The following is a 115,412-nucleotide window of genomic DNA, read 5'->3' on the forward strand; positions in this document are numbered from 1 at the left end:
TAGAAATATACGCAATAATTTGCTTGACCCTAAATTCGATTTATCGATAAAGGCAAAACGATAAATATTGCCAGATCTTTTCGATACCTCGGCGTTTGGTTCGACAGCAAAAATGTGTGGAGAGCTACTTTTGTTTCGCCTTCTCGTACGCTCTATAGCATCAAATCCATTGAACCTTATCAAATCAATCAAATCGTGAACCTTAAAACATTTCAAAAGACAGGCTCTACATGGAAAATCCTGAAAGTTTTCAATGGATTTTGCTTCATTTCAGGTCCATCCTAGCACATCGCAAAGTATAACTCGTACCAGCTTACCGGAGTCCTGTATTTCCTTTTTCAATGTAGATACCTCGTTGAGAGAGGAAACTAAGTCTATCCCTGATAGTCTTCGCAGGAAAGCTATTCTCAGCATTTTTGTTTAAAAGTATGGCCATTTAAATAAACACCAATTTTAAACTAACGGATACTCATCAGAGCACGGCTTTCTTTTTGCGTCTACAATACATTTTCCGAAGCTTTCTTCTAATTACGCCAACCAGGCTCGGTATACGTAGCGGAGCTCCCGCAAACATTTACGCCTTATTAATTATAAGTGAATGAGCTCAGGAGGTTTTTGTATATCGTCACTACTTGTGCTATCTTAAAGCCTTGGTTCTCTGGCAACTCTTATCGAGTGTTCTTTCGAATGATGTCTAGACCATTTCTAACCATTTCGCATTGGATACACATCTCCAACGTATAGGACAGGTCGACTCCAAGGTATGTGGCTGCGGCGTCGAATTCCACGATGTGGATCATCTTTTATGGTCCTGCATTGTATACGAGGCTGCACGACCCTTAGACGCAGTTCGAAGTATAAAAAGATCCCCTGATACACCAATTCGGGATATGCTTGGGAGTTCGAAAGTAGTCTACCTCAGGGTGATTTTTGAATTTTGCCACGCCTTTTCTTGCCACGGAAAAGAAATCATATTCAATCGCACAGAAAAGTAACCAACATCTTCTTCGCTGTCTGCACAATTTAAATCTATTTTTTTAACTCGCTGGCCTTGTGAGACTCGACTCAACACTTCAAAGTGAAGCGAAGCTTGTAATTGATGCTTTCACCCTGGAACGAGATAATTGAATTTCTGCATTCAATGTGAAAATGTTGTGAGCAAAGAGCAACCTGAGAGCGCACGCAAACCAACCAGTCACACAAGTTTTAATTGAGTTTATGTGAAACGTTTCATAAGGCCTTATGTAATTGTACCTATTGCGTACCGTATAATATACAAACACGTGTACTTTACTCATAGAAATATATTAATTTTTAGATAAATAAAAATATTTTCCGCATTTGGGTTTGTTTATGAAAACCGTCTTCTGCTGTTTCAAAATGTTATGATTCTCTCTATTGTCAGAAAGAAAAGGGTTTCTGAGCTAAAAAAACCGACGTTATAAAAAAATATGTTTAATGCAAAAATACAGTTCATTTTTCATGTAATTGATAAAAAACATTCAATCGCTGCTCAGTCCCTCGAATGACCAATAGCATAATAAGGTCAATAAGCCACGTTGCAACTGTAAATTTGTCAATCAATAATCTAAAGCGAGCGTGCTAGTAAAATTTCAATGATTTATTATAGAACTGAAGCTAATTATATCATTTATATAATTACGGAAATTGTGCACAAATAAAAAAGATAGAGAAGTGAGAGTGACACAGTTGATGAAAAAGGCACGATGAAATGAGCGTAAACATGACCGACTAAAATGAAACAACATGCATTTGGAACGGGGAAAGAAGCACTTACAACTGATGAGTCAGATTGTACTGACATTTGGTGCAGTTACAGTGCTCGTGTAGATGCTGGGGTGGTGATTTGGGTTGAGCATTGGGTGTTAAAGGTGGAGGATTGTGGCAGCCAATTTGTCAGTGCCAAGATCGTTGCAAAACTCACACCTACACACTCACACACGAACCTTCCCCTCAGCAATTCCTTTTACTCAAAGAAACATCTACTACCAATGGACTGGTTATCTGGTTGGTAGGTTAACACAGTTTATCCAAAATAAGTCAAGCACGAATCGAATACATTCGCTATGAAAATGAAGAACACTTGCTGTCTCTTGTACAATTACCTATGTACGAGCTTTTCGAGCTTCGTAAAACATCAGAGTAAGTTACATGTATGGATGTGCGACTATCTATTGTTTTTTGTACGGATATACATTCGTTACACTATGAGCAAATGTTCGGTAAGACCGCATAGAATCACTCCATTTATATGTTGCTGACAGTTGTACTTCCATTAGTTTAGTAGAAGAACACTAACAAAGTATCACAGAACACAACCAAGGTGCGAAATAATTGAAAACAAATATCACAGAAATGTATTGCAAACACTGAATAGCATGATCAAATTTTATGGATCCTCAGATTTTGATAACTGAAATTTGCGAGTGATTATGACGATGTATTGAATTATTGATCGATGCAAAGTGAACTGAAGGCAAGATGGTGCTGGTACACATAAAAGAACTCGCGTTATTTTAGGTTTACAACAACAACATATACACACAAACACAGGAACAGGAACACGACACAAAACAACCGTCAGCTAATGTACAGCGAAAATCACACAACCCCGGACAGTGAAAACAACACTCACAAGGACACACTCACAAACATACATAGAGAGTAAAGCACACGTACAAAAACACTATGGTGACAATACGGCTGGTGCTAGTGGTACCTGGCGGTTTGATGCGTCGATATAAAAATTAGAAAATTCTCGTACTGGAGGCCGATCGGTGTTAGTGTATAAAAAAGCTATCGTCCAAAAAGCTCGTTAGTTAACTGGCTTACATATTCACTTGTTTTTTCAGTCTATCACACTTCTATGAGCATATTTCTCGTGCTTCCGCTGCTTGGCACTGAAGATCGCTGAATACAAAACATACAAAACCACACTCTTCCACTTTCTCACGCATACACAGCTAGACGCTTCGCTTCTAATTGACGCTAGTTATTAAGACTGATGTTGTACAAAGTTTCCAAAACAAGGCAACGGTAACTGAATGGTCCGCTGATGGTCCCCCAGACTCTTGGAGAACCGGAAGCTAGTTGAGATGTGTACGGGCAAGGAGCAGATGACAGCTTCTTTACTAACTTTTCATCCGTTGTTGATGGCTATTTGCCTCGGAATTGGATATTTGTTGTACATTACTCTAAAGTTTTCGTTAGTAAATATACACTATTTGATGTTATATGTTTGTTTCTAAAATCTATCAATTTTTGGTCCTAGAAAGAGAAACGATCACAGAGGTGAGATGATTAGGCTGAGTATGATTTAGGAGGCCGCGAGTTGCACCAAATTCAAGAACCATTCGTGTCCTTTTCTTATTACCATACCTTCTTCCCTAAACCATCCATTATTTTATTAATCCTACTATTTCTAAGCAGGACATGTACCAATGGGGAAAATAGAGAAAAGCGAGTAAGTACTCGCTTTGTCGACTTGAACGCTGATGGCATCCGTTTTCGGTACCTACCACTGTATAAAACTGTAAACAAAAAATGCTAATGAAAAAAACCACTACGATATTTTAAAATGTATTCGTTACTTTCTTTACATCTTATATGTACACATATGTAATATGTGTAATGGTAGCGGCGCCAGTCTTTACACGACATACCGGTCCAAAATCCCATCCGGCTCAATCCCCCGTAGCAAGGACTGGCTATCCTGCCTCGTGGTAACATTATGTCTAATAACCAGATATGGCAGGCATGGACTAGAAGGTCGTTACGCCAAGAAGAGAGTATACATTTTTTAGAGCAAATCAGGCCTGTACATTTAGCAAAACGTGGCTTTTAGTAACTCGTTTGTTGATAGTTTGGAGCGGAGCTAGGTCTCACTCGGTTGTATCGGGAACCAATCCTCTATAAACATACGCAGGACAGAATTTCTCTCTACGAATAAATCAACGCCAAGGAATGTAATTATCTTCTAAGTTGTTGTGAAAAATATAGATTAACCTGTTTGTCATTACATGTATTGAGTTGGATATAGTATAACGACGATTAAATACCTCAAACTATCTAAGCTAAGGACTCTGTATAAATAGGTTCGAAAGCGGTTCCTACAGCTATTTTTCCGACATTATAAGTAATTCAGCAACCACACGCATTGACTGATTTTTCCGGCATTTCAATAAACATTTCATCTGCAAAACAAAACACTTCTTTTCACAGCGATCAACCTCAGGATGAACTGTGTCAAATTATTAACAGGTTAAAAGAACCACTCTATTCACCATCCCAACAGGAATCTAAGCATGGTATGAAATATTGCTCTCACGATTGTACTGTTTGCTAGTGCAAGCTTCACACTGAACCTGAACTGTACGGTATGTTACAGTATCAGAAAGATAAAAAATCGACTTGGACAAGCTGAATGCAGGAGGCAAACAACAAAGGTAGTTGGAAATGATCAATTTCATTGCCACCCACAATTCAGGGTGGCTTCATCTAGGACGTCAACGATGCCCTCACGGGGGGCTTTCTAACATCTAAGAGTGTCGTTTCAGAAACCAGCAAAGACTGCTATCGCGACCGGCGCCTGTGGGACACCGTTGTGCGGCTATCAGTGGAACTTGGCCAAACGTCAACTGACGTAGTGTTCATTGAGGCAGCAGCGTATTTGTGTATGTGCTGTTATATTCCTGGTAAGGCTTGTCTGTTTGTGTCCCATTATTTCCTTCCGACGTTATGACGAAATTAATGAACCACGTCCGGGCCTGCACTCAGTGTTCCAGAAGGATGTGTTTGCTCATTGTTACTGGCTCCAGAGTGAATACAAAATCGATGCTTGTAATGATGAAACAGGCACTGCCAGAAACAGACACAGGTCGATGCGTACCATAACGAGACGAATGCTATAGGCCGTGACATCAATGGTAGACCTGTATTGAACAACACTATGGTCTACATTTAAGCGCAGGCTATGTTAATCAAACGAAACGGAACGAAAAGGTGTCGAATGGTGTACGTTCGTTCCGGTTTTATACTGTGATCGCCGCTCCATGGGTAATTTAATCGTGCAAACCGACCGTGAAGCTTACCACATATCGTGCGGAATTCATTCTTTTCGGTTGGTATTTCCACGGGGCGTTCTGCCGTTATTGGGCTTACTAGATAAAGATCACATCCTGGTGCTTTAACCTTTTTTAACACAGTCTGTAGGTCACACATTGAGCGAAACTTTAGCACATATTTTATCAAAATACAATTTTAACGCACGTATTCCGCGTAGTTTCCCCTGCTAAAGCCCACCCGTGTTGATGACAGTTTCGGATAGATCGAAATAGCATCAAATTTATAGTCACTATATAGCATTTGTGTATTATTTGCTTCTTGAATATTTGAATATCCTTGAATAGGACGGCAGGACCGGGACAATATCCCATCTGGACCAATCCCCAGTACGAAGGATGGACTAATCAGCTATAAGGGAAAATAAAATCAAAGAAAACCATAAATAGCAAACCTAGACCTATTGAAGGTGTTGTGCCGCTTAAGAAAAGGAAGAAAATATCTCCACGAAAACCATACGCGATTCCAGATCCTTACAAATTTATTTTTCTGCTTTGTCTTGCTATTATACGCCTTATGTCTCCTTATGTCTTGCTGTTTTACGCAACAGAACTACACACGAACATGCTATATTATGCGATTCGTCCTCGTTTATCTTAATCAACTCATGCCACAAAAAAAAATAAAAAGTGCTGAAAATGTAAGGAATCCAAAATATTTCAACGTAACTGGCTGCGGAGCATTCAACCTCTGGAATGCACTAGAGTGAGCGAAGTTTGAAACTATGGCTGCTCAAGTTTTATTAAATAACCGGCTTTTATTTGGTTTCCTTTGTGGTGTATATTGGTATTAGTCGGAAGGATAAAAAAGATTTTCGTGAAGAAAAAAAGTGTTGAAACTAACCTCTGTAAAAAACAAGGAAGTTATCTCGTACCAAAGTGCTGGTGGAAAGCATCCTTGGTAGGTTCTTTAATTTCGTCCGCAACTTGGAAACAACGAGGAGTCTAGATTGTTATCGAAGACTTTAGCGCTCAGGTCGAACGGGAGAAAGCATTTAAACCCACAATATTAACTTCCAGCATGCATCTCGTTTCAGCTACACTTGGGGATCGCCACAGCAATCGTATTCCCAGATTTACCACATTCCCATTGTTAGAAGGCATTTCTCGGATAATATTCACATACGAACCTATAGAGGAACAAACGTCGATTCAGACCAATCCCCTGTTATGGTTAAGTCACGGTAGAAACTGTGTAGTATTCGGAAACTGTGTACGAAGTCCATGTTTTGGATTGGTTTCATCAGATCAGGGAGTAACAGATGTAGGAAAGGGAGAATGTTTACAAATGAAAAACCAGACAGAACCACTACCGGGCAATCAGCGATGTTTCTGTATGGCAATGCACTTAACTTTCTAATTTATGTTCATCTGTTCTAAATCAACAACGCGTTTGTTAACAAGCTATTATTATTCATATTATTATTATTACTGTTAATATTTATGAGAAGTCTCCGGTATTGCCGCGTGTCTTCAAATTTTCAATTAAAACGACCAGCGAAAGTCGGATGCCCTTTAAAGATATTGAAACAACAGCCAGTTTCGGACAGTGACTTTGAAACCATCTCCAACTTGCTGTTATTGTTTGCTAACAACGACATACCGTGCTGGTTGGAAGAGGGAAACAAGTTACGGTAGTTGCTCGTATCAAGCAAACATCCCAAAGGTAGAAAACGAGGAGATGTGGAGCCGTAAGCATGTTGTTGATGATTCTAATAAATACAATGCTCGCTCTTCACACTCTCAACTACCGCTTGGAAATGGAACACCTCTCTGTATCACATGTACATGCGCTTCTTTGTGCACGATGCAGGAAAAGAAACAAAATTAGCACAATTATCTTTATGAATATTATTATTATTATTATTATTATTATTATTATTATTATTATTATTATTAATTATTATTATGAATATTTTTTGCTCTTTTACCAGCATCAACTCTACTCGAAAGTGATTGTTTGACTGTCTTTATTTATGGAGTGTGAATTATGATATGTTTATATGTTGGCATACGTTAAAATAAGGAAAACCAATTAAAAGAAAAAAATCAAAATCTACCACGATGGTTATGCGAACAGGAAAGACTATTATAGTTATAGCTAACCGATACGATTGGACGATGAAAACGGCGGTGAGAAGGGGAAACGAAGTCCATCAACATTCCGGTTCTGCTCTACGTTTTTCACATTACTCTGCGTAACATTTAAACCATGAAAGGCAAAATAGTGACTATAATAAGGTATTCCATGTGCCCTTCCTGAGTACTTCCCAAAACATTCCAATTTCTTACTCCTTCCTGTTTTATCTTCTAATTACACAGAGTCATCGTTGAATTTAGTTTTGGTTTTGATGACAATGACAGAGTTTCGCAGGTATACTTACAAAAAGCGTTGCTGCTAAAGAAGAAAAAAGCTTTTGATGATGGAGGAACGAATTTTCCATCAGTAAATCTGGTAACAGTTTAATGAGTTTTGGGTGTTGATGAAAATTTATAAGATTTGAAAACATCCAAGCATTCCAACTGGACGTACTCAAAAATTTAGAACCTATACATTACAGTATACTTTCAGGTATTTTATTAGACACTGAACCATCAACCCATGCAGCGATGAACCAAACTGCTCTTTTCTACACTATGTTAGAGTTAGAGTTCTTAAGATGAGTTATTTATTAACATTTCATGACACGCTGCGTACAAGAAATGATGCAACCAGCTGAATTCCGCAAGCTGCAATGTATTGCGCCAATAATAGCATACGGTTTCAGCATTTGGTTGGTGGTCCAGCACCACACACTGTACGGTGATCGATTCTGTTCTGCTGAACTGGGAATATTTGACGTTTGGTCCAGTTATTTATGGGTTCCGCTACATTATAGGACCGCTGGAAGGCTGGGGGTGCATGACACGCACGAACGCGCAATCGTTCATGGACCGTACGAAAATAAATCACCTTGCCTGGTCGATGGGTGGAGAAGTAAACAGTCTAAACAAACATGTATTGACTATATTCAACAAAAAATATTTTCAATTTGCATAATGTGTAAACGAATGTGTGCAGGCCAAAGATGTGTTTTTTTACTCTTTCTCACAACCAGAGTAGTAAGCGTGAAGAAACTATTGAATACACTGCTGGGGATGAAATGTAAATGGAGAAGCCCGGGAAGTAATTTGCTAATTAACCGATATCTCTGCTTGTTTCATAGTGAACAGAGTAAAACCTTTACGACAGTAAAAGCTGGGCCACATTTTTATTGGTATTAATTTACAGCTTTGTACAAATTTGTCTTAAACGTACTACACTGCTAGCCTCGTCTAGCCTAATAACCTTCCACCACTACGCAATCATCAATGCAATGTTCAACACATTGAACTTCCTGAACCCATTTTATCCATAAAAAAGAAAGCCAATCAGGATCGGGTCAAGCACATAGGCAGGACACCCACAATTTATCTCTAATGAATCACAAACCACATGAGGACAGAAACACCGACACAAAACCATCTTTGAATATTCAATTACAAAAATATGCACGTGCGAAAGAACCCTAAAGTTTTGGTTGTTATATTTTTTCGTGTTTTATTTGTCCGGTTGGAATTGGTTGGAATGAATGTCTAAAACATTCATCAGACCCCGTTTGCCTCACGCGTCCCCTTGGATATTGCCGTGGTCAATGAATTTAATGATGGTTGATGCATTCCGACTTGAGAGTTACTTACTTACTTATCCGGCGCTACAACCAAATCAACCGACTTAGAGTAATAACAATTAACAAGCATATTCGTTTACAATCGATTATCAGTACGATTCAATAACAAAATAGAATCGATTTAAATAAAGAACTGCAAACCTCCACAACTTTTCAGACATCCTAAGCAGACCAAAAAAATAAAACAAACTGGTTTTTTGTTTTGGTGTCCGCTGGTTTTTTTTTTTACTATTTGCTCCCGTTATATCACCATATTGTTTGCTTCGGAATGAAACAGTAGTTCATACACAGAGACAATAATGTGTGGTAGGTGTATACGAATGCATAATTTGCACGATTATTACTTTCCATCGACAGATTTATTGATTGTTCGTCCAAATTATCCTGGCACCAAAAGAGGTCTCCCACAGGAAAGGTTCGATATTAATTATTCACACTTATTTTCAATCCACATGGTTTCACAACTATATTCACATCTATACAATGCCACTACCAGTAACGAAAGGTGTATATCAGTTACGCCCACGGTGTTTCACACTTTACGTGTATCCTACTACAATTACCTTAAGCAACTTCAAAATCGTCGATCGATTTGGGTTAAGTTTCAAAAGAGAATACAAAATTTATTATCTTCAATGCAAGGGCACTGTTCGGGAAAGATGGCACAATATGCTCACAGAATTGAACGGTTGACTGCATGTAATGGAACATTTAATGAGGGCAAATTATTCGCTCGAAAAAAAGAAAAAAAAACTCACGAAGCATCGAACGAAGAAGTTGAATTTGTTAACATCCCCAGACACGCGTTTGGTTTCCATATGTCAGTGTGTCACACCAAATAAATAACATCAATATAGCTGCGTCAATGACATTGTACCATCTCAAGGTCGACTGTCACCAATGATTACTGCTTTGTCTGAGGGAGCTTTCTCAACGATGATGAAATTTATATTTTATAAGGTTAGTGATGAAAACGACTATCGTCACTTTGTGAAGTATACCGACGGACGTACAGTTCTAGCATACATTTTTCTGTTTTTTATATCTGAATACTCCAGACTATTGACTATTGATTATTGATATTCTTAAATAGTTACTTGAACTGGAATGGAATGTCTTAACATCCAAATGAGTCCCCTGTTATTCCACTACTTCACAAATATTATTGTCGTCTTTAAACATATAGACGTACAAACTTTGGCCCAGAATATTGCCAAAACTAAAACAAACAAACTACTTGGCATTGAAAGGTATTTGTTCTTTGATTAATCAGTCGAATTACCATAATTATACCATAAAAAAAACCTGATAGTAATTATACCATCAATAAATGGGTCAAATGGATATCATTACTTTGTTTGTGCTTATAGCAACATTCATGAAGGTAAGAATCATGTTGCTGTAAGTAGATGCACGATCGTGTCACCTGATTCTCAGCTTAATCGGATAACAAATTAATGACAAAAACTACCATTTAGTGCATTTGTTGTTGCCAGCCTTAGTCCAGAAAGCGCAATTCCCTTCCCGCGTGATAAATTATCGATTTTCCGGCCACAGAATGGTTGACCGTGTTTGAACATCAGTTGCGCAAGCTATGCGATACAAAACAAAAACCATATTATTCCCAAAAATGTGATACTGGATCGCGGTTCGGATACTAACACATGTACTTCTACTAGTCACTTCTTCCCTTGATATCCGTTAAAAGCCACAGCACCTGCCGGAAGTCGCGCAAAATCCCTGTCCCCAATCACTCAATGTCGCAAAAATAGCGATGCAAAACAAAAACACATCCGAGACATGATATGAATACATTCGATTAGGCGCTTTTTTATGCTAGTATTTTCGAAAAAGCTTCGAACCGGAAACCACTCTTTGTATTAGAACATATTGCAATTCACCATGTTAGGAGACAGTTTCACTCAGCGAATCGATGTACTGTAATGCTAAGACACGAATGAGTTCCCAAAAATGGTGGAGGCGCATGGTACTTTGTAAAAAATTATGAATTACAACTTTTATCACCTTGATTGGTTTTATAAAAAAAATCATCAGTTTGGATTTGCATCCTGTTTGAATTTCACGAGAATAGACGCACTATTACTAGGCCAGATCATGTATGCCTTCGTCTGAGATGGTTTCCACACTGGAATAGTTTGAAATTGTGACGTTAGGAGAAAGTACATTTAAAGCTTTCTATCCGCTGGATAGTACACAGGGCACACTGATAGAACAGATTTACTCATCGATATGTTTATACACGCACACATAGGCACTATATGACGCAAATGACACTTAAACGATATGCGTGTAGAGAGCAGACAGCTTTCGTGCACAATCGACTACGCTTTTGGTGTAAGAAGAGCTAAGAAGAAAAATCAGAGAAATAAAAACTCCTATTGACCCTCAATTATGTACGTAACATAGATGTTAATGTTGAAGCAGAAGAGAAAGAATAAGGGAAAGTGGGAAAGAGCGAATAAATTTAGTTATATTGCCTAGAGTTTTGCATTGTACTGGCGATCAGTCGTAAATCGGATTACAGATATGCATACATTTAAAGAGCGATCACACACACTTTTACACAGGTTTCTTTCTATTCAAATGCGTATCAGATACGATCGATCGAATTTCTTTACGTGGCGTAAGACAAACGATGTCAAGCACGTTTGCCATCAGCTATGTTTGCCATCAAGTGCCAACCTGTGCAGTGAAGATGCCATGTTTTGATACTACTCTTTGTTTCTTGAAGTTCACACGACAAGACACACTTCCGTAAGCAGGCAATGTATCAGCATGCTGAACTGAGAGTTTTATCCGTTTCACTACTTTTCCACGGTTGCGACAATCTCGATTATTGTTGTTGGGATCATTTGATGATGGTTCGTTGTGCTTATCTGCATATAAGGTAGACTACTAGCAAATGGTGGATATATCTCTTATGTTCGAAGCTTTTTCAGGTCATCAAAAAAGAGATTCATAAAAATAGCCGGTCGAGATGACATGCCAACTACAGTACAAGCACTACTTTTGCCACACGCACACAACAGACACAATGACACAAACACGCGTACCGACAGACGGAGCAAACTTTCGTGCACGGGAACGTTAGGAACGCAACTGAATCGTGAGCTGCTACTGGAAACCGGCATGAACTACGAAGCCTCTAACGTTCGGCTGAGCATAGCCCGTAGCTCTCATCCTCATTGTCGTCGTCTTCGTCAGCGTTATGATCTGTAAGGGGTTTGCATACCCTTACTCTCTTGATGCAGAGTGAATGCACGAAGACGCGGCAGATAATCGAAACCAGGCGCTACTCATGTAATGATTCCTTTCGTTTATACGCCCTCTTGGAAGCTTTCGAGCGCAGGTAGTGCATGCTTTTCGTTGAGAGCAAATATATTCTCTCCTTCATTGCTCATCATTTCTCATCTAGAGATTGAAAGTGAAATGATATACAAAGCGAGAGTGAAACCAAAATGGCAAATCTCTCAGATGAAAAAACGAAAATGCTGTTATTGCAGCCCATCTCACTAACTTTTCCCTTTCACGAATAGGGGAAAAATACGAACCTTTTTCGAAGTTATCGTGGTAAAAGGATGCTACTAAATTGCTCTTATGGAGGAGAAATTACGAAGTGAAACACGATCTTCATGGGTCGAGAACAAATGAGCAGATTTTACTTTCTCTAAAAATCTCAATAGGGTTAAACCTCTATTACTTCTACTGTCGACAAATACTTTCACCAATATTTTACTTTCTCCGTAATGCAACGCTCTATTGATCTTTTGGTAAAAAGTGTACGGTTAATGGGTTGTTCTTTGTTTTGTAAAGCTGGTTTTTCATGGGTGCAACTTTCTGATCTGAAATCAAAGAAACAACATCATCCAAAGCATTCAACTCAGTGGCTACTGCCATAATGTTTCCCCAACTTGTCATGTGTTGATTTACATTAGTAATAGTTCACAAACAACCCAACCACTGCGTTCTCGGTTCAGTATAAACCTCTTGGTAGAAATCGGCTTTGCAACATGAACAGATAAAAACTTTCTCGGTTGTATAAATTGATGGAGACATGTTCTGGTGCTAATCTTATACGGAACTTTAACTATTTCGTGACCTTTAGTGTAGTAGTTTTTGTTTCTCATAATGTCCATCAAACAACTTTCACTTATACTGCGACGATGATCAACACACTTTTAAACAAATCGCTTGTTCAAAAACTGTTTGTTAAATCGTTTTATTAATATTGCTACCTAAGTTTTGCTTCTATAAAATAACAGTAAACTGTTGAGCGTCGTCTATCAAGGGAAAAGGTCGATAAATTATATTGTGCAAACAATTATTTAATTAGGTCACTTACTCAAACAAACTAAATGCCTTTTCTGATAAATATACAGAACGGCATTATATTATTATTAGTTGACACGAAGTTAAAGGAAATTAATCCATTTTCATTTTGTGCGTCCAATGATGTTCGATCAACCAACAGAACTTTCCAAAATGTCTGATTTCTTCATCTACACTGGTCAAATGTTGATCTTAATTTTCAACATATGATACATACCTCGAATTTCAACAGCAAATGATCAATGGGCACCAAAAATAAATCGTAGCACAATGATGGCATATTGTCATTTTATGTAAAATAAGAAGAGCTGGTGGCGATTATGGTGTCGGTGATTATGGTTATGAAACTTTCCCCATTGTTCAATAATTCCTTCGGTCGTATAGATCCCTAAAAATCGAACAACAAGTCTATTTTTCCGCCAACGATTGGTACGTATAGGTTCGTACAGTTCGTTGTAATGAAGCCATGAGTTTTTTTTTTTTCATTTTTCGATCGTGATTGCCTCAATGTTGCTCAAACAACCAAGGAAATCATGCTGGGAGCAAGAGTTTGAACCTTAAACACAAGATGGTAAATCACCCGTCAGTACCGGGCTACTTTTCACCATCCACCCTTGCCTGTTCCATCATCTACTGGCTATTCTTAATGAGGAATGCAATATTTAATTTAGAATTTTGATCCAATACAGCTGTTTTAGTCTGGCTTGAGCCGCCTTCGGTGGGAATTGTTAAAATCTGGCCCACCAAATGAAAAAAAACTTATTCTTGCACTAATGAAGCGTCTGACGAAGCTGAACGCCAGTCAATGTCAGAGGGAATTGATTATGAAAACTCAGGAAAGGTGTAAGTGATGAAAGAAAAGGATTTTATTTATTCCATACCTCTGCAGTATATTGTAGAGTGTGGAGGGTTTTTTATCACAACCAAGACCATGATACGTTATAATCTTCTTTTATAACCTTGTAAATTCATGAACTCATAACTCCGTATAGAGTAAGCTGGCGATAGTGGGGAAGCGCGCTTGAACGAAACACGCGCTTGTTCGAGAAGATTGTAAATAAACGATTAAAAAGTGAGAAAATGTAAACATTGAGCACATCGTATACGGGTGGGCCAGATGGATGAAATAGTAGCTATCCGTTCGCTGCAAGGCAATCATGCTGGTTGATTTTAATAGCAGAAATAAATTGAAAACATCATTCAATTATTTGTGCCTAAACATATAATCTCTCTGGTACTTGTTGTAGAAATTTATCTGTCTTCTCTTCTTGTTGGGTTTGTTTGCAACATATTTATTTTATTATTTCATTTTATGATTCATTAAATGCGTTTACTTTATCCTACTTCCAAGGCTAACTCTAAAGGACAACCAAGAATATTTAAATTGCGTACATTAATGCCTTCTATTGAAAATGAAATAAGCCATATATTTGCTGGGCTTGAATTTAGTAAATTGTTGAGGGTTTGCAATGACCTTATCTTTAACGGTTTTTTTCTTACAGTTAAATGTAAACACATTGTACTTTGAAACGATCTCTTCATACGTTTAGGGCGGAACGCGATGGTAACATTTCTTACAAAGCTCAAACCATTTTTATTTGTGTTAAACGAAGAATATCGGCGCATTTTCATTTGAATCTTTAACTCCCACTAACAAGTAAAACAACACATGTGACGAAACCATTTCAGTGTCGATGGTAACATTGTCTCGGCATTCAGAGCACAACCAAGATGTGGTAATTATTATGAGAAATATTACTCTGTTCTTTGCAAAGTACCATTCGTAGAGCTTTTTACACCTACACGGCATTCCATCTAGAGAAATCTCATGTTTATAGAAAAATCAACCCCGCCGTCACTGTCTTGGGCAAGAATTCCAAAAATAATCTGCAAACATGTTTACCAAGAAGTTAAAATCCCTCAGGGCTGAAAAAACGGAACGAAACTTTACATCACAAGGTCTTTGTGATTGGAACCAACAACAACAAAAGCAACCAAGCATGTAAAAAAATCATAAACCATGTTAAATCACCATAAATATGTTTACTCTTACTGTAAATAAGTTACACTGTAACTTCCGTCGTGTCATTTTCTGTTGTAGAGTTAATGCAACAAAGCGATGGCTTATGCACAGGACGTAAAAATTAAAATCGATAGCCAACAATTATGTCTCAAACGCAACACCTTGGCTCCAATCATATACAATCAATGTTTATAGGTGCTTTGCGTGTAGCCATACAATCAGAGTTTTCCTAAAATAACCCGAAAATAAATGTCCCATTTTAAGACCTTGAATATGAAATTGATTTACTTCTCCTATGTCTTTACCTGTTCAACTAACACCCTTAGTTATTGATATCTTCTACTCGCAGCCCTAAGGCAGGTGGGTAATGGGTATGAAGAGAGTCTACTCTTTTACATAAAATACCATCGACGTTTAACGAAATGAAACAATAAAAAATAGCTTGACGCAACGAACTGGCTAAATAGCAGAAACACAAATAGGAAAGGATTTTTTCTGGATCATTTTCATATGTCCTTGCCAGTGATGGTCTTCACCACCATCAGCATCACTTGAACTTTATTGCATTAATTATTTATCCTAATTTAACATGTCTCGATTTGTTGTTTTATTTTTTTTTAATCGTCTTACGTTTGCTTCTAAATTATTTCCATAGCTGGTTAAACCTTAGTGTCCCTTAAACGGTACGATAAGCGCAGGAACATAAATAAATTTTTTGTTATTAAATGCATTTATTCTAAGGTGTTTAATTATTGTTCGTCATTAGAGCTGGTTGTTTGGCTTACGAGGTACTCAGACAAATCTAACTTCAAACCTTCAATCCAGCGATCGAAATGTTAGCCTTTGAATACATTCTCATAGCATAACGCAAATGGCACACACGTACATCCGTGAGTGTGAACACACGGCTCCCATGGTCAATGTGAGCTAAAAATCAAATTATAATTAATCATCGTCCTCACCGTGACTGGCAATAAGTACTAACACTAAAACAAACACAATTTTTATTTGTTCATGCCCTTTAATTTTAAATCAGCGAGTGTGCAGGGTGTGCAGGAATATTTATGCTAATGAGATGATTTCTGGACATGTTTAATTAGGAGTGATAAAAACACTAGTGTACATATATCACAAGTAAATCGATGGTAACGAAATAGAAATTGCAAAACGCCTGATGTTCTCCTGTACGGTCTGAAAATAATCTTCGTTATACGCTTGTTGTTTCCAATAACTAAATCATCTAACACACGAAGTTTGAAAAAAAAATCGAAACCCTCACGTCATCACTATGTCAGGGAAATATGTCGAAGTAATACAAACAAACGCATAAAAAGCTGTTGATACCTGTCCCTAGAATATTGATTTTTGGTATTAGATCAATGGTGTCTCCACTTATGGCATGATATTTTTTAATTTCGAAAAAAGCTTTCTTTATAGAGCTTTCGTGGAAGTGCACTTTGTGAAAAAATATAACGTTGAACTTTTTCGAAACAATATTTTTACAAACGAAAGGGGAAATTATGCGTATTTGGATCTCCCCTTTAGCATTTGTCAATAGGTAGGTATTTTCACTCAAAGCTTATACACTAAGAGCGCATGTGAGCCACTCACCTTTGAGTTACGTCTGACAAGGGTGCATTACTCCTACAATTTGTTTCCATAAAACCGGTCTATACACAGTGTTTGTGTCCCACTGCAAGTGACCCTTGCACCTTGCCTGTAAATCAAATCGAGCACAGTATGCCACGGTCAATGCCGATAAGTTTTTTTTGTTTCATTACTTTTGTCATAAATTTCATAATTGAATACTTATGTGACAGGCGGTCATTAGTAACCATTTTATTTATCGCTATTCTATTGCCCATTACCACACAAGCTTGAATATGGACTCTTTCACATGTTCATATTGAGCTGGACATGTTTTGCATAATTGCCGGCGCATACATCGGCGATGCAACACGACATGCGTGAAGAAATGGAGGCTATGCATCGACGTAGCTGATTAACATTCACCTCACACAGCGGATCCACAAGCGAGTTGTCCACATACAACGCAACGCTTGGTTGCTTATGAAACTCATTCAAAAATTTTTTCATGTTCCTGTTTGACCTTCCTATCCCCTCCCTACCCCTATACCCCCATCGCCATATTAAGCTGAGCGTGGATTGCTATTTAAATCGCTGTAGCTTGCTGGTGAAAATAAAAAAAAACAACAACACAACAAGCAAAACGACCAGTCCGCTAAACACATTCGGAGATCTTCTCTGTGAGTACATTACTGCATGTGGAAAAATATCAAGGTTTCTGCTCATGATACTATCTACTTCCACACATTTTGCTCGGTGGAACTTGGTTTATTCCATATACAAGGCTGGAATACCTGGGTATGTATGCTTGAGGTGGTTTTAGTAGATACTGTGTCGCTTACCTGGAAAGAAAATAAAAGTAGAAACAGACATTAAGAAGAGGATATAAGCAATGAAAGAGCAAGCCTCCCATAATGACCCACATATAGAAGATAAATAAAAATACGAAGCATACTGTTCTTGTACAACATAAACACTTGTAGGACTATGTGGTTGTTCGGATTCTTAAGAGCACAGTATACAGTTTTAAGACAAAGAGCAGTAGTTCGTTAAAATGGTATCTTTCTCCATCACACAATGAATTTTATACAAAAATAAAATTAAGTAGTTGAAAAAACTATGAAGAAAGCACTACACACAGATCGAGTACACGGTTAAAGTTGCTCTTAACGCAATCTGTCTTCTTGCAAACCAAGGTGATATATAAATATTATAGAAAATCTAGCTGACTACAGGATTAAATTCATGCAACTCAAATGTTCAGTAGGAGAAGTGCTGAAACCTTGGAACTATGCAATATCTCAAATAACCATCTGAGCAAATAGAACTATCTAGAAGATGTAGCAAGGTACCAAACACTTCTACCGCATTATCATTTTCAAGAATAGTTTCTTCTTAAGACGGTGAAAACTCTCCTAAACAACAAACCCATCACTGTAATAGACATAATCTAATACTGCCAGGATTATGGATACGGATCTTTCAGCTTCGTATATTCACTTTCAATTATGGAACATGTAATGCTATTTTACATCATACGTTCCATGCAAAACATTCTTTGACAACTTTTGTATTATTATATTTATTTTGCTGATATAAAAAAAAAACTCTTGGATCTTTCAACTCCAAACTACCTTCTGGCAAAACTATGAACAAACCATAATTCAACCATTGCTTGCTATTAGAATTTGTTTGAATTGTATACCTTTTTCACAAAACAAAACAAAAACATAAGTTTTTTTAACGCAAATTAGTTACACAAACAATTAGTTCAACTTGAATTCCACTCGATCTATTGAACAGATCTATTTGCCGATATTTACCGTTCGTCCAACCGCATACTGCTGCGACTAATATCGCTCCAGGCGGACATCGAGCGGGGTCGTTGGAAAAACTTCGAGCCCCTCCTCGAACACTCCACCGATGTGCCATCGAAGGTTTCTGAGGGAAAATTAACGATTCGTAATGCTTTCGCACTGCTCGAGTTGCAGCTTTCTTCGGACATACCCAGGGCACTATAACTGATACGGAATTTGCTCATATTTGCCTTTCCCACCAGCCACCGTTACGTAATCCAACCTTCGTCACACACTGGCTTCTACACCCAACCACTTCTTCGTGTGCTCCTACCGATTTCGATAAATACACTGCCATGCCTTACAAGATGGAAAACAATTGATGGTACCGCATTGCGTATGCAAAACCTCACCAAAAGCGCGACATATACACAATAATTTAAAGCTAACTAAAAATTTTTACATTCAAATTTAAAAACCTTTTTTTTCACTTTGATGCTTCACTTCATATTTCCACATTAACACCCAACGAATTTAATCACTTTTATCCGGATTATGTTACCGGCGAATACTGGATGATTTACTTCACTGATGAAGATCTACGCTGCACAGGATCTATAGACATATCCCAAGCTGCTAACTCGTTCTGATCGGCGTTACTCCGCTAACTGATCGACGATAAAACAGCGGCGAGAAGAAGCTGCTTCGAACTGCTCTCCGCCTTGCGCACACGACCGAGTACACACAATTTACAGAATATCGTCACATGACTTTTAAAAAGCTCTCAACACATTGCACAAATCAAAACCACCACGACCCTGTCCAGGCAGTGCGTTTTTCCAGACTTTTCTAACCAGCGTCGCCTGAGCATGGCCCGTCAAATGGAGAAAAATATACACAAATATAGCGATGAAAAAATAACCACAAACAAATTACGAGTGACATTGTATTACTACATTGAGAAAACTACCATTTTTACACAATTTTAGAACAATTTCCCTACCCATTATACATTTCCTGTTAACCTCATTCTCCATTTTCATTTAATGCAGGGAAAACCTAATTTTACCTTACCGTACCGTACCAATCAGAGATCTATCATCTGTGCAACCCTTATGAGGAAGTGATGTAAGAAACTAATACATGTCAGTGACTAATGTACTAGCCGGAAAACTAATGTAAAAGGTCTAGTACCAGAGTAAGGTCAAGCTGAATATCCCCATAAATATGTCACTTCACTATTCACTGTTACACCAATGTTTAACACACGTGTTGTCATGTCGATCAGGATCAGGAGTAGGATGTCAATGTTTCACTCTACTACAAAAGACAGAAAAACCCAATTTGACCTAAATAAATAGTGTAAGAATCTATCTGCTTCAACTATTTTATCAACGCGTATTCTGCATGGAACCTTAGTAGAAGATAGGTTTGTTGGATATTTAATTTCACATTTATTGTTTAAAATAAAAGATTCGTTTCTAGTATCGAAAAATTTGAGCACACAAAATACGGTCATATATTTGGAACATAAACAATTTTAACGCTGCATACATGATACGATCATACATTTATGATCAATTTTGAAGTCATTTACTCTAAACATTTTGCAAAGGTGCGAATCTATTTTGATGCGTCTCAACAACTCCTAATATTATCTCTAAAACTAATGATTTCTACACCCTTCAAAGAAAACTCGGAAATTTCACACTTTGCCTATTTGCATACATTACCGGTATCATTTGAAAAAGAATTTATTTATAATTGATTACCGGATCGGTGATAGCAAATGGTTGCAGGAAAAAGATACGAACACTTCGTGAGCGCAATATATCGGAAATTATGTCTTCAACTAGAAGAACCGTCTCTGTACGCAGCACTTTTCAACAAGCTTGTTTCGAAGTAGGTTAACGATTTGTGCAACAAACGATTAACAAATCGTTAGGGTAAGCTCTGATTACACAATTGTACAGAAGATGATTCTATCGATTAGAATAGACAAGGCTATGTTATCCGTGTCTAGAAAATTGTCCTGCAATAACAGACACACGAAAACGTATTTTAGGAAGTATTTCAAGGACAAAAAAGTGAGCTTAGCAATACGCAATACGCCAGAGCCGTTCAAAAAAAAAATTAAAGCTTTGTTCGTCCTTCTGAACAATACATGTATTAACACATTTGCAATAGAAACCTATGGTTGTCAGAGCTCCAACTTTTTCAAATCCAACAGGGCATCTCCGTAGCAATCCATCAAACCGTAGTATTGGATACGGTTTTGCGATTACCAACGTTGGTAATCTTCTTGTTTTTCAAATTTGTTCAAATTTCACATTTGTAAATTTCAATGTCAAAATAACGTCTAAGTTCTAACACGTCCTAAGAATTTCTTTTCCAATTGGCGTATGGGCGACTTTAATAGCAATAGAAAAACACCAAAGCAAGAAAATAATAAATGGAGTTAACAGCCCGTACTTAAACCCATCTCGTCTGCGGGAGCTTCCGTTGTTGCTTTGCCCGCATCTTTTGTTCATTATTGCGTCACATGCTCACATTCCTCATGAGTAAGCATAGTTGCGTGACATGAGTTCAGTTTTTGTGACTTTCAACCAGTATTTTACCACTTTTGCTGAAGAACGAGCAACGTGTAAGTAAGCGTGCAAAACTGTCGTATTACATATGCCACAGCATTTTATTTTTTCACGATATTAACAACACAAAACACAAAGGCACTGAGTGCCAAAATTTGCCTTCAAATACCAGCCGTCATCACTTTATCGACAAAACAAAAAGCATATGTTCGAAACCAGGGACAGCAATCACATACAATTTCATGATTTTTAAACTTTTGTATTGTGTTTTGAATATTATTCATCAAATGATAGTTTTGTAATGTAATTACCGCTTACACCAAATTGCGTTAAAGTACCCATGTTGTTGTATTCCGCCGAGCAGCTTTGCAAGATGTTTTGGATTATGTAAACATTTGTTAAGAAGCCGCTGAAATAAGCAACGTTCCTTGTATACTTGTATTGAAACAGAGATGTCAATGTATTTAAAGATCATTTTTCAGAATAAGGCAACTCTGATGTAAGAATAGATTGACGGGAATATTGGTTGACTTCTCTCCTACAACAACTAAGTTATGCCATTAACTTGACTCTGTTTGCGGACTTATCTAACCATTTACGCCTACATACATTGTAAATCAAGTAAAAATAAATCTTAAAAAAAAAACACAAACAAACGTTATCCATTAAACCCCATTTACTTCTGTGTCATACACTGATAAATTTCGAAATGAAATTAATCCACGTTAGCATCACTTCACTGACGACGGCTATTGGCACCGGAAACTCACTAAACGTGTACCAATTCCGACCAACACCAGCTGTTTCCGGTGTTTCTTTACGATGTTTTACTACTCCCGATTGCCTGCTAAAAGCAAGCAAATTTTTGTTAAGATACATAATTTTACACTGTTCCTCGCTCCTTCCGAACAAATTTTTCCACTAGCCAGCATTCGAAATCGATTAACTCCCATCTAGTAATCCTGACACGAGTAAATAAAGACATCTGTAATCCGCTGACACTGGCCGTTGGAAGTTGATTCGGGTAGTGGTATGTTTTGTCTGTGGGCAGTGTTTGCTTATCATTTAATCTCCCCATCAGGGGAGCACTTGGTGCCCGGGATTTATTTTCTCAGACACTCTTTTTTTCTTTTGTTCGTTTTTCTTCTGTTCGGCTGAGCCTATGTGTGATTATTTGTGAACAGTTGTTCTCATCTCAACACCAAGAAAGGGCTACTAATTCCGCTTACAGAATTCAGCTACTAATCACTATTTTAACAAATCACACTCTCGTAAATCCTTTGTCTCTGAAGTCACATTGCTAAATATCACCTAGCAATGCGAGCAACTAATATCGCACACCTCGAATCAAATGCTAGACGTTACGCAGCACACGTTCCGAATTCGACTGACTGTCTTGCTACAGTCATGGCACGAACCATCAACTCGACCCGGTATGGTTTGGAAAGTTTGACACCAACACAACCTACACCAGCGCCTATGATCCTATTCACAGCGCAATCCTATTCACAGCGTCCGGTGACTCACGTGTCGGTGAGTGCTCTATTGCTACTGAAGCAGGCTAAAATCTAGCCGAAAGATAGTGTGCCACCATTGTATGCCACAATAGGATGACCATAAGACAAACATTCAATAGTATATTACAGAAAATTTAAGGTACACATTATCGAAACACGAAGAATTTAACACTTATCCACGCGTTTTTTTTAGCCTAGTCATCCAGCAGTCGCTAGAAGCTCCCTCACGTGATAAAGAGCATCTGAAATGTCGCTCACACTAAGTGAGAACTAGCCGAAGCTACGCATTCCGGATGAGTTGCACCTGTAAATACGCACTGTTGAATGTAACTCACGCCATCCGGCAAACGGTATCTCTTGAGCTGACACAAACCCGGATATCAACGAGTTCGAGTCACGTGCTCGCACCGTTCGGATTGACCGGCCTAGCCCGAAAAGTCTTCGTGACGAGCCCTTCGTCTTTTCTTCTAGAAAGTCCCTTCAGTATGCATTACTGCTTTGAGGTATTCTTTTTTCTGTTACTGATCATTCTTCATCACAGTTTGCAACAAACGAGGTCTAACATCTTTATCATTTCGTTCGCCAGTTAGTTTTTCGTCTTACCAGCCACGAGAGGACCTCGCGAAACCACATACCAGATGCAAGTAAAATATTTAGCCCTAATGGGAGTACGCGATAAAACATTGCCCATTTTTGGCTGTAGTGCAGTTTTGACTTGGAGGTTATATAATATCATGTAGTTGGAGTCTCTTTCCTGGGTTTTCAGCTCGGCTCACGGTTGACAGTTGACAGCTGGCCTGTCCGGATCGGTATGTCGATGTGTGTGTAATAGCAACAGCTTGAACAGTTCCAGCATTGTCCCGTTCGTGTTGGAAGTGTTTCGTAGTGTGTTTTTTGCGTATGGTTTTGAACCATAGGTAATACAATAACAATCACTATAAGTGCTTTCGCGAAGATTGAAAACAGGCTCGGTCGTGAATATTACTTTTTATTATGTCACACCAAAGTCATACAAACCCTTCGGTGTATGCTTTAGCCTTAGAATTTAACCCATTTTTGGCAAAAATAAATATAGAACAATTCTCTTCAATTTTTTTTATATTCAATCGATAAGACTCGTAACGATGCGTTTAAATTTTCAATAAAATAAACTCGTGTTGTTTGGGCAACATTGTTTAACTTCATTGAACACTCTTGCTGTCTCTCTATTTTTTTTAACATGAATCTGAATTCATGAATTCTGAACATTTAAGATCTTCTGAGTTATATTGCTTGAACAAAAAAGTAAATTGACATTTATAGTACCTTCAAAATTGTCTAGCTTTATTAAAGCTTAAGGAGCTTAAAAAACAAATTTTTTACAAAGAGCACACCTGTCGATAGAAACTCAAATGACTTCATAAACATTAAATCGTACCTTCATAAACATTATATCGTACCAAAGCTTCTATGGTAAATTAATCAATTGAATAAAATACCACTATTTATACAGTCTAACAAATGTGTAAACATCTAACCATTTCAATATATGAAAGAGATATACGTTCGGTACCGCGTTGCAGCATCGTTACATCACCATTGTTCGGAAGCCCCAGGCGCCTCCATCAACACAAATTGAGGAACTCTGAGTGTTAATAGGGGAATTATCCCGTAGTGTTCATTTGATGTTCATTCATCCAAAAACCTTCGAAAAAGCACATTGTAAGCTTTCGAACAAGCAGAACATGTATAAAAATGAGCTCACAAAAATCAACGCCATCTGTCGACACATGCATTAACTGACACATGTTCATATCGTGTCAATTGCCCTGTTTTGTTACCCTTTTTTTCAGCGGATCGTTTTCTGTTTAACTATGAATTGCCAGACGCTCACATTCCGAAATAGAAATTAATGGCCATTTAGGTCTAGTAATTCGCACTGGCAATCATCAGCTGTCAAGTTAGGGAGATAATTCATCGCGAAAGAGTGGATTAATGTTTTCTGAGCTTCATTTGGCATATCTACTGATTTCCAATTGATTCATACGAATTCCACATTAATGAACGAAAGGCTTCCTACGGACGGAAGGTTATCATAAACTCACATTCCCGGAAATCAGCTTTTTTTAAATCCTGCATTATTTCAAAATGCACGCCCTCATTACGTCTTCGCATAATAGTCGACATTCCACAACAATTTTCTGTACGTGTCTTTGGTGAATGGGCCGAATGGGGTAGGATCTGCATCACTCTCAAGCAGTAAAACATACTAATTGACCTCAGTAAGGTAGAAAAATAAAGGCAACCAAAAGAAAACGAGCAACGGGATTGTTCCTTCGGGCAAGCAGTTCTAGTTGACGTCGAGAATTACTTCTCCAATACCTGAGATACCGAAACAGGCACGCAATCAACAAAATGACATGGCCCCCGTTTGCTACACTGTTTGCTGGGTAACGCTAAGGTGTTCTCAAGCATAGTTCAAAACAAGTGACAAAAAGTCCTTGCATGGGTTAAAATGAGATTCGTAGGCACGTACCAAAACTGACACTTTTATTTACAGCTCGGGACCACATCTCTGTTGCATTAAAATCCAGCATAACAAGCCGGAAAACAAACCAAGAATTGCATACAACTCTGCTTAAGGTGACGCTATCTTAGAGTTTTCCTGATGAAAAAAATATCAAAACTACTATCAGAGATCTGTAGAACAGGGCTAGGTATGCAGAAACCAGAAAATAAGTATTATCTTTCGTTAGGTGATCCAATCACGACAATCGAAAACAATTTTACTCAACCTACATTCATTCTATTTTGCCTGCTGCGATAACAATTTGCCAAGATTTTGTAAAACTACGAATGGGGAATAGAGAGAGCTCTCTCGATTGCTGCATGTACATTTGGGTTATTTTTTTCGTGCTGCATCGTATTTAAGAGCAAATAACACATTCTGTTGAACACAAGAACAGAATAAGAACATATAAGTTACAAATTCCGACGAAGCTGTTCGAATTTGGAAGTTTATACCGAAAATCAGTTAGAAGAGTTATTTAGAATCAGAAAACACGTTGTATACAAATATGAGTGGCATTACATTTTCAATTTTTAATTTAATTACTAAATATATATTAGTAAATATGGGTGAATACAGATTTACAAACTAAATAATACAAAACCCAGCTAAATATGGAAGCAGAACTTACTGATATTATTATCATTTCTATTTTCTAACAAATCTTATAATGTACATGTACATTAATAAGGAAGCTTAGTTAAATAGTTCGTTATATGCGCAGAAAGAGTTTGATTTACAATAAAATTTCATTATAAATTTTATCATGCATATTCTACCCCGCAATTACCACGCGACAATGTAATAGCGCATAGCGTAAAACTAAAATTATGTGTGAAGACTAACACACCTACTACTGAATCGTCAGGTCACAACAATTTTTATATCATATAAACTTATAAACACGACTTATTTTGCTATGTATTACCACTGTATCTATAATTATCGCATATTAACGAAGATTAAGTTGTGTTGAATTAAGTAATACTTAAAAATTTTAACCTCACAGATATTATGAATGGTTTTAACTTTGCGCATTAATCGTGCTGGTATTGTAGTAAACCGTACAATCACACACAAAGCAAATGTGCTTTTAGAGAATCGAATTTTTTCGTGCATAACATCAGCTGATGATGGACCAAAGGTCCTCAAACCGAACATTTCCTTTGCAATAATTCATGAAATGGAACTGCTCACGCAACTTTGATGTTATGGTATAATTTTTATTGATTAAAAATCGTCGTCAAAATCGTGAAAATTGAGGAAAGTCGAGACTATTGATCGAGTTTTCTCGACTCTAGCAAACTATACCATGAAGTAAGAGTTTGAGTAAAACTATCTGTTGAAATTTATTGTACAACAATGTGCAATATTCTATGATTGAACCATTTGGTCTAAATAATAACTTCTGATGATAACTTCTAGATTTTCTGTTCTATTTTCGTCTAATCACGTAGAAGTAGTTTCATGCCTTTCCAAAGATAACTGCATAAATAAGAACAAATTTTATGAATGAAAAATAATGTTTCCATTCAATCAGATAACACTGTACTTAGTAGACAACTAATTTGACGTATTGTTCGGTTTAACAGTAGTCTATTCAAAACAGTCCTGTTTCGTTAGTTTTAAATAGTATTAACCTTGAAACATTGCACATGAAAATACACAATAAAAAGACAACAAAAGAATAAGATTAAGAAATGTGCTCAATGCAAGATTAAGAAATGTGCATAATACATTTAAGTCTGCCTGTACTGTATAGCTTAATCACTTACTTTTTGCACATCAATAAGTTTTATCAACAGCTTACATAACGTGTGTGAGCCTTAGATAACGTACGATTACATTCGTTTCCTTAAAGTAATATCATTTTAGACGAAAATTTTCCTCGTTAAATAGAAACAATTTTCAATATTTTACTACTGTCGGTACTGTAACTTTTTCAATGTAAATTCAAACACGTAGCAGCTGCTTTTCATTAACATTCCATTGCATACGTTTGTTCGGTTCCATTCGGTTCCATTCGTTTCTATTGGCTATTAGTGTATTTTACACGTTACCTTCTTAATCCTTATTCTATCTCGCTAGTTGTTTATGTTATTTTTCTCATGATCTGTGATTCAATTGTATCGATCGGACGCACAATCATTGATAGAAGCAAATATGTGCCACGCTTCGGTCGTTAATGTTTGTATTCTTCGCCCCAAAAACCCAGAAGGTTAGATTTTGCTCTACCGATGGAGGTGTGTGTATGTTTATCTAAAAGAAATTTGCTTTCGCTAACGATATCCACATCAAAGGGGCTAGGAATGATGAAAGTGAAAAGTATTTTCCATTCATTTTCTTTTTTAAGTAAGGAATAACAATCTTTCTAAAATATTTTCTCTACAGCTTCCAAGAAACTTACCACAAAGCATAATTCGATGGCCAATTTTTGTGTTTACCGCAGTGGGGGCAATTGATATAAAGGCACGACTCACCGATCGAATGTTTAATAAAATAAGAAAACCTCATGCACATTGGTGGTATGAACTAAATCTTCTTTTTCTACTAGTCTTTAAATGGAATCGATTAAAACTTCCTATGCCATCCAACTTACGCTGTTCATTCAATCTAAAATAGTAGCGAAAATAGCGGGATTTCTCAAGCTTATTTGAAAACTTATTAGGTATGTTCACACAATACAATTCCTGCTCGATTTTTCACCCTCTGCAAATCTTTTTTCTTTGCATGTGTTGGTGTATTCGAGCACGCAACGTCAACGTTCATGCACATGCCTCATGCACATTGGTGGTATGAACTAAATCTTCTTTTTCTACTAGTCTTTAAATGGAATCGATTAAAACTTCCTATGCCATCCAACTTACGCTGTTCATTCAATCTAAAATAGTAGCGAAAATAGCGGGATTTCTCAAGCTTATTTGAAAACTTATTAGGTATGTTCACACAATATAATTCCTGCTCGATTTTTCACAATGTGCAAATCTTTTTTCTTTGCATGTGTTGGTGTATTCGAGCACGCAACGTCAACGTTGACGCAAACGCAACGTGAAAGCAAACATTGCAACGGATGATATCAAGCCTTCTGACGCGGTTTGACCAGACACGATTGGATGGCCTGGGAACCAAAGATTATAGTGACGCCTGGTGTTAAACTGTGTGTAGTTTGGCTATTACACATCTTGATGCCATTGCAAATGATTTTTTTGTACCATATTGCATAAAACTTGAACCCCAACATCTTAACCTTAGCGTAAACTCAGCACTGTAAGTTTTTTAACTACAGAGCGGTATTCTTCAAATTTTACCTCTAATCCCATCTGATCAAAATGAAAGCAGATCTGAACAATCCCTTTATACAGCATCATCGCATAAAACCAAACTGCCACAAACCTTAATAAGGTATCCTCAATTGATCCTACGATTGCTATATAAGGATGTTCGCGCAGAACGCGCGCTAATCGTGTAACGATTTAATGCGAGAAATTTGCAATAGTTTTTATATTTCGCGAAATACACTTTATTTGTTCTCCTACGTTGTGTTCGCTGATAGCTTTGTAGGTAAACAAAGGGTTTACCAACAGTTTCGTTCTTCGCAAACAAAGGATTTTCCATTCGATAAACACTTACCTTGGATTTACTGAATTTCTCTTACGCTAACCTTTCCAGGTTTAGGTGACTAAATTAATATTTCTTTTGTTTGGTTATGCAGCCCCCTCTAACGATTGGGGTCATCTGTGCAACCTGTTTCCTGATCAGGACTTGAGGCTGATTTCACAAGCTAAATAATAAACACGAGCGAGTGTGAGACAAATTATAAAAAGTAAAATCATCGTCATTCATGATTGAATTCAAAGTTTGTAGAAAGTTTTATTTGTATTTCAAACGATCGAGAACGAGTATTACAATGAAAGTCGTACCATTTGCTTGCATAGCATAGCATTCTAACAATCCGATGACGGCAAGCTTAGGCAAAACCGTCTTCACTTTGATAACGTCTACGAAGCATACAAGATTCCTCATTAAGTCAACCATGGCCACCATCGCCATAGCCACATGCAATGCAATGCTAAAGCAATAACAACCCCTGCACAACGATGCTTCGAACGGTTTGTCTTTCTCTTTCCACCATGTCAGAAAATGAAGATACATAAACAGAACTCGTATTCGATTCAACTATTATTGGGCATCTTCGGAACGTGAGCGATGCGACACACTCGACGCATTCAGCTCAAGGCTATCAATCCAGAGAATAAAAAAACACCACAACACACTTCTAAAATAGAGAGTTGTCAATTACACTCTTAAAGTTGGATAAACAAGCAGGAGAAGTTTTGTTGGGAGGGCCGGCAGGCGGGAAGGGATGTAGAACGAGCCATCCACTTAGTATACCAATAAGAAGCACTCCAGAATAGCTTACACGTAGAGATGTGCAAAAATGAATGGATTCTATGATCTGAACCATTCCTTTTAATGAATGAATGGAATCACTCTTTATGATTTCTAAAAGCAACTCTTTCGACTAATACCCAATCTACTTACCGATCTGCGTGATAATCGTCGTGAGAGATCATCTTAGAAAAAAGTTTACAGCTGATGTCTAGCCTTGTCCATTCTCTACAATTTTGCTTGTTCCTGTTAGAACTGCACAACCCGCACGAGTGTGATTTTAATCGAGGCGATAAACAACCGAAACTCCTTTTCACTGCACCCGAACCAGGAAATAACTGGATCACAACTGCCATCTGCCACCGAAGTGTAGTGAATTTTACAATACCTTCCATCATCAACGAAGACACATCATCCTTCGTGACAGCTATGGATTGTCTTATAATTGACAACTGCTGAAGTGTAATTTACTAATAGCGAGATTGTGGTTTCGGTCTAATTAACTAAGGGAATGAAGTAAACAGGGTTTGCATTGAATAGCATACCCCTTTATCTTATCTGAATTGTAGAATTTAAAGTAGGAATGAAACCTACACGACATCACTATGGAAGTAGACCGCAACTTTGCTTTTGGATTGAATTGTGTATAGTACTATCGCATCGCGCAGGTTAGCTATACATAGTATCGCGAAAAGGTAACCAGAGACGCATTGATAGACCATTTCACCTATACACTAAAGTAACGGAAAGAAGATTCGTTCCGATGCAATTTAACTTACACACAACCAACACATAACTGTAGTCCCTTTATTGTTTTGTCACATTACGACGCGGCATAAAGAAGTGGTGGGATAGTAGGAATGTATGGCGATGTTTTATCGGTCTAGCATCAACATCGGGAGAGTTTTGAAGCGAAAAAACAATTTACTGCTTATAAACTTTTCTTGTGAGGCCAAGAAACCAATTTTTATCGAAGCATCAACCGTTACAAAAAGTACGTATATTATCCCTGCTGCAGAAAATATGTAATCGCTCCATGCGTTATTTGCCTCCAAATGGAAAACTATTAAATCATTTATATATTGCAAAAGACTCTCAAAATCTTGCATATTTAATTTTCAATATGGTCGTAATCCGTTGAGTATAACTAATTGTCCGAATTTCATATTGAATTCTTCACAAATATTGACGACATGATTCATCGCTCTCGATTGTTACAAATTGTTGCATTCCAAACAAAGCGTCTGAATCAGTTAAACAATCGTATTAATGGCCCTGTGACGTAGATCGATTAGATAAAGCAAGAATAAATAGCAAAAGATGCCCCAAAAATACCAAATGATTGATGCTCTGGTCAAAGAGTGCGTTGGGTTGGTTTTGTTTTTTGTTGTACTGCAAAGATCTACCAACATAGCAACTAAGGTATCTGTACATGCGAGACGAATGTCCAGTTGGACACACAAGATTAGATAGACTTGGCTTGTCTAACACCAAAAACCCATTTTTAACACCAACAACAACACCAACTCAACTCACAACAAACAATAAAAACTCAATCAAACATTCAAACGTCATGGAAAACGCAGCTTTTACCTTACCAACGACAACGATATTTTGAACTTCAGGTTTTGTTCATAGTTTGGAAAATTTACGGTAAGATTATTTGGAATCTTAATGCTTTGTAAACGTTTTAATATTTGTACAGAAATGTAGTATTTCTTTCTTTACAAAACATATCGAGCATATGCTTTGTTGTCTTGGACAAGTTGGGGTGTTATGTAGGTTATGTAGGGGGCAAGAAATTTAATCTGAATGTTTTACATTCACCTTTTTTGTTATTTTAAAAAAATGGTGATTTAATGCAGTATTCCTATCTTTGTATGTGGAATATATGAAATGTAGTCGTTGTTGTGTTGGACAACAATATGAGAGTCAATGGTATACCAGCACGTCATCATAAAAACTCAATGTGGAAAGCTTTGTTTCACAAATATTTCTAATGTTGTCTTCACCTGAATTATTTTCCCTTCTATTATTGCATGTTTGTATGTTCATATGTCTTCTTGTACGTTTCACAAATGATAGTGATTTCACTGAGACACAATTTGCTAGTCAACCGGTACCTCTCTGGCCGTGGGAAACCATTATATCACTGGGCCACATCATGAAAGATACCATAATTACCTATTCTTTACCACATCAAAACCTACATTGCCTTTGCCTTTGTTTGAAAGGATTTTTTTTTATTCTCTATTTACGCTACTGGCACATGTTCGAGGCTTGCCACATACGAGGCTTTAAGGAATATTTGCGGTTAAACAACTAGCATGGCAAGCTGCCTACATTAACTTTATGTTTCATTGACTTCCGTTCGTAGAACCAACACTAAGTAATACAAGAATTTTCCCTTAAGTCACATCAAACCATATGGTTCGCAGCAGAACCTTTTACGATGCAGTAACCTGAATTCAAATCCCAACACTTTAGCCATTAACGTACTTGAGCGACATTCTCCGGCGATGAAAACCGTCCATTACGAAGCAAGTGAATGATACAGGGGAAAACAATTGGTAAAAGCTCCCAAAACGAAAGCAGATGGCCGTTAAAGCACTAACAAACCGTACACAATGTGCGAGTTTAAAGCTGAACACTGTTTGTTCCTTTTTCGAAGAAGTGAGTAGTAGATGCTCTTTTTGTTGTGCATCTTTACCCCATTTTGACACAATTTTGGAAGTGAACAATACTTCTCATGCGGGACAATTCAAAGCACAAAGATACTATTTTCACCTTCAAACCATTACTGCTTGTGAAGACATTAGGGACTGCTAGTGAAGACATTAGGTATTGCTAGCGAAGCTTCCAACAAAAACATTAGGTTGGCTTATAATCGTTCTATTTGTTTTCAACAAGCTGCCTTGTGACGTGCCAAATAGGTGTGGCGCCTTCTTTTAGAGCAGATGGAAAGCAATTTGCATAAAGAGAAACGCTAAATTGAGTGCTTTCTTTCATGATGTTAATTGTGCCATACTAACAAACTCCCAAACAGTCCTGCATGCTTCAAGAGTGTGCGATTTATGCAAATGTTTTCTTATTACTCACACAACTACTGACATTGGAAGACGCAATCAGTTTTGTGGCACTAATGAGTATTACCAAGCACAAAATGGTAATCATGCAGATTGCAACAAATTCAATGTAGAAAATAAAATGTATAAAAATGTGTACTACCGTTAGAAGTGCAATATAACGAATGTAAAAAAGAAAAGAAAGAAGTCCATATTGAAATGCCATAACTCAGAACTCGCTCAGATATTAAAATCTGGGTTCAAATTTTACATTCTGGCATACGGTGGTGTAGTACATAAAATGCAATCACCTTGTCAGTTCTTGTCTTCATCACGTGGAAAGTTCATTAATAAAAAATAGCAATCCGCAAACGGTATCCCTGGAGGCTGTTTTCGAAGTGGTTTTAATAAGGCTCTGATGCTCACTTTTCGGTTTACCAAATATTTGCCATGGTATTCTACCAGACCCTATCAATCCCTTGATAGTAATTTCTTGGAACGACTTGGAGCTACACCGGTAATCTGTGGAGGATTATTAACTCAACTCAACCGACGTTTTGCGTGTTAACTTCATGATATGTTTGTCGTGAATTTCTTCCTTTTTCGTTCCTCTTCTCTCGTCAATGTTGCCTAAAAGTAATACAACACCGCACAGACATCAGCTAGTCGGCTTTTAGGACATACATCATTTATCATCTTTATTCCACATCAGCTCCATAACTCTCCCTCCCGTTTTCTTGTGTACCCTTATTATTCAGTTAACCTGCTCTGGAAACATCTTACATCTTAATCCGTTCAGCAATGGCTCGTCAACCAACCCATTCCGTCCGCTAGCCAAGAATCATGATGAATGTTGCCTAATATTTAATTGAATAATATACGACTCCTTAGTGCAGCAGTGTCGTGGACAATTGATGGAAAAGTGAAACAAATATTAATTATCGAGCGTGTCATCGTACAGCCCAGAACCTGTAACCCTTTGCGATATTAAACAACCTTTCGCTGTACCTAATAATCCAATATCAGAGGTTGATTAACGGTCGGAAGACTGTACCTTCACGACCAAACCCAAGTCAAAATTTAACACGTTGCTCCAAACATGGAACTTCTTCGAATTAAGATTGATTGTCGGCTAAACGCTTTATCGTCGAGCACGTAAAAAGCATATAATTAATTCCTCAATCAGTGGTCCCAATCTCGAGTATCTGTTCTGTTCTGTTCCTTGGCTAACAAACCCATGCTGCTTGTCCTGTGACAGTTTAAAGAATCTGGTTTCTATTAGGTGGGTCGGCATTTTATAGCCACGGAAAATGAGCTTTCCGCCTGAGGAAATATTTTGGCAACTGCAATACGCAACTGTTGAATCATCCTGGGGACAAGATTAAGCGGCAATTAGTTTTGCGACCGACATTTGGTCATAATCAGGTAAATTATCAAGGCAGCATAGCATTTTATTGATTCTTTACCAACTGAATGAACGCTGAACCCTTTCCATGCCATCAATCGATGCAGCTAGGACATCAAACAACAATGCAATATTCTACAATAGGTCTTACAAGCGAACAGTACAACGTTAGTTTGCTTTCAAAAGTTACCATAAGATCCTTTACGGTACGCAAAAGGTTTATTACAACTCTGTTCAGATTGTATACATTGACGACAGAAGAACCGGAGTTGTGAATAAAAAAGTTTCATTGGCATCGTTGTTTCGGAAGATGCCCTTCGATAAAAATGCTACCTCCTGGTTTGCGCGTCCTACGCGAGTTTCAAGCTCGCGAATTCTTCGTTGTTCCTTTGTTTGGATGTCTGGCAAATGGTCAATGATCAGGGTCAGTTGCCTTCAAGTTCAATTGTTTCAACTGAATGCCGCGAACTTTCCGAGCAGAGAGGGTTGTGAATAATTCAATCGCTTTCGACGACGTACAAAAAGTATCGAAGACGATTGAGCCTCGAGACACGTTTCAATTTCCACGTGTGCACGTCTAAAAGCAATCGATTTTTATGGCAAACATTATCCGTGAATAAGAAGTACGAAAGATTGCAAAACATCCTCAATGCGCTATATCGGCACGGCCGAAGAAACAAATTTTGCGCAATAGCTTCGACAAAGCATAAGAAAGTTTTTCTGATTGTAAATCTTGCCTGCCACATACCGTAGCAGCTTGTAACATATGGCAGAATTATGCGAGTTTGAGCGGCGGAAACGATCCATCTGCAGAAATACTAGAGAAATAATCGTGCTGTAAATGGCAAATCCTAATTCGCTATATCTAAGCTTCATAAAAAAAAAATCAATTTTACTTTTGGAAAGTTGGTAAAAAGGGACGCATAAGAACCAAACTTGGCGAATAAAATTTTACCATTTTTATTGTCACAGAACCTTTACTATTTGTTTTTTGAACCTTTTTTTAAATTAACCGCATCACACACATTCGCGCTTAAATATTTAACGAAATTGATTTGACATCGATCCAAGTTAGCGGAAATGGAAAAAAACCATTCTTTTGCTAGTATAATTTGGACAAGGTAGTAGAGTAAAAAAAGAAAGCAAAAAGCGGAACAATAAAAAATCATGGGGTATAAGAAATCCAATTCAATTTCAATTTTACGTCTCATTTCGGCTATTTTGCTTGCTATGACGTGCTTTGTTTAAGTTCAAAAGATGTATTGCTAAAGTGAAGCTTTTGTGTTTGTTGTTTTGTGTTTGTTAGCTTTTTTGTGTATGTAACCTCAAGAAATACACGTGTGACCTCAGGCTACCGTCGTGTATACCAATACAGGACATCTTCATCTTCTTGTACATCTTGTAACCAAAAACATCTTGTAACCAAACAGAACTGAATAAGTTTAGTATGCATGACTTCACCCCAAATGGAAACTCTCGGGAAAAAAGACTAGACGCATTTTTTTGTCTATATTACATTCGATATTCTGTACTCCACCCAATTGCACTCCACATAAAACATCCCTGCTATTATCTTCGTTAGCATTTTTTTTTTTTGTATGTATTCTCAAGAAATATACTTGTAACTTCAGCCCACCGTAGCAAAGTCATGCAATAAAAAGTGCACCCCCGAGGAAAGAGCAACCAACTGGCAAAATGATTTGCATGATGAATAAATGAAGCGGCGTCATATCACATGAAAAAACTCATCCCTACTGTATCCTAAGCAAACCGAAACAATGTTCTGTACATTGCGCGAATTATTCTAACTAACCTGAGGCGGCAAATATACTATCTGTCACGTCATAATAATTATTTAGACCGGGATTTGCTTTGTAACGGAGGGGTGTCCATTCAACTGACACCTAATCGATTCACGGAGCTGTCAGATGCTTTTCTATTGGACCGACAACATAATATTGTATTGCGCTCGAAAGAGCATCCAAAATCGTCGACCATAGACCTCATGTTCGATCCAGTATCGATCGTTCGCTACACATAAAGACTAACGAGGGGTATCGACAGCAAAACCGTGCCATGCTAACCTCAAATTATCAACAATTTGCTTTAATGTGTCCGGCATACTCCTGCTTTTTTTTACTCCTTATCGAATGCAACCCCTCATTTCACACCCCCGCACTGCACATCGCTCTTTTTTCTTGTGTCTTGGTTCATCGCGGTTCTTCATCGATTTTTCATTTGGCCTACATTAGTTTTATCACACGTACCGCCGTTTCGTACCGCCGCATGTATCGATGCATCACACTCACCAGGTTGACTCCTGATGAGAACATTTAGCCTTCCCCAAAAAAGGACTTCCCACCATGGCGCAAAAACAATCGATCCACATTAATAGAAAAAAATAAAAAAAGATGGGTTGGCTTGGTATACAGATCCACCAAACCGGCTATGAAGGCCACTGATTCTTTTCGAATCCATCAATCCAGATTGACGTTCTTAGTTTTTGTGCACTTAAAGCTTAAAGTGGACATGGAAAAAATTTTTCACACGAACGTACCGGAGCAACATCCCATCCGAACCAATCCCCCTTAGCAAGGACTGACTGTTCGGCTAAGTGGTAAAAATAAGTCCATACGGCCAGGCCGTTTTAACGAAAATAAAGAACTTCACATCAGAAATCTCCCGATAAAACATTTTGCTTCTTACTTTCAGCTTTCATGAGATTTACAGCACATTCAACACCCTCTCGAAACGACGCAGGGAAATTTTCACTTCTGAAAGCTAAAAATTAATAAAAAAAAAATAATAATAATAAAAGCGTTCCAACTTCTACTAGCATATTTCAGCAACACAAATCATCTCATTCTTCTCTTCGCAACGCCGTTGGTGATACATACAGTGTACTCTACCGTGAAGTAAGAATTATACAGATTGTCCGAGCTAATGCAATCTGCATTCACCTATCTTCTGTCATTTACAAGAAAACCCAACCCCACGAGCAATCCACCAATTCGACACATCCTTTAGTCAGGGTGCGTCCGGACAACCTTTAGTCAGGGTGCATTTAACAAGGGAATGCTTTTACTCGTCTCAGTTGAGTTACATCACTTAATGTCCAAGTAAATGCATTGTTTGGTTTGAAAGTGAGTCTAACCACTTCACAAAACCTACTCCCTTATTTCGCCCTCGCATCGATTCGTCAGAACAGAGGAGCTGGAGGACGTACCGCAGAGGGAAAACAAGCAAGCAATGTGCGAACTTACCTTTCTCCGTCGTCGTTGAAAGCGAAATCGCCGAGCAGTAGATCTCGGAAGCGGTAGCGCGGTGGCAGAGCCATACGCGACTGCTGCAAGCTATCCCGGTCCACCACCTCGATGATGGTTTCTTCCATTATGCTGGTACTTGTGCGAGGCACATCCGGACGTGGGATAACATATCCCCCCGCAGCCCGTCGTGGCCGGGGGGATCGAATCCGCTGCCACACTTTGTCGGCTATTTTGGTAGCGTCTTAAGAAAGCGATCAAGGGGCCCGTAATCTACACAACCACAAAACTATTTGCTACTAGTTTTCTTTCAACTTTCACTTACTGGTGCTGGTAGGTCTGGCTATAGATGAAAAATCTACCCAACCGTTAACTTCACCGAATTCAATGTTCGAACGATGTCGACCCACTTTTGGATATCACTTTCTTGCACAACTCTTACACCACCGGCGCCGATTCTTAATATAAAGCACTTAGTACCAGAAGCATTTTCTTCATAACTATTTCAACAAACCTAACTTTGCTCACTTAATTCTATTTTCACGGTTACTTTTCATTTTTGCATGCACTTTGAACCACTCTGCCTCCGGCGGGTTGGACTTATGATACACATCACACTGGTTCACAACACGGTGAAAATGACGTTTTTGATGATGGACGGTCATTACGGAAACTCTCGCTGATCGACTGACACATGGTTGTTGAGCATACACGCACATACACATAAACTAAATCTAGGTTATAGAAAGATCCTTTTCAGAAACATTCCTCAAATCAATTGCTGGCATAGTGTTAATCTTTATCCAATACATCCATACATACATTACACACGGAACAATACGTTGAAAACCGTTGAGCACAATGAAAATTCTGAAGAAATCACTCCACTTCTTCATGCCGATTACATCCGCCGCGTTCCGGACGTGAGAAGTTTCTCAACAGCAAATATTTGATTACTGAAGGAAAAAACCCTAGAAGGATTCCTTCCTTTCGAAACAGCTGACTCCCTTTATACAACCGTCCCTAGCACTGCTCTATGTGGTTTCGCTTAATACTGCAACGTGCGTATATTTCCGTATTGTGGTTTGGCGGATACCGTTACTTGGGAAGGTATTATACCACACGATGTCGCTTGGTCCCGATACGAAACATACACAAACAACCTGGCGGCGTTTTTAATTATTCACCCAAAGTAGACCCCACGCCTAAAACTTCTTTGCATATCCGTATCTTCCGATTCCGCTGAATGATTCTGGTACCTGACGCAGTGAATTTCAACCAAGGGGTTCCTTCCTGAAGTATGCATGAATTCATACGTTGAACTACCCGTGGACACGATTCAGGTGTTTCGTCGCCAGCTCGGCTTACAGGACACATGCAATATTTGCATAATCGCTCCATACTAGCAATACCGGCATTTAATTGCAAATGACATTCAAATGTTGCCACCTTTGCTTTCCTTTGTGATGTTGTTGTGTCATTATTCCACTATATCGATATACTATTAACCTTTAGGTTTAACCACGAACGAAAGCTGGTTATTTACAACTTTTATTCTACCAAGGAAAAGTCTAACCAAACACCTGAACAACGTAAGTCTTGTGTTGTCTTAAGACGATTGAAGTCTCTGTGCAGGTTTGAATCAATTGAATGCTATTTTTGTTTAATAATTTTTGGTGAAATTCATTTCAAACGACACACTTTGCCTACAATGCCTCCAACATGTTGAACATTTTACAAACATTCCAATATTTTCAAACAATTGTTTATCTTAATAAAGATCATCCCAAGCGACACTTGCATGGGGTCAACACTTGACCTTTTGTCCTTCCTTTGGTGTCCTTCCTATGAGAAATCATGTCACACAAAGTTTGGTTCTTATCGCTGCAAAACAGTGTTTAGCGAATGGTTTATAGTACCACTGAGATATTTTTCTGTCCTGGGAAGTAATGTTAAAAATACGAAAGAGTTTTTATTTTGCTTCTCAAACGGCGCACAGGTCGCACTCTTGCTAATTTTTACCAACAGATGCAAAAATTACTTTAACCTAGCTGGAAAATATCAGAAAACTTGGTCCACGCTCGCATATCTTACAAATTAGATCGGAATAGGCACTTTTATGTACAAGCAGTCCCTGAGATACATGGTTCCTCTTACACGCAGATTCAGATACGCGCTTTTTTTTTTAATTTGACAGCTGAGTTAGCTTATACGAGCACTTATACTTATCGTAGTTCAAAATTTAAGCAAAGAGTAGATAATTGGTTGAAAATGCCTTCCTTTGTTATTTAAAACATTTGTTTTTCATTTTTATTAATGATTTAATGATAATGATTAATTAATGATTTCTTCAAAAAATCGCATGGAATGCTTCAGAAAAAGAATAGAGAAGAGAGTCGACTCTGTAACTATAAAGTATAAGCGATATTGCACCAGGAATCGACATACGCGGAAATTAAAGATACGAATATTATTCGTGGATTATACATAACAGTCCGCTATAATAGTGTATCTGCGCTCGCAAAAAAATCCTTCCACCGTTTTGTTTTTGGGAGACATCCAACACAGTATGCTCCGAGATAGATTCCCATTTGCTTCCGTAATTACATCGTTCCGGTGCTTCGTCCTTGATTCGAACTACATCAAAACTTTCTTTGCCAAATGTTATGTGTCCTACAAGCTAGTTTAAAGAAAACAATAAAAACAAAACAATGCTTTAGTTTGTACAAGGTGAAAGAAGTAATAGAAATAGTAAAACCGTTAAGTCGTTACGGGTTTCGACAAGACATGTTCATCTCTTTGCTGTAATTTTCTATCCAAGTGCACATGGGAACATCCTTTTTACCGGTAATAGAAGAATAAACCTTAGGAGGGGCTTTGGTACCGGCTGTAGCGTTCCAAAAATAGATTGTTCCACGAGGGAAATTCTTCACACCGATCGGAGACGTCGTAGTCGTCATCGTCTCCGACTGTAGCACGTCTGATAAAACATGAATCTTCATGTCCGTAGATTTGAGCTCAGCCGTAAAACGGGAGTGGTCGCAAGGATACTACTGGGGTTCCCAAGAATCTTCCACTGCTTGAGAACTTGCTCATTAAGTCGACAAACTAGAGTTCCAAAAATCAAATATATAACACGCACACACTCACAGAAACATAAGACAGGAAAATCGATTTACAATTAAAAAAAAGTACTATTCTGTGCGACATCATGACCGTGAGTAGGTTTGGGGTGATAATTGTTCAGTCCCCACGCACATAGTCTTGGCGGGCGATTAATTATGCCTTCTTCTGCTTATTCTATTATAACCTTCTACTGGATGACTTTTTCTCGTTGTATGAGGCTCTTATACAGCTTTTTTCGGATTTTATTGATTTCCATTCCGTAAATAAAATACGGTGAAAACGTTCCAAACGGCGATGGTGATGCTAATGATGATTATTGACCGATTTAATATTGCCAATTCCACTTCAATTTCTGTCGTTCGTTTTTAGACATATTAAATCTTGCAATCAATTCTTTACAAAATAATGTGGTGCGGAAATGTTTTGGAATCACTGTGCAAAGACGGTGTTAATTTTTTAATGACATCCAAACCAAAAGGTTTATCGCATAAGCGTATCGTATAAGCGCGGATTATAGCAGCTTCGGCTTACACATAGTGTTAACGTAAAAGAAATAGTGTTTTTGTCACATTGAATTTTTAGTAGGATTTTTGTTAATGAATTTCAGTCCACTATTAGCAACTGCAACAACTGTATTAACCAACATTGCTTGTATTAACATTATTGAAGCAAAAAACAAGGATTCCTGATGATGGTGGAAGCAAAATAAAATTTTAGGAAACATACCTAAAACCGAAACGCGTACTCATTAAAGGCTAACCACACAACCTACAAGGACATTCCAACGAAAATAAAACAACTATTTACCGCTAGAAAATCAGATGAAAAAATCGTCTAACGATGGTCAGTAGAATCAAGAAAAAAAAGTTTCAACAAAGGCTTCAACAGAATATCAATGGATGAATATACTGATGTGTATACCGCTTATTATATTTTACGATTTTGATGTACAACGAATCAATTCCTCTTCCAAAGTGAAAAATATCGATACATTTATTAGCTTCGTTAAATAGTACCCCGTATTAATTGGCTTACTATTTGCGAATGACTCAAACCCTTGGCGGGATATAACTCCCAAATTAGTAACAGAGAAAGGATAGAATCAACACTGGACGACTGACTATTTACTGACTATTCGGTAGGAATTTTAGGAAACAAGAGCAAGAATAAATCTTGATGGACGGCTTACAGAGACTGAGCCATGGGAAGGTTGAAGATTGAAGATTGAGTAAAAATTCCTTGCTCTGTTAATAAGCAAAGCGAACTATTGAAGTAAGTTCTGTCCACCAAAATTTTGGGTATCCTCTATTTAATCGTCCGCACCGATCGTTTATTCGAAACATGCGATTAAACCAGCAAATCAAACGATGAATAAAAAAATAAATCTTACTACAACAACAAATAAAAAATGATGTCAGAAAGAAAGACGTTCAAACAGCCATGTAGATAAAGTGAACTAGAGATCGTAAACATTAACACTGAACAAATATTTTCTTGTAATAGGAATGCAAAATGCCAGATGTCTGGTACCGCGAACCACGAAAATTCGAATCAAAACACACAAGCACAAGTCGGCAAAACGAAACCTGTCTAGCTTTTTCACCAGAATGAAACCATGACTTCTAGCAGTGAACGTTTGCAGTACGTTGTCATGACATCACAGTTCGATTTTTCTCCACTCACATGTTTTTCTTGTTTTTACTTCATCTGTACGAATGTGTTTTGACTACCTGAATCAACCTTCCTACAGCATCACTAGTGATTTAGAGAAGGTCAAAAATCCCAACACATATTTGACACCACTAGGTTTATTTGTTTACTTCTTTTGAAGCGTAATCAGTACCAAACGCGAGAACAAACACGTACATTAGCACACATTTTGTTTATCCGCCTGTACATTTTTTATGTACAGTTTCGAACTTGTACACCATCTATCTTTATATCCAGACTTTCCACACACCAACGGTCCGCCCGGGTTGTATCATTACTTTTCTTTGGTTAATGTCACTTGTCATGATCCTCAGTATCGCCACACTCCGCCCATCTGCAAGATATTGCTTTAATTATCATGTTTGCAAGAGAAGTGGGAATTCCGACCCGGTGTCTACCTATCATTCATTTCTATGATGTCGAATGAAATTACATCGTTCGATTACAAGTTTGTCTACCAATAATGCAAACAAACTTGTTCGTTTTCGATTTCGGTGTAACATTATACATGCAGATGTGGAACCATTAGGTGGAGTACTTTTGCACAACCTCTTCCAATTAAGAAGGAAAACACGATGGTAGGATGTAGGCGATTATTGCAGATATAAAACCACACTTTTTAGGTTAAGGAAAATAACATTTTTTAAAGTACGAATAGAACCGCCGGCGGCACATTTGTAGCGTCATGACAATTGCACTACCTTTAGCATCACTATACCATCGTAGTATGTGTGAGATCTTAGAGACACAAAACGAATTGATCAAATCGGCCAGGTGTTCTAGAATCCTGCACACCTCTCGCAGCGTATTTATGTTTCTACACAGCAGTAGCGGGGTATGTGCCAGATAGATTGGCTGACTCTGTGTAAATGCAAAGTATGCCGGAGAGTATCGCACGTGTGAATGCTCTGACTTATTACTCCAGCCGGCCAAGTGCTCTTGGCCGGTTTATGGAACAGGGAGCTTGCAATTATCGTTAGAAAAATAAATCTAGTAGGAATCAGAGCGCGTGTAGTCCTATTATAGCTTTACATAGGTTAACAAGTAATCAATCCAGCATACGATTCTATCAATTATTCCCGCTTAAATTCCTACGTCACTCATTGAACATTTTAGACATTTCAGTACACATTTCATATTTTTAGTTATTACAACTATCGCCTCAGTATATTATCACTGCGGAACACTTGAACACTTAGAACATTTTAAATCGAAAACAGGCGTTTAATAACATTAAGGTTACGTATATCTAAACTGTGTCGTCTAACACGATCGGGCACAATTTTGGAATTGATAAACTACATGTAGTTGCTACTGCAATATTTCACACAAAAGCACGCACCGTACACATGAGCTCAACACACGAGCAGAAACCCATCCGTTCTGATCCGAGTAAAGCAACACACTCACGATGAGGTTTTTAAAGAAAAAAATTCCGACCAGATGAACCGAGAGCATTTCGTGGCTTAGAGCCGAATACCATTCGAAGCGAAGAGTAGGAAATTTTTAATGCTCTTCTTCATGCGAGCTTTGTTTTGGATCTGTCTAGTTTCTGTTTGCTTATTTATAAGTGTATCTTGTTATTGTGAAATTAATAAGACGAAAGACATTTTGTTATAACAACATACCACCTAGTATTCAGATGAGTCTGCCTGTTACGAACCGGAAGAATTTACTTCCAATTTCAGCTTCCAATACATTTCAGCTACAATTCGTGAATACTTACGCAACTTTTGGAACACTAAAGAGAATGCAAATTATAGAGAGTTTACCTTACATTACCGGTGGGGAAAACCCAAATCCAGACCAAAGCTTTATTTTTCTCCTTGGCATACTTTTCTCATTTTCCTCTCCAAAAGCTTTGCGATATTTCCCCTTGCTACAATCGTTTTTAAAAACTCTCTTTGGTCTCTTGCGTTGTTGTTGGCTCGTTCTATTGTACCAAAGTTCTTTTTTTTTATTCAACAAGAACGGGCAGGCCGTATTCCTTATAACTAAAGGTAGCTTAATCTAAGATACAATTCACATTCGTTTGAAGACATTTCCTTCTCCAAACAGTGAAAGGTAAACTTATCCTGGGTGTATTCGGACGTGTAACAAAGTTCTTATCATGCCTTTAAGTGTGTAATTCATTTATTTGTCTTCTTGCTGTCGTTGGAAATGTTAAAATTATTAAAAATATCAAGTCATAAACCATAACTTTAATCATCGCGAAATATCCGAACCATAACTTTAATCATCGCGAAGTCCGAAAAAAATAATGACTATACTTTCATCATACACAGGTAGCATATGTGCAACTAATAATTCAAATGTTAAACAAGTTATTTACGTAAGTGCTTATTTTTAACCGAAGCAGCTTATTTAACTAAACTCGAACATATGCGCACAACAACGCTGTTACTGAGGAATCGTGCTTGATTCTTAACATGCAACGCAAATATGTAAAATATTTTGCTTACAGGGTTTACGAGTTTATGTGGCGTCGTAGCTTTTTCCATAATCAATTGAACCAGAATTAGCAAGAGACTGAATAATTCAGATAGACCCTGCATCATTCGCATCATTTGGAACCGCCCAGTAAGACAGCGCGCTGTTAATTTACCCATTCTGGCAATAATTCAAAACAGTTAAATATTACATTTGTTACATATAAGCTTATCAGCGAAAAAACAACAATCTTGTCAAACAAAGCTGCAAAAACCAGGGTATGGTGATAAACACGAACAATATTGCACTCTTCCTCAAAGTGGGTGAAGTACCTAGGTGGGCTTTAGCTTTGGTCCGGTCGCCATAATGTTTTGACGTTAAAGAATTTGATTGTGACGCAAATTTTCACTCATACAACGATACACAGCGATATGAAGCACACACATGCACTGATAAACGATCGAACCCACCGGTGTCAAATGTTGTTTCATTTTTATAAGTGCAAATGTCAGATCGTTAGGGATAAGCCCACCTAATTACTTTACCCACTTTGCTCTTCCTCTTAAAAAGTAAACACAAATTCGAGCTTCGCAGCTAGTGTGTGCTGTGTCGTTGTGTGAGTGAACATTTACCCAGCTCAGTCAGGCAGCGCGTTCTTAATTTTAATTAAACTAACGTAACAACGGTAACGGTAATTTAACTAAATTTGCCTCACTCAGGGTCGATCTGTGTCAAATTCTTTTTGGGTCGATTATGGAAAAAGCTCTGACGACGCCAATAAAATCATTAACCCTGTAGAATCGTAACCCTGTAACCATTTTGTTGTCTGGGCCGTATTTGACAGATCAAAAGCGACAACATTAAAACAAAACCGTGCATTGGAAAGACACGAAGGCAAAATTACTGTTTTTATCTCCGAAACCCTACTCTTCATCATTGCAGTTTATCAAAATGGAACCAACTGACACTAAAGAGGACTATATTCAACAACGATTGAACAAAGTAATGGAATCTCGTATTGAAACTGATCGAGAAACGCTGGATGCGCTTACGGATTTATCAACATTCTTCAAAGAAAACACTCTTCAATCGAGACGTAACCTGCGTAGTCAAATCGAAAAAAGAAGCTTAGAAATTAATCAGGTAAGTTACTAAACATAAATCCGATAAATCGCTCTAATAAACTATTCCCTATTGTTCTTGCAGAACTTTCTGAGTGCGTTTAAGGAAGTAAAAGAATTGTTGGACGGTATATGTGATGACATCATCTCTATGAATCAATCGGTTGAAAACATGAAATCGCAATTGCATAACACTGAAGTACAAACGAAGTACCTTATTCAGCAGGCAAACACGTTTCAGGAAGAAAATTCCAAACTGCAAATTCAACAAAAGATCGCCAGTGGGTTTTTATCACGGTTCCAACTGTCCGTTACCGAACATCAGATGTTATACGGTTCGAAGCGCGACGCACCGATTTCCGCGGAATTTTTCCAGGTGCTGGATCGTGTACAGGGAATTCACGCCGACTGTCGAACACTTATGCAAAGCGGCTACCAAACAGTGGCACTGGACATAATGGAAGAGATGACATTACATCAGGAAGCGGCACTGGAAAGACTGTACCGTTGGACACAGTCTCATTGTAGAAACGTGGAATCCAACGAAATGGGTGTACTAATCGTAGAAGCAATGGCAAGACTGCAGGAGCGACCGGTGCTGTTCAAGTATGTTATAGATGAATATTCCACAGCGCGTCGTTGCGTGGTTGTACGAAATTTCATCGACGCACTTACAGTTTGTGGTCCCGGAGGAAATCCGAAACCCATAGAAATGGTAGCCCATGACCCAAAACGGTATATTGGTGACATGTTTGCATACATTCATCAAATACTGCCTCCTGAAAAGGAAAATCTTCAAATGCTGGTAAGGAACTGTGACAAGGAGGAAATTTCGGAACAGCTTCAATCGGCAATGATTAACCTATCAGATGGGGTGTATCACCCACTTCGTGTGCGTGTAGAAACGATTCTCAACACAGAAAAAGATACCATCGTTCTATACTCCATTTTCAACTTAATCAAATTCTACCAGAACATGATAAATGGAATTGTGAAAGGAGGCCAGCTGGAGCAGTGTATGGCTAATATGCAGCTGTTATCTGAAACGATGTATCTAAGCAGTTTAAAAATCCAAGTAAAACTGTTACTACAAGGTCCGAACGAGAACCGGATCGGCCTAGAGCCTCCACAAATGGACCTAGTGCCGTCGCAAAGTGTAGGTCAACTCCTGAACCTGTTAAAGGAAATACTATCCGTTGCAAGCATGGTTGCCGGCAGTCAAACTGACATTGTGAAAATCGTCGGTTGTGTCATTGATCCATTGTTACAATCGGTACAAGAATCAGCCTCACATCTACCCACAACAGACATGGCTGTGTATCTGTTGAATTCGTTATATCAAATAGAAAGTGTTATTTCGATTTACGAGTACATGGAAGAGCGATTGGAACGGCTGCGTGCCCAATCGGACGCCCAAATTGACACACTGACATCAGAGCAAGCTTCGTCACTTGTGGCAAATCTCAATCTGGGCCCTATTTACACTGTACTCCAAGGAAATGCAGCACAGATCGATCACAGGCATCTCCAGACTTTTATGGTAAGTGCAAACAAATTGTACAAAAAATGGAACGGTTGTAACAATTCAATTCTAAGACTTTGTTTTTGTTATCTTTTAGACAAAATTTGAGCAATTTTTGCAAACTCCCGAAATGTTATTAGTTCCGCAAGTAAATCTGCTCATTAGCAGTGCACATCGGGCAACGGTCCAAAAGCGATCATTCAACGTGATCATCGCGATTTATCGTCAAATCTACGAACGCATAAATGATCCCATGAACGGGTATAATGATCCCGAAACGATTCTGCCTAAAACACCCGAAAAAGTAGCGGAGTTACTTTGTGGGTAAGCTTAACTTAAACTCATCTCTTCTCATAACTAGCATGCAGCAGCTGTCATTCGTTTAAGGTTTAACGTTTCCGGGATTTTTGAAACTGTTTTAATTCACATTTTTATGTAAAAAAAGGTTAATATCGTAAAGCGCTTTATTTAATATAGTAATAGCGCTTTTAAGCGAATAATAACACTTCCAGAAAGCCTAACGTCCTAAAATAAACGATAACTGCTTCATATAGTTCTAAGTAATGTAATGCTGTTATAAGTAACTAATAAGCATTATAATGGCGTGACGTGAAAAGTTTTTCTTTCGGTTTTGGATTGATCTTAATGGAAAATCATTCTCACCTCTTCCATAAATGATCTCTTGTTATCTGAACTGATGATATTAGTGATGTGACCCAATCGATGTCTACAATTTTGGACTATAGCATGGTTTAAAAACTAGGAAATGATAAAAATTTAAATTTTTGTAGAGGGTGTTCGATATGGTTATAATAATGTAGTAGAAATTAGCAGATAATGGCGGAAGAGGGAAGATTCAAGTCAAACAATTCGTCATACCTGTTGAATTAATTACATTTCTTAATCAGACAGGATGAGACAAATATAAGAGGTAGGAACATAAAGGGGTGAAGATAAGGAGTCAGTAGAAAAGGATAAGGAGCAATGAAGTAGAACTATATGTACATTTGGCGGGATTTTTACGCTTAAAAAATAGTAAATATTGTAATAAAAATGTTATATACAAAAAGCTAACAATCGGTAGCGGAGAAAAGATATTATAATTAATTGTTTATTTGTTATCGTGTCTAAACAGACTCACTTAAGTTTAACATTTTGTTTATCGCTTACCTCGACTGCATACGGCCGCTGACATTATAGATCATTTGGGTATGCTCTGTAATGGAGTAGGTTCCATTCTCGAAGGTTCCACAGGCTCTCCTACTCAACTACTATTCCGTCACGTCCTCGCTGTGGAGAGTGATAACATGTGTCACCGCATATCAAAGCTTGTGTACATGGGCTAGTCCCAACCCTTTGGGCGGATGGTGGCACATGGCAAAACAGAACGGGACAGGGTAGTCCAGGTTTCTGGGCTAAAACCGCGAAGCTGCTGTAGCGCCGGATAAGTAAGTGAGTAAGTATGGTGAATATGAAATTAGTTATTATTAAATCAGGAGACGTGTCCGATGTCCGATCCGTTGTAGGTTTTGCGTGACCGTTTCACCAGTCGTAACGAGTGGGAAAGACGTTAAGATTAATTTTAGCTACATAACTGTATTTTCAGATGACATTTTAAGTGTCTATGTTGCACACAACTCTGTGCGTGACTGTGTAAATTCATTAATGTGTTTTATTCCATAAAATTTGAGATAAATGGTGACATATTCTATGCGTGTACTGTTCAAATCTACCTTATTTCAAGGAATCTTTTTTGTTTTGTTATTTTCCTTACAAACTGGAAAGGAATATTAAGCAAGGCGCAGTATAGTCAAGTATCGAATTAATAATGTTCTCTTTGCTGCTCTGCACAGGAGAGATGCTCATTTTCTCTAGGTAACGTTTATTGACAGGTGCTTTATAAAATTATTAACACTTGGATTATACTGCCGAACCAAGCTGATGTATCTTTCTTTCAAAATTTGTGCGTATCCATATATGGAAGTTTACATAAAATCTTATCAATGAACGTAGTTAAAAAGGTTTTTTACTTACATATAACTTCAAAATGCTGCTAAACAGACGCGTTTTCCTTGATTAATCATGAAATCACTGTTGAAGGTGACAGTATGCCGTAAGCTGACGGTTCTACTAATAAAGCTTAACAATGGCAGTCAAACCTTGCAAGTGTAGTTTTTTGTATTGCCTACCCGCATTAAGGCTTCTTCTCTGATTATCGCATTTTTAGTTAAAGGTACTGCTTCGCATAATAAAGACTCCGTTCCACATATTGAAGTTCCGTTCGTTTTAACGTACCCGGCTAACGTTGACCAAAAACTGTCCTAATATGTTTCCTCGCGGATAATACGTACAAACCACAATCACCTTACCAGTGCGTGTTTGACCCATACCAACCCCCAACTCTTTCGTTCCCTTCCACACCATCTGCGTGAACTGACCACCCTTAATGGCCGTTCGCGGTTCCACCGTGAAAGCGTACTGTTTGACCTCCTCATACCACGACCGACAGACGTCCCGAGCGTTTGGACGAGCGTTCCTATCCGAGGACCATAGACAGTAGAGATTTTCGCCGTATTTGGAGTTCTGTCGATAGGTGAAACGATCATCTCGAGCCAAAATTTCAGACCATTGTTGTGCATCTCGAACTAGCTCCTTGTCAAGGCTAAAAAGCGGAACATTATACTAAATTAAATGACAAACTCGTATTAAACAGCATTAAACATACACTAAATCCATCGCACCATGGCGCCTCCGGTATTCGTTGTGATGCTTGAGCATTGCCACCGCAAACTCATTGAACTGCTCCTGGTCATTTTCATCCACGATACGGACATGTTTTTCGGGTTTTTCGAACCCAGGCCGTCGCAACGACGAGACCGTCGTATTTCTGATTCGTTCGCCCTCAGGCGTTTGCTTAAGAACTGACGGTTTGTCAATAACAATCTTGGGTATTTCAAAACCCCCCACGGGTGGGACGTTTTTTGCGAAACTGCCAATATAGTTTCCCGGTGGATCATAATTAGCCACCACAAACACTTGTCCAGAGCTGCAAAACGAAACGCTTGGTTAATGCGCCATTGATCGAACACACTTTCCCATAATGCTTACCGATTTCTTGCCAACCCAACGCCAAGCTCACGGCTATCTTTCCACACGACCTGCGAGAAATGTCCCGTCTTCAGTGTTGCTGGCTCCTTCCCAAACACGTGCAGGTCGATCTCGCTGTACCAGTTCTCGACCGGTTCCCGTCCACTCACGATCATACTGGAACCAGCCGTGATGGAGGAGCTCCACGAACAGAAGATGTTCTCCCCATACGCTGAATTGCTCCGATGCACCAACACACCCCGAGCTGCTATCACCTTAGCCCACTCTTCCGCAAACCGACACAACCGCTTGCTTAGCTTTAGCGGCAGTACTCCATGCCGTGCCCGGTACTCGTTATGAGCCTTCAGACACTCGCGTTCAAACTCAGTGTATAAAGAAGGAGTGCTGCCACGTAGCGACGACTGTGAACCTCCGTAACTCGGCCGCAAGCTGCTGGTCGAGAGGACCTTTGAAGGACTTTTGGAGTGTCGCAGCAGTGGACTCGCATTATTGTTGCTCCGGTCCAGTGACTTTGGACGGAGCGACCCAACCACACTCTGGCTATTCAGCCGTTTAGAGTCGCTAGATGATGCTTTACTATCCAGTGATGTATTGTTGTTCCGATCGCTTTTAGAGCGATTCTTTTCCAACTCGGCACTCGTCGTAAGGATTGTTCGCAGTGGAGAGATTGAGAGCCGTGGAGAACCGATGGAGAGTTTCCCAGTCGAAAATGAGCGTGACATGTCATTACCGCTGAGATCGAACTTCTCCTTAAACACCACCGTCCGGTCCGGTTTGTGGCCCTTATACGTTTGTATCGTTTCCATCGTAATCACCTCGCATAGTGGATCCTGTGGGACAAGAGAAAAACAGAATCGAATATTAAGCAAACGAATACGAAAACTTTTAAGTATCACGCTCAGCAAACAATAAAAGGAAAAGTGAATTTTATCGTCCCAAATTAAACGCCCGTAAAGCAACGACATTTATGATCGCATCATGCACCACGACTGCTCAAATAAATAAACTACAGAAAATGAACCAGCGCGATAAGCAATAATAAGCAATACCTTATTTCTGGTATCTGAAAAATAGCTGCTCCCCGAATTTTTAGGCAAATTATTATGTTTGGTCCTTGACAAACTGTTGTTTGTAAAAACAATGAAGAATAAAAGAAATAATAAAAGCATAAACGTACATTTTGTCCATTGATTTTCGGTCAGGTACACATTCGTAAGTACGAAAACGCCGCAAAATAATAACTTAACAAAAAAATAAGGAGATTCATACTCTAAACTTCTTAATACCGGTTATGACCGAGATGGTAACACTTTTGTTCTGTATCTTCTGGTTCATACTCTGCCAACATCTTTTCGATTCGCAGTTGCCCATTTTCCCTTACCTTTTGACTACCCTTGTGATTGATGACGCGCTGGTCCGTTTTTCTGACCATTACTACCCGGGACAGTGCCCCGCAGTCGTGCGAAGAGCCAGCCGAAGAAAGCTGCGTTATGTCCTTTATAGGTCGCGTTGGCCTGCAAGTAAAGGAGAAAAAAGGTGTATATTAAAAGGTTTTCCAAACAACGTCACGGACGAACCACATTAAACAATAGAACAGCTACAACAATTGCACGTTCACCACCAATAGCATCAACAATTTCAACAATAAAACAACACACAATCACAACCGAGCATGCCCGTGATTAAGCAAAAGACAAGGAGGAAAAGAGGAAGATTTGAGAAATTTGTATTGGTTCTGTCAATGAATGGATGATGATCAGGGAAAGAACCGTTATAACTGTAACAATAAAATAGTTTCCAATATTTATCCGTATTCATGAATACCACACTGATAAAGTTCTTGCAAGGAAGGAAGATTTGATAGCAAATCTCTTAACAGATTAAAATTTGTCCACGTACAGGCTGAGCGTTCGCCACATCGTGTAAATACCGCTTTTTTGTAGATGTTAGTCTCCTTTCCAATCTATTAACAGTCCACCTTTTAGATTCCAATTCCACAATTCCAATTCCACACAATTTCAATTCCACACCAGAACAACCGTCTTCAGTGTATGCAGGCACCTTTCTGATGAAGAAGGGAGGATTTTACAGCAATAAAATATTTTCACTTATGTAACACTTTCAGTTCCCTTTTTTACATTACTATTCCAATGTGCAATAACGGACGCTAAATATTTGCATTCTCAATGCACCTTGTCCCGTCTTATATTGTGAGGTTGTGGCGGCCCGGATTGAGAATATTTCGTAAAGAACCATCAAAAATACGTTTGCTTAAACGTCAAATGTAATCATAGGATACCAATGTTTATCATTTACTTTACTAGAAAACATTCCCCTAAGCTTGTTTGAGATGTACTTTTCCAATAAAGTTTAGCGCGGCAGCAGATTTGGATAACGCACCTGGTGCCCATGATACCATGTGGTGCCATGGCATGTACTTCGGGAAGAATATCGGCCGACTCGTCATTATGTACTAGAAAATGACCTTCTAGTTGCAGGGTAAACATACATCTAGTAAGCCATTATATAGCAAGCAAAACTTCTATTCTTCTTCTTCTTGCCGTACCGACCTACTACGTCATGTCTGTCATTTCTGGCTTACAAGACTTATATCATGTAGCCGGAGAGTCAGTACGGGGGATTTGTTCCGGATGGTATTTTAGCCCGGTCCTGTCGTGTGAAGACGGACGCCGCTACCAACACACCCCAGGTCACCCCGTCGATTTGGAAAGGAGAGACTTGTAGAACTCAGTGGCGGGTTTAACGGTAAGCGGATCCAAGCTCACAAGGGGTTCCGCCCGTGGTGGATCTAACGGTGAGCACCTAGGGTCACGCCGTATGGAAACCCCCGAAAAATATTGTTTAGTAGGGAAAACTATATGTAATACGACAGAAAAAGGGTCCGAAAAGCGTCGCTTAAACCATGCCCGTATGCTAGAGGAGGGACTACAAGGGGCCTCTGGAGAAGTTGAATATCCAGATTCGCTATAATCAATTTCTTTACATAGCACGCACATACCCACCGTCCATACTATCATCGTTTCACACCTATCAAGAAGCACTTCTCTGGTTCGTCACTAAAAACCAACAATCAACTTCCCGGTTGTTCACACAAACAACTCTCCTTTCCACCAGTCCCTAATGTTCTGTTTCTCATCTTTCCCCCCCAAAAAAAAAACAACTGTTGTTGTCATTTCGAGTTTACAAATTTACTTACACTAATGAACAAACAAATGCGCTCATCGTGGCACATTAAAAAGGCCCCCAGTAACTTCCTTCGTTTGTTTCTCGTGCTTATGCTAGACACTGATCCATACACTGGTGGTAAGGACTACGGCCACAAACTGTCAACCATTTAGCTAACTGCTTCATTCCCAATCAACAACTGACGATTCAATTTTGAGCACGGTGACGCAAAAATGTTGTTGCTCCTCCAGCAGACGATGAAATCGTCATCGATAAAGACTAACGCCACCGGTTTGGCTGCACGCTCGCGCTAACCAGGACACCTTCAATAATATCGGTCGTTAAATTCGCGGTCTTTATAGAACGTATTGTATCGCCACAGCCGATCACCAACTTAATAGTTTAAAAATTTCAAAGAGATAAAAAACAGTCCAAAAGAACACTGGCTTACTGCCACTGTCGCTAAAAATGTAACCAGATCAGGACCACCCTCTTTGGTGGCGATAATTAATCTCATAATTGTAACAGCACCATAATTAATACGTCATAAATTGAGGTTAAATATTCATTCGCAATTGGTAGTGCTTGCTCGGCTACTCTTCACCCGTCCAGTGGACGATGCCCTTTTGCGAAAGACGAGCAGCAGGGTAGCATATCGGTTTCGCGCGCCGGTCCACGTTCGATACCGGTACCCAAACCAACATGGTGCGAAATGTTGATGGCTTGTTTACTTTAGGAAATGTCCAGTGCAAATCATATGCACATGTTAATCGATTGCACGTTTGCCGTGGTAGCTGAACACCCTTCGCTTAAATGGATATAAGCTAACTACTATTGCAAGGGGTTACACAGACTACGCCTTCCGCGACGAGGTGAAGGGTTGCTCTGAAAGGTTTACGGAGTATCTAGGGGTTTGGAGATTCGATCCGAGATGCAGCAATTGCTACACGCACCAATTACTATGCGTATTGATACGATCGAATTCGATTACCGTTTCTGTATAGTTTACAATATATTTTTTACAAAATAATAGAGCGGCTCGGTGATAGAATGATCGTAGTTACCGGATCTCACACTACAGTAACGGACTAGTACCAATTGCCATTCGGGCCGTTCTTCCGTACGTCAGACCAACTACCCATCAGTAGGTAAATATTATTATAGGTAAACGTAAAAACTTGTCTATAACCTTTACATAATAAATCGTTAAATTACGTAACTAACATCAACTATCAACTCCATATATTCGATAATATACAAGTAAAACATTACGTTAACACACCTTTGCCATGGTAGTAACTTATCGTGTAACTACTAATACAGTCGAACCTAACTGGATGGGGATATAAATGCGTGCCAACTATGAAAATCACACTCGATGGTTTGGTTGTTTGACAAATGCCCATATCGAGAAATTAACCGAATAAGCACACGAAGTTCACTTAACCCGGACAGGAAGTTTGTACGTAGAACAAATTTCATACTTAGTAGACCAGAATTATTGAAAATAACAAACTCGATGATTGGGAATGCATCCCAACTATTGAGGTGCCAACTATCGATTAACCCAACTAAAATAAGCCCAACCAGTGAGGGTCGACTGTACTGAAAATGCTCATTAGTCAAAATTATGCTTTTCGGCTACCCAGCTGGCTGTAAACTGTTCCTCAGTCATCATTCCTGTCCAGATTTCCTTATCACACTGATAAAGCAAACGCAGGTACTTTACCTATAACAAGCAGAACAACTCTCCGATAATTGGTCCTTAGATAAGATAGTACTACACTGGCAAAGAGTGAATTGTCAATGTAAAAAATAACTAAACCCGAAACAAAACATGCAAACCCGACGCAAAAAAATAACGTTAACTAAAAATCATAAACCTTTCAACTTAAAATATAATGACGTTCGTTTTGACAACGGTTGTAGCTACACTAACAGTTGTGCGAAACAGTTTTATTTACGGTTCTTCTCACCTTTAACCCTCACTACTTGCGCGTTGTAACTGTGTCAGTGAAGTATTACGCATAAACTAAACCGCACTGTTGGAAGGCCCTCTAAGCTAGAAGTTCTTTATTTTCCTCAATGTTATTCTGTCAGCTACCGAGAACGAGGTGATGAATTGAAATGCAAATATACTTCTATCCGGAATCGTACCTATAAACCTCTACCATGCTAAACTTTGTTTAAATTCAATGTTATAGTATATGCATGTCGTGAACCAAGCGCAATGGGTCTAAACGCACAAAAATTCAAAATGCACAAAAGCTAGAGAAACAAATTTGCCATGGCAATACTTTCTAGTAGCGATGATGTACATGTACACCTTTCATCGGTCGCTAGTCCACGAATGTCAAGGTCGCTTACTACACTGAGTATTTACCATTAGAATCGAAGTGGTGTCGGAAAATGCCTGCTTTCATATTTATCGTCGCGTGAGAGAGCAAGAAAAACAATACACAAACAAAGCTTCTGCAAGAGAACAAAATAAAAATACCTTGATTGCTCAGAAACTTTGGCATTCGCTTGCATCCTGAACGAATAAAATGAGGTATTGCTAATGTTGCAGTACTTCCCATTGAATAAACATACTAATTACAACGTTACTGGCTAAACGAATATAAAAGTTTAAACAATTTTTTGTTTATTTCGTGTCGTTTTTCAAATCGAAGTGAGAGGAATTAAGCCTTTTTGTTAGTTTAGCTACATCTCGTGGTGAACGATATATATGTGACTGAAAATAGTGTCATCGTACTGGAACGTTTGAGAATAAACTAGTTAATAAACTGCAGGAAGTAAATGAAGCAGTTTTCTACTTTTGGCTGGACGATTTTATTTCAATAATGAAATTCATTGTTTACAGCGATACATCTGGTCTTGTGCATCTTTATGAAACTTAAATCATTCAACTTTATAAACTTTATGAAGCAAAACAGAATGTAAAGTTCGCTTAGACAATGAAATAGGATACAACTCAATGTCCATCGCAGTCTGGATTAAATTGATATTAAAGTGTTTATTTATTTAACAAGCAACGCATATTTGGACAGATTGAAATCTAATGGAAAACCGTATGAAATGTGCGAGAAATTCAAGATGTTAAAAATGAAGGGTAGACTGTTAAATGTATTGCTTATGATGGGAAATGAAATCGTGGAGCTCCAATTATCAGCAACGGAGTGTATAAAAATGAACTACAAGTCGCACTATCTTGCTAGTTTGGCCTACGAAAGCAGCAAATAACATCAGTAAGCAACAAACCTACCCCGATGCTTTGCGTTACTTCCCACCAGTTACTACTTTTGACGACGTTAATGTCTCAATAACAGAAAGTTAACCAATTAGCCTGCTTTTCATACCCTAAATCATAACGTACCAAGGCCTAAACAATACGGAGCACCTCTCCCTCGCTTGGAGGGGAAATATTTTTTCCGTGTATAAATATTGCTACTTAATAAACTTATTACTCCAAACCACTGCTCCATACCATTCTGAGGCCGGTGTTTTATCACGCTGCATACCTAACCCACGTGCAAATCCAAGAATACAAATTGCACAGGCAAGGTACAAGTTTTCCACAGCCGGTCTATTATTTTCTATATAGCAAGAATGAATGAGAGGAAATGAAAAATCTTCCCCCTTCCCATCAATCCGATCAAATCATCACAGCGCCTCGACAAACCGACTATCGTTCCATCGATTGGCTAAAAATGGTGACCAAATGATAATAGTACTCGTTTCATCAACCGTTTTCCCACTGCGTAGTTGCACTACTCGGCTAAATGGAAGAATTATTAACCGAGCTACAGTTTCCCGTTTCTCTCTCCACCCACCCCCTGGAATAGGCAGACTTGAAGCAACCCTACGCCCCAATGAACGCCAATCACACTAATTTTAATGTAATAAATTGCTCATCTTCGTCCGGAACAAATGACGTTCGAAAGAATGCAATGAATGATTGCAGGCATGCATTTACGACCGATCATGAAGATCATCTACTAGCGGTATATCTTCCTTCTGCTACAGATCGTTCGGTCCATCGTGAATTGTGATGTAGATCATAATTGTTCTTTACTGCCAACCAAAAACCTGCATCAACAACAATCTAGGTCTGCCAATTCTGGCTAACTAAACACATAGCCAGATAGTCTGTCGGAGAGTACGGAGGATTGATCCGGACAAGATTTTGGATCATGTCTATCTTATAACGATCAGTGCCGCTATCAAATACTCCACCGGACCACCCCGTAGATCGTAATTTCCAGAATATACTTCTGTGTACAGTGTATAAATGGATCCAGCAGCGATACGCCCTTCGTTCGCGTACAGGCCATATATCACGCATGTCGCGATCGTATCGAATCTGCATGGAATGCATCATCACGAAACTGGAGCATTGTGTAATAGTGGTCGTTTTAATTGGTTGCACATCAATATAGCTCCTTGAAAGAAGATGGAGTTGAAAAATAATGTTCACATGCAAATAAAATTAGTTAAACAATATGACGACACTATGAAATGGCTACTCCCATTGCTAGACGCTCAATTATCTTGTCACAATAATTTAAAATCTAATGCGACGGTTTGCAATTGAATTGTAACTCATCAGAACAAACAGACCAGCACCATTTGCAGGTGGTTTTATTTCCATTTATCCACTGATGTGTACAAAATTGCCATCGTTTACGTCGAAGAAATTCAAGTCCCCAAAAAAACCATCAAACATTTCTTACGTCCCAAAAATTGTGCTTGGATATATTCAAGCCCAAACTGTTTCATCCTGCTAGTTTTCGTTGCACTATGTTTCCATTCGTTCAGAATAGTTCACAACAAAGATATATGGATTACTTCGCTTATTTATTCAGCCGGTTCGCTACAGAATGTTACTCACTGTGACAAGACACAGGTAAAGTGTGTTTTACCCGCATCCGCAATTTCACTGTACTGCAAACGCAGACATATTCTATACTTCACAATTACTTGCTTATCCACAAAACACCCACACATGATAGACCCTCAGTCTTGTCTTCCGACTGCCTATATTTACCTGCATCTGGAAGCCATTTTTAAGCAGCACACCTCCATCTTGCCGAAAGGTTATTTCCGGCCAGTATCAAGCGCTCCAAGATGCCACACACACCGTTTATTCACCACCGTCTGCTGATATCGCCCCGGGTTTGTTTGCGACCACTGTTTTCACAAATTTTATTGCCACCGTCGAGTTGTTCTTGTCCATGGAACGGGCACGATGAGATGCATTTGTCTGGAAATTGCTAAACGAAAGTCACGATTTCTTGCCGTTCGCTGGAAGGAGTATGGCTGGTGCGCACAATATATCTCGTCCTAAACTTGTAATTCAAAGCACGTGTTTTTAACAACCTGTTTTGCGGCATTCACTCTCCCTGGTCTCCCACACCCCCTCCCCTGATCGCTCTTACCCGCTCCTTAGTTCCTCCCTCTTCCCACCGTCCTCAAGCTATAATGTGGCTTACGAGCTTTCTGCCCTGATACCTAATAGACTCATTCAAATAGGCAACAGCTGACGCAGTAAATCACACGCTGACAACAGTGAGATCGAATGCATTGATCACGAGCATGATAGTGCGATGAGTACCACTAACACAACGCACTTCTTTACAAAGACCAAGATGATGTCGGGGCGACGACTTCATGACGCCATGCAACATTGCAAATTACGTTGAACATCTCCGAGTCAAACTAGCAACTGATTGTCGAAACAAGACAAGGCACTGCAACTGCAAACAAGAGACAACCCGTTCCAGTTGAAGTTTGACTAGAAACATGCTAGATCGTTCCAGTAGTAAGTCCCTGAAGTTCTAAAGAGAAATTCTTCGGACAATCAAATTACTTCTTCTGGGATTAACGACCTACTAGCTCACATGCCCGCTATTTAATAAGATAGTCAATGTTTTTTTACGGGGGTTTCTAGATGGGTTTTTATAACGATTTTGCCGTATGGAAAATTGCGCCACTATTACCTAAAGCTTAACAAACCGTAACAGAAACGAATTTTTTAGATGTCACCACGCAGCATATCCTAAATAATGAAGCATCCTCATTCAACCGATCATTTAAATACACCCCACCGATAGCGGATTCAACCACCGCACGGCGAATAAATCTGACCCACACAGTTAACTGCATCAAAATGAACCGCCTATATTTTTAAATTTGCCCGGTCGATAGTCAATCCTGCGATTGGTCCGGATAGGATAGGGCTCGAGCTAGATAGTCAATCCTGCGATTGGTCCGGATAGGATTTTGGTCCGGTCCGTTCGTGTGAAGACCGCTACCATCATGCCACCGGGCCGCCCCAATTAAATAATGCTTTAATAATAATTACTTATATTATCATTATATTGTTATCATTTTCTGAATCCATTTAGTGCACATACCACCCGAAATGGTGTAAACTTCCAAGAGGCAACAGCAATTCCACTGAGCCTGAGTTACAAGGTAGTCAGCGTCGCCATTCTCTTAATAATGTTTGCTCATATCTTACTATCTTTTTCCGTTGATAAGGGAAATATTTCTTATCAACCTTGCCATGCAAACAACGCATAAAATCATTGCCATGTAAATAATCTCGGAACTTTACTTCACAATGCAGAATACTTCGCACGAATCACTCAATAATAATAATAAAAAAAACTAATACCAAACTAAGTCAAATCAGGGTCTATGCCATAAATACACAGTACACTGCACTGGTGTACACACATCGAGGTTATTATTAACACCTGAAACTATCCGATGTAGACCGTCCCCTTCTCGAGTGTGTCCCGTGTCCAAAGTCAAAACCATCAGCGATAGGTTTCACTCCATTTTGGCATGGAGTTCGACCAAAACCCAATACTCGACAATGCTAAAATGGCTACATTCCGGGGGTGGTAAGGTGGAGCTACCGGACGACACTTTCGGTATTGGGAGTTCAATCTCTGTAAGCAGTTTGGGAGGCGTGATGTGCATTAACAAAACACTACATGCGAAACGAATTAAAAATTCGTTCCAGCGTTCGTCTATGAAGGGTCAAACCATTATCTTGTGCTTTATCACAAACTCAATCATTTGTTTATTCCCAATCCATTACTAAACGATTACCGATGAAACGCATTTCCGATGATACAACCAAATGAATCGTACTAAAGAAGCGACAACAAAGCCAAAACTCATCTAAAAATTAATGGTCCCGAGTATTAGTACGCATCCAAATCTGTCAATTTTTAATGTTTGTTGCTTAGCTGCACTGCCGCTTGTCTGCACGTGCAACGTGCAGCCAATTGTGACATTTTCATGATTTTCATCAGTGAAACCAAGAATTCATGCAAACAAATGATCCAAGAAGGGCAACGAGTCATACATCCATTGCACGATGGCATCCTACTGACACAGGAAACAAATTAATTGATTATCATATTTGATCAAAGTTCCCAGTTTCGTCATTACAGTATATATTCACTAATTCGCCGTTGATGGCCTACGAACTTGTATATGACATCCCATATTGTCTTCATATCGCATATGTCAATGTTAAGTTGGCATATGTCAGTTACTAAGAAACGCCATTGAAATAGCGTAAATAGCGGACAGCAAACTTGAAAACGGGAAATTTTTAATCACTAACCTTGTGGGTGCCTAAACAGTGCTAACTTTTTTTTTGTTAGAACGGTCCGGCCGTATCGACGGCCCACATTTAATAAATGTCATAAAATTGTGCTAAAGGTCAAGACTCCACAGAACGTCGGAGAGATTGGAAAGTTAAAAGTTTATACAAACTTATGCTACTGATTTTACAATACTTTCTGTCCGTTCGGCATGCCCTCAGCCTCATGTACATGCAAGGGAGGCAGTTGAACGAGAACTCTACACCACATGGTACAGCACCTCATCGGTTAAATATTCTACGTCGATTTCTGTAGTCGCCTAAAACAATTTACGGTCAAATGCATCTTCTACCAAAATTTCTTTTCTTCCAAAATTTTCACGTTTGTCAAATTGTTTCCATTTGTAAAGTGTGGGTTTTTACTATATTTACGTTCCTATTTAACTCTCACTTTCTCATACTCATACTCTTGCAACATCCACGCTATTCACAAACAATTTTAGAGCAGTAGAATGTGGCCGCGTAAGAAATAAACTATTATTTACAACACTGACTCCTCATCCGCAGTATTTATTGCAAATGGATATGCCGCATAAAAACAAACCCAGGATTTTTCCCGGGGATTTAGGAAAAGTGAGGGGAAAATACTTCACTCATACACACGCAGTTTAACTCTGTTTCGCGCGTGCCTACGTTAGAATACTTTACTTTTCCAAAGCCGCACACACAATATGCCGGGATTTGCTACAACAATACCGAAAACACCGAACGCTTGAAGAGAACTGATGAGAACAGATGAGAATGGGTAGTGTTCCAGCTCCCTAACTGGAGCTATGGCACACTGTGGGACTAATTATGCGCAGCATATGACGCTGGTTTGAAAAAAATATATTTGTATGCTCTAATATTTGTTTATTATATGATTTGGTTTTTCTTTGTTTTCCTAACCGTAAAATGTTGCAGATCTGTTAACCAAAAGAATATTAAATAGCTTCGAACATTCACTCATCCGGAAAATAGTATTTCTAGCGTATTATACATCATGTAATGCTACTTACGAAATGGTAAATAGTATTCTTAGTAACGCATGACTCTATAATCTTAAACTCGATATATTCGAACTGTTCGACTGGGCCATGCACCATATATAATATTCATATTATATATGCATAAATTACTATTCTACCATTTGTAATTCATAGATAAAACTAACTAATGGTCGCTATGTAAAATTTTATACCCAATTGCTTCTGTTCTGTGTGATACTGTATATGCCGGTTAAACGTTACGCGTGAGTTATTTTACACGTGCACCTGAGTCTCCAGGCCCTTACCCTACATCCACACAATGCTCTCATGCTTATTCTCTCTCTTTCTCTCTCCGTTTTCTCTCTCTCTCTCTTTATATATGTATATATATACATCTCTCTCTCTCTCTCTCTCTCTTTCGTGTTGACAGGAAGATCAAGGTTACGCGCGTACGATGCCGAAAACGCATCTCGGGATCGATTTGTTTACAATTTACACTTTTCTACATCACAAACGATGTGTTAACATAATGAAAATGCTTCAAAAACTACCCAATTCGGAATCTCTAGGGTACTATGGTTTACATAAAACAAATACCAGCGGTAGTTCCTAGCTGGTGGAATTTTATTTACACAACACGTGACTAAAAGTCAATATGAGTTTTTTTTTTTATAGTAGCTTAAATATGGCAAATCTTTTTGAGTAGAAAAGATTGGCCAGTTTGGGTGATAACACGGATCTAATTAACACGAATATCATTCAATTTTACGCACACACACACATACTTAGTCGACTTCCTCTCCAGAATTTGCGTTTTTCAAATTTATTGTTGTACACGCGCCCTCTCGACTTACGCGGATTTTATAAACTTGACATTTCACGGACTTTTGCATGTAGAAAACTTTAAATAATCTGAAAAATACGTTACGTGTCATTATCATAACATTAACTATTTTACAACCTTTTTTCGTAATTCTTGAAATAAACTTATAAATTTAAATTTTTAATGTGCTTCGTAACGTGGAAATAAATATTCGATCCCTTAAAAACGACACATAATCAATATTTTAAACGAAACTCGAGATACGCGGATTTCTCTGGAATGCATTAACCGCATATCTCGGGTACCTAGTGTACTGTGGAAACAACGGTCCAAAAAGATGCCAATATGCCAATATTCCATCCAACCAACTTGAAATTGGAATCGCTGTCGTATTGCTTCAAATAAACCAAATGCTGTAAAATTACAAGTACAGTTAGACATGTTATTTCCCTCTTTTTTTAAGCACTCTTTAATCAACACCCAATATTTAATATAGAGTCTTTAGAACAAAAAAACTGCAACATATTTTAGATGGCCTTTTAAACCAGCATGTATTGCACTAGTTTTAAAAGTAGCTTGTAGTAGTATTTTAAAGCATGCAAATAGCACTAGTAGTATTTTAAAGCATGTACCTTTAAAATGTTAAATCTATTCCCTAATCTAGCTATTGCACAAATTGCACAAATTGTCAAACATATGAAAATATATGTCTATACTTTATTTATATGTATGTACTATGTACTACATGCTACAGACAGTATTAAGGCTATATCTTTAAGTAAAATTAATTTAAAAGCGCCTAACACCTGAAGTGGGCAATATATTCTTTTATTCTAGTGTCGGTTATAATTAGTAACGATAAAGTGTAGCTATTTAAACTAACAATCGTAAACATATGACCAGAATTGGAATTCGTCCCAAATTTGGAATGAGAAGTTTTCTGGATCTATTCTTTCATGTTTTTTCATCATACTAGTGTGTGTTTCTGGCCAAAACCCACGAGTGCACACCCACCAAACACTATCCGAAACTGTTACACAGTTAACCATGGTCTCAGTAAAACTAGGCGATCAACATTACTACTTTATATTCTTTGCTGCCTTTCAATTCTATTTAACCCGTACGGAAAGTAATCAAACGCAAACTACAAACATTAGAGGTACCAAACTCAATGCGTTACCCTCACAACTCACGGTCAAGGTCATGATTATCCAATTACTGCACTATGGAACCATGCAAATTATGGATTTATATTTCATCATCTAACGAGAAGTGGTTGATAGGCCAAAACATGGAATGATATTTACAATATTCTTATCAGCAAATAGCCAGGAATGAAATGAATCATTCCTGATGAGCAAAAATATAATATGATGACAATAAATGAATCGATTGTCTTTATGCAATCTTTAACTGCACGAATTAGAGGCGATTAGTGCTGATGTTTCAATAGAGTCTTCTTTTCCGCTTCTTCCGCTGCAATGATTATCATTTATTTTACCCTTCTGAACTGACTCGAATCATGAATTGGACGATAGTCTTGATAGCCAATTCAAACAGTGAGGTCACTATCAGTGAATCAGTATAGCATTGTTGTGCGCGGATGATACTACAAATAGAGCAAACCACCAGGGCCATGCACTTGCAATAAAGATTTTACAAAAACAACAAAAACAGGATAGAGTAAAAGAGTTATACATATTAATAATTTTCTGTATTCAGATGATACTAAGTGTAGCATAATCTACACAATTAGTTCCCATCGTGTTGTTTGTACGATTAATGCTGTTATAGACGCCGTTTTGTTTGTTTGATTTTTTTATGTGATATAATCATATATACATGCAGACCCTGAGATACGCTATTATAGAGGACCGCTGTAACCCGGGAAAAATCCGCGTAAGTCGAATCCGGAAGTAAAATCGTGTATTCTTCAAAGTTAGATAGTTGAATTCCTTCTCTGCACTTAATTTATTCATCAAACCAGGATACTTTTTGATAGATTACTTTAAAATAAACAAATAACAAATGATTTATATGACAATGGAAGCTATTTTAGACCAATTTTACAACTGTTTTGCCAAGATTTAGTGCTATAAACTAACTCAGCTGTCAAATTTCCAAAACGGCGTATCTCCGAATCCGCGTATAAGAGGAACCGCGTATCTCGGGGACTGCCTGTACATTCTTTCGCTTACAATATTATAAAAATTTCACATAAAGCGACTCAAAGTAAACACGGAACGTGAGATTAAGATCAAGAGATCCTCTCTGCAGTCATTATAGGACTGATAAAACGGCTAAGAGCCGTTAAAATTATAAACAAATGAATAAAATTTTCCTCATTCCATAATACAGTTCCACGATATCATTGGAAAATATCAGTCATAAGGACCTGTGCTTGCTCAATCGACACAATGATAGCGGCACGTTTGTTGGTAGAAGAAAAAGAAACGATATCATAATTGATAAAGATTAGAGCAAAGTATTGTCTTTAAAATACCAATGTCTCTATACGGAGATTATACGGATTACTATACGAAGTAAGTCTGGCTAATCAACTAAGATGAAAAAATTCGAAGCATGCGGGAGTTGGAGAATCAGGTAAAGGTTATGTGTGTACTTGTGTGGTGAAACTATTATTATCTAGAAAAAGTGTACGGTTGGTATGCGCAAAATGACCCTGCTGTCAAAATAAGGAAGAAGATCTAGTCAGCTACCAGCCAGAGGTCGTCTAACGATGGGTTCAATATTTTGATGAATTATTAAACGATCAGTTTAACGAGCAGCAAGAGGCTCCACTAGCAGACGATCATTGTCACGTAATACCACGTCACGTGTATTAGCTAAACCCAAACGGGTACACGTCAAATCAAGTATAATAGAGCACGAAATAGAAATAAATTCGAAATAGAATATAATAGTCGGGTTAGAATAGATGGAATAGTATAGACGGAATAGAATAAAGACGGACTGATCAAACATGGAGGTGCAGTACTAAAAAATGAAATGCAAGAAATTATTAGTAAGCGCCAAGAAAACAAGCACACCTGGGTACTCTTCAATGTAGAGCTATAGCGGAACCCTAATGGAAATTTCGGGGACCATTTTTATAAATCTTTGGCGTGATCGCGTGATCGCAACATTGAAGTGTCCAAAATTAACACATGAGCACATGGGCCTTGCCCAAAACTGATAAAATCCTCTTAGCTGCGTTCGAGAGGTAGATACTCAGAAGAGGTTTTGGCCCCGTATGTGTGGAAATTTATTGGAGGTGCTGCTACAATGACGAACTCTATGAACAATGAACATGATACAACGATTTGAGCTCATCAGGCTCCGGAAGGTGGTCATTAGAATGGCACTGGTCAACCCAGCCCATAAAGTCCTTTTAGGCCTTCCTCATGGACAGAAGAGGCTCGCCTGCTAGGCCAAATTTAAATAGTCTGGCAGATATATTGGAATGCCAGAAGACGGCGCGCGACAGTGAATGGTTTAGTAGCAATCCCAAGACAGCGAAGTGGTTGCGGCACCTGATAAGAGTAAGAGAGAACTCTTCTTCAACAGTGATGCATTCATTCTAATACTCTCCGAACTCTAAGATGTAGTTTACAAAAAAAAAACCATAAGTCTTTGCTTTCAAAATAGGTATCAATTTTAGTAATCACTTCGCCATTTTAGCCAACATTCTTTCTATGAAGCATCTGTTATGGTTCTGAAACAGTAGCAATATGTCCGAAAAAACGTAGTCAGAAAAGGTCAAAACATGAGATTACGCTCAAGTGGAGAAGCTATTCAATGTATAATCGGACATGTTATCGCTAACTGGTGACCTAAGTATAAAATTGTTTGCAAATTTTGTTTTTTCCAAATTTAACAATTTTTTGCTGACTAGAAATGAATTTGTTGCTAACTTTATTATCAATGATAACACAATAGTATGACATCAATTGATGAAACCAGCCTCATTGGAGAATATAAGGGCCTGTGTTTCCCAAATAACGCATCAGTTGTCCTAAGCTCTAAACGTGAATAGCATCCAAGATGAGGTGAGTTGAAAGTATTGTTCATTAAGTATGGTTGGTAAACTTGTGGTGAACTACCATTTCGTTCAACTGCTAAATTCTCCCATTTTACTTAGTTTTACCACATTTCAAAAAGAAGTTCTCGAACGCCACAATGAGCTGCGTGCCAAGCATTCAGCCCAACCTTTGCAGCTCGATGCTGGTCTGTGCGAATTCGCTCAACAATGGGCTGATGTAAGTAATCATGCCAGTACAAACATGTTTCCCATAACATTGCAGCGATTTATTTTACTCATTCCATTACAATTGTACTACTTACAGAACCTAGTCCGCCGAAATGTCTTGGAACATCGCAGCAATAACAAGTACGGAGAAAATCTTTACGCTGCTTTTGGAAAAAGCCAAGTCTCGGGTGCCGATGCAGTGGACTCCTGGTACGACGAAATCAAATGCTATACATTTGGGGTTCCGAACCCATCAAACTTTTCACAGGTGGGCCATTTCACCCAGGTGGTGTGGAAGAATTCGCGCAATCTAGGTGTAGGTATTGCTGTACAAGGAACTAAAGTTTACGTCGTTTGCAACTACGACCCTCCAGGCAACTATGGAGGTCAATATCCTGCCAATGTGACTAGATCGTGAAGGGCAAATTATACCCGGAAGACGAAAATGTCGTAATAAACATATCTGCATCAACCTAAAAAAAATCAGTGTCCATAACTCACATTCACTCGTAGTACGTGTAAGCTGATAAAATCACTAAGGTGCACAACAATGTTTGTCGTCGTAATACTGTAGTCTCTATAATATGAGAAGGATGCTATTAACAGCTATTGGCTATTGATTGGCATGACTATTAATGAGTATTAATCATATGAATTGTTAGTGAGGAGTACGAACATTTTTCACTGATTTTCATCTGATGACCGAGGGGGTGTACATCTTGCTACTACCACCAAGATCTGTGCCGGTGGCGGCTCCATGCCGGCTTGCACCAAGCACTTCTACGCACACCACCGTACCGTACGTAGGAACTGACGATGGACGAGCTCCTTTAAGGTCTCTAAACTTGGATGATTAATGAATCCTCAGTGAATCGGTGATTTGAGAATCCTGAATGATTCTTGAATCGTTGAAATTGAGATTAAGATTCATTAATGTTCAATAATATATATTACAGTTACCCAACACTAGTCAACGAGGTAAGCTAGTATGAGTAAACGCAGTTCAATACAAAACAGTCAGCAAATTTATCGCAACTTAAAATTAGCTACGCGAATTTGCACAATAATTGGCAAACGATTGTCTTTTCTTTTCTTTCATTTTATCACCAAAGGTTTGTACCGCGTTTCCGGTGTGTCGTTACGATTCTCAAAGAAATGATTTAGTACGATACGCCGACCAAACTTCTTCAGAGCGAATGAATTTTAATGCTATTCACGAATACAAAAACTCTTACTCTTAGCAATTCATCGAACGTTATGTATCACCTTTTTATATAAAGACTATGCATCGGACGCATTATTCACTTGTGCCATTCGATTTCCATTAGAAACTGCAATCCGAAAAGCGATGCAGTGCTTATCGAAAAACGCAATCAGATCCTGAGTATAGAATTGAAAAAACATCGTGTTATTAAAGATGATTTAATGTATACCTGTTAATACAACTTACATTTGTTGCGTAGCGTAATCCAGCATCCTTAAGAAGCCCGTTAACCTCATCTAAATTAATCGGTTTGAAGCGCAGAATTTGTCGCTGTAAGACTTCACTTTCCGACACTAAATTGAAGAAAGAAATATGAAGCGGAACAGCGCACCACGCCATCTAAAATTATACAATCATATGGTTACTCAATTGTATTAAAAACATTCATCGATACTTGCCTTCTTCCTTGGTTTCGATGGAAGGAAAAAAGTTGTACTGTTAAGATCCAATTTGAATGCGCATTTTCGAGGCGTTGTTAACACAGCCGAACTGTAAGGTGCTGGAATCTGCGAATATTTTTTCTTAGCATATTTCACCTTGCAATGGCTACTTTCTTCTTTCGCTTGTATGTTATGCCGTTCTACTAACATCACATATGGATGCATCTCATCAAACAAATAATGCAGCACCCGAATTGCTTTACTCCGCTGTAATGCCTTTAACCCGTACTTAAACAATTCACGTTCAATTTCTGGCGTTGACATATCTTCATACGTCGGAGGCTTCTGATTAACATTCGACGTACGTATTACATATTCTGTTGCAAATATATTTACAGCAACCGTTTTCAACTCGCCAAATTTATTTTCAAAACTACTGCCTATCGATTTATTTTGAGCTTCTCTTTCATTCGATGTCGAGGACGAGGGGAATCCTATGTCTGACGCAGTGCTCTTCAAAGCTAAGCAATCTCTAGGGAATTCAAATTGTGTGCAGGATTTCATTTCACTCAGAACTTTTGATGACGACGTCCTGATTCCAGTACTTAAAAAATTATCGGTCAGGGAAGTTTGAGGCGCAATTATTCCGGCTGCTATTTCATCATTCACCTTATGAGGGCTATTATGATTTTCCGATTCCGTTGTTCTATTTTTAAGCTCCTTCTCGTCCGTCTCACTAGATACGTACTGATCTGTATTACCATTACGCATGTTTTGCGATGGTTTTAACGGAGGTAAGTTGAACTCCTTCACTAAATGGTCCAGGTAAGCAAACGTATTTTCCGCACAGTTGATTTCAGCGACAATTGCTTCATTGTCGTTATCATGCGAATAACTGATTAAACTTTCAAGTTCTTCTTTCGCAGAAGGCCGACTCATTTGCTTAGTGGATTTAGCCGCGTGGTATGGAATTGCCATGCCATGATCCTCCTTTGATGTAGTTCCAATTTTTTTTTCAACTGGTTCTATGGCACTTGCAGTAGGTACTCGCAATAATTCAGAACAAATAGAATAATTCACCTCATCGTCAGAAATGTATATTACATCATCCCCTGTAGTATTAGGATGGGCACATTGTTTTTCATGCGGCATATTTACGGTCGGTTCTGCGAGATTCGATATTGTTTTGCCGAAATCATGAGCATTTTCTATTAAATCAACAGTTGCTATCTCCCGTTCTTTTCCTTCCAAAGCCTCACTAAGGCGTGCTTTAATCGCGAGTCGATGGAATGAAAGATTCCTTTCGAAAGAAAACCGTGCTTCCATGACGTTTGAAGTATTTTTTGCAATATTAGTGATTCTGCTATCGTCCAGTGCCATTTCTGCAGATCCAATGTCACCGTTTGATGAAATCATTCCCATGCGCACTTGCGAAGCAGCAGCAATCTTCTCTAGACAACGGATTATTTGCAAAGAAAGTTTTATTTAATAATAATTAATAAATCGAAACGAAAACATGCATTCTTTAAACGCTGTTACCTTCTTCACTTGAATAAACTTCGAAGCTGACCATAGGATTCGGATCCGTATCATCGAATATGTTTTCCGAGCTGTGATGAAAGGCGAGTTGCGGGCACTGAGAGATATCCGACGCAGTATTAAAGTTACCTTTGTTCTCTTCAAAATTGTCGTTGAGCACAACTATCTCTTCTTGCATTTCACAACGTTCATCCTTCACAGGGATTTGATCCTTGTGACAAGAATTTGTTTCGTACTGTTCTACGATTGGCTCAATGTTGTTCGTATCGATAGCAATCGAAGAAACAGGAGAAGCAACATTTATTTTTATATGACTGGATTCATTTGAAGAACTGCTTACTAGCACTTCCTGTGAGTACAATTTTTGTTCATTTTCCAATCCACAATCCTGTCCATTCTGTTCAGCATTAACTTTATGTAGTAAAGGTTCCTTGATTGTGTCGCATGCTGTTGAATTGTTAATTACCTCAGAATCGTTGAACATATCAGGAGAATTCACTCGAATTTCATTCGGGAAAGATATTTTCCCCGTCGCTGGATCGTTATTTCGTTCGGGTGTTTTCTCGCGACCCGGAATTTTGTTCCAATCTTTCAACATGCACCCCACAGGAGCTGGTTGAGCTGTTAAAAGCTCTGGAACGTAATACTTTTCCATCAATAGATCGCTCGATAGTTCAGTTTGTGCAATCCAAAAATGATTGCTTAGGTGAGATTGGATACTTCTCAATTCCTGCAATGTTCCTACATAAGACTTCCTTTCCATCGTCTTCAAATGGATTGATTTCTTTACTTGACTGTCTATAAAATCATCCAACTCCTCCTTACTTCTAGACTGCAGATTCGTGGCTCGTTTATGCTTAATTTTTTTCACATTCTTGGTTGATGCACTACCAAAGATAACGTTCAAATCGTAGTCAGTGTAGCTGTTTTTACAACGAAATCCAAACTGCTCCAAAGTCGTACGAATGCTAACGATGCGACGCTCTTCTGATGAAACAGAACCACCTGCCGCTGAACAATCTTTACTAGGAGAACCCCTACTTGTTGTTGGTTTCTGGTCACATTGCTCATCGACCAGCGATCGCGACATAGCTAGGGCAATTTGTAACTGCTCTGGATCGATTTGCTCAGAAGCGCTATGTTCTTTAAGAAGCTCATGCAGTACTTCATGGTCGCTTTTGAATTTTTTAAATACTTTTCGAATATCACTTTGATTCTTTATCCGTTTTGGAACCTTGGTCATTTTCTTCCGAGTGGCAACATTTACTTTCGTTTGTTTCGATTGCCAGCTTGGGCCGGATTTGCATTCTTCGAAATCATCGTCTTCTTCCATTGTTTGATTTGTTTGCGAATGCAAAAAATTACTAATCAATCTGTTGCCCTCACAGGTTTTTTTTCTAAGCTTGGGGAACTTAGGACCATCGTTTGAAGATGCATTAGGCGGTTTTTGTGTTCTCCGTCGTGAATTTTGCTCCTTGGTAATTTCATTATTCTCTCCCGAAATCTCAGGGGGTATTAGTACAAATGTTTCTTCACTGGTACATGACTCTTTTGCCCCTTTATTAGAAAAATTGGATGTTTTATCAACCGCTGACCCATCCGTACTGAAATAAAGAAGAAGAAATAGAAAGAACTACTATTGAGCACTTTATTTACATATACTTTATTGACTAGCTACACACTACAGCTGCAAATAGTTCCTATCTGTAACCCGAAATCAATACTATAGAATATTACCAAACATCTGCCTTAACAGGCGTTACGATCGGTGGTGGATCGCCTGCATTGAGCGGTTTGGCAAGCCTCAGCTTGGCGTACTTCAATCGTTTGCTCATTTCTACTTCTTAGCCTGCTCCTCTTTTTCGGCTTCAAGCAGCTTCCGGATAGTGTCGCCACGCTTCGGTGCAATTAAACTGAATCGCATTAAATTCCGACGATCGATCTCCTCTTCTGTTTTTTCGTAAAAATCCCTTCTCAAGCGCTGCTTCAGATCATCGCCACCAATGTAGCTCGCGACAGTGCTGAAAAAGAAACGGCCATCAACACATTCGTGTTATTCTGTGTTTTCTAGCCGTTTTACGACCACAACATAAAACAGGACCTTTTTTCTACTTACTAAAACGTTGCAAAGATCGCGGTGCCGGCCGCTATCACGATCCAGGCGAATTGGTTTCGTGTGTTGTATATCACGGTCCCCTTCGTACGGCGAGGTTTCCAGTCACTCGTATCAACACCTCCCATTCCACCAGACACACACGAAAAAAACAGTTCTTGTGAATAAATTTATATAAACTTACAATTACACTAATTACAAATACAATCGCTTGCGAAACACACTTGATGCACTTTTCGGAATCTTTACATCGACGCAACGATGGACCGTGTGGTTTTGGCGTTTGACAGCTCATTGCAAACAAACGATTTTTTCTACCGTTCGCTGAGTTTATTGTCTTATGGGTTGAGTTTGGTTTGTTGATAATCGCGTTCTGCTGTAAAAAAAGAGGTAGAATAGGTACAACAAATCATGCAACTCTGTGTGAAAAGAATATAGATATACCTGAAAGATTTAAGAAGGAGGACCAAGCATATTGTTATTCACCTGGCAGAAAAATATGGTATAGTTTTACACATGGAATCAATCCTTTCGTGCCAATCTCTCTTGCGAAGTATAGCGAACAACACAGACTACTATCACGGCAAAGCTAATCAATTATCGGTTTGTTTTCGTTGCAGCGGAGGATCACATACGTTGGTATAGCACTCGCTTCGAATCAGCATTAAGCATCGCTATCCCCACCACTGCTTGTTTCTACCAATGGTTTTATCGGCTCAAATTGAAATCGTACGTTTGAGACTGAAACGATGACGGCGGTCTGGCAAAGTTTCTTGCGCAGTGGTGCAGCAACAACGTTTTCGTTACGTCGCCGCGCGCTGTCTTCGCAGCCGGAAGTGATTTGTGTTGCTGCGGAAAGTACTTTACTCTAGCACACTGGCCTTTGGTGTACGACAAGATGTGATGTCGAGTTCAAGTGGCGCTTCAGTGATATCGACAAACAAACTTTCTTCACTACTCGCTCAACCACCAATGGAAGCAACTGATCGACATTATATAGCCACGCTCGACGTTGGCACTACGACCATTCGGTGCTTTATATACGCGGCAAGAACAAACGGAGAAACAGTCCCGGTCGGCACAGCCTATGATCACGTAAGTTTATTGTCTTAAGTTATCGAAGACATCACTATTTAGAAGAAAGTTAAGATCTTTTTTTTCTTCAAAGGTTAACTTGATTTATCCGGCTCCCGGATGGGTTGAAATAAACCCTGAAAAACTTTGGGCCAGTGTGCTACAAACCATTCGACAAGCATCCGAAGGTAAGTAAAAATCTTTTTTGTTTTGAATAACGGAAGAACGACTATGCTTTATATAGTAAATCTTATAAACTATCGTTATTGCCTAACATTTTTAAATTAACCAGCTTATAGCCATGTGGATGGGGGACATTTTCTGCCCTCATCCTAAGGTTGCACCTAATCCTGGGTAGACTTGGTAAGAGTAGCAATCGTTATTAGTTGAAAAAATGTCCACGTTAATGTTGCTTATCTAATCGCTAAAAAACGACCTACGTTTCGGTCATAAGCTGGATGAACGTCACAACACCACTGTTGTTGAGTTAATGGATTTAGGAATTAAATTTGAATTACCCTTTTTTGTTTTGGTATCCTTTTAACAGATGCGAACCTATCGATCGATCAGCTCACCTGTTTGGCCATATCGACGCAAAGAAATAGCTTTACTTGTTGGAATCGTAACACTGGACAAGTGTACCATAATTTTATCACATGGAAAGACTTACGGGCCGCTCAGCTTGTGAAAGATTGGAACAATAGTCTCACGTTGCGTCTACTAAAGTTTGGGGCAAGCTTTCTACATTTTTTCACCCGCAGCAAACGATTTCTAGCAGGAAGTGTCATCAAGATGATGAATCCACAGGTTACACTGCGGTTGTCCTGGGTTTTGCAAACAAATCCTTCGCTTCAAGAGGATTTGAAAATCGGTAACGTGCTTTATGGGACGATTGATTCATGGTTGTTGTACCGTTTGCGCCAGGGGACTGATCGTACAAGATCGGTGGAGCATATAAGCGATGTTACCAACTGCACCTCTACAGGATTCTACGATCCTTTCGGTCAAGAATGGGCTAGTTGGGCACTGAATCTATTTTCTATCAAGGTATGTTATATACAACTCCAAAACACACATTCTTATAGTACTAACTGTTGTCTTCTTACAGAAAGAATTACTTCCAAAAGTGGTCGATAATTCGTACGATTTTGGTCACGTACATGAGACACTTCTGGGAAAGAAAATCAAAATAGCGGCGTCGGTGAGCGATCAGTCAGCGTCGTTGTGGGGTAACTGTTGTTTTGAACGGGGCGACGTAAAGATCACTATGGGAACAGGCTCCTTTCTCAACGTTAACACTGGAACAAAGTGCTTTGCTTCGGTGCACGGGCTCTATCCGCTGATAGGCTACAAGCTGCAGAGTGGAACCGGTTTAGTTGCGGACATAAACTACCTCATGGAGGGCTCGTCGAATGATACCGGATCCATCATCGAATGGGCGCTTAATATGGGTTTATTCCAGGATCCAGCAGAAAGCGCCACTATGGCGCTGTCTGTCCCAAACTCAGATGGCGTTCTATTCGTCCCTGCGTTCAGTGGACTTGGTGTAGGTCTATCGAAAACTACTCATGACATTATGACAGTATTAGAATATAACATTCAAACTCCTTAAAATCAACTAATTTTTTTTCTAGCCACCTGTTCAGGACGATAACGCCGGAAGTGGATTCATCGGTATTAAGCCTTCCACGCGTAAAGAACACATGGTTCGAGCGCTACTGGAAAGCCTCGCTTTCCGTGTGGCTCTGTTGTACGATTGTGCTCTGAAGGAAACGGGTTTCTCTTTCAGCAGCATCAAAGTTGATGGAGGAGTTTCTAAGAACGATTTCATCTGCCAGACGCTGGCCAATTTAACAGGCATTGAGGTGGAAAGGGGTGAAGTGACGGATTCAACAGCGATGGGTGCAATGTTCATGGCTGGGTTGAATTGTGGTATCTGGAACACGAAGCGACAACTGATCGACGTAAGAAAAGTAGAGAAAAAATTCTTACCGGATATGATTCAGAGAGCAAAGCAGCTAAAACAGATGCGAGGTTGGGAGCGAGCAGTGGATCGATTTAAAAAATGGTACATGCTGGAGGACATAAAAAATCTAGACTGATTATGTGATATTTTTTATATAGTACCTTGGCAATGAACAATAAAAATTGAATGGGTTATAAAACGGCAATCGTATTGACTAAATGTATGTGTTAAATTATGTGTGTTTTATGTTGTGCTTTTTAACTATAATACAATTTAATTTGCCAGGAAGGATGGCTTTCTGAGATGAATGTACCTTTCAAAACGCTTGGAAGTATGTTATTCATCATTCCTGAAATATACGATGAAAAATATAAAAAACTAACGACAGATCGAGACAAATTTCCTAGCGAAAAATATCACACAATTTTACACCATTTCACCCGATGGAAATACTATGGTACAGCTTCGATGATTGTCAATTCACACAAGGTGCTGTTATGTTGGCAGCTCCGGTTCTTTCTTTTTCCGGTCTTGAACATGGTAAGGAGTTGTTCTACTGTTAAACCGAAATAAATAACGTTTTAACCTCGTACAATGGTAAATAAATTGGGGAAACATTGGCCCTCAGTGCAAACGAAGCATAGCACGATAGAAGCACTTGTGTAAAATGATGTTTACTATGTAAAAATAAAAGTTTTAGTTGAAAGTGCAGAACGTCGTGCTTGCATGCTTGCTTTGTTGTATGTCAATGCTGGCGACCAACATACCGTTGCGTTGGCGAAAACCGGCCGAATAGCCGAACGTGAATGTCGTGAAGTCATGAAATCATGGTGTGCAATAATTGTTTCGTTCTCGTGTGTTTTCTATAGGGTATCGACCTCAATCATAAGTGGGACCGTAAGGTCCGTCGTACGAAGCCAAAATCGTTGGACGTGTACCTTGGATTGCTGGTGAAGGTGAGTTGTGAGCCGGCGTGTTATTTACAGCACCACTACCTGTGTGGTTGAGCGTATTCATAAAGAATGATTTGCTAACTTGTTATTGTCTCCTTTTGCATTTCATTCACAGTTATACCGTTTCCTGTACCGTCGTACACACAAGAAGTTCAACAAGATCGTGATGCGTCGTCTGTTCATGAGCAGAACGAACCACCCCCCCATGTCGCTTAACCGCGTTGCCCAGTTGATGAAGCTGCGTGCCAAGGATGAGAAATCGGTGGCCGTTGTGATCGGCACGGTCACCAACGATGTACGCATGCTAGATATTCCGAAGCTTAACGTGTGCGCTCTCCGTGTGACCGAGAAGGCTAGACAGCGTATTCTGAAGAACGGTGGCAAAATCTACACGTTCGATCAGCTCGCCCTGCTTTCTCCGACCGGAAGAAACACCGTGCTAATGCAGGGCAAGCGTACTGCTCGGGAGGTATTCAAGCACTTCGGCCGTGCTCCGGGTGTACCACACTCCAACACACGCCCGTACGTGCAGTCGAAGGGCCGCAAGTTTGAGAAAGCTCGTGGTCGCCGAAGCAGCTGCGGTTTCAAGAACTAAGCCTATCGCAGATATAAAGATTTGGATCGCACTTCCACAGAACAACAACATTCGGAAACCATTAGCCCAAAAGAAGTGCAGAGCAAGATTTGCTCTTTTTGGTGTAACAAGTTGGTGTTGGAGAAGAAATACAAGGAACGAATACAAATCTGTTCCAACATGAAATTACTGTGCCTCACGTGTGCATATGTGTATTCCAGGCAATAGACTAACTGCCAATACAATAGATTAGAAAGAAAATCGACAACTGATTTTGTGTGAGTAATCCAAAGCCGAATAATTGGAATTCAAATGTTAACTCGGTTATGGATTTTGGAATAATTAATCGTACATTCTTGTTTAGTTTTACAAACTTAAGCGAACTTATTTTTATATTGATGCATAACATATTGAATGTTACGCGTGCGCTACCTCGGAATATGCAGCCATATGAGGCTTTAAACATTATGTGCAATATAATCCTTCTGAAACTGCGGAAACATAACAGAGGGACATATGACCGTTGCCGGTTCCTTGCGGATAGCAAAAGGAGATGATTAAGCACTTGTCGCTAAAATCAGACACCATTGAAGGCTCTGCGAGATGGTCGTATCGGAAATTTATCTGGTGGATAAGTAGAACAAAATTAAACTTTCTATACGAATAACACTTTATTTTTCAACTTATAAACTCGTTGAAAATTTAGCTATGCTAATTACAAGGCACACGTGGCTAGAATAAATACGCAGAAAGCAGCAGTTAAAGATGGTTGTACCAATAGTTGATTAGAACCTGGTCCTGAGGCTGAATACCCATTATCTTTTTAATTTTGGCCACGTCCTGATTGGAGCTAACCTTACGAATGCATACCACTTTACTGCAAAAAAGACATACAGGGAATTAGATTTTAACGTAAAATTCAGTTTGGTGATGTTTTTATACAACCGTACTTTTTCCACTCCTCCACCAATACGCGTAAATGTTTATCCAACGCTTGATCGTTGAATAACTCCTCGTCTATGGCCTTGACGATCTTCTGCAACAAGCTGGGCACTGTAGGATTCGAATCAGTGTTTTAATCTTCATCTTTCAGCAACAGTGTTTTATGTATTACTAAACTTACATTTACTAGGCAAATCACCATCCCATGCGCATACTGCAACCGTGTCCTTACTCTGATCGTCGACTAGATCCACACGCATAATACTACTCGAGGAGTGCGGTGCTATTGCTTCCTGCTTCAGGTTTATTATGCGAAACTCGTTTGCCGATGTGTACGTTTCTGCGTGAGCCCGGACCAATTTGTACATCGCCTCAGGCAAAAACTTTTTTAAATTCGCAACCAAGCAGTTACCTTTCACCGGTGTACCGCGGACCACAATCTGTATGCCCGTCAAGGCACAGTAACAAACGGATAAGAAGTTTGATTTCAAAATGCTACGAAACATCCGCAAAGAATACTTGGCTCGCGTCAGTTCATCAACTTGGTTGATAGGTTTGTCGTCATTTGCGATACCGAGTCGACGCATCTGGTAGCCTTCTTTATCCGATTGTACAATGGCGAACCCCTCTTCTGTTTCCTTCCCTAGCCACACGGGCGTCAAAGGATATCCGAGCGTTATGCTTTCCGTCAGATATCGAGCTCCAGCCCAGAGGATAAAGGAAAAATGAGCATGCACATATGCGTAAATTGATTCTTTTCCTGTTAGTTCAATCAGAGACCTATTCGCGATTACATTTGTGGTATTACTGGTTGATCCGCTTCCATAACATTTGTTCATTCGCTGAGCTCTATCGAGTCCCTGTCGCCGAAGATCGTCCTCGTGAACCAATTGAGCGTAATCCTGTAACTCCTTTGAAATCTTGCCCATGCAGTCGGCCAGAAAAGGCTGTGTGTTAAGCAAGAACATCTTATCTTTCATCAGAATCACTAAGGAGAAGCGCTTCTGAAAGCCCCTTGCTTCGGAATCGATAAGATGAAATGCATGGCTTAGTACGTGGCCATGTTTGGCATCGCCATAAAACACGAACCCACCTTCCGATGCCATACAGCTCACTTCCGAGCTAAGGCTACGAAACGCGGCCGTCTTAACTAGTGGTGCCGTTTCTCCAATTACCGCTATTTGGCTGCTGACAAAGTTGGCATTGCTTTCTGGATCGCGGCTTACGAGCGCGACATTATTACCAATCGAATTACATGCTGCACATCCTTTACGATCGATATTAAAGCTTATATCCAACTGTTGAATGTTTGTTTCGCGCAGTGTTTGAGTACAGAAGATAGCACCCGGCCCTGAAACGAAGTTTTCATAATTTGCATCAATTAGTTGAAAATAAAGCTGCAATTACATTTCTCACCATGAACTTCACAGAAGTGACACAATGCGATTATTGCATTCATCGGAACGCTGCATAATTAGAAGGACGTAATGCACAAATTTGAAATATTGTAATACCTCTCCGCAATTCCCGTACTGCGTATCAGCAGAAGGCACATCCGACAACAGTAGAAATAATGTCAACGTGCCAAGCGAAATAGAGATGGAATAAAAAAAACTTTGAAAACACAATGTTTGATTATTTTATGCGCTGATTGCTACACAGTCTACTGTTACTTGCTACTGCTGCTTACTCATTCGTCTTCACGCACAAGTTCAAGTGTATTGAACCAGAGAGAGTCTGTCCCAATAATTTGCCGCATTTCATTTTACTTTCGAAGCCTGTGTTCTAAATATAAATAACAGTAGTCTGTACGCATCTTGACACCCTTGCGTGGCAGATTGTCAAAACATGTGTCAAAGTCGTAAAGAACGAAAAAAGTGATAAAGAAACTTCTTTTACTCTACATCCCAAAATGCAGTATTGAATAAGTTTGGTAAATGGTTTGCATCGAACGCATCGCACCATGAACACCCTGAAAGCACCATCCCTGCACTCGCTCATTGATTCTGATCATGGGTCAAACGACAGTCTATTGGCGGAATCGTTGCAGCTCGACATCGAAGAGGTACTGTTTGTATTGGAATGCAATTGGGATGATTAGCACCTCAAAAACATTGCTTACGCCCACAAACTACATTTCCAGCTGGATGATGACGAGTACGCCATTCCTGCCGTTGACACCCTACCTACGTTGGAAAGTGTGCTGAGTGAAATCGACAGTGATCTGGACAGTGTTTCGGCCGTTGGTGTACGACATTCCAATGGCAATGGAACTGGAACGCAAACATCTTTCGCGGACGACGATCTCATTCGGGGGGGAATCACTCCAACTCCTTCGTTGGAGGAACATTTAAAACTGGAATCAATTCTACGGCATGTCGTGCTGCACGGTGTAACGGCTCAGCTGACGTCGGCTGTCGAACGTGTAGACGCTGGACTGGCGACTTCTTGTGCCGTTTCGATGATGATTGCTGTAGGTACCTCGCATGGCCATATTTTAGCGTTTGATTGTACACAAACTCTGAAATGGTGCTGCCAGGAAGGAATCGCTCAGGGAGCCGTTTCTGCAATGGCATTCAACGATGACAGTTCACGCTTACTGGCAGGATATGCCCGCGGGGTCATCTTTATGATCGATACTCAAACAGGCGACGTAATAAGGACCCTGAATGAAGTAATTGCTCCAAATACGGGCGTCCTACATCTAAAGTGGACCAACAGACCCGCCTTAGCGTTGTGTTCTGACTCGGGTGGATCCGTCTGGAGTTTGAACTTTACACGACGACTTGGCATTCGTGGATGTGACTCCCGCTGTCTGTTCAGTGGAGCTCGTGGAGAAGTGTGTACAGTAGAACCATTAGTTATCGGCGACGAGGACCATCCGCTGAAAACCTATACAATTGTCGCATTAGCAACGCTCAGCAAGTTCTTTGTCGTATTGATACGGCCACGTTTAAAAGTGATCAAATTTCACCCAATGACAGGCCATCCCGATTGTTTGCCACTACTGGCCTGGCAGATGGTCCTCATTCAAGCTGCCGATTCGACGAGAAGTATCGACCCGGTGCTGGCCGCGGCACGTGGCAATGACCTTTTCTTTCATCAAATCATTTACAATAGTGGACGCATATCGTTGCTCTTCCTGAGACACATTCAACTGTCGTACAACCTGTTGGCGATACACTGGTTGGGCCCCAAATCCATCGCCTGTCTAGACACGAAGGAAGTTCTGCATCTATCCGATGTGCGCACGAACAGAGAACTGGAAGTGATTGATCTTTCGAACATTGGGCTCATGTACAACTCCGCTCAGTTTAAGGGACTGGCAACTGGTGGCAATGTGTCTCCAGCACTGGCCCTGGCAGGCGCAGCTGCTTGCTACAATACGGTGGTGTCACAGGGCAACCAGTTATATTTACTGGGTGGTAAAAGTTTGCACGGTATAAGTGCTCGGGCCTGGAGCGATCGCATATCATATCTCACCTCAATGCAACGATGGGATGAAGCAATCGAGTTAGCAATTGAAGGCTACAGGGCGGCAACTGGTCGCCATAGAAGGCTAGTATCTTCCAAAGAACGAATTTTAAGGATGTATGAGGAATATGTGAATGTCACGAAGAAAACACCAGAGCTGTGTCTTGAAGCAATAGTGGCATGTTTGATTGAGATTCAAGAAAAGTAAGTGTTTGAAACAGCTATTAACGATGTGCATAATCGTAAAATTACTGAATTTTTACATTTCAGGCATCTTCTTTGGGAGGAACTGTACGATCGTCTTCCATGTACGGATCGTTATCTTCAAATCATAGCGAAACACATAGAATGCGACCATCTGGATACAATCGCGCCGAGTGTAGCTCAAGTGATGTGTGACTACTTTTGGAAGAAAGCGGAAACGGCCCGATTGGAAACCTTGATTCTAAAGCTAAACTGGCAGTGTCTTGATCTACACCAAGTGCTGACGATATGTCGCAAAGAACGGCTGTACCGCGCACAGATGTATCTAAATACGAAAGCCTTGGGTGATTACACCATTTCGTTGACCGATCTCATACCAGAGATTGAATTAGCAACCGATGATCTTCAATTGGGTAACTGTGTGCTGGTGTACATATCCAGCTGTCTAGCAGGACGCGGCTATCCAACGGGTGAGATTGCCCCGGAAACGATTCCCACAGTCAAGCATGAAGTGCTACGCTGTCTGACAGTCATTCATTCGAAGAATGCGCCAGAAAATGAGCTGCCGTATCCTTACTTACGTAAACTACTCCAGTTCGACACCCGCGAAACCCTGAACGTAATTTCTCTCGCATTCCAGGAGAAAGAATTTAATGGTGAGCTCGGTCTGTCGCAGCGCCAGCGCATGATAAATATACTGCTCGATATTTTAACGCCCGAGCAAGCTACGTGGTCCCAGATTGGATCATTGCTGAACTTTATCGCTCAACAGATCGCTTCTCGAGAGTTACCAGAAAATGAGCTTTTACTAGAGAAGGTTATAGCTTACCTTACGGCGCCGACTGATATACCACTATCCAGAAGGGAACATTTTGAACGTGAACAAACATGGTTAGATCTGCTATGCTCAAATTGTCTTGATCACATTCCGACGGAACATTTGCTAGACATTGCAAGACAAAACCAGTGCTATCAGGTAGCGGAGTATATGCTTGAGCGACTAGAAAAATATGAAGACATATTCGATTGTTATCTTCTGGATGAGTTTCGACGTATGCAACTATTTTCGTACATCTCACAACATGCAGTTGATTCGCGACGTCAGATCTACCCGTTGTTGGTGAAGAATTTCTACCTAATAGTTGATCTAAATTGTGAACAGGCGGCTCGCGTGGTTGTGGATAGCTTCATGCGCTATTTGAGCCATTTTCTGTTGGTGCTCGAGCAGGCGAATGCTCCCGAGCGATTATTTCGGTTTCTTGAATCACTCCTTCGACAATCGGTACAGCTGGAAACGACAGATCTGGAGCGATATCTGGAGCTTCTCTGTCAGTACCGACCGGAGGAAGTGATAGATTTTTTGAAATCGAACGACTCGTACCGGTTAGATAATGCCGTCCAAACGATCAAGCGCTTTGAGCTGAACGCACCGTTGATCTACCTCTACGAGAAGCAGGGCGACTTCCAATCGGCGTACGCTGTGGCCGTTGGAACACTAAAAGATACTATGGAAACCTCGGCAGAGATGAGCGCTCTCCAAGTGAGTGCACTATGCACACGTGCCTCCGCTGTCCTGACGGAAAGCGACCGGGAACAGCTATGGTTCTCGTTGCTGCACATCATACTGGCGCGTAACGATCTTACCTCGGTAACGAAAAACATTCTTCATTCGGCGAGTGAATTCGTTGATCTGTCTAAGCTAGTTCAGTTGGTGTTAACTTCTAGCACTAACTCTGGTAACTTTGGTGACATAAAACACCTGCTGATCGGTATGCTTTCCAATTCGGCATATGAAACATTACTTCTGCAGACAACTTCACGCATTCTAGGTAAAGATTTGCACGCCATCTTGGCCCGAGAACGGCGGATAGCGATGCGGGGATTGGCTGTAAAATCTATCAAATGTATTGTTTGTCGTTCGCGCCTTTACAACACCGAAAGACAGCCAATTGTCGTGATGGGAGACTGTGGTCACGCCATGCATCAACAGTGTGCTGCTAATTTTTGTACCATACCACTCGACTCACCTACAGATCGTGTAGAAGCAATGAGTAGTGGCAGTGCTGGGATCGAAACCGCAGGTACAACATCTTCAATGAAACGACTAAAATGTCCACGATGTGATGCGGTAGTGAAAGAGGAAAGCTCTTTTCAAACGCCGGAGTGCTATGTAGAGAATATTCCTTTTGCTGATTCGTGTTCTGAGAAAAGTCCAAGTACGTTGAAGTTAAGCGCTCCTCCTAGAGTAGGTTAAATCAATAGCTATATTACCCATTCCATTCAAGAGGCCACTCAAAATTCCACCTGTTCTTCGGGAACAGTGTAGTGTATGAATCGCATGTTTGCATCGCTTGCGGCCAAGTGTAATTTCAACCAAAACTATACAAATTGTTAGTGGAAATGTTTAGTCAATATCCAATAAGAAAAGAACTCTTATTTATCCTACATGTGCATGCACGTGTAAACCCCTCTTTAAAGAATGTACATTCGACAATATGAAAAAGAACAAAAACTACACCAAGTGATAGAAAACACAATTGATATAGGAAGAAAAATAAAACAAACACTCGATCATTATTTATGTGGTATTCATTGTGAGAGCGATTGTTTTATTAGGCGTATCTTTTTTTTTATTCAACAAGAACGGCCAGTTCGTTTTGCTTATAACTAAGAGTAGCTTAATCTAAGATACAATTCACATTTCTCCTTATCCCGAGTGTACTCGGCTGATTAGGCGTATCCTAATTAGTTTATATCGTATTTACGTTACCCTACACCACGCTGGGTTTTCACCTTGTCGTTAGTATCGTCCCAGTTAGTATTCTCAGTTTCGAACAGGGTGCAGGCCATGTTCGAACCAAAGTTCAAAATAAATTTACATTATTTTTTCCGTTGTGTTCATTTCCCGGAATTGAACTCACTCGCTAAGCTAATCGTGCATACCTATAACACAGTCATTTCCCGAGTTACGCAACACTCGAATTCAATTTCGTGTAATTGTGTACGAGGAAAACAATTATTTATTTGCCAAATATCAAATTCTCTCAAAACATTGCGTTAAATTTTATAAAAATTACTTTCGGTAAAGTTTTACTCTAATTGTCAAATGAATGTGCTTCGTAACTTGAAAAGAAGGGTTACTAATAATAATGAAAAACTAAGTATAAGCGATTTCATAAAGAGACGCGAAAATCCGAGTTACGTGAATTTATCTGGTACGCATTACTAGCGTAACTCAGAAAAAGACTGTATCCAATTGAATTCATAAACGTCAATTACCATTTCAACATGGCGACTGAGCCAACCGTATTGCCAAACCTAGTCCCTTTACACTCTTTGCGTTTACGGAACAACATTCCACGGCTGCCATGCAAAATACTCTACCCGGTTGTGTTTTCTGTAAAATTGCCGCCGATAATGATCCTGCAACGGTAGTTGTTTTCCGAAATGAGCGAATGTGCATTTTTAAGGACATTAGACCGGCATCGGATTTCCATTATCTGGCTATACCGAACCATCACGTTGAAAATGTGAACTCTCTCACTGCTGCTGATAAGCCCTTGCGTATGTAATCGGTAACGTGGTCAAACCCCGTAGAAAGATAAATCAAGTACTCGTTTCTTTTTCTCTTTGTATGCGGTGCTAGTTGCGGAGCTGAAACGTGAGCTGGTTAACTATATGGAAAGCAACGAGGTTGAGCTGCACCAGACTTGCTTCGGTTTCCATATGCCTCCATTTACAAGCGTGAAACATTTACATCTGCATGCGATTGCACCAGTCGGTAGAATGGGGTTTATTTCTAGGATTATTTTTCGACCCAATACTATGTGGTTTAAAACGGTGAGGAACAAATACGTATAATTTTGCGCATAGAATACATTTTATCTGGAACATATCATTTCAGGATGAGGCTATTATGCAGGGTATTTCTAGCGAGAGTACACGTCGCTAAGTTGCTTAGTTTCATTTATTGCGTTTATTACTATTAACAATAAATATATTATTACTAGCATTGGCTAACTTTAATTGCACTCCTAATCTGAATGTTATCTACGAGGTGTATTCTCCTGAATCATGCTTAGTTCTACAAGCATTGGTTTGCAATTAAACTTTGATAATATTGCACATATTCGCCACATTGTTCATCTGAAAGCATGCAAAAAAAATCATTCTCGGTATTGAAGCTCCCCGAATTGTACACCATTAGCGTAAAAATACTTACGTTTCAAGAAATCAGGACATCCACGAAGTCGAACATTTTTCATCTGGAAAAAGTTGTACACCGAATGAAATATCAATGGATCTCCGGCTTTAAATGCGGCTTCGAGATATTTCCTTGCCGGCAAAGCATCCGATCCAGGCATCTGCTTTGCCAACCGCAGCGCATCGATGATCTGTCCCCGCTCCAGCAGTACCTCTAGTATGATTTCGTTTGCATTCAATCGAGCTAACATGTCGAGCGCCATTTGCGATATGACCGGATACTCCACGTTGGATAACGACAACAGAAAGCAAGCTAATGCTTTCGATTCGTTAAGGGCAGAATATTTCAGCAAAAACTGCAATGTATCATACTGTTTGTGGCTCACTAAGTCAATCAAAAGGGCTTTGCTAAGCTCATGGTTAGCATTGATGCCGTTGCGAGCCAGCGAGTTTAGATAAAGCAGCAGCAGCTTTCCCATCTGCGATGCATCCGTGATTGTGGAAAATACGATCGAGTACATGTCGGTCTGATCGATTAGGACCCTTGGTGGATTGGCAGTTTTCACTGGCGATTTGGCTAGAGACATCAATGCCATTTGGCTCTGCAGCTCGTTGTCCAGTGCACTTTTATAAAGTGAATTCAGTTTGTTAAAAACACTCTCTATCACTGGTAACATTGTCCCACTGTAAGCGGCGCCCATGATATCTTTCAGTACGGAAAGTATAACTGTTTTCCCATCGTTACGTTGTAGTAAAAATTCTACCAACCGTAGACGATCGGTGATAAGTGCGCTGAGAGCATTTAATTTTAACTGAACAAACCACAAGCATCCCAACTTCGAGTCAATCACAATGTTTGGTTGAAACAGAACCCAATCCTTCGTGTCTGTAATTAAGAGTATCCATGTGTGAGTAGGAACCAGCAACCGTCGTTAGGTACCAACTACTATTACTTACACAATTCACAGTTCATCGTTTTCCCATCTAGCGATATGCTTGGCACTTCCAGCTGAAACGGTCGAATAGGTTTCGCCGGTATAATTGGAGAGTGTATGACAGCTCCCGTGCCATGCTCCGTTTCACTGCTACTGAGCGCAATGTCGAACAGCATCGAACTGGCTGTCGCCTGATGGTGTACAATCACTACATCATCGACAACGTTCATCGCAAAACGGCCACTCTGACCCAGCTTAAGAATGTGCGACTTTTTAGGTGCTAAACCTGGGCCATTCAACATATAGATTACTACCTCGAATGGTCGGTTCGGAGGCTGACGTAGAATCAATATTGCATTAGTCCCATACAGCTGAGCGAGCGTCACATCCTTTCCCATGCAGCCCTGATCCATGCCCACTGGAAAAAAAAACACCAAAATGGTACATTGTCCGTTAAGAATCCGTTTTCATTTGTTTCCCACATTTCGAGGCTAACAGGAATCTCACATTCAAGTCTGGGTAATTTGGTGATCATAGCAGGTTTCAAGATGATCGGTGTTAGGATTGTCCCCAAGTTTGATGAAAGCAGCGCAAATTTGGAAACGGCACAGTAGCTGAACCAATTCATAGTAATGTTTAGCGACTTGACTGATTTGAGGGCACGCTTCTCAAAGTTGACCATCAATACCTCCACACCGATGTTCGTGAAGAGGGCGACTTGTCTTTCCTGAACCCAAACGAACCCATTGATGATGCTTTTGCCTTTGTAAATCAGTATCTCTTGCAGGTTGGGTCGATGGTTCGGCAGGAAGTTGATAAATTCAACCGATGTCTCACTACGTTGCACTGCCAGCACCTGATTGTCGATGGAGAACTTTATCGATCGGATCTGCGCATCGGGTGTGTCGGTCGAGTGTAAATCCATACAGAACACAAAATTCTCGCCATCTCTTGCACCTTTAACAACAATTCCTGTGGCTCCACCTGAACGGACCGCAATCACCTTATCGCGAAACGAAACATGCTGTATCAAACGCTTGGAACAAAAGCTAGTATCTATGCCTACCTGTTGTTTGGCATCGTCAAAGAATACGTTTGTCAGTAGCCCTGTGCCGTCGAAACGGATCGGATTTGGAGACAATTCCAAATAGTAGTGCTGTAGTTCGGTACCCATTTCAAAGCCACTAATCATCGAAGCTCAGCTGAACCATAACAACGTCCTTTTGTTCTCTTTGCACAATCACTTTTGATCCCAATTTGACGTTGGTGACGCCTCCTGGCTGTGCGTCAACTTGAAGTTTGGAAAATGTCATTTAGAAAACAACGAGGTCGATCATTGTTGTGTTGTTTTGGGAAAGTCGTCCAAAAAGAAATACATTTATCGTATATTTATAGTTAGTCACGAATCGCCATAATGGACGTCCTCTCGAGACCGGCGGATGAATTCGTCAATGATGGAACCGTGGAAGAACTATGGGCTGTAAAGGCGGTCGATCATGCTGAGGTACACTTCAATCTTCTTTGTAGTGTGGATCCACGCTTACTTCGCCTAACACCGTACGACGATGAAATATATGAGCAGTTCCGACGCATGTTTCCGGACATGGATGTGCGAGTGGTGAACGAAAACCAACTGAAGAATTCTGATGCAAAAACCAAATGGAGAACTTACGTGGATAAGTTTAATCGACTAGAAGATTTCAGCTATGGCACTTTGCTGCGTGCCGATGCAGAAGAAGAATTCCGACCAGAAAACGCAATCCTGGTAGTAAGAATTCAATTCTGGGCGATCGAGGTAGCGAGAAATCGGGAAGGACTTAACGATAGCGTCAGGATGAAGTTCCGCGGAAAAAATATTAATAGAAATATCTAATAAATCAATCCATTTTTTATAATCACGATAGCGCTTGTTCGGATTCCTTAAATTCTTTTTTATCGACAGAACAACTTCAAGAGGTCTAAGCCTGCCATTTCTGGCTTTCTTTGGATTTTGTTTACCCGTAGCTGGATAGTCAGTCCTGTGTACCGGGGATTAGTCGGAATTTCGGACCGTTCCTGTCTTGCGAAGACCGGCACCGCTACCAGACACCATCGGGCCGCCCCGGACGACTTAAATAGTGTGCAATATAATTTTCGTTTCAAGTATGTACTTCTCTATTAACTCTGTATCCACATGCTGCTTTTTCGCGCGTATCGTACCACAAACAAAGTGTGTCGAGCTGAAGGTTTCGCTGGACTGAAAAAAGATACAACGCTTTGGGGCCCATTAAGCGTGCAGCTCTTGAGCCTGTTTCTTTTCGATTTTCATTTTCCGTTGAAGCAATCTCTTCTCACGTTCGTATTCTTTCAGCCGGAGGATGTAGCTAAAAGAGAAGAAAAATATATTTAACCGTAAAATTGAAAACACAGCACAACAACAACGTCGTACGTACTCATCATATTCGCAGTTAAGATAGTCGTGCTTTTCGTGGGCGCATTTGTACGCCCATGGCCATACTTTAGTTCGGCATGCACGGTACTCTATCAATTTGTGGGCACAGTAATCCCGGGCTTCAAGGGGTAACTTTGCAGCCTCCATTTCTTCCTCAGTAGCGATCATTACTGAAATTAGTAATTAGCAGGGTTATATTCTGTCTGTGGAAGATTTCTTATGGCAACCTAAAATAGTTTTGTTTGGACGCGCAAGATGAACTCTCGCTGTAACATCAATCTGACATGTTATGTAATTAGATTGTGTGTTTCGGAAAAATATTCCGGTTCATCTTCGCGCAACTGACGCATACGATATCATATATCCATCGTCGGTAACTGGAATGCCGTAAAAGCAAGAACGATTGGCCAACTAGTCGGAAAACTTACCCCGTTCCTTTCGGCCATTGGGAAAGCCAAGGTTCGGATCGAAACTCGGTTCCGTTAGCGGCAGCGGAGTTCCCTTCGGGTTGGTCAGATACAGCGACACGTAGTTACCCATCTTAACACAGGAGCTCCGTGAACGCCGCTAAGAATTGTACAAAATAAGTATACCAAGGATGAAATGAATGAAACTAAATTCAGGTTTGTTTTGTTGCCGTTCGTGATTTCCACATACCTACTGGAGTTTTTATGATTGCTTTGGATTTTCGTTTATTTGACAAGCAACGTTTGACAGTCTGTCTGACGAGTCCATTTTGACACCGAACAGTGGTTCGTGTTTTGCTAATAATTCGTTCGTTTTTAGTATTCTATTTCTCATCTAAGTAATTGAATTACACCTATTGCATGCTCGTATTCTTATTGCGACATTACGAATAAATGAGAGTTACAACATTATAACGAAATCAGTTTTATTATCCGGTTCCAATACAGTCACATTGCACCGCGTACACGGATCTGTACATATATGTGTGTGTGTGGCATTGTGTAGAAAAAATGTTTTGATTTGATGTTCTATGTACGCGGGAAAGAGACCCTGTCTCTCCATTTCATTTATTGGGTTCATCAAAGCGAGATACACAGCATCAAGCGACAGAGATGGAGAAAGCAATGAAAACGCCGTTCCGTTTTAATGGCTGCCGCGAGAAGGTGTAGAATGAAAACGGTGAAATTTTAGTGAATTAATGCAAGAACGATGTGCTAGGTTACGAAAAGCCGAAGAAAAACTGTCCAACTAATCACCACGCACAGGGTACGAGTGTTTTCCAATTGTTTTAGCTGCGGAAGCAGGTAAAATCCATCTCAGAAAAGTATCCAAGTTTTACGGTGTGTCTGTTCAATTCGCTGAAGAAATTCCTCCTGTGGTGCGTGTGCTGTTTGCTCAAGCTCCTAGAAGCGGCGACGATGACCTGCTTCGGAATTATGTTCATGCCAAATAATACTTGTGGTGTGTTCTAGAAAACGAACAGGAAACCTACTCATGTTGCAGGGCCAAAGGTAATTCCTATGACCGTCACTACATCTTGAATCAAATCGTGGCTGTGTGCGTGTGTGTGTGTGCTGAAGGGTGTTAGTATATGTGTGTGTAGCAAAAGAAGTACGCCGTCACTTCTGGGATGACTGTCTGCGCCGGTGGTTTCTCTTTCGGTTTTTTTGTTTGCTAAAATGTTAACTTACAGTTTGTAGTCACGGATCAATCGCTTATGTTTCAACCGAGTGAAAATTACTTTGGCCTGTGTAAAGCATGGGTGTGTACCGGACAGTGTCACTGGTCCCAGAAGTTTGAGATGGTTCTCTTTTCTCGCCAAGAGTGTGTGTGATGAAGGCCAGGACAATATGCTGACTCTGCTGCATCATAGGATGAGTCTAACTGTATCTGTAATGCAAAGTCCGACTCCGGTGAATTAATCCTTTTTCTAGTTTGGCAAAAGCAATTGATATTTGTCGATGGTAAATTATGACCAACATAAACATCAAGAATATAAAACATGGTGGGTATTTTTCTTCTTCTTAAGTCGATGTTTTTTCACGACACGGCACGGGAATCCAGCTTCCTGTGTCTGCCCGACTTCGATGACCAAATTCGTGACTTTCCTTACACAAATACCGCTAAATTTATGGACCAAGAACCTTGGCCATCTGTCCTAATGGTGCGTTTAAACTAGTAATAAATGTTCAATCGTGGGTGTACACAATCTTGGCGGAGATGATTCTATCATGTGTTAAATAAACTGATAAACTGTGTTTTAAAGTCTAATCTTTACTAAACGTTATTACGCCACAGAAGTTAAGAATAGATTGGCGAGCTCCAAATATTATCTCATATTCATTGTATCAATATCTTTTTCTGCTAATTTTCTCTGATCTGGTACATTCGTGAATAAGTTGCTCCCTCTATCAGCTACGCAACACTTAGCCACCCGCTGATTAAGATGAAAAACTAGCCATTACAACTATGATGCGTGAAAAATAAATTGACGGTATCGATGAATGATACACTATATCTAGAACAAACAAAAACCCTCTCATGAAGAATACAGAGCAGTTAGTTAACGTCTGCCGTTTGGTTTTGGTTCTTCTGCTGACTAAGACGATGCTTCCAGAAGGCGCTTACATGTTTGAACTCCCTTCTCGTTCTCCGATGTTGAGAGCCTGCTGGAGCCATCACGGCATCGGCTCAAACGCAGACTCCACTCGTACTGGTTCGCGAGAAAGTATCACATTCTCTCCGGAAATGTGCGTCGTATGTTACAATGAACGCCAGATGCACGCATCTCACTCTGCTGCATGCTCAAGCTCGCGTCAAATTGTTGGAGCACTGTAGTGTTGATGTTCGTTGATGGTGGCCTGTGCTCTTTTTACTGTCGCGGTTGGTTCGCACCTCACACCAGTGTCGGGGGCAGCATAAATTTGGGGTTGGCTCAAAAAATTCAACATCTACCCAGCTTCCTGGCAACCAATAACAGCTTTGAACCGAATTGCTTGTCCAGGGATCCAACTGATCTACCCTCCTTTCCGTCAAGCCATACACCGAACACCGGTGTTCCATGTACAGTACGGAGCAATGTATTATTCATGGGCAGATAGAAATGCAATGCAATCCGAATAATGACATATGAAACTAGCCCTGTGACTTCGTTGAATTGCACTGGTTGTGTGGTGAATTTGGAACAAACGGGCAGCCTGCTACACGCTCTTTTGTAAAGTTTAGAAGGAAAGGAAGCGTGGATAACGGCTAACCAGGCATGCTAGACGAACAAACTCCACCAAAACGAGACGGATCAGAAGGCTCGGCTGGTGGATGAGAATGGCAACTGTGAGCAAAACATACAGCTCACACACATACATACTGCCCGCGTACACATGTGTGCCAATGAGGAAGGGGCGAAAGGAAGGGTTGGTAGTGTTGCTGCTGGTTATGTGTTTTTGTATTATTAATCATGTACCCGTTTGGAGCATTTATTACAACCAACACATAAAATTACGAGTACTTTCATCAAATATCGATTGCGCACGCCGGAACAGGGAATAGAGAAACAGCAGAAAGAGAGACATTATGAGATGCGAAGTAATTTAATCTGATTTAAATATTACCGTAAGAGAACACATAATATTATTCTTTTTTATTATGTTCTGTATGCATATTGTTTAGATGTTTAGTCGACAGATGTGTTTAAATTTCGTACTTTTTGTAGTATATTAGTATATATATATATATATACGAACGAACGTTGATATATGTATATATATATATATATATATGTTAAATATCGGACAGTAAATGAAATATTACAGTGCTTTGCTTTTAGATTCATTCTGATCGTTTCTGTTGCATTTTAATATCTTCGTTTGAGATATTATTGTTACTGCAAGATCAGTTCATATCGACCTTCAAGTTGCGAAACTTGTCTTGGCCATTAGTAAACGATATGCTCGTGAAAGCCGATGAAAGTCGTAATGTTCTTTACACGTTAAATTCGCGACGGTTGCAGAAATGCGCTTGAATGAAATATATTTCGTCACACTCGTGTGACTTTGATTTCAGGTTCATACTCTTCTCGTTGTGAATGTATGGTTTGCTGTGTATAATCTCTATGAGATGATCCAACTTCCCATCTGTTCGACATGCTTCGAAGCTTCGTGGTATACCATTTGGATTGGGGCATTTTTCTCACTCTCAAATTGCTGATTCCTAGTCCTACCAACTGTGATGCGAAATTCTGTTATGTGAGCTGTCTTACTTTCATGACCATTCGTCGGCTCTTTCTGTTGTTCTAGGGCATTTGTTTGTGCGAGTGTTTATGCGAGCGCCCGGGAACCCACTGAGGCGGTATAAAACAATGCAGTATGTTTCGCTCGATAGTATGAAAGTCGAAATGATAATAGTGTAATTTCCTATGTTGCAAAAAAAATCCCCTTGAAACGATTTACGATATCTCAATATTACTCTCGTTGTTGAAGCACATGTCTTTCCATCAAAGGCTTATTGTGAAATAATTATAATTTCTTAATTTCAGGTTGATGATTGATTGTTTCGTTGTTCTGTATTTATCTACCGCAAACGTAAGCACCTACGAGACTTAACAATTGAAGATGGATGGATGTCCCTTGAGTGACGGTTAGCGCATCCGAGTTACAATCGAAGTATAAATTCCTTCGGTCGCCAAAGCGCATCTCATAATGGAACTGAACGAGAATCATCACCCTCAGTCGGTAAAACCGACGGATGGTCGTGTTCCACACACTGTAACAGGACCTGCCAGCGGACCAGGGTGTGTTCCAGGATCGGCGACAGCGGCAGCTGCGTCCGCTGCTGCAGCAGCATCGTCTGTCTATCACCATCAGCAGTACTCACAAACCCCTTCGCATCATCTAGCGTCCGGTTATGCTGCTGCCATGATGGATCATCATCATCATCATCATCAGATGAAGGATCCTTACTATCATCATCACCATGGTAGGCACTACACAGATCCGTATGCTGCGATACACCATGAGCATGGGGGTGCTGCGTATCATGCATCACCCCACGGTCCACCACCTCCTGCACCGTCGGCCCTGGGCTCAATGCATTCACAGCATTCCTACCCGCACCACCATCATCATCCGCATCAAAATCCTTATGGGCATTCGTATCATCACCCGCCATCAGCGACCTACCCCGGACCGCAAGCAACGGCTAGTATGCATCATCATGGTCATCATGCTATCCATCATCCGAACCAGCCATCAACGATGGCACAATACGGCAACAGCCCAGCGCAACAGTACCCAGGATATGGACAAATTACTGGAACTACTGTTCAGTTACCATCGAGTGGACACTATGCTGCCGGACCTTCCACGACCCCACATCATCATAATGCTCCTTTGAGTGCAGATGACATTGCGTATCGGGGAGACAAAGACCACAGTGTCATGGGAATGAATGCGCCTGGAATTGAAGATTCTACAATGACATGTGCAGGGCCTGCAATACCACCTACTAGTATCTCGCTAGCAAATCCCGCTTCGACGGTTATTCTTCCTACTGTCAGCTGTGATAGTAGTACTACGACTACTGTTGGCGCAAATAGCGGAAAACGAAAGATAGAAATTCTTGATAATATTTTGATAAAGAAATCCAAAAATACACCATCTGAGGGTGGATTGACTATTAGCAATATGAATAGTAACAGTAACCACACCAATGCATATTGTCAACCTTCAGATCCGGTTCTCAGTGGTGGTACGCACTCATCTGGAGGAGATAGTACCAAGTCCTCCTTTCAAATATCAAATATACTGGATGATAAAAACGACAAACAATCATTGTCCACTAGTACTGTACCCTTTTCAGCATTGGACGGAACCAACGTTACAATGCGACATCATGTGCATACAGCTGGCCATAATGAACGTTCGAAGAAAGGCAATGAATCGAATAATTACCACCATCATGGTAATGCTGGAGGTAGTTCAAATAGAAAGATATCGAAAGCAACGAAGAGTGGAGACCCTTCTAAAAATGATCGTGCTAGTTCGTCAACAAATGCCCCGTTATGTATCATTGCATCTGAAGCAACGTCTGAACAGCAACAACAAACAACCACGACACAACATATGGACTTCGATATATCCGAGAAACTGAAAGAGATGGGAGAGATTAGTGTGAAACCGGTATCCAAAACAGATGCGAGTGCCAAATCTCGCACCAGTGAATTAGAGTGTAATGAGGAGATTTCACTAGAAATAACCAAAAAGGATGCAGCTATGCGTAAGGTTTCGAATCTGCGTAAGAACATCAAGGAGGTGATGGACGATAATCAACTGGATGCATCTACCTTGGCGGCGCAGCGGCAAGAGTTGGAACGGTTGGCACGTGTTCAGGAACAGCAACGAATCATCCGCGAAGTACAGCGTCAGCTTGCTCTGGAACGACAAACGAACAAAACCGAACAGAAAGTGATGCAGTTTTTGCAAGGACATGCTTCGATTCTGAAATCTCAACAGCCAAGCACTTCCAATACGACAGCGAGTGCTTCAGGAAGTGGGATCGCCTCTACGACTCCAATACGTGTCGGGTACGTTAAGAATCCGTTCGAAACACGCGGGCGTCCTCCGAAGAATCGCCAACTGACCATTTCTACAGCTACTACTTCGTTACTCACAACGACCACTTCGTCTTCCTCGACAACGATTGCGACGACTAATTTAACTCCCTCTGTCAGCATTGCTCCAGTAAAAGCATCTTCATTGGCATCGACGCTAGCGGGGACTAGCATCTCATCAACGATACCAGCATCTGCATCATCTCCTACAGTCATTCCAGTGCGTACGTTGGAAGAAATGGTGGACACTGAGGAGGAGCTAGAACCTGAAGATGAACCTGAGGATGAGGATGAAGATAGCGAAGGCGAGGTGATTGCTTTGCCAGAGAAGAAGGAAATAGTGACAATCGACAGCTCGTCTGACGATGATTGTATCGTGCTTTCGGATGATGATGAAGAACCGGAAGATGAATCGGATGATGATCCGCAGAATAGCGGTCTTCACGTAAACGACACTTATAATGTACCGGATGAGCAGGGTCGTGTTGTTATCAATGTAGGACATGCCGATGGAGAAGACGACATATTTCTGGCACCGCAAATTGCACGCATCATCAAGCCACATCAGATTGGTGGTGTAAGGTTTCTGTTCGATAATATTATCGAATCGATCGAGCGGTACGATTCGTCGACTGGCTTCGGGTGCATATTGGCTCATTCGATGGGGCTTGGTAAAACATTACAGTTAGTTTGTTTCTGTGATATATTTTTAAGACATACCAGCTCGAAAACGGTTCTTATTATCATGCCTATCAACACACTTCAGAATTGGCTGAACGAGTTTAATACCTGGCTACCAGAGGATGCTGAGAACAGTCCTCTACGGAACCACGGCGATGTGCGTGCTCGTAATTTTCGAATACACATCTTAAACGATAGCCACAAAACGCTCAAGTCACGCTCGAAAGTCGTGCTGGAATGGGCCAAAAATGGTGGCGTACTGCTTATTGGGTACGAGATGTATCGTTTACTGAGTCAGAAGAAGATGACAAAGAAAAAGAAAAAGAAAAAAGGAGCTATACTAGAGGAGGAGAAAGAGTCAACTGAAGAACAACGTAACATGTTCGACGATATACACGAGGCGCTTGTGAAACCGGGCCCGGATCTTGTTGTGTGTGATGAGGGTCATCGGATAAAGAATTCACATGCGAGCATCTCGGTTGCGTTGAAGCAGATCAAATCAAAACGACGTGTGGTGCTGACGGGTTATCCGCTACAGAACAATCTGCTCGAGTATTGGTGCATGGTAGATTTTGTACGACCGAACTATCTCGGCACGAAGACGGAGTTTAGTAACATGTTTGAACGTCCAATTCAAAATGGGCAGTGCATTGACTCGACTCCACAAGACATCAAACTGATGCGATACCGGGCTCATGTACTTCACTCCTTATTGCTCGGGTTTGTTCAACGGCGATCACATTCAGTGCTGCAAACTTCGCTGCCACAGAAAGAAGAGTACGTACTGTTGATACGTATGACCGAGTTTCAACGTAAGCTCTATAGCGTATTTATGAACGAGGTAGTACGAACAAAGGCAGTTCCGAATCCACTTAAGGCTTTTGCAGTGTGTTGTAAGATATGGAATCATCCGGATGTCCTGTATAATTTCCTCAAGCAGAGCGAGCGAGATTTAGATCTAGAATTGGAAGAACCAGAACCACCAACCGTACCAGGGGTCGGTAAACTAGGAGAAAAACCATTAACTGGAATTACGCCTGCAACATCAGGTACTGTCACTCCAATGGAAATCGATAATGGTGGAGTTGCTATCAGTGTTGCTAATGACACCAAAGCGAACACGATGGAAGTATCACCGACATTGTCCACCGTAACAACATGTGCTACTAAGGTAGGTCGTAAAAACGCTGCAGTACCAAAACCGGCTAAACCGCTTGCTTTGAAAAAAGATGGCACACCACGGAAACCTCGTACTTCTAAAAAGGCTGCGTTGAATAACAAATCACAAGCTGTGGGAAAGGATGGAAAAATCGTACCAGCAGCCACTATCAGTCCAAGCAATGTAAACAAGGATCCAAATTCGATATTAATGGACACGACTGCGGCACCCTCTGTAACATGTCCGAATATTGAAGAAGGTGGTGTTGCGTCCGATTTCACCAACAACGAAAGGCTGGTGAAGCAAGAAGCAGATGGACACATGTACGCACAACAAGCAATTGGTTCACAATACCAGGCAACTTCTGGTATTGGTGTTTATGATTATCCGGCTTATCCTGGTTCGAATCATATTCAACCAACTCATACTTATGGGGATTATAATCAGAACATGAACAACATGATAAGATCAGATCAAGCAAATACTTACGGCAACACGTATGATGTTACTGGTGCAAATGGACAGTACAGCGGCGATCCACCTGTACCAGCCGCTGTTGACCCCTACAATAATAGCTATGGTAGTAACTACTATAGGAATGATTACTCCAGTTCCTACAGTCAATCTTCTGTATATGGGAATGGCGAAACAGGAACGAACAGAACTGCAGTATTTGATCAGAATCAGTATCCCTACGGGACAACTACCGTCGAAGACGTAAAAAATTTGCAATATCCCAGCAATGGTGGTGCTTCGGGAACACAAAACTCGCAACCTAACAACTATTGGAGTGATAGAGGTAACGCTAATAATAGTAACACTTACTTCGATCAGCAACAACAGCCATCCGTTTCCAACGATACTAATGGTGGAACAGGATCGTCTTATGCAGGATACAGTACAGGATATGAAACAACTAACGGTACTCAAGCACAAGTAGCCGAAGATCCAAAGGATAGTTCTGTTTTGTACACTTATCCGAGTACACCACAGCATACTACATCATCAACAGTCGATGTTCCATCTCAACCAGCAACATCGTATGATAGTTACAATTCCTCTGGTACATCACCAGAGAATGGATTACCGAGATGGAATGGGGAACAGTCGAACAATGGTAATGATACTTCTGTTGAAGCAAACACTGAACTTTCCCAAAGTCAAACAACAGATTCAAAAGGTAATAATCCAGAAAATATTCCTGGACCTCCACTCTCCGCAGATACAACAATAACTGTTGCAGAGTCTACGCTGGACAAGGTGAGATGTAATTCAGATGTCGCTATTGTAACGCAAGAACAAGCTAATGCTCAGTACGCGAATCAACCATCACTGGAAGATCTCAAAGACCCTGTCGAACCTGATCCATCCGACGAGAAACCAGTTTCGGATCCATCAGAAACAATTGATTCGGAAACGAAAGAGATCGAAAATCTAAGAGTGGTACATGACATTAAGCAGGAGATCAAGGAAGAAACTGATACGAAAGATGATGTCAAACCAGACAACCAAATAAAAGAAGAAAAGGAAAGTGGAGTGACCATAAAGAGCGAGATCAAAATAGAAGAAAATAGTGAAACAGTACCAAGCGGCGATGCGTATGGGATAATAACTGATGATGATTTGAAACAAGAAACCTCTTTCATATTATCAGAGGATGTAAAGCTAACCAAAAATGAGCAAGTGGCCAAATGTGTCGAAATTAAACAAGAGAAAGAAAAAACATTTACCGATTGTACTACTAACTCATTAGACGAGAAAATGATTGAGATGGAGATCAACCAAACCCCCATCGAAACTGAGCTAGAAAAGAACGAAGACGATAAAGCACAAGTGAAAACTACAGAAGATGAAAAAAAAGAAATAGAGGAAGATGTGACGGTAGTGGAGAAACTTGCCAACGACAAAGAAACTTCGAAAGATGATTCTACAATCTCGGAAGAAGGCGTAACGAGAATGAAGGAGGAGAAAAATGAATCTACTGCCGTTGGAAAAGACATGTCAACATCATTCGCTATTACCAAGACGACAGTGAGCTCTTCTACGACGAATATTGCTGTCGGCACCAGGGAAGGTAAAGGAAAAGACGCAAAAGATGAAATTCCGTATGAATGGGCTTTCGAGCTAATGAAAGGATACATGCCAGATTTGCTAGAAAATTCTCCAAAAATGGAGATTTTCTTTTGCATACTAGAAGAAAGCATCCGGTTGGGCGATCGTTTACTTGTATTTAGTCAAAGTTTACTAACGTTAAACTTGATCGAGCGCTTTCTGCAACGTAACAAGATTCCTGGTACTGAAACCTACTGGTCCAAAAATAGTAGTTATTTTCGTAAGTATACGTAATTATCTTCCTGGCATTTAGCATTGGTTAAGAAAATCATTGCATTTTTATCAAATTTTCCAGGACTTGATGGTTCGACTGTGGCTCAAGAGCGAGAGAAGTTGATCAATGAGTTCAACTCCAACCCAAATGTTCACTTGTTCCTTGTGTCAACTCGCGCTGGTTCGCTGGGTATAAATTTGGTCGGTGCCAATCGAGTGGTAGTGTTTGATGCTAGCTGGAATCCCTGTCACGACACGCAGGCCGTATGCCGTGTATATCGCTACGGCCAGAAAAAGCCATGCTTCGTATATCGGTTGGTAATGGATAACTGTCTTGAGAAGAAGATTTACGATAGGCAAATTAACAAGCAGGGCATGTCGGACCGTATCGTGGATGAGTGTAATCCAGACGCGCATCTGTCTATGAAGGAGATTACCAGTCTCTGTTACGACGATGGTGAGGACGGTGAAATGAAAGATTTTAGTGAGGAGAAGGATAAATTCATCGACATTGTTATGCAATATCTGTTGGAGACACACTCGAAGAAGCTGACGAAAGCACCGTTTGCACATGAGAGTTTACTAATAGACCGGAAAGAAAAAAAACTGTCGTCAGCAGAAAAACGTCAGGCACAGCGAGGATACGAACTAGAAAAACAGGCAGCAACCAAGCCGCAATACTCGTATACATCCATGGGTACTACTTATCGGGCAATACGTACATCTGATGGATCCATTATCCATCGTCCAGTTGCTTCGGTAAGTACGATTTCAATCCGATATCGGAAGTAGACATTGTTTACCTCCACTAGCTTTAAATTAACGGTTATTTTCTCAATTAAACAAGGTGCGTCCAATGCAGTCTGGAGATACTAACAAAACGAATCTAGCGGGAGCACGTCCAACTCGTTGGATACCGGCAGAAGTGTGGCAACGTCAAGGCATGACAGCACAAGAGATGACACTTCCAATCGGTAGGTACACGATAGTGATGAAAATTATGGCAACGATATAAAAACATTGCTTTTCTCTCTTTCATTTAGATGTTGTGATTCCTACCAGCTCTGCAGACAAATCGAATATTGTACTAAAGGCAGGTCAGAAAGTAATGGTGCTTAAGTCGCCGAAGGGTATATACATGCAGCTGGAAAGTGGTAAAATTATTGCTATTCGAACAGCGTTCAAAGTGGGTCAAAGCAAGGATGCACCAGCAGCAAAAGGAAGTATTATTACAACCACGCCGACCTCATTGACCGGTCGTAGGACGTCTAATCTATCGTTCAGCACTGCGAAAGCTTCTTCTACTCTACTGATATCCAAGAATGGCGCCGGTGGTAGTAGTAGCAATACGGGTGACCTTTCTGAAGGAAACTCATTGAGCATAGCGTCCAACTCGGATGATGACGAAAAATCCGATTCCAGCATTCTTCCACTTACGATTAACGACGATGGCGATAGCGAAAAGGAATCGATGAGTGTAGACGACTATCCTGATAAACCCGTGTCCAAAAAAGATACCGACGTTGAACATATCGTAAGCGAAAGAACGACGGACACGATGATGAGTAGCACGAGCAGCACAAGTAATAGTAGTGGGATGACAGTACCCACGACGGCGTCGTCCTCTGTGTCATCTTTTACGAATGCATCTTCTGCTAAAAGTGTTAGTGCACCGATGAGTGAATCGATAGACAAATTCCCAATGATACAGTCTGCTTATTCCCTAGCTCCGCAAGCACAAAGTCATGCCTCTCACCGTTCAAGTTCCGGCGGCCTACCATTGCATGCTTCTCCATCGACTACCGTCACCATTGATGACGATTCTCCTCCGATGAGAGAAAAAATGACGTATAAACCCAACCTGGTCGAGCGTAAAACAAAATCAACACCTTCCACGTTGAAGAACTATCGTCATAAAGCAAGCAAAGTTCAAGAAATGAATGCAACAAACACGACAGTCGCACCAACACCGACAAGCAGCGCTGTTGTGGTCTCGGATACCAATGTTGTCACTACAATGGTGGTTAGTCATTCGAGCGTCCCAAACGTTATTAATAGTACTCTGGGTTCTAAGGCAAAAGAGATTACAAAGAACAACTCAACCAGTAGTGTTGCTACACCTGAAACGTACAGTGTGGATGCCAGTGCGAATACGCTCAAAAGTATGTATCTTCCAACAAAGATGATAAGCGGTGATAAGGTGTCAGCAGATCAAACGACAAATAATATAACGACGGAGACTACTAAAGTTTTTGGTCATGGAATCGGAACAATTGTATACTCAACGACTGCTCACGCGATTCATTCCGGTAATAAGTTACCTATTACAAGTACTACTGCATCGTCATCCTCAGAACCGATGACGACTGGTTCCGAACAGTATTCTGCAAGTCATCAGACAATCTCTGGCGGCCCTCTCACAAGCTACGGAGGACAAACGACACCAGTGACAGTATCGTTGGTTGAAAAGAATCAAGGTCAACAGTCCGCTGCTGGTCACACTGGCGTGGCTTTCCCTTCGACTTGCAACACCTCGGCGGGAAATAGTAGTGTTGGTAAAGAATATCCCCCGTGGATGCCGTACGGATCATCCACCGGAAGTTCTAGTCCTGGATCTGCAAACAGCACGCTTACGTCTCATTATGGCCAGTTATCCCAGCAACAACAACACATGCATGGCAACTTTTCACAACAGACGCAGCCCCATTATCATCCGATGGGTGGTCCGATGCAGCATCGATTACCTTATGAACCACCCACTCATACTCATCATCTGGGATTGCATCAACATCAAACAGGTGGTATTCAGTCTTTACCACCGCCGCCACAATACGAGTCCAGTTTAAATTATCTCGAAAAAACTACATCCGCATTGATTAACAACCAGAATCAGAGCGAATTTCAAGCCTCATTAAGCAGCATTACTCGTTCTCCCACGCCTACCGATGGGTACATCGACTACAATCCGAAACCAACAACCGTAGCAACCGCGAAGAAGGTAGTAGCTGGTAGTAAAAACAAAATGCCTAAGGTTCCCAAAAACGATTACAATGCTGCCAAGAAGGCACTCAATAAGCGGAACAATCCATCACCCTACACACACATCTCATCATCGTCCGCATCGTCTTCTCCGTCCGCATCGCCGGCAGTAATGAATCACACCCAAAATGTTACTACCATTCCAGTTCCATCAACCGCTGTCCCTAGCACATACCATAGCTATCACACGGGAGCAGGAACTGGACCATCGCCGGCAATGGCTTCGGTAACACCTGTTTCTACGATAGCTGTCAATCCACCTTCCGGTCTCTACTGCGATCAGTACGGTCAACCAACTACTCAACATTCGCAACAGTTGACTGGAGGATATGGGTCAAACGCCGTAATAGGAGCCTTAGCTACAGGAGAAAGTACGAATAACGGTCATGTACTAGCATCACCGCAACCGTCAACCGTAGGTGGCTATGGAAACGTGCATCCTCCCATGTCATCATTTACTGGTAAGTTTGAAATTGTAATTAAATAAACTGCAATAAGCGAGTAAGTTTTTTTTCGTTTTTTTGATTATTCATGTAAAAATAATGTACTTATCTTATTAAGCTAATCTCTAAAGTCATAATCATTTTGTGGATTAGAAAGTTTGTTCCTCAGAAAGAATGACACAAAAAGACCTTTTTCTAAAAAACTAATTCTATTTTTGTGCGTAACTAACCAGGATAACGTTTATTTTTGCTCGCATTATCGCATATTTGTTCATTATTGCATTTAATGTGGGTAGTTTGATTGTTCCGGTTTTGTACATGTGTGTGTTGTCTTTTTCTTCTTTATTTGGCTGTATGGTGTGGTCCATGTGTAGGTCCCTCATACACATCAACCAGTAACAGCACGACATCTACGACTACCGTTCGTTCCAACTATTACCAATCAACGGGTGTCACCGAAAGTAGCAGCATTTCTGCAGGAATGAATTCTACTACACAACAAACATCAATGCTCTCAACGGACACGTCAGCTGCAGGCTACTCACAACACTCGACAACGGAAATACAGCCTCATCATCGCCCCGTTTCACCGTCACAAACCATTGCACCATATTATTCACAACCTCAGGCCCCGATAAGCTCGACGACGTCTTCCAGAAGCAGTAGTGCAAGAGGATCTTCAATTGCGTCACAACATCAAGAGCATTTTACACATAATATGCAACAAGAACAACAGCAGCATCATCCTATTCAATCACAACAGCACACCACTCATCTGCAGCATCCACCACCACAGCAAACAACTCCGGTGCCTGCAGTTCATCCCGACTATTCAATCCATACGCAGTCAGCGATTCCTTATGGGCCGATGGGAGCCACACCGATTCCGCCTAATGTTGATGTGGGAAACACTTCCTCAAACGCCGCTCCTCCAGCCAGTGTGTACCATCAACAGCATCATGCGTCTCATCAGCAACCACTACAGCAGCAGTATCAACATCTACAACATGCTGCAGCAGTTTCTACCCCAGGATCCTATATACATTATTCTTCAACGCCATCATCTACTGCAGGATACGGTGTTCCTACGGTCGCCGTCGCGAGCCAAAATGCTACGACCACTACCAATACAACTGCTTCTACCGCATCATCGGGTTGTGGGGCTACCGGCAGTACCACTAATGGATCCGCTTTCCATCGCCCGGAAAGCGCGATGACGATTGGGAATGTGGCATCCTCCCCTGCTGTAGTCCCACCCGTATCCACTTACGACACGCCGCCGACGTATATTCCCGATGCAAACACACCAACCGCAGCCTATCATCAGTATCATCACGCACCGTACCAGTCGTCCCAGTACCATCCTCATCACCAGCCACAGGGTTACTATCCTCCACCTCCACCGCCACCGTCATCGGCCTACTCATACTACCCTTCATCGGCAGGAGCGTACGGAACGGGCCAACCACCTCTAACCAGTCACGGAATGGCACCAACGGACTCACAATATCACACATATCCACCTCCCCCACCGGTGTCAGCAGCAACTCCTGTTACAGCAAGCAACTACAGCTATCCACCGTACCCAGCGCAACCAGGTGTTGGTCAATGGCAATAAGATCGGGATAATCGGAATTTACATAGAGAAGCAAAACATTTGTGTTTAAGCAAGATTTGTGCGTACGTGTCTAGCTAGTCTACAAATGTACATATGGTAATAATGTATTTGTATCCTCCCACTTGTCGCATAAAAAACTTTAACCGTTCAGCAAATAGTCGACGATCGTTGTGTTGTTTAGTACACCAAATGGTATTAGAAAGCCTACCGTTACTAGCAATTGCAAACTATTACAATTAATACTACATGTTGAACCCTATTAATAGTACTATCTGTACTATTTCTACAATTACACACCTATAATAATTAGTTACGAAACCAACCTATCGACTTATCGAATGCATAGCTTGAGCGGCACATGTTCCTATATCGATCATCTGCAAATCGCATATTGCGGTAACACAATAAAAATGAAACCGATCAGAATACGAAGTAACCATTGAATCAAACACCAGTTTTGCTTGTAATTATCTATATTTAGGAGCTAAAAAGTTTACGAACATTGAAATCTAGGCCATATGTCCATAACACCGTTGATTCTGCTTAACCGCTGTGTGAGCACCAAATGCAACAGGTGCGATTTCAGTATTATTTCATTGGGAATCACTACACCACAGATACGTTGGTGTCTTTGTCGATGTCGTGCATGGAGTATTGGTACTTCAGTGTCAGTAATCGATTGTATATATCTGCATATATGAATGTTTTGGCTGTAAAGAATGTCTCGGAATACACAAATTAGATGTAGTCGTAAGCATACACGCTAGAGCCAGTGTTTGAAAAAAAGGAAGTGCACACGCTAGCTGCAACGTATATGTTAGGCACATATCAGCTAGATTCAATCTGACTGAAAGTTTTGAAATTAAGGATTCTTGCTGTGCAATTTAAAATTGTCCATAGAGTATTATGAATGGGCGTTACGTTTAAGTTGTATTTGGTTCAAAATGGAGACTCTCTCTCAGATGCTCTTTTCTTCAACTACCAACAGTTATCGTATAGTATGTATCTCGACAAGGTCATGATAGCTTTATGTTTCGAATCGTGCTAGAATGCGTTTCAAGAACGTTTAGATGTAGTGAGTCGTAGCGTTATAGAGTCAAATCAAATGTTTGAACATTGGACTAATAAACACTAGCATCATTCGTTTGCTATAACTCTGTAATCTAGCGATTACAGATAGATCTTGTGGCAATCTTCCATAACAAATAAAGTAGCGATCTGGTAACTTTCGACATACTCGATTTAACCAAAATTGTAGACTAAGCAACTATATACTTACATAAATCAAACCATCGCGGATAGCAATTGCTGTTCTGTGATACGCGGAATGCATGACGCCACCGAGTTTGATCCAATTACATGTTGATGCAAAACTCCAACAATGATAAGCAGTATACTAATTCAAAAGTGATAAGGCTAAGTGTTGTAAACAAATGAAAATATAAAGCAAATATTAGCGTAGTGCTGCAGCTTGCACTATATGACACTGTATGACGAATTAAAATAGACTACAATTTTCAGAAAATAGAATACAGTTGAATCATTAGAAAACTAACTTATTGAAATGTAATGATTTGTTTATGTTAGCATTATTATTAATTTCAAGTACCTTTAAAGGGAGATATTTTTGTTCGATAAGATGCGGTGTGTCCAATCGGACCGAGGGAATACGGTGTTTTAGCATTAATCGTAGAATGGAAACAAAGCACATTATTAAATTTGCTCCACAAACTTTCCAGTAATGGTGCAAAATGGAAGGAAAATATCAAACGATGATATTTCGATTGCATTTGATTATTTAGTGTGCTGAGTTTAGCTAAATTGAATGAAGAAAGTGATTATGCAAGTGAAACGCTCTTGATTGATGATGCACGAGAGTGAGTCGTGATTCTTAGCTACACTTAAAAAAGAAAACAATCCTATTGCAGCAGGAGGCAAATCCAATCGTAAAAGACAACTAGGTTGTTCAGCGTATTATCCGTCGATAGCTAAATGCAGCACGAAGGCAAAAACCAAACGAAACCCTTGGCACTTAACACAACTAATCGCTTGATTTTGAAACGGTTCCACAAGCTAGTTCCACAGCAGGAAGTAATACCATTTGTAGTATATGAAGTGTACGCGGGCATAATACAGGATATTTCAACTAAAAATTGAAGAAACATCACACTGTATGGTGTGTGCGTATGTTCGTTCGGTTTAGGGATACATCTTGAAATGCAGTTAGGACTGACTACTGTTAATCCATATACATACAGCTTTGAGGGTGCTTGTTTTTGGCATTTCTAGTTTCTATACCCTACTCTTTTGTGTTTTACAATTTCCAATTCTATTCCTGCGTCATCATGTTCGGTTGTATAGCGCGTTTCTTTTTTCATTCACCTCTCCTCGCAGTACGCGTTGTACTAAAACCCCAAGTTTAACGGTCGACTACTCAGAATACTAATGAGGCTTTTATGTTTTACAATAACGATCTTATACTGCTGTTTGTAGATATATTCTTCTTGGACAATTTGAATTTACTGCTTTATTTAATTGAACGAGTAAACCTTGTACTGTATCATGAACAAAAGCTGTGTTTATGTCGACCTTACGTATGATGCTTGCGGTCAACAAAACGAAAGATAGAGAGAGCAACAAAGAAAACTACCCGTGTATCATAACTTCCACGTTATTAATGGTTTAATATCCGCTTAGACCGGTCATTCGTGCGCTTTCGTCCCAAAGCCATGCAGCCACTTCGTCGTTCCTTGCGTACTGGCTTAGCTTTTGCTCTCGGCAGTCGCTAAAATACGAACATACGAATTAGCTGTTGTTAAAAACAGCAATGGCCTTGAAAATAAAAATACTCACGCGTAATAATTGCCGCTTTCCTCTTTCAAATCCTCGTCCAGTGCAGTATAGAGTGTGGTCTGAGCCCCGGAAAGTGGCGTTTTAAAAGCCACCCGCAGTAACGGCTTCACCAGTTTGCTAGTGGTCGGAGGATAAACATCATAAAAAGGATGGTTTGAATGTGTTTTTGTTGAACATAGTAAACTTACTGATCAAAAAGAAAAAAAAGGGAACCCATGTGACGGGGAAGATCCGTGTCGACAGTTCCGGGGTGAACGGCGTACGCGTTTACGCCCGTACCTCGTAGTCGTTTGGCCAGTTCACGAGTAAACATCACATTGGCTAGTTTGCTTTGGCAATAGGCTGTCACCTGGTTGTACGAATGCTCACTGTTCAAGTCCTTCCGGTTGATTTTACCGTACTTGTGCGCAAGACTGGACAAATTGATGATGCGGCTGGGCGCTGCTGCCTTGAGCTGATCCATTAGTAAATTCGTGAGCAGAAAGTGACCAAGATGGTTGACTCCAATTTGCTGCTCGAAGCCGTCTTTAGTGAGTGACTTCGGGCATGCCATCACGCCCGCATTATTGATCAGCAGATCCAATCGTTTTTCTTCTTCGAGGAACCTGTCCAAAAAGGACTCCATGTATTTGAAAAAATGTGTAATTACTACTAAGATAAATTGCTCACCTCTTTGCAAAATTCCGAATCGATTCCATCGACGCAAGATCTAGCTTGCGCACGTGCAGATCACTCATACCTGTTTGTGCAACAATATCATTTCGAGCCTCGTTAGCACGCTCCAGCGATCTGCAAGCGATATACACCTTTCCACCTCGCTTCAGCAACTCTCGGGCCGTTTCTTTACCGATCCCTGTGTTAGCACCCGTTATGAGAATCACCTTTCCATCACAGCGAGTATTCTTCCGAAATTGACCGCCTTCGATGATAAGCCTGGGTTCATATCAATATCAGTTCGAAATTATATAGGTACAATTTGGAAATAACTGCTTCCTCACCTGGCCAGTTTGTAGGTTAGCACCGCCGCAGCCACTCCAATGACGACAGTCAACAACATGTTGTCTGCACTGCTTTATTCTTCCAACTGTTCGAAAAATGGAACTTATTGTTGCGATGATGTGGCCTGCTACTACCCAACGGCTAACTATATGAATGACTAATATGACCGCGAACGCGAAACCTCATGCTGCACGTGCTCGGATTGTAATGCTTTTTTTCTCCTTCCACCCCACGGCACACTGAATGCTGATAGAGAGAAGCCTTTCCGTACACAAACACACAAACTGGTGATTATAATGCTCGCCTTGTTCGTTCGTTGTTCGTGTTCGTGTTCGGTATTTGAACGTACGTTTGTGAAACCTTATCTTAGATGGGTCAAATGGGAGGGGGTGGATTATGGATCGAAATATAATCTGCTTGCGCGTAAAGCAGTGGACGAACTTGGCAATGAAACATTTGTGTCGGCGTGAGCAATGGCTTTCACAAGTGTGTGAATGCTGTGCGTCTGCTTCAAAGCAACAAATATGCGCCGGAAGATTTACATGAGGGATTTTCGATTAAATAATTACATTCACCAAAGTTACCTAGATAACATATTACTTTCAATGTTAAAATCATACCTCTCGTCGCGTACCGGGTAGTAAGCCCTGCGTTCGTAAATATTATTTTAATTGGTACCCTGATGATCATGCAAGCATGCGGACAATCGAATCTTAGAAAATAGGACGGATTTTTTTGTCATCCTATTTTGCTATCCACCGAAGGGGTTGGTATTACCCTACGTTCTTGTATCCTAGATTGGAAATATGTTGACAAATGCTTCCTCTATGAACCACGAGGAAGTGGCGAAATAGTAGTTGGGTAGGAAAGCCTATGAGACCTTCAAATGGTTTCGGATCATACCTCACGTATGCAGAGTTATTGCAATCATTTGCCCACATTAGTATTATTATTCATTCCTCAATTTCATAACAGCCGTTGCTTCGTAGTAACCGGTACAGGAAGTGGAAAAACGTTGAGAAAGGTGAACTTCATTCAGTACCAAACTACCAAAATCAAAATTTCCATACAGTCGCAGTATTTCACTCGCATCGAACGTCATACGTTTCCGTTCTGCTTCTTTCTCGTTGACGACTTCTGTCTGAGATACCCGGAACATTGAATTAATTAACGTGACATGTAGTTTCACCTGTTCGTACTTCCTCTGCATTAAACCCTTCGATACGAAATATTCGTAAATTTGATTAGCAGCTGCTTGCAAAACCGGTGATTCTATTTTGGCATAAAGCACATCTACACTATGAGGATCATCGTTCATGTACTCCAACCCTCGGATTCGAATCTCTAGCGAACCGTTTTTTTGGAGTATTGGGCTGTGAAGGAGAGTAGATACATTGATATTATTGTGAATTATAAGTTGTAAGCTTCTCTAAGAGTTCGAGTGTACCTTATTATAGATTCTTGACAATCCAATAGTATTTGTGCTGCATTGGCTCTATCCTCGTTGTCCATCAGACTCATCGTGCATAGGGTTATGTGCAATTTATCTGGCTGTTGAAAAAGAGACTCATCAACGCTGAACGCGCGGGGCAGCTTGTTGACGATTTTATGTCGAAAATCAAGGAACCGCTTAATCACCTCCGGTATGTTTAATGGCACCGAAAGGAAATGGGTAAATTGTTGTTTGTTTCGTGCCCCTATTACGATCAGTTCGATTCGCGATCGTGCAATGGCTACCGATTTTCTCGAAGCGGCTGTAACCACTATGTCACCCGTAACTCCTTGTTTGGGCACACGTATCTGGGCCTTCGTTTCGGCTTCCAATCTTTGGCGGGTTTGTCCTTTCGCGCCAATGATCATCGCATAGAATGCCCTAGAAACAAGCAAAAAGGACTATATATTGCATTTTACTGTTAAATGGGCAGTAACTTACGGGGGAACATGGAATGAAGTTTGATATTTGCCATTGTTGGTTACTTCGATAGCATATTCCTCTTCACGATCGTCCTCGCCATACGTATCTTCTTCCACATATGTTTGTGTTTGCTTGAGAGTCTCGTTGTGCGCTATCGCTTTTGTTTGATTGACACGATAACACCGTGTACCGATCCACATGACTTGAGGAGATATAACGTCCATCTGGTTCGACACAATTTCTTGATTGCAGTGAGCTCGTGCAAATAAAAAAAACCTGCGCTGTTGCAGGATGCCTCTGATTACGAATGTTGTACACAAATGCCCCTGGTTTCGTTTATTATCCCAAGAAGCAATTTTTACCCGACAACTAGATGTAGCCTCCTTCCCCTCCCCTTTAACAAAATTCAGACCGAGAGGCTTAAAGCGGCATCCGTTAAGACATCCCGTTAGAAGCGTTTAACGCGCTGAAGAATAGGCAAAAACATAGACCTCGTGAGCGTAACAGCCGCAAAAAAATTTCACGCATTTTGTATGTAGGATATATAATGTATTTTACGAGGAGAGCTTAACGGGCACAAACGTTAAGCTCTCCCCGTAACAAACACGAGTTTAACGGGCACAAAATTATGTATCCTCCATACAAACACGCGTGACATAATTGATCATCATTGTAGAGGATACATATTTTTACGCCCGTTAAGCTCGCAAGGTATGTGTTTTAGCCTATCTGCTTCCCGTTAAGCGCTTCTAACGGGCTGTCTTAACGGACGCCGCTTATACCTATCAGACTGAATTTAGTTTAAGGGGAGGGGAACGAGCAATTTAAATTGTTTCTTGGGAAAAGAACCCTCCACAATTAACGTAGTGTCAACGACGCGATTGTTTTGTGTTGAGGGTTATCCTCGTGTGCTGCCTTCGAAATCACGCCTTTTTACGACAGTTTTAAGGATGAAAATAAACGGCAAAAAACGGTTAACTGAAAGAGAAAAGATGGAAAAACGAGAACGCAAACGTCATCTACGGCAGGACCGTCTGCTCAATCGTGTAAAACAGGAATTTGAGACACTCGTCAAGGAAAGAGCATGCACGGCGAAGGTGGAAGTTATCCCCGTTGGTGAAGCGGAACATGTTTCCACGATCAGCATCGCCGTACCGGGTTCGATCATGGATAACGCACAGTCCCCCGAACTGCGGACATATCTGGCTGGCCAGATAGCACGAGCCGCTTGCATATTTCAGATCGACGAGGTGATCGTTTTCGACGACTGTGGTCTAAGCAATCAGGTTACAGATCGGTTAAACACGATACAAACAACTGAAGGGTCAACCGCTGCGCGACGCTGTTGCATACAGCTTGCCCGTATCCTGCAATACCTCGAGTGTCCGCAATATCTTCGCAAGTACTTTTTCCCACTACACAATGACCTCAAGTTTAGTGGATTGTTAAATCCGCTGGATTCCCAGCACCATCTACGACAACAAAGTGAGTTTGTATTCCGCGAGGGAATCGTCACGAATAAACCTACCAAAGGCAGTAATGCCGGTTCTTTCGTGAATGTTGGACTCCTAAATGACGTGTTGGTGGATAAGACGCTAGAGCCAAACTTGCGTGTTACGGTAAAAATGCCTGTGTGTGCAGATTTGAAATCAAAGAAGATACGAGCAAAGGTAGTTCCACCTTCACAGCCCCGTCAAGAAACAGGTATCTACTGGGGGTACACCGTTCGAATTGCGAACTCTCTATCAGAGGTATTCACGAAAAGTCCATACCGTGGTGGGTATGATATGACCATCGGCACTTCAGACAGAGGTACGAACATACACGACTTGGAACCAAGAAGTCTTTCATACCAACACGCACTCATCGTCTTCGGGGGTGTGCTTGGTTTAGAACCTGCGCTTGAGAACGACCAGAAGCTAACGGTTGATTCAGTGCAGGATCTGTTTGATGAATTTGTCAACACCGTTCCAACGCAAGGTTCCCGCACCATACGCACGGAGGAAGCTATTTTGATTTCTATGGCGACATTAGGCGACAAACTTAAGCCCGTCAATGCTCCCAAACCTTTCACCAACTTTGATGCCATCCCACAAAGCCAGGACACAGGCATTAAACAGTACGCTTTCAATGAAAAGCGCACCAAAATAGATGCTACGGGTGCATTGAAAAACGCGAAGTCTGTAGCCAACTTATCCACTCGGTCACTATTGCCAAACCCTCCGACCGTCGACAAGTACGGTGATATGTCACGTTTCGATTAAGCTCCGTTTTAAGTGCTTGTATAGCAACAATAAAGATTTATTTGTGGTGCATTACTCCCCCGACTGTCCATTGTTTAGGGCGGCCATTTCGTTGCGTATCTGGATGACAACCTCGGATAAAGACTGTGGATGAACGCCGGCTTCTAGCAGTTTCACACAAATGTCGAGCGTTTCTGGACTAAGGCTGGTATTAAGGAACTGTGAGATGTTTTGTATGTTGGCGCGAACCAATTGCGACTGCTGAAGACGCATATACAGATTTGTGTTTCCATGATTGCTGCTTGGTTCAGGCATGTTTGAGGAATGAGCGAATGCCTGTAAAAAAGATTTAAATATTATGTTAGAAATTTACAAAATCGGAAACGGAAGAACAATTCAGTTATTTTACTTGTGCAGAAAAAGATAACCAATGTTGAAATGTTTACGATATTGTTTGCATCGAATTGGCTGAATTACCAGGTCGCACAGCAGTTGCATACAATTATGTCACATTGACAGCTGAGATCAATTCAAAAAATCAAGATGTATTGAATGAAATGAACAACTGAAAATGACGTACCGGAAAAGAAAAATATTTGTTTGTTAAGGAAATTATAATCGACACAATTACATGTTTTACACTAATGATTTTAGAAGGAAAATAAAACACATATCAGCAGCAAAAGGCAGAGTAACTACAGTAGAACGTCGATTATTGGGGCCTGATTAATCGGCGGGCGGAATATCCGTGTGCTAAAAAATGACAGCTATTGGAACAGTTTTGACTTGTTTAACCGGGTTGGCCCGAGAGGAACTTGAGAGCTTTCTTTAAACAGTTTATCTGGACTCTGGAAAATGTTCCAGATCGTTAATAAACACAAGCTTCTTTTATTAAAACATATGAATGCCTACAATGTTGACCGGTCATTTTCATCTTTGAATGTTGCACCTTCAAAGCTGAAGGACCTGATATTGGGGTAGATCACGGGATAAGCCAGTTTTTTGTATGCGTTTTGACGTTTCCAGGCTTATAAGCTTACAGCTTCCCATACAAACTGCCAAGCCAGATAAGCCTGGGAATCGATGGTTAGATTGTTTTGCTTATGAAAGTGCTCGACAGCTGCTCGACAAATATCAAAACAAAGCATTTTTCTAGCAGGTTTAAACTAGGTTAGGCCATATTTCCCATAGGCTTAGGATGTTAAAAAAGGAAAAAAAATACATAAATACGCATAATTAATACTTTTTTTTTAATTTCTGGTGTTCTGGTGTTTAACAATAATTATTTTTATAAAAAAATCAGTTAAAAAAATTTTATCAAAAAAGGTAAATTATTATTTCAATTTACTTGCAGTTTTCCAGTTCACAGTTTATAAAATCTAAACATCACTTAAATATTGCCTTGAAAATAACACGAAACATAAATTATGCTTTGAAACTGAACCGAAGTTTGCGTCCTCCGATTATTTCTCTCGATTATAATAGCATACAGATGAACATACCGTTTGTTGTTGCGTTGTGATGCGCAAGCTCATTTAATTTAGCTCACCCTCGTAGCTTTTATCCTTTTAAAAAATATGGTGATGTATTACTTTCTACTTCATGGAGCTGTTTCGTGCATTTATACATTTTTACACGGAACCCAAACTAAGCAATCTAGAGTAACTAACATTTTGTAGTCCTTTACTTTAATTAAACCCGTTGCGGTTTACCGTTGTACATGGAATTTTATATAAAAGGCCCTGGCATTCTGTTAGATTCGAGATTCACCGACTGCTTTAAAATTAAGCATGTGCTGTTAAGAATAAACAGAGATCTTAATTACCTGCACCATTTGGAATGTCAGTTTTGGAAAATGGGATGCTTGAGAGTGCTATGTATCAATGCTATGTGATGCTATGCTATGTAATGTATCAATTATCGAAAATTTCAAATCTATGCTTAACACGTTAGTTGCCGGGTATTTTCTTGAAAGTCAGTCATTTGATTTACATATAACTTATATACTTTTGGCTATCAAACATAATAGCCATAGCTACCAACGTGTTTAACAATACATTAACAACCTAATTGCTTTTACTTACATGTTGTCGCTAGGATCACAAAAAGGATGTTTCTTTAATCACAGTATTTAAACGAATGAGAACGAAAGAGCGAATGAGATATAATCCTTTGATTTTTTTTAACATGTGGCGTGACGGGTGA

General features: G+C 40.1%; 17 protein-coding genes across 18 annotated transcripts; 9 read left to right on the top strand and 8 right to left on the bottom strand.

Moving 5' to 3' along the window:
• Positions 1 to 45,599: 45,599 nt before the first annotated feature.
• Positions 45,600 to 47,619, top strand: LOC128713603 (conserved oligomeric Golgi complex subunit 6). The gene is made up of 3 exons (XM_053808463.1): positions 45,600 to 45,791; positions 45,855 to 47,309; positions 47,389 to 47,619. Exons 1-3 carry the CDS (start codon positions 45,600 to 45,602, stop codon positions 47,617 to 47,619), a joined length of 1,878 nt encoding a protein of 625 aa, XP_053664438.1.
• Positions 47,620 to 49,577: 1,958 nt separating this feature from the next.
• Positions 49,578 to 58,670, bottom strand: LOC128713635 (uncharacterized). The gene is made up of 5 exons (XM_053808497.1): positions 58,633 to 58,670; positions 51,781 to 51,913; positions 50,400 to 51,229; positions 50,017 to 50,337; positions 49,578 to 49,953 (listed from the first exon to the last, which is right to left on the bottom strand). The coding sequence occupies exons 1-5, from the start codon at positions 58,668 to 58,670 to the stop codon at positions 49,578 to 49,580; spliced, it is 1,698 nt and encodes a 565-aa protein (XP_053664472.1).
• An 8,434-nt stretch (positions 58,671 to 67,104) lies between these two features.
• Positions 67,105 to 67,727, top strand: LOC128713264 (uncharacterized). The gene is made up of 3 exons (XM_053808120.1): positions 67,105 to 67,109; positions 67,202 to 67,319; positions 67,407 to 67,727. Exons 1-3 carry the CDS (start codon positions 67,105 to 67,107, stop codon positions 67,725 to 67,727), a joined length of 444 nt encoding a protein of 147 aa, XP_053664095.1.
• Positions 67,728 to 68,590: 863 nt separating this feature from the next.
• Positions 68,591 to 72,327, bottom strand: LOC128713265 (structure-specific endonuclease subunit SLX4). The gene is made up of 5 exons (XM_053808121.1): positions 72,230 to 72,327; positions 70,493 to 72,096; positions 68,972 to 70,404; positions 68,760 to 68,912; positions 68,591 to 68,689 (listed from the first exon to the last, which is right to left on the bottom strand). The coding sequence occupies exons 1-5, from the start codon at positions 72,325 to 72,327 to the stop codon at positions 68,591 to 68,593; spliced, it is 3,387 nt and encodes a 1,128-aa protein (XP_053664096.1).
• A 2-nt stretch (positions 72,328 to 72,329) lies between these two features.
• LOC128714192 (uncharacterized) lies at positions 72,330 to 72,733 on the bottom strand. Its single transcript, XM_053809068.1, has 2 exons — positions 72,609 to 72,733; positions 72,330 to 72,513 (listed from the first exon to the last, which is right to left on the bottom strand). The coding sequence occupies exons 1-2, from the start codon at positions 72,731 to 72,733 to the stop codon at positions 72,330 to 72,332; spliced, it is 309 nt and encodes a 102-aa protein (XP_053665043.1).
• Positions 72,734 to 73,577: 844 nt separating this feature from the next.
• On the top strand, positions 73,578 to 75,781 carry LOC128711691 (putative glycerol kinase 5). The gene is made up of 5 exons (XM_053806573.1): positions 73,578 to 73,700; positions 73,774 to 73,867; positions 74,227 to 74,726; positions 74,788 to 75,225; positions 75,314 to 75,781. Exons 1-5 carry the CDS (start codon positions 73,578 to 73,580, stop codon positions 75,779 to 75,781), a joined length of 1,623 nt encoding a protein of 540 aa, XP_053662548.1.
• Positions 75,782 to 75,952: 171 nt separating this feature from the next.
• LOC128713266 (60S ribosomal protein L18) lies at positions 75,953 to 77,193 on the top strand. Its single transcript, XM_053808122.1, has 3 exons — positions 75,953 to 75,976; positions 76,515 to 76,601; positions 76,714 to 77,193. The coding sequence occupies exons 1-3, from the start codon at positions 75,953 to 75,955 to the stop codon at positions 77,191 to 77,193; spliced, it is 591 nt and encodes a 196-aa protein (XP_053664097.1).
• Positions 77,194 to 77,931: 738 nt separating this feature from the next.
• On the bottom strand, positions 77,932 to 79,573 carry LOC128714638 (folliculin). The gene is made up of 4 exons (XM_053809514.1): positions 79,531 to 79,573; positions 78,296 to 79,465; positions 78,123 to 78,225; positions 77,932 to 78,049 (listed from the first exon to the last, which is right to left on the bottom strand). Exons 1-4 carry the CDS (start codon positions 79,571 to 79,573, stop codon positions 77,932 to 77,934), a joined length of 1,434 nt encoding a protein of 477 aa, XP_053665489.1.
• Positions 79,574 to 80,077: 504 nt separating this feature from the next.
• LOC128713943 (vacuolar protein sorting-associated protein 8 homolog) lies at positions 80,078 to 84,046 on the top strand. Of its 2 annotated transcripts, XM_053808818.1 has the most exons (4): positions 80,078 to 80,179; positions 80,258 to 81,792; positions 81,859 to 83,828; positions 83,874 to 84,046. In XM_053808818.1, the coding sequence occupies exons 1-4, from the start codon at positions 80,078 to 80,080 to the stop codon at positions 84,044 to 84,046; spliced, it is 3,780 nt and encodes a 1,259-aa protein (XP_053664793.1). The 2 variants fall into 2 exon arrangements, with proteins under 2 accessions (XP_053664793.1, XP_053664792.1); XM_053808817.1 differs by having other exon boundaries at positions 81,859 to 84,046.
• Positions 84,047 to 84,287: 241 nt separating this feature from the next.
• On the top strand, positions 84,288 to 85,744 carry LOC128713267 (adenosine 5'-monophosphoramidase HINT3-like). The gene is made up of 4 exons (XM_053808124.1): positions 84,288 to 84,313; positions 85,115 to 85,356; positions 85,439 to 85,632; positions 85,697 to 85,744. Exons 1-4 carry the CDS (start codon positions 84,288 to 84,290, stop codon positions 85,742 to 85,744), a joined length of 510 nt encoding a protein of 169 aa, XP_053664099.1.
• Positions 85,745 to 85,876: 132 nt separating this feature from the next.
• LOC128714534 (regulator of MON1-CCZ1 complex) lies at positions 85,877 to 88,122 on the bottom strand. Its single transcript, XM_053809408.1, has 5 exons — positions 87,997 to 88,122; positions 87,438 to 87,933; positions 86,953 to 87,348; positions 86,015 to 86,881; positions 85,877 to 85,938 (listed from the first exon to the last, which is right to left on the bottom strand). The coding sequence occupies exons 1-5, from the start codon at positions 88,120 to 88,122 to the stop codon at positions 85,877 to 85,879; spliced, it is 1,947 nt and encodes a 648-aa protein (XP_053665383.1).
• A 222-nt stretch (positions 88,123 to 88,344) lies between these two features.
• Positions 88,345 to 88,803, top strand: LOC128714233 (protein PBDC1). Its single transcript, XM_053809108.1, has one exon. It carries the CDS (start codon positions 88,345 to 88,347, stop codon positions 88,801 to 88,803), a length of 459 nt encoding a protein of 152 aa, XP_053665083.1.
• Positions 88,804 to 89,196: 393 nt separating this feature from the next.
• On the bottom strand, positions 89,197 to 93,808 carry LOC128713268 (NADH dehydrogenase [ubiquinone] 1 beta subcomplex subunit 7). Its single transcript, XM_053808125.1, has 5 exons — positions 93,774 to 93,808; positions 90,016 to 90,083; positions 89,790 to 89,930; positions 89,363 to 89,531; positions 89,197 to 89,293 (listed from the first exon to the last, which is right to left on the bottom strand). The coding sequence occupies exons 1-5, from the start codon at positions 93,806 to 93,808 to the stop codon at positions 89,197 to 89,199; spliced, it is 510 nt and encodes a 169-aa protein (XP_053664100.1).
• Positions 93,809 to 94,022: 214 nt separating this feature from the next.
• LOC128711902 (uncharacterized) lies at positions 94,023 to 105,197 on the top strand. Its single transcript, XM_053806792.1, has 5 exons — positions 94,023 to 100,104; positions 100,180 to 100,856; positions 100,945 to 101,071; positions 101,141 to 103,597; positions 103,954 to 105,197. Exons 1-5 carry the CDS (start codon positions 94,023 to 94,025, stop codon positions 105,195 to 105,197), a joined length of 10,587 nt encoding a protein of 3,528 aa, XP_053662767.1.
• Positions 105,198 to 107,879: 2,682 nt separating this feature from the next.
• Positions 107,880 to 109,107, bottom strand: LOC128713269 (retinol dehydrogenase 11-like). Its single transcript, XM_053808126.1, has 5 exons — positions 109,049 to 109,107; positions 108,720 to 108,983; positions 108,239 to 108,655; positions 108,051 to 108,167; positions 107,880 to 107,982 (listed from the first exon to the last, which is right to left on the bottom strand). The coding sequence occupies exons 1-5, from the start codon at positions 109,105 to 109,107 to the stop codon at positions 107,880 to 107,882; spliced, it is 960 nt and encodes a 319-aa protein (XP_053664101.1).
• Positions 109,108 to 109,998: 891 nt separating this feature from the next.
• LOC128713270 (activating signal cointegrator 1 complex subunit 1) lies at positions 109,999 to 111,188 on the bottom strand. Its single transcript, XM_053808127.1, has 3 exons — positions 110,983 to 111,188; positions 110,497 to 110,922; positions 109,999 to 110,422 (listed from the first exon to the last, which is right to left on the bottom strand). The coding sequence occupies exons 1-3, from the start codon at positions 111,186 to 111,188 to the stop codon at positions 109,999 to 110,001; spliced, it is 1,056 nt and encodes a 351-aa protein (XP_053664102.1).
• Positions 111,189 to 111,914: 726 nt separating this feature from the next.
• Positions 111,915 to 113,228, top strand: LOC128715927 (putative methyltransferase C9orf114). The gene has a single exon (XM_053810849.1). The coding sequence runs from the start codon at positions 111,915 to 111,917 to the stop codon at positions 113,226 to 113,228; it is 1,314 nt and encodes a 437-aa protein (XP_053666824.1).
• The last annotated feature ends 2,184 nt before the right edge of the window (positions 113,229 to 115,412 follow it).

Source organism: Anopheles marshallii, chromosome 3 (genome assembly GCF_943734725.1).
Source record: "Anopheles marshallii chromosome 3, idAnoMarsDA_429_01, whole genome shotgun sequence".
In the NCBI taxonomy this organism is placed as follows: domain Eukaryota; kingdom Metazoa; phylum Arthropoda; class Insecta; order Diptera; family Culicidae; genus Anopheles; species Anopheles marshallii.

Coding starts and splice junctions, on each gene's coding strand:
- LOC128713635 (XM_053808497.1), bottom strand. CDS start 58,670: ATGGAGGTGTGCTGCTTAAAAATGGCTTCCAGATGCAG. Junction 51,914..58,632: donor AAAATGGCTTCCAGATGCAG/GTAAATATAGGC, acceptor CTTTACTTGCAG/GCCAACGCGACCTATAAAGG. Junction 51,230..51,780: donor ATCACAAGGGTAGTCAAAAG/GTAAGGGAAAAT, acceptor CTTGTCCCACAG/GATCCACTATGCGAGGTGAT.
- LOC128711691 (XM_053806573.1), top strand. CDS start 73,578: ATGGAAGCAACTGATCGACATTATATAGCCACGCTCGACGTTGGCACT. Junction 73,868..74,226: donor CATTCGACAAGCATCCGAAG/GTAAGTAAAAAT, acceptor TCCTTTTAACAG/ATGCGAACCTATCGATCGAT. Junction 74,727..74,787: donor TGAATCTATTTTCTATCAAG/GTATGTTATATA, acceptor GTCTTCTTACAG/AAAGAATTACTTCCAAAAGT.
- LOC128714233 (XM_053809108.1), top strand. CDS start 88,345: ATGGACGTCCTCTCGAGACCGGCGGATGAATTCGTCAATGATGGAACC.
- LOC128713264 (XM_053808120.1), top strand. Junction 67,320..67,406: donor TCGCTCAACAATGGGCTGAT/GTAAGTAATCAT, acceptor TACTACTTACAG/AACCTAGTCCGCCGAAATGT.
- LOC128713265 (XM_053808121.1), bottom strand. CDS start 72,327: ATGAGCAAACGATTGAAGTACGCCAAGCTGAGGCTTGCCAAACCGCTC. Junction 72,097..72,229: donor CCTGTTAAGGCAGATGTTTG/GTAATATTCTAT, acceptor TCTTTATTTCAG/TACGGATGGGTCAGCGGTTG. Junction 68,690..68,759: donor GATTACGCTACGCAACAAAT/GTAAGTTGTATT, acceptor TTCTATACTCAG/GATCTGATTGCGTTTTTCGA.
- LOC128714192 (XM_053809068.1), bottom strand. CDS start 72,733: ATGGGAGGTGTTGATACGAGTGACTGGAAACCTCGCCGTACGAAGGGG. Junction 72,514..72,608: donor GCGATCTTTGCAACGTTTTA/GTAAGTAGAAAA, acceptor TTTCTTTTTCAG/CACTGTCGCGAGCTACATTG.
- LOC128715927 (XM_053810849.1), top strand. CDS start 111,915: ATGAAAATAAACGGCAAAAAACGGTTAACTGAAAGAGAAAAGATGGAA.
- LOC128713269 (XM_053808126.1), bottom strand. CDS start 109,107: ATGTTGTTGACTGTCGTCATTGGAGTGGCTGCGGCGGTGCTAACCTAC. Junction 108,656..108,719: donor ATTCGGAATTTTGCAAAGAG/GTGAGCAATTTA, acceptor CTTTTTGGACAG/GTTCCTCGAAGAAGAAAAAC. Junction 108,168..108,238: donor CTTTTTTTTCTTTTTGATCA/GTAAGTTTACTA, acceptor TCCGACCACTAG/CAAACTGGTGAAGCCGTTAC.
- LOC128711902 (XM_053806792.1), top strand. CDS start 94,023: ATGGAACTGAACGAGAATCATCACCCTCAGTCGGTAAAACCGACGGAT. Junction 100,857..100,944: donor TCCATCGTCCAGTTGCTTCG/GTAAGTACGATT, acceptor CAATTAAACAAG/GTGCGTCCAATGCAGTCTGG. Junction 103,598..103,953: donor TCCCATGTCATCATTTACTG/GTAAGTTTGAAA, acceptor GTCCATGTGTAG/GTCCCTCATACACATCAACC.
- LOC128714534 (XM_053809408.1), bottom strand. CDS start 88,122: ATGATTAGTGGCTTTGAAATGGGTACCGAACTACAGCACTACTATTTG. Junction 87,349..87,437: donor CAAATTACCCAGACTTGAAT/GTGAGATTCCTG, acceptor TTTTTTTTCCAG/TGGGCATGGATCAGGGCTGC. Junction 85,939..86,014: donor ATGTCCTGATTTCTTGAAAC/GTAAGTATTTTT, acceptor GCATGCTTTCAG/ATGAACAATGTGGCGAATAT.
- LOC128713603 (XM_053808463.1), top strand. CDS start 45,600: ATGGAACCAACTGACACTAAAGAGGACTATATTCAACAACGATTGAAC. Junction 45,792..45,854: donor GAAGCTTAGAAATTAATCAG/GTAAGTTACTAA, acceptor TTGTTCTTGCAG/AACTTTCTGAGTGCGTTTAA. Junction 47,310..47,388: donor GGCATCTCCAGACTTTTATG/GTAAGTGCAAAC, acceptor GTTATCTTTTAG/ACAAAATTTGAGCAATTTTT.
- LOC128714638 (XM_053809514.1), bottom strand. CDS start 79,573: ATGAATGCAATAATCGCATTGTGTCACTTCTGTGAAGTTCATG. Junction 79,466..79,530: donor TCACTTCTGTGAAGTTCATG/GTGAGAAATGTA, acceptor ACTTCGTTTCAG/GGCCGGGTGCTATCTTCTGT. Junction 78,226..78,295: donor TGGTGATTTGCCTAGTAAAT/GTAAGTTTAGTA, acceptor CGAATCCTACAG/TGCCCAGCTTGTTGCAGAAG.
- LOC128713268 (XM_053808125.1), bottom strand. CDS start 93,808: ATGTGCTTCAACAACGAGAGTAATATTGAGATATC. Junction 90,084..93,773: donor GAGAGTAATATTGAGATATC/GTAAATCGTTTC, acceptor TGGACTCGTCAG/ACAGACTGTCAAACGTTGCT. Junction 89,931..90,015: donor CATAAAAACTCCAGTAGGTA/TGTGGAAATCAC, acceptor TGTACAATTCTT/AGCGGCGTTCACGGAGCTCC.
- LOC128713267 (XM_053808124.1), top strand. CDS start 84,288: ATGAAAAAGAACAAAAACTACACCAA. Junction 84,314..85,114: donor AAGAACAAAAACTACACCAA/GTGATAGAAAAC, acceptor TGCCAAACCTAG/TCCCTTTACACTCTTTGCGT. Junction 85,633..85,696: donor ATACTATGTGGTTTAAAACG/GTGAGGAACAAA, acceptor ATATCATTTCAG/GATGAGGCTATTATGCAGGG.
- LOC128713266 (XM_053808122.1), top strand. CDS start 75,953: ATGTACCTTTCAAAACGCTTGGAA. Junction 75,977..76,514: donor ACCTTTCAAAACGCTTGGAA/GTATGTTATTCA, acceptor TGTTTTCTATAG/GGTATCGACCTCAATCATAA. Junction 76,602..76,713: donor ACCTTGGATTGCTGGTGAAG/GTGAGTTGTGAG, acceptor TTTCATTCACAG/TTATACCGTTTCCTGTACCG.
- LOC128713943 (XM_053808817.1), top strand. CDS start 80,078: ATGAACACCCTGAAAGCACCATCCCTGCACTCGCTCATTGATTCTGAT. Junction 80,180..80,257: donor TGCAGCTCGACATCGAAGAG/GTACTGTTTGTA, acceptor CTACATTTCCAG/CTGGATGATGACGAGTACGC. Junction 81,793..81,858: donor TTGATTGAGATTCAAGAAAA/GTAAGTGTTTGA, acceptor TTTACATTTCAG/GCATCTTCTTTGGGAGGAAC.
- LOC128713270 (XM_053808127.1), bottom strand. CDS start 111,188: ATGGACGTTATATCTCCTCAAGTCATGTGGATCGGTACACGGTGTTAT. Junction 110,923..110,982: donor ACTTCATTCCATGTTCCCCC/GTAAGTTACTGC, acceptor GCTTGTTTCTAG/GGCATTCTATGCGATGATCA. Junction 110,423..110,496: donor TGTCAAGAATCTATAATAAG/GTACACTCGAAC, acceptor TCTCCTTCACAG/CCCAATACTCCAAAAAAACG.